This window comes from Condylostylus longicornis, unplaced genomic scaffold, assembly GCF_029603195.1.
Source record: "Condylostylus longicornis isolate FDR11 unplaced genomic scaffold, ASM2960319v2 ptg000074l, whole genome shotgun sequence".
Classification (NCBI taxonomy): domain Eukaryota; kingdom Metazoa; phylum Arthropoda; class Insecta; order Diptera; family Dolichopodidae; genus Condylostylus; species Condylostylus longicornis.
In genome coordinates this window covers 1,514,199-1,636,094 of record NW_026578042.1, presented here as the reverse complement: position 1 = coordinate 1,636,094, position 121,896 = coordinate 1,514,199, and the positions used below count along the sequence as shown (strand labels likewise).

The 121,896-nt window shown below is 23.8% G+C and overlaps 5 protein-coding genes across 13 annotated transcripts; 2 read left to right on the top strand and 3 right to left on the bottom strand.

Annotated features, from left to right (window-relative positions):
• Nucleotides 1-10,797: 10,797 nt before the first annotated feature.
• LOC129612520 (uncharacterized) lies at nt 10,798-36,619 on the top strand. 7 transcript variants are annotated; one of them, XM_055526164.1, is made up of 7 exons: nt 10,798-10,968; nt 11,058-11,088; nt 11,267-11,410; nt 29,376-30,150; nt 33,258-34,110; nt 34,239-34,539; nt 34,640-36,619. In XM_055526164.1, the coding sequence occupies exons 4-7, from the start codon at nt 29,463-29,465 to the stop codon at nt 35,894-35,896; spliced, it is 3,099 nt and encodes a 1,032-aa protein (XP_055382139.1). In that variant the 5' UTR covers nt 10,798-10,968; nt 11,058-11,088; nt 11,267-11,410; nt 29,376-29,462; the 3' UTR covers nt 35,897-36,619. The 7 variants fall into 7 exon arrangements, with proteins under 7 accessions (XP_055382139.1, XP_055382137.1, XP_055382140.1 ...); XM_055526165.1 differs by having other exon boundaries at nt 10,800-11,088; nt 29,376-29,553; nt 29,830-30,150; nt 34,640-36,617; XM_055526162.1 differs by having other exon boundaries at nt 10,798-11,088.
• A 3,872-nt stretch (nt 36,620-40,491) lies between these two features.
• Nucleotides 40,492-44,523, top strand: LOC129612532 (uncharacterized). Its single transcript, XM_055526185.1, has 4 exons — nt 40,492-40,603; nt 42,503-42,827; nt 42,900-43,209; nt 43,285-44,523. Exons 1-4 carry the CDS (start codon nt 40,492-40,494, stop codon nt 44,521-44,523), a joined length of 1,986 nt encoding a protein of 661 aa, XP_055382160.1.
• Nucleotides 44,524-44,784: 261 nt separating this feature from the next.
• Nucleotides 44,785-61,745, bottom strand: LOC129612530 (uncharacterized). The gene is made up of 14 exons (XM_055526184.1): nt 59,845-61,745; nt 54,154-54,545; nt 52,453-52,641; nt 51,901-52,158; nt 51,679-51,826; nt 51,405-51,587; nt 51,162-51,166; nt 49,504-49,751; nt 49,167-49,425; nt 46,841-47,029; nt 45,978-46,223; nt 45,726-45,900; nt 45,426-45,611; nt 44,785-45,016 (listed from the first exon to the last, which is right to left on the bottom strand). Exons 1-14 carry the CDS (start codon nt 61,743-61,745, stop codon nt 44,923-44,925), a joined length of 4,473 nt encoding a protein of 1,490 aa, XP_055382159.1. The 3' UTR covers nt 44,785-44,922.
• A 4,006-nt stretch (nt 61,746-65,751) lies between these two features.
• LOC129612529 (G-protein coupled receptor Mth2-like) lies at nt 65,752-70,951 on the bottom strand. The gene is made up of 7 exons (XM_055526182.1): nt 70,729-70,951; nt 68,133-68,318; nt 67,504-67,749; nt 67,165-67,339; nt 66,901-67,092; nt 65,956-65,972; nt 65,752-65,885 (listed from the first exon to the last, which is right to left on the bottom strand). The coding sequence occupies exons 1-7, from the start codon at nt 70,949-70,951 to the stop codon at nt 65,752-65,754; spliced, it is 1,173 nt and encodes a 390-aa protein (XP_055382157.1).
• A 1,854-nt stretch (nt 70,952-72,805) lies between these two features.
• On the bottom strand, nt 72,806-93,384 carry LOC129612519 (probable G-protein coupled receptor Mth-like 10). Of its 3 annotated transcripts, none has more exons than XM_055526161.1 (6): nt 92,703-93,384; nt 78,101-78,289; nt 77,744-77,989; nt 77,507-77,669; nt 76,194-76,397; nt 72,806-73,124 (listed from the first exon to the last, which is right to left on the bottom strand). In XM_055526161.1, exons 1-6 carry the CDS (start codon nt 93,367-93,369, stop codon nt 73,037-73,039), a joined length of 1,557 nt encoding a protein of 518 aa, XP_055382136.1. In that variant the 5' UTR covers nt 93,370-93,384; the 3' UTR covers nt 72,806-73,036. The 3 variants fall into 3 exon arrangements, with proteins under 3 accessions (XP_055382136.1, XP_055382135.1, XP_055382134.1); XM_055526160.1 differs by lacking the exon at nt 92,703-93,384 and adding an exon at nt 81,145-81,986 and having other exon boundaries at nt 72,807-73,124; nt 76,194-76,382; XM_055526159.1 differs by lacking the exon at nt 92,703-93,384 and adding an exon at nt 81,145-81,982 and having other exon boundaries at nt 72,809-73,124.
• Nucleotides 93,385-121,896: the final 28,512 nt, after the last annotated feature.

Sequence of the window (121,896 nt, the reverse complement as noted above, 5' to 3'; positions counted from 1 at the left end):
AAGAAAAACTTAATTAAATAGTACGAGTATCAAGGTATTTTTATGAATATATTTAGATCTATACACAAACACGTACTTTTGTTAATATATTTACAATAGGACTGTATAACAAATTATAAATATGTATAAGAACACTTTATATAATATCTACAAATTTAATATTTTAGTTATGAGCATATGAAATGAGTTTTCATAACCAAAATATTGAAATTTTATTAATAAAAATTTGTTATTTTCAACTAATCTACTTTTATAACTCATAATAAATATAACAATAAAAATTATAATTTCAGTTTTCCTTGTAGTATATGAACTTTAATATAAAAATAATGAACTATCAAAAATTTCTTCCTATGTGCGTTGTTTAATAAATTATGAAGAAGAGAATGGGAACGTTAATTTCTTTGGGTTATGAAGTGTACATATGGTATTATAATTTTTGTTTTTTGAATTACTTGAAATAGGACATTAGCACTTTAACAGCTTTCATTTAATATCTATGATATTAATCAAATCGAATTTTAATTTCAAAATGATAAAAAAGATCAGAATGTCATCTATGTGTGTAATAGACATTATTAAAATAAAGAAATACCTATATGTATATACATACAAATTGTAAAAATTTCAAATGCTTGTGTTTCGCCTATGGTAATTATTCCATATGGTTATTAATAATGTAATACGAAACTAATAAAACCAATACAAATTATATTTTTCTTTCAATAAATTCAATTGGTTTTTCAAAAATACATTAAGTGTAATAAATATCTCTCTCACTTATCGATAATTTGTAGCAAATATCTCTCCTTATTACCTCTCTTATTATTACAAAATTTCTGAATTTCGAAAAAATTTAACGTGTTCGTTTTACAAGTATTTTATAATTGTATTTACATATTCTTTTCCTAATTCTCAAAAATACTTATTTTAATAAAATTTTCCCTCTCCGCAATTTTAATTTTAACTTTTTACAACAAAACAGCAACATTGAATTTCTCACTCTTAATTCCTGTATAAACTTTTTCTATACACCCTGTTTCATATTTTTGACACATCAAAATATACACATAATAATATGTAATTCTAAAAGGACCATATAACATTAAAAAATATACCAGTAATAAAATACATAATGTGTATAATATTATATACCTACGAAATATATAACAAAAAAAAAATATAAAAATAAAATAAAAATAAAAAAACAAAAATAGAAAATTTCTGAATGAGATTTTTTGCCATTCCTCCTTAATATTCTTTTCTTTATTTTCGTTATTTTCGTACCTACAAAATATTTTTGCTAAAATAACATCAAGAGAAGAAAAAAAAGCGCAGAATCCTTGCTAAAACAAAATAATCAAAAAAATAAATAAATAAAACGTATAAAAGAAAATTCAAAAAAGGAATTCAAAAAATACACACATGCATACGTATACAAAATGTATGTACAATATAAATAACGAAAAATTAATTGAAATAAAATAAAAACAAAACAGTTATATCTCTCAATCTGTCATATTAAACGAGTATAAAAGCTACAAATACAATCACAATAAAAGATTTTTTATTTTGTTATAAGAGAAAATAAACAAAATTTTGCCTATGTGTTCTTTTCTACTCGAATAATGTTCACTCGTATCGTATTTGTATTTTGTCATCTCAGAGAAGTCTAGAAAAGAGAAGAGAAGAGGAGAGGACATATGAAAAAATTCCTATTTTATTCCCTCTAGCTGTTCTTTACTTTTTTTTTTGTTGTGTGTCCTTATTTAGAAAACTTTGAAGCTTTCATCCATACGGAAACGGATAACGGAACAACGGTGTTCAAAAGATTTCTCTCGGGGTTAAAATAAAAAAAAAATTAATAAATTTTTGTTATTCTATTTTGTTTTCTTTTTTCTCCACTTATAAAATTAAATAAAATATTTTATTTTTTCCCAAAAAAAACCTATTGAAATTGTTAAAAATGATTAAAATAAAATTTAAAAATTGTGAAAAAACATAAGAAATAGTTAAAGAAAACTAGTGAAAAATAAAAAAAGAAAAAAATATTGTTGAAAAAATGAAAAATTTAGAAAAGAAAAAAAATGATTCATTTTGCTATAAAGTGAAAAGAAAATTTTATTAAAAAAAAAGGATACTCGTAGCTATAAATATGGGTGTGTGTATAAGTATACCTATAGTTACATACTATTTTTTCGATTAACTTAATTAAAAATAAAATAATAAAATATGAACAAGTATAAAATATAAAAAAAAGGACGAAAAAAGAAAAAATACATATACAAGGGACTGAAAAATACTCGTAAAACTTAATAAAAGGAAAAAATAAAAATCGCGTGAAATTTAATTTTACATAGAAAATTTATATATAAATATTATTACATACATGTGTATGTACGAATATAACATTCGAGTACAAAATATAATGTGCTTATTCCGTTCTTTGAGAAAAATAATAACATAACTCAAAAATCAAAATTTTTCACTATTTTAAACATAGCCTAAAACTGTTATCAGACGCCATTAAATATTAAACATATTTTACTAGAGTTTGTGTGAAAAAACAAGCCTAATATACCTAAATCTATAATTGATTAATAGAATTTTTGACTATTGATCACCCCTTGCAAAAATACAATCTTAAAATTTGTGTTATAAAAATATTTATTATTATTTGAATTTCATTTCAAAACGGAAGGCATAAATCAGAATAGTAAATTTTAAATACAAATTTTACTATATACTTTAAATCCTATTAGAAACATTTCTCTCAGTTAACTATTTTTTAAAGAGAGGCTCAATAATATTGTCAAAAACAAATTTTCAAACAACACTTTTTAAAGTTGTCAAACTTGGTTTTTCGTTTCATCCGGTAGTAATTAAAAAAAAAAATGCAATTGCTCGTTTTCTTTATAAAAAGTATCAAGAATTTTTTGAATGCAGGATTTTCTTTTCTCTGCACTTCGAAAAAGCATTTAATACAATTCGGTACACGTATCATTGTAAATTGCTCTTCAAATATAACACTCAAATTGCTCTTCAAATATAACACTTTTCAAATGTGATAAATCGTTAAAGTTTGCGTTTTATTTTTTACAATATGGAATATGTACTGTCATAATTTTCTGATTCAAGTGATATTTATTTAACTCAGAAATTACGATATCTTGACTTATGACTTTTTCTCCAAAAAAAATTACGGACATTATATTGTTGTGAATATTTTTATAAATATAAGTATAAAATATAAATGAGAATAGAAAAATTTCATATAGGTATCATACTATTATACGTGATAATATGTTATATTATAGTACAAATTTTCTATGTATAACAATAACGATATAACGTATAATACGTATACGTATAATAAAATATAAAAAAAAATTATAGTTGGACTTTATATATGTATATAAAAAAAAAATTGTTATATTATAATATCTAATTATAGTATGTTTTATACAAAATCCAGGCTGTATAACAGTATTTATTAATATAGTTAAATTTTGTATATTATATATATACAAACTATATATGCAATTATATTGTATTTATATATAATTACGTATGTATGTGTGTGTATGTTTATCTTCTTCGCATGCTAATTCAACATTACATAGTATATGTATTTTTAATAAAACTACAAAAACATTCATTCAAACGTATACACAATTAATAACGTATACCCCATAATAATATACGAAACCAATTATTATAAGAGTTATTAAAACTTTTTTTTCTCTCTCTCTCTCTCTCTCCCTATCTCTATCTTATCTATCTCTATTTATAGGGAATAGAACAGCTGAAATCGATACGTCAATATGATACATAATAAAAAAAAAAATTAAAATAGAAATTAGAAAAATAAATAAATTGAATGTATAACAAAATTATTTTAAAATAAATAAATAATAAAAAATTTAATATACAAAATATTATTATACATATTATAATATAAAGGAAAAGTAAATAAAGTTAAACAAATAAATAAATAAAAATTTTTATTTCAAATTTCAATGTACTTAAAAATTATAAAAGGATTATAGATAATATCTATTTACATATACATATGTAATTACATGCATAATGTGTTATTGGTATATAACATTTAAAAAGTTAAACATATTATTATACAGAATAGGAGACTTATTATAGAAGAATATAACAGTTTATATTGAGGATATATAGGAGAATAAATGTTAAACAAAATATTTACTTACATAAATTGTAAAAAAAATTAAAATTAATTGAATTAAAAATAATAAAATATAATTTTATTTTAAGGATATTATTATTATTATTGGATTATCTTCTATTAATATAATTAAAGTAAGTATAGATACATCTAAATACACTTGTATATAATGTAAAGTACAATAAACTTAATTTACTATGAACAGGGTATTGTATTTTCTGAATTAAATCAACAAATAAATTTTTTTTTTCAAAAATATTACGATAAAACTAAAAGATAAAAACCTGTTGCTTATTTATTAGAGAATAAAATATTTGCCTTACTTATTAGTTACTATATATTTTAAATATAATTTTATGAATTAAAAATTACCCATCCCCCATTTTTTATATAAAAATTATGATTATTAATATTAATTCTGATGTTTGAAAAAATTATGAATTAAGTTGAACATTTTTTGAAAATTATTATACAACAAGAAATAATTTATTTCTCGTACACAATTATTGTGGGGTTGAATTGCAAGTTTTTATTCAAAGAAGAATTATATAAATTAAAGTATTTTTCGAAAAGTTCATACTAGAGACTGTTTAAGCCTCCCGAAAAGGTACATACAAATACATACATACATACAAAACACTTTTAAGATTTTATTTAGTAAAATCAATAATTTTTTTTCAAATATCTCGAATACATTACATCATAATGGTTCATGGTATTTACAACATATATATATGAATGTATGGATAAAACATCTTAGCCTATCACATCACCGACAATAGGATGTGTGACATAGATAATTTGCACTTCAAATGGAATTAATACATACAAGTACATGTATTTTTTTCATGATTAAAGAAAAATATATTTAGAATATCAAAGTTATCGCACTAGATATTTAATCAGGACACTATTCAAGATGGGTTATCTTTTAAAAGGCAAAATGTAGGATTATATCGTAATAAAAAAATTTGTTTGTATATAATACATATATAATATAATAATAATAATAGAAACCAAAAATAATAGAACTTAATACGATCAGTGAGTTCATCTTAAATGTTTATCAATCTTTCTATTTAACTATATTCACTCACAATCATATAACTTCTTAGTAATTATTAAATCGCATTTTTTCAAGAAAAAAAGAGTTATTAAAAAGTTATGCCTTAATGATCTTCGTTTCAAATTTTCATTTTATTATTTATTGTAATAAGGTCATTGGACTTTTAATAGGAACACTTCAAATATTACCGACAAAAATTAGATTTCAAAATTTTGCACTTCCTTTGCTTAATAATTCAAAAACTACTCAGACTAAGAGCGTGTAGACATCTTATTGATGTTTTTACAATGACTTTGACATTAGTTCAAAGAATTTATGCCCTAATTGCTCTTATTATAAAATAAATTATTTAAAAATTCATTATATATTAAAAAATATTTTGTTATTAAAAAGTACACTTCCTCTACTTTAAAAAAGATGCTATAATTTTAAACTTGTTGTTCGCATGGCACGAAAGGTCCCTATTAACGAAATGCACATTTTAGCACTTTTGGATTCACTTTCCATTCAAGTCTATTGAAAATTCTTTATAGAAAAAAAACCCATACAATATAACTACATATATTAGACTTCCACCTACTATTTCTCCTCTAGTGTATATAATAAGAAATTCTAAATATAAAATTACTAATACTTCTGATATCAAAATAAAAAAAGAAATGGAATCGTGTGATTATTAATTTAATCAAATTTACAAATTGTGACACCATTTTAGACCCAAAATGAAAAAATGGGAAATGATAAAAAGTAAAATGAAATCGAAAAACAAAATAAAATTTCTGATTGTAATTTTTTTTTTTAAACAAAATACCTACAACAGCCATATAAAACTCAAACATTGAAAAAATTTGAATAGGGGAAGAAGAAACTATAAGGGTAGGGAATTTTTTATTAGATCTGTTTATCCATGTTAATTATACAATAATACTCACTTGAATTGCGTGAATTCTATTAATTATACATAAGTTATTTAAGTGCGAATATTGTATATAAAAATTTATATCAAACCTAGTATATACTCGTAAAAATACGATAATGTCAAGGTAAAGTTTTTGAACGTGTTATACTCAAATTTTGAAAGACTATTTTGCATTCTTTATAACAGTAATAAAACTTTATTACATATAAAGTTACATTTGCGCCGTGTGTGTTTTTTGACATTTTAAATCTATCATAGCGCTTCTCTATTTTATAATAAAAGAATATTTAATCCTTATAATATTGGATTATTTAGCGCGTTGAAAAAATAAAACTAATAAAATATAAAATTCACACTTTAAATAGAGGATTGTAAAAATGGATTGCGTACCTACAAACAAAATTTTCTAGTTGTAAAATAAGGGGTTTGTTTGATACTTAAAACACAATATATTTCTCTTTTACAGTCAGTGTCAGTGAATGTTTTGAGAGACAAAATATTATTTTCGAAGAATTCTTCATTTACATATAAGAATTTTTTCTTGATTTCAATAAACTTGAATTACTAGTTTTTAAATTTTATTACCCTTAACCATAGGGTTACACGCACTATTTTATTTTCAAAATTTCTAAACTTAGATGAAGTCTCAATTTAGTGAAAAATTTCGGTTTCCGTTTTTCTTACTCACACTTTCATATTTCACAATTTAATAAAAATTTACCGACTCAATGCTATACAGAATTAATTTCAGAATTTTATTGAGATATAATGAAAAATCATTGACATTAACACATTTAATTAAAATTTTAGAAAATTTTATTTATTTTTCTAGTTTAGCAGGAAATTTTAATTATAAATGTATATTCATATTAGTTGTTCTCTTAAATTATGCCGCATTTTAAATTTTTCACAACTTATTTTTCTCTCTATAGCCTTCATTTCATGTTAATTACCCAACTATTCTCATGTAGTCATACATGTATTTCATCCTTTTTATTTTAGATTCTTCTATTTCATATTATCAAGCTATAATATATGATTTATATTATATATATAAATATGTACATAATGTACTTTACTTATTGGCATATTTCATAAAAATAACAATTCATACATGCCCATTTATAATATATATATGTATATAAGAATTTCTTGCATGTATTGTGGAAAAGTTTGATTTTCGCAGTTTTTTTTTTGTACAGATTATTATTAAAATTTTGTTGTTGTTCGACTAAGCGCTATGACGTCATACGAAAGTTTTTTTTTTTTTATCTCTTAATTGTTTATTCTAGCTTTTTCTGCCCCATCATAAAAATAGAAATTTTTCTGATAATGTTTATACACCCCTTTTTATTATATCTTCGTCACTCACCCGGTTAGTACTTAATAATCCCTGCATCTATGTACTCGTAAAAATATAGTAAAACATTTTATTATGCACATACAAACATGATATGTACGTGCATATGTCAATACGAATAATGTATTTTTAGTTTGTTACGAAAAAAAAAAAAATGGGTCAGAAATGAAAATAGAAAGGTTTGAGGAAATTTGAATATTTCATTTAAATTGAAAGAAATAAAAAGATGGGCTAAAAATAAAAATAAATTGAGATAAATGAGATATTAAGATGATTTAAGTGAGTTTAATATTTGTTGTAGGTATCTACCAGCAGATCTAATGTCAATTTGACGTATTCAGCAAAATTATTTTAATTTAAGAATAAAAAAATAACGTGATAAGAATGCATTTAGGTAAATAGGTATGTGTACAATATTATAATATAAAATATTTAATTGCAAAATATAAAATATTTTTAGCTTATCTAATTTACGATATTAAATCGCTGGTGTTAGTACAAAATTCGAAGGATTTTGTGATAATAATTTTCAATTAATCTGCAAAAAACTATTTGTTAATATTGAAATTGAATCAAGTCTATTGGTACTACTACACAATTAAGCAATTAAAGTGCTTATGGGCTTAAACTTGCTTTAACAAATTATACTGAAACTAAAAGAAGATCAAGTCACTACTTTTTGATAATAAAGGGCCTCTGTTTAAGAAGTATGTATGTATGTGACTGAAATAGTTTATCCAGTCTTCACATTATGTATTATGTATGTATGTACGTACATATTTACCAATGCGAATGCAACGACTATTTATTTCCATTACACGAGTTGTGAAGGTAAAAAGTTGATTAAATAATTTCAATCTAAAAACATATGTACGTATGTATGTAAATACATAAATCATTATTTGCATAATAAATTATGTATGCCAACTACCAAATATGAATTATATTACACTATAAATGTCTATACAAAATTATTTTCCATAATATGTTTTAGTATATATACATACATATGTAGATAATATTAAGAAAATTAAATTTTATTACAACCTGTTGTTATTTATGAGGGTATTCATAAGAACTTTTTTATCTGAATTGGTAATACCTATGTATATGTAGTGAAAAAAATATTCTTGTAAAAATCTATATGAATGTAAAGTAATTGAATTTCTCTATGCAAAAATTTCGAGAATTTTCGAAATATATTGACATACTACGACGGTCGTTTTCTTACGCTTTTTAGAAATCATATTTATTATATTTATACATACATATGTATATGTATGTCTGCATAATAAACTTAAGTTGATGTTATTTAATGTTAAAGAATGTTAAAATATAATTATACTTTTATAAACATAATAATATTATGCTTTTTTATTAATCTACACAATAAACCAACATACATAAACATCAACTTGCTAAAAATTTTATTCTAATAAGCCGGTGTTGACTAGTTTTTAGCACAAACCTTTTTATTTAAAACAATTTTCGTTTTATTTTACCGTTTTGCGAAAAAATTTTTTAATATTTTATAGGGCAAAAGTAAAAAGCTCACACATATGTACATATGTTTTTTTTTTCATCATACTGACTGCTGAAACCAGACACAGAAGTAATAAAAAAAAAAATACCGTATTTTACCAAACCAACAATAACGCCGTATCAAATTGCAACCGAACATAAAATATTATGCACAAACATATACATATTTTACAGTTATAATGCTCTAGAGTTACTTATAGGTTAACACCAGGGGTAGATTTCATTTGCTAACTATGTATTTGATAAGCATCCAAATTAAACATTTTATAAAAAATTAAATCTCAAAATTTAATAGTTTTGTTATTATTTTATATTTTTATTATGTATGTACTTACCTAGTATTGTCACATACATATCTACATAGGTACGTATGTTTGTGTATAAAGCTATCTTACAAGTATTATGCTTATTTATAAAACTTCCGGCAAACTGTATAATCTAAGTTTTTCACAAATTTTACAAAAAATAAATGTTTTCGCGTATTTGATGGTAATAAATAAATTATTTGCTATCGTTTTAAGTATTTAAATAAAAGTATAAACTCCGTTCGCTTTAATCACTTAAAATAGATGCTTTACTTTTCAATTAAATAACTGTAATAAAAATTTTTGACATCTTAATATTGAATACAAATGTCGACATTTATTACGTTTACATGCAGCTTAAAACCGACTTCAATTGGAATTTTTTTATAATCGCTACAAATGGCTTGAAATTTTTTTGTCAAGCCGATCAGATAAAATTTTAGCATGAATGTCAAAATCATGTCCATTTGCAGTTATATTATTTCAATCTGTACAGTATACATATAAATTTACGTAGATTGAAATTTTAAGCCAAGCACTTAATCCGCCATATAAACGACAATTTTTGTAATTAACTTTATATTTACATACTCACTAGCGCCCCAGTAGTTTGTTATGTAGTTACTAAAATTGTCTCCTGTATTGTTCTACAACTTATATACACACTGCTACGTTACAGTATCGTGTATATTGTGTGCAAGAGCTCTACGTTTACACAGCAGTCTCAACGGGTTGAGCTATAAGATTGTCAAATGACCTTTCATTATAATAATATTTATATTTACTCAAGCGTAACCAGGAATAAAATATGAAATAATTTAATAATTTTGTTAAATAAATTTTTTTATAGCATTTTTCAGCAATCAATCTAATCTGACATGACATAACTTACATACAATATTAGAAATGCTTTAAATTAATAAACAGCTATGCTTTAAGATTTTCTTCTTGCTGCATAAGCATTCATTTTAAGCAAATTTAGCTAACACAATTTGTTAGCTAAATTTGCTCAAAATGATTTATTAGCTAATTTTTAGGTCTTTTAGCTACAATAAGTAGGATTTTAGTTTCCTTTACGCTGCTGTTTTGACATACTGTCATAGTTATGAAAACAGTAGTTTATGCCAAATTTTTTCATTTATTTGCTCAAAATTAAAGAATTGCCAGCGATTTTTCTATAAACTTGAATACATATTTTATATATTTATAATAATTAATATACAGTTGGGTATATCTTATATACTATTTTTTTGCGCTATCAAATAAAAAAAAAATAAAAATTAAAATAAAAAGTAAGCACAACGAAATTATTTAAAAAGCTTTATGATTATTGTATAGTTTACAAAGAAAAAAAAGCAAAAAGTATAAGATGTGAGATGTTAGTGAGCTACAGTACAGCGAGCGTTTGAAAAATAGAAGTCTATGATTTTTTTTACTTTAAAACATATTCGCTTTCTTGTATTTTGAATTCAGTCGTAAAACAACTATTCTATAAACAACCCCGCATACATAAATTTATACGATTAGATTGTAGATCATAATTAAACTGGAAAATTTTATTCAATTTTTTTTTTTGGAGTTATGCACCAATTTTCGTTTATTTTAAATTTTTAAATAAAAAATTAAAAATAGTTTGCGAATTTTATTTTGATAATTTTTAATTCTAGGTTAATTTTGATATTAAAAAGTTTTTAATAGGTGTGTAGTTAAAATTGAAAATAAAAATTATTTTTAAAAAATTCTAGTTCTTAATAATTAACCAAAAATTGTTAATTTTTTTTAATTTTATATTTTTATTAAAAAGTGAATTCAAATATTAAAATTCTTCAATAATAATAAATAACAATTTTTTTGTGGTTTTGTTATTATTTTATAGTTTTTATGCCAAAAAATTAGTGAAAAGTGAATATTATTTAATTTGGTGGCAGTGTTGGTGCATAATGGAAATAATGGAATAATGCCAAATATTTCTCTTTAAATCAGCTGATTTTTATTTTTGATCGTTTGCGTTCTTCGACAGGTAGGTAGGAGAGGAATTTTGTTATTTCTTTTTTGACATTTTGTTTTCTTGCTTTATTTTTTTTTGCCTATTTTTAAGCGGTTAAATTCAATTTATTAAACAAGAGCTAGGTGGTGCATTATTAATACGAAGTTAAAATATTGTATGAGAAAGTTAATAACATATTTACATTACATTATAAAGAAATATTAGAAATTATGGGCTATATTTAATTGCATTGTGATATTGTGAGAGTATTGCTGAATTTTATCTACATTTGTTGAATGGATTAAAGAAAAAAGCTAGTTGAAGAATGGAAACGGGTCAAGTTTACTCAAATATGTATGTATATAGCAATAATAGTAGAAGCTACAAGTTGTATATAAATTATCTTTTTTAGAAAGCATTAGAATTTTATTTAATCAAAAGTATCAATCACATTTGCTTAAAGTTTAAATTGTACAGAAATAAAAACTGTACATTTATATTTTTTCCAGAAATTCATCTCGTTGTAAATTCCAAGTAATTTCAATTAAACATGCAAATATTCTGTGAGTTGAATTCTTTGGAATTGATTAGAATGTAAATATGTATGCATAAAATGAAACAGTTATGTATGTCTGATTCAGGCTTTGTAAGCGCAAGTTATAAGTGACGCTGAATGTAGTTAATACCGTTACTTAAAAGTATATTTTCAATGAATTTTCTAGTATTTGCTTTATTTGTGAAATTTTGTAGCCAAAACTTTTTCCAAAAAGTGTTTTTTAATCTAACACCAAGAAAAAAAGCTAGTTTGGTTGTCGTATAGAAGAAATTGATTTTTGATTGAGATCTGGAGTAAGAGAAATTAAAATTTAGCTTTAATTACTACCTTTGTAACTACCTAATTTGTACAAATGTAAAGTTAGAATTTAAACGTAGATATATAAATACTTATTTTACTACTTAACGGTTAAATTAATATAACTCCTATTGTTTTATAACAGTTTGATGTCAATTACATGTGTACATAATCTGTTAACAATTATTTATTTATAATTTGACCTAATTTATTTACAATATATAAATTTTAAAAAATAGCTGGTGTTATTAAGTAATATGAGGAATGCACTTGCTTGATAAGATTTCAATAAGAAGAATTTTTTACTTAGTTAACAAATATTAAAACTTATTTAAAATTTTTATTAATTATTAAATGCATAAGTTTTTAATTAATGTAAAAATGTGTATTGACATATTTTTACATATTGACCTTAATATTTTAATTTAGAGGATTGAAGTATATACCTATATAGATGCGTATCTTGAGAATTTTTTCTTTATATATCCCCTAGTGTGTTAAGATTTAATACAAATATTTGTAGCTACTAGTACATAAAATTGAAAATTCTATAATATTTTTTATAAATAAGTGCTTTTATAAAGCTATATGTACCTACTCACATACAATTATATATGTTTCTATATTGTGAACAAAAGAAAAATACTCTTTTTAGTTCTTAAGATTTAAATATGAAACACATGTTTGAAAATAAACTACTTTATTATTTAAATTTTATAAGTATTCTTTATGTAAGCTTTTGATGTTAAAATGAGTTAAAACATATTTAGAATGTCTATTTTTACAAATTCAATTATTTAAAAAAAAGAAAATTATAAATAGGTACTTTAATTTTTTTGCTTTATTTAAATTAATTTTTATTTTATATTTCCGAATGATTTAGAAAAAAGTAGTCTTTTCTATCAAAATATAGCACTTAAACAAGTAGTCAACATTTACAAAATTGAGAGCGTAAGGTTTAGACGTATTGTAAGTCCTTCTCAAAATTTATAGTCTAAGACATTACTTATTCTAACTATAAAAGAGTGAATTATATAAAATATTTTTGAAAATCCCTTAATCCGTTAAGATTTTACTTAATTTGTAATTACTATTTGATTAATAGTTTTATTTTTGATATATTTTCTTATTCCATACTTATTAAGTATTTAAAATACTTTTTGAGATTTAAATCTCTTTTGAAAATTTAAAATTTTTTACAAAATTTGCAGAGTATTAAGTACTTTTACTACAAACAATCTTGAAAAACATCTTTTTCTATATTAAAATTAAATTACCGGCTGTTTTTTACCTATTAATTTTTTTATATTTTAGGCAAATAACGAAAACTTAAAAAAAAAAGGTCATAAAGTATTAAGGCTTAATATCATTGTTAAAAAATTTGAAGAACTTGGAATAAAAAAATGAGCACATTACAAGTGTTAAAAATTGTGTGGTCACTGAAATGTAACTGATTATATATGTTAAATATACAATATAAGTGTGTATGTAATTAATAGTTCGCGAACATTTAAATTTTTTAACATTTACAATTTATTTGAAAGTGTTATATAATTATTTTTTGTTATACTCGTATTCTATTGTTTCTTTCCACTTATTAATTCAGATTTCATATGTATGTATGTAATGAACTAGACTTATAAGTATTTAAATCATATTAAGGAAATGATTTTTGAGGAAACGTTTAAATCTAGGATTATTTAATATTTATTTATATTCGTAAATAATGTATTCTTAAGTACATGTAAACAAAAATATGTGAAGTTATTTTTCATACATTATTTAATTAATTTTCAACCATAGATAAATAAAGTGACTTTTTAAGTTTCGTATAAATGTAAATCCTATTTGGATTTAAAATTTATTCTTAAGATTTATAAATTTATTAAATTTATAAGATTTCTTCGTTTTTAAAATCTTACTTTAACTAGTTAAAAGTATTTTTTTCTATTTTGGCACAACAATTAATTGAATATGAATTTGATTCTCAATTTTGAATCATATTAATTATTCTACATCCTCTATAAATAAATATTGTAGGTTTCATATAAGTAATTATTAATTAAACAAAAATTTTTATTATAACCCATTTGAATACATAGTTATTGTTTATTTCCTGTTGATTTTGCTAGAACTAAAAATAATTACATTGTAAATATATTTTTATGTTTTAAAAATATTTTTATATTTTAAAAATATTTTTATATTTTAAAAAAATAAAAATCGTCAACAATTTAGTATAATAATTAAGTTGATAATTAGAAAATCATAAACCACAACATTTTGCCTTGAAATTAGTTCATTTTTCTTTAACAAATCTTATAATGTGCCATGCCGCTAAGACAGTCTGCTTATAAAATCTATATTTATTGGAAAAGAAGTAGTGTTTCAATTTTATTAATTTTGTTAAAAATTTAATGAGTTATCAAAATATTCCATAGTAAAAGTAATAAAAACATTAGAAAAGGAATGCTTGACTAGTTTCTTTAAAGCAACTTTTCTTTCTTTTTACAAAATCCCAAATTTTATAATTTTTGTTTATGAAATCAAAAGTAATTTTGTGGCCGATAAACTAGCGTCTCAGATGAAAAAATTTCGTTTTTAAATTCACTTTTGTTTTTCAAGCATAATTTCGTATAATTTTGCAATTACTTACTTAATTACACAAAAACTAAAATAAAAAAAAAGAATTTAAATTATAAAATTGCAGAAATAACAAACAATTAATTAAATAAAATTACATTTTGAAATTTCCTTTCTTAAATCATTCACTTTTTTAAGTTCCACACTTCTGTTAAAATTCACATTTCTGATAAATTTTGTTTACTATATTTATCTTTTATTTACATTTTTATGATATAATATATGATATCGATGAAAAAATGACCTCTATTCAGAAATAAATACTTAAAAAGTATAAAATTAGTTAATCACGGAAGCTCCACTTTAAAAAATCGAATCAAATACGAAAAAAAAAAATATAAGTTAATTGCTACAGTTGTGATAATTTGTCAAAAAAAATATGAAATTTTCACGTCAGAATACTAGAAAATTGTAAAAAATTAAATTAATTTAAATAATGATTAATTTAATTAATGGTTATAATGAAAATTATTCGCGTGACTCACCTTCTTTTCCAATTTTGTTACAGAAAGTGGAATTTTTTTAGAACATTATTGGTATAAACATTAAATGTTTGAAGTGTGTCATGTGCCAATTCAATTTTCAAATTAAAAGTTTTTGGTGTGAAATTTTTTTATATCACCTGTTTAGGAGTAATTAGAATAAGAACACAAGTCCAAAATACATAAATGTACATACAATATTATGTATGAACCAAGATTAAACGAAAAGAAGAGGCGCAAGTAAAATTAATCATAAAATTATGAACGAAAGACATTCAATTAATATTTAATGTGTTCGATCCCTATGTAAACAAGAACTGTATATGAATGTATATAAGAATGTATGTAAATACCTAAAATCCTTTATTTTGAAAAATTATTAATTTTTAGATTGAAAATATTTTTGAATTTAAATCTTAAAATGATTAATTATTTAGTTTGTTTAACATTTTCAAAGTAAAAGGGAATGTATGAAAGTTTTGAAAGTGAAAGTTGAAAACTTTTTAATAACTTCAATAAATATTTGACCAATTTTTCATATTTACACCTGAATGTCGATTAATGATTTTTATATTTAACACATTTTAAATAGATGTTTTCATTTCCGTCCCAAATTTTAAGAATTGACAGTTACCTACATAGTGCAATTTTCAGCAATAAGTGATAAAAAATAATTACACGATCGTTTCGTGTTTATTACTATTAATTATAATAATAATTAGCACGAAACGAGTTTCCATGTTTTTCGTTTATTTCATGATATTAGCATAATTACAAAATATCTTTGACTAATCCAGTTAAGTTTTTAAAATTATTTATTGCTATATATAAGTTGTGTAGGTTTTGAAAAGAAGACTCCCAGTTTTTGAATTTTTAGGTTAAAATATCGTTTCTCTTATGAGGAGCAAAATGCCTATGCTAAATAACGTATTTTTAGTCGGAATATTTTGAATCTTGTAATTTTATTGTATTTTGTATTTAGTAATTACTTATTAAATAAGTAAAAAGAATTTTATTTTAAATAATTTTCAAAATTAAAATAATGGAATTGAATCTTCCATTTATATTTTTTTAAAATATTATTGACAATACAAATAATTGAAGTGGTTTGGTAGATTGTAAGGGAACTGAATGGGGGAAAAGGACATATCCTCTGGACAACCGCAACCTTTTGAAGGGTTTAATAAATAGGGGAGAGATAATTTTGCCAAAAAGCAGATTACCCTTTTTATAAGATTGAAAAGGCAATATCTCGAGCTCATAGAGCAATGCATTTTCTTGAAAAAATCAAAGTAATCCTTAATTTCTTTTTTTATTATCACCTTTAATTATGCTTAATGAAACGTATTTGATGCCGTATTCTATTATTCAATTATTTTATTATATATAAAATCTGTTTTATTGCATAAGTCAATTAAAAATCAGTAAAGCAAATTTTTAATTAAAATTCGCTATATTGTTTTTAATTAGTGAGTACTTTTGAAAAATGAGACGGGTGGTAAGGCATTAGAGCTGATTGTGATTACAGAAATTGTCTGAGAAAAAAAAGTTTGAAAATATTTTCATCAATATTTTTATAAAATTTTATTTTGTAATTATTTTAATAATAGCAAAAAAAAAAATGATTAATTACATCATCATTTTTTAATAATTTATTTGTAATTTAAATTTATTTATTAATTTATACTTACTTTTTTTTAAGAATTTTTTTAATAAAAATTCAATTTACACGAAATTCTTAAACAAAAAAAATATTTATAAAATAATGAGGTACTGAATGATTCTGAGATAGACAATTTTAACGTGACTCTTCATGTTTCTATATGTTTTTGATCATGGAAAATTAAATTTAAATTTAATAATTAATTAGTTATCATAAAACAATGCAATTTTTTTGTTTTCAATTTTAAAAATATCTTAATACTTAATTGAAAAAATGACCGACACCAATAAATTGCAATTAATTATACTGCAATAGACATAATTTTCAATATTGCAGGGCAAAACTTAAATATATAGAAAATTAATTTTTGTTTTTACTATTGAAATGCAAGTCACAATTTTGTTTTTGTTTTCGTAAAGCAAATTAAAAATAATATTTAAAAAATAACAAATGAGGTTACCAGCAATTGATAATGTTAATTAGTTAAATAAGTTAATGAAATAATTAATTATGCAAATTTCAATAATTATTTTGCATCCAAATATTTGTACAAATTAAATATAATTATTTAATATTAACCCAAATTAATTAAGTTAGTAATATGATAGAGCTTGTAAATGAAGTAAGTCTTTTAAGCTATTAAAGCTACCAAAGCCTGTTTAAAGTCAATTAGAAACTTGATTGTCTATTTTCTAAATTGGGCTGTGTGACGTTATTTCCCGTTATGTTGTTCTTGAGATATAACGGTTTTTTTTTCTTAAAGCTGAAAATTAAGAATATTGAATAGTTTATTAGTTTTAGGTCTCTTGAAGTTGTAATTAAACGCTAATATAATGACGTTAGTTTTGCTAGTTCAATTGATTACGCTTAAGTACTTTCTTTAAAAAACAAAATGCCAAAAAACCAAAACCGAAAAAAATAATTTTTATTTCATTAAAATTAATACATCAAGTTTTTAATTTTTTCGTATATGACGACACACTGTAAGAAAAATTGTGTACATTTAACATTTAAATTTTAAACACTAAAGGTTTTTATTGTTTTGCTATTTTGTTTACACATAAAAGTTTATTTATTTAAATATTTTAAATCTGAAAAAATTTTCCGTTTTCATACCAAGTGTAACATTTAATTTGAAATATAGAAAAAATCTGTTTCTATTAAAAAATTAGAAATTACAACAAAAACAAAAGACCAATTTTTACTTTCTTCTAATAGCATAACAATGTTTCTTTTTACATTTATCAAAAAAAATTTCACAAATTAATATAATAAATGCCAAAAATAATCCACAACAAAGTAATATTAATGCAGCACCAATATTTTCCAATTTTAATGGTCTATATTTTAAATTTGTTTGACCAGCTATTTCAAATTTTTTCACTTTATTTATATAATAATTTTTTAATTCTTCTGATGCCTGCTTATATAGACCATATTCTTGAAATTGTCTTATTAAAAAATTTAAATGATTCCAAAATGGCCAAGTTTTTTCATGTGAATAAGCATAAAATTCTGGTGATGTTGATTCACAAATTGAATAATAATCATCAATTTTACTATCCATATTAACGGTACGATGTAATTCAATAAAGAAATCTATTTGAATTTTTGGTAATAAATATGCATCATATGTTTGATTTTGTGTTATAATTAAATCACCAATTTCATTTATTGATAATATATTTATAATTTTATTATTATCATCAATTGTTTGACGAATATATTCGGATGCATCATTATTACCTTCAATTAATGCTATTTTCAAATTTAATGGTTTTAATTGACTTAAATTTTTATAATTTGGTAAAAATTTCGGTTGTAATAAACGTATTAATAAAAGTGATTTAAATGAATTTGTTAATACTAAACAACATAAAATCCATATTGACATTAATATTCGAACATTAATTATTTTAAATACTCTCATATTAAATGGTACCTCTAGCATACTTTTCATTAAAAATGATAAATAATTTTCATTACCAATCAAATATAACATTATGAACATAAAAAATAATGCACTTAAAAATGTTATCCATATATGTTTTGGAAACACTTCAACAATATTCCAAATTGGTGAACCTAAACCACGTGATTTTAACATTAAACATGTTCGTGTATTATATATAACATGTGAATATGATTTAATTGAATCAAATGTTAGAATATCTCGTAATGATAAAATAAAATCATATCTTGAGAAACGATTACGTGTTATTGATTTCGATGTACCATTGAATTTTTTTAAAAATGCTTCAGCTAATTTTGCTTCTGGTCCAAAAATTTTTTGATTTTCTAATCTTTCATCATTTTGTAAAAGAACTAATCCTTGATCAACATATGGTACATAAATTTTATAATAATGTTGATCTCTTTGAAAATTTGGTATACGAAATGTTGTTGGGAAAATTTTTTGCATTTTATATGTATAATTAGCATTATTAAAACTTAAATAAATATTTTTAATTGTTTGACGTTTATCACTTATATAATCTTGTGTTAGATATTCAATTTTTGTTTTATTACAATAAATTATTGCTTGATTTATAATATTTGTGAATCTTGTAAAACCATAAAAAATATCTTCAATTTTTGGTGTAAATTCATTTCGTATTAATAAATTTTCAATAATACGTAAATAAAATAATTGATGATCACATTTAACATATTGTGCACAGGTTTTATATGGTAATTGATATATTGGCCATTTATCAGTTAAATATATAAAAAATGCTGGCCTAGAAACACGTTTAAATGATTGATATTCACTAAAACAACGAAATTCACTTTGATGATTAAACCTACATGAATTTAATTAAAAGTACTGGAATATTTTTAAGAAAAACATTTATTTTAATACCTTTTCACTTGTATTTTAAGACCGCATCCCATTAATTTCTCTAATAAAATATCAATCATACTAACATCCTGCTTATAACAAATTACCAATTGTTTTGGTTTAACTTGACAAAGAATTTGTAATACGGTTGCAATTAAATTACATGTTGGTAAAGAACCTTCTTTTGGTAACAACAATGTATTTAATGTTCCATTTGTTTTAGAAATTAATTTTAAAATTGTAAAATAAAATATAAAAGTGAAAATTCTTTGAAATCTCATTTTGCCCAAAATTTTAAATATTAATTTTCAAATTTTTATAATGATTCAATATTAAGTTATAATATATGGAAACACAAAATTAAATTAAAAGTTCCAGATTCTTTGAATTCTTATTCGTTTCTAAAGGATTCTTAATGATTTTTATTGTTTTTATATTGAATTTCTCTAATGGATTTCATTTAAAATCTATATAATCAATGACAAATTGATGAAACCTCAATAATAGTTGAATAATTTTTCAAAATAATAATTAAATAATTATTGCATTAAATTAATAATTATACTGTATATTTCTTTTATCTTTAAAATTTATTGAAATTCATATAAGTAGTATTTTAAATTAGTGTAATAGTTTTTACATGATTTCGAATGGTTTTTTAAAAGCTATTACATTGAAATTATTTTTTCAATATTTTCAATATTGCACGTCGCGGTTATAATTTCTCAAACATTCAGATGGTAGAATCTAGATAATAAGTATATGTGGGGGTATAAATGTAAAAAATGAAAGAGTGTTTTCAAGATCAAAATTACAGACTTCGAAATTTTTACAGAAATATAATTTTTTTGTTTTAAGTAAATTAGAATGACTGAGTCTATATAGCTTATATTGAGTGTTAACTCAAAAATTTCACAAAAGTTGATATATACTAGCTATACAATATATTTTGTATACAGTCGAACCTCCATAAAACGAATCACTATTTTGCAACAAAATTAATTTGAGTTATGGAGAGAATTCGTGTTGAAAAATAAAAAAAAAATAAAAAACAATTGTGAAATATGCAACAAAACTATTTGTTGTAAGGAGAGTTTCGTCTTACATAAGTTCGACTTATAAGAGTTTGACTGTATTAGAAATTGAATAAGGTTCTGTTGTTTATATTCATTCTATAACTTAAGAATAATACGTAATACTTTATATACGTAAAGCTCATCAAATTGCTAGACTGAACACAAATTTGGTTCTTTTAATACAGAAGACTCAACTAATTTTGTATATATTTTGAATCTTAACTGCTTCTTTTACTAGAAGCAATTAGGATTCAAAATATTTTAATTCTTTTATATCAGTACGAGTATGGCTTCTTACCATACATTTAAGTTATACAATCTATTGAAATTCTTGTACTTAGAACATTTGAATACCATTTGTTATGTGAAATTATAAAATTTATATCTTAACAATTTATAAAGAAAAAACAGAAAAAAAAGTGCGTTTTGATATAAAATAAAAAATGGAGCGAAGCGATAATTAAATTCTACTCATTTTTTATTTCCACTTTTTTTTTTTTCATTTCCTTGATTTATTTTATCTGAAACATTTTATAAGTCTTTGGTCTTTTTTTTTTTTAATTTTTTCATCATTTCCAAATTGATTATTATTATCCCATTTTATCAGACTTCCTTTACTCAATTTAATTTTATATAGTTTATTTAAAAAAAAAAATAAACTAAGATTTGCTACAAATTATGTGTTGTTGCTTTCAATTCAATTGAGAGTACACGTTAAATGAATGTGTAAATAAAAAAAAATTGCTTTCATTTACAAAATCATACACAATTATTGAAAATATGACGAAAAAATAGAAATATTAAAATACACTAGAGATTTATTTTAGTATATTAGGGGTGTACAAAATATGTGTTGCTTATCGGACAATGGGGTGGCTATGAAAATTATGCTTAATCATAATATTTATAAAGAAGTAAAAGAGTAATTTGCAGCTAGAATTAGTTATAATTTTTAAAATATTGAAAGTTTGTTGAATTTTATTCATATAAGTAATTTGAAACAGTTAAGAAACATACCCGTCCAAATTCTATATTTAAATTCGATCACTTGCTTAAATTTGATTTCCTAAAAACAATCATTTTTAATTCAAACAATAATTACAGTAATTAATTTTTTTGTTAAAATTTGTACTTATTGTCCCCCACTCATTAATGTCGTACAAAAAAGTTAAGTATAATTTGTATAAGATGGCTTGCAGAGTGTAGAGACTTAGATTTAGAGTAACACACTAGGTCTCAATCTGTACATTGATTTGAACATTACAAAATTCGAATGTCATCCTTTACATATGTACATACATATACATATATGTGATACTGGCAAAAAGATCTAATAAAAAGCTCTGAATCTTATTCATAGTTGTTCTATTTTTTTTTTTTTCAAAAATCAGTCTTTCGAAACTATCGAAAAATTTCTTTGAAATACCTTTAAAAAAATCATACAATATGATTTAAATTTTTACTAATTTTGAGCCTGCTCAACTTTTTGTAGTGGTTGAGCCACTATGCTCATATTCCCAAACATTATTATCTCAGTATCACAATTTTGGATTTGAGCCTTCATATAGAATTCATTGCAGCATGATTTGTAATATTTTGTTGTTCTCTTAATATTTTTATTTCTTACAGTTTTATTTTTCCACTTTTTCTTTTCTTTACTCATTATTATGCTTATTTTATTATTATTATGTTGAGCTCCGAGTTTCTTATATAAGTAGAAAACTTATATAATTGTGGCCATGTACATTATTCTATAAGTACATACATATGTATATATTTGTATGTTTGTATGTGTATTATAAAATTTTTTTATCTCAATAAATTGCCAATCAATTAAAGTTGAAATCGAAAACAAAATTTATGTTACAATAATTTTGTATTTTTTTTTTTCACATTTTTCTTATTTCCGATTTTTCCACTCTAATTTATGTAAAGGGTACCTACATTTTTATTATGAGAAAACATGTATTTTGTGCTTGTTTTATATGAACATACATATGTACATATATGTGTGTATATTTTTGTGTATATGTTACGTATACGTAATTGTATGTGCACTTTGTAATTTAATTCTGTACAATCAATAAATAAAATTGTTTTCATATTATTTTTTTTTATAGAGGTGCTCGTATATTATGTAATAAGAACAATTTATCAGTTTTCAGACAATTCATATTACGAAAACACTTTTACTTTTAATGTGAATAAATTGAAAGCTTTTATTTTTTTTTTAAACTAACAATTTACTCTAAAATTTATCACTTTGTAATTTTCACTTTTCTTTTAAAAAATATTGTGATTTGATTTTATTTTTTATTTTATTTTGTTTGAGAATAGCATTATAACCGATGGTAGTCGTACGAAGTTATATAAATAAAAGGTGGTAGGTAATATTTACATACACACATATGTAAGTGATAAAAAAAATAATGCTGATCTTGTGTTGTGCTTTTTAATTAATTTGTGAACAAAAAATGAAAAAATGATCCTATTTTAGTGTCAACAAATTAGGAAAAATTAGATTTCTAATTTGCACTTTTGTTCTCATTCGTATTGGCGCTGATTGCACATCAACTTAGGTTTTTATTTCTTTGGAATCCATGTTAACTTTTTAAAAAAGTAAATTGCATCCAATATTAGCAAAAAATTTCATACTAACATAGGTTTAAATATTTATTCGTATAAGAGCTTAAAAAATGTACAGGCGCCAGCCCCTTGCTAAAACTTGCAGTTTTTCACCCATTTTTCTCAGTGAAATCCAGTGTTTTCCAACGTTAAGCATTCATTTGCTGTTTTCTATTTAACCTTAAATATTTGCTTGAAGTTTTTTAAGATCTGCTGTGAAATCTAAGATGTGCGCAGCCTTCAGGCAGAATTTTTTACTTTTTACTAATTTTTTGATTAGAAAAATTACATGTGGGACAAAAAATACAATGCGTAGTATAAAACAGTTGTCCTTACATACACTGAGAAAAATCATTTTAGTAAATTATAAATTTTTCAAAATTTTTACTAGTGCAAACTTTTTACATTTAAGTTGTTTTAAATTATATGTGTAAAGTTTTGCGAAAAAGTTTTCTAATTTTATTATTGTAGATTATATAGAAAACTCTTCTTTAAATGGAAACTAGTTCAAGTTCAAATTTTTACTATAATTTATGTGCGCTAATATTAATGACCTATTGAAGAAAATCTTTTTTTTTTTTTATGTAATTTTAATTTTTATTTTGAAAATTTGTTACAATTTCATTTGTAAATATTTAACTATAATACTGAATTTAATTATTTTAAATTTAGTTAAATTTGGTAGTTTTAAAGCTAAAATTGCCCTGTTCAATTGCTTATTAAAGTACGTACGTTAATTAATTTTGTTCGGATATGTTTCATGCAATAATTTTTTGTTGAAGGTATTCAATTGGAAAAATAATTTTTTCACCTAATTTTAAGAAAATAATTTTGATTTATTATTTTATATTTTTGATCTGAGTTGTTTTCAGGACGGATTTGTATATATGTACATAAAAAAAGTTTAAATTAAAGCATAATTTTTAGAAAATTTGACAAAGTTTAACAATATGAGAAATTAAATAAGAAGTTTACTATGAAAAAATGTGAAAAAAGAATCGCATATTAGTGTTAAATAAATTGTTTGATTTTCGCATACAACAAAATAAACAATCAAACATGTACGCAATACATCAACATCTTTGTTTGATTAATTAATAATAAGTAAAATAAATAGTATAGTCTAACCTAAAAAATATTTAAAAAAAACTTTTGAATTTTTTAAACTTGTCTTATTGAATTAATCAAACCTTTTATATTGTATAAAATACGCGTATAAAATTAGTATCTTTGCATCATAAAGTTTATAAGTAAATGTGAAAATTACAAAAAAAAAAATAATTTAAATTAATCCGCTGAAAGATTTTAGTTGGAAAAATATAATAACTTTATATTATTGCGTTGATATTTGATTCCAACATTTTCAACATAGTTTTGCTAGAGTTCAGAACGACACTCTTGTTTGACAGATAATTAAATTTGCGTTCTTGATATCAATTTCTTTCGATTTTTGAATGTTTTTCTTGAATGAGGAAAATTTTGTTTCGAATTTGAAAAATAATTATTTGAAAAAAAGTTTTCAATTTCTAGAAATAATTTTAGAAAGTTTATTATATTCAATTTTTAAAGAATCACTTTAAATAGCTATAAATTAAATTTAAAATTCCCTCATACATATTTGTTCTATAACTTCTCTCAATTACTCTAATGCATAAACTAGAATTAATTTTGAGTAAATAAGAGACATACTCTCCCAAATAAAATCCGCATTATCGAAAAAATTTTTCAAACCAGCCGTCGACAAAATGCAGCCCATTTAACCTCAAAATGTTGCCCATCATACTGCTTGCAAAAGAAAAAAATATATTCGATTGCGACTATTACAATTTTTCAAAAAAATTTTAAGAATTCATAGATAATAGATATAGGAACATAAAATTCCATTCGAATTTATTATTTGTCAAAACAAACTAATCAATAAAGTCATTTAAAAATTTCAATTTTCTTGTAAGTAGGTAAAGTAATTCGAATGTCCCATACTTATACTCACATTGTACGTATTTGCCCATAACCCACAAAAGTTCGCCGACGGTTGCCTTAAACAATAAATAATAAAATATTTCATAGTCTCTTACATTCTCTTTTTGAAATCTACAATAAAAAGAAATTTTGTTTACTAAAAGAATTCTAAATTTAAAGAGAAAAATAATTCATAAAACTCTCACTTGATTGATTTTAACAATAAAATAATTTTGATTAAATTTTGATTTGCTTTCCATGTTTATAGGGTAAAGTTTACATAACCCACATACAAGTTACATTTACACATACAAGTTACTTGCATGCAAGTTTGTATAATATTAATTGTCAATTAGTTTTTCGAAATGTCAAATTACTTGCTATTATGACGTAGGCGTTTAGCAAGTTAATTTTTGAAAATGTCTTTGAGAAGAAAACAACTAGCAATATATATAATTGTTTATAAATTTTAGAAACCATAAGTTTGCTAAGTTTAATTTTTTCAAAACAAAATTCAAAAATTTTAAATTAAAAAAAAAAAAAAAATCAAAACAACAAATTTTTTTTTGTGAATTTCTCAATATGTCAAATTACTTGCTCAAATTACTGGCAGCAAAATTTTCTTGCAAGTTGAACTGCAAGTAAACAAGCAAGTAGAAATATTTCAATGTGTTAGTAAAATTTTTGTATGTATTGCAACTTTCTTGCAAGTAACTTGTACGTGTAAATGCTGGGTTAGGTAAATTAATGTGTAAACAAATTTTAAAATGAATGAAATATCAAATTTGAAAAAAATATTACAATATTCGTTAATAAATACGAATTTTGGTCTATAGCGAACAAAGAAAAATTTAAAATTTGTTTACAGCATTACTTCAGACATGTTACAAATATTTTTGTTAAGTGTTGGGTAACCATTGCAGCTGTATAATATAAACATGCTATTTAATATTTCATTCAATAAATTCAAGAATTGTACAAAACAATAATTAAATTAATAAAATAAACGTTTTCTTAATAAAATTTAGAAACGTGACTATTAAAGGTCAATTTGTTTAATGAAAGACAAATAGTTTTAATTTATTAAATTAGAAATAGAATTTTGTATAAGGAAAGAATACTTTATTGTTCTAAATTTCGTGATTGGCTTAAAATAAATAAAAATTTTATAAGTATTTAAATAAATTTAGTGTTATTAATAAGCAAATATTATAAAATGATATGCCAGAGAAGTGAACTAAAAATTCAATGGATACTCAATAACTATTTGCGTGCCAAAAATTTGATATGCCAATAATGTTGCACGTTGCCTCAAAATGTGAACTTTTTATTTGCGCCTTCTTGTTTTTTGTCTGGGCTAAACTTAAATACTATTTTTTCTATCAAACACGGTATTTAGTTCATTAGTCTTCCTCTTATAAGCACTTTGTTAACAAAAGCTTGTAATTTTGTATGTTATTATGGGATACAAACCGCGTCTTTCTGTCGTCAAAAACAACACGGGCTTTACCTGTATAAATAAACGATTCTAATTTTTGTTCTTCGTTTTATTTGTTTTCACTTCCATACTAACACCATTTTTTACAAGCTCGAAGGGATGCCAGGTGTAACATTATTTCTTTCATTTCTTTCATCCTACTAATGTACTGTTGTCACAATTTAATTAGTCAGTTTTTCATTATTCAACGCAATCGTTTTTGCTTTCGTTCTTAAATAAAAATTTATGAATTACATAACTATTATTTTTGTTTCCTTATTTCAAAAATCATAATTTTTACTGATTTTAAATAACTTTGCATTATATTATAACAATTTCCAAATTTTTGATTGAAGTATACTCATTAATTATGTAAAAATACCTGCGCCACAACACAGAATTCTATGTTCTATAAGTATTTTATCAGAACATTTCAAATTTAAATTGGGGAATTTCATAAAAATAAAATTATATTTTCCAAGGTTATTTTATTTCTTTTGTATTTAAAAAAAACACACTTGTATAGTAGTTTTTAAATAGTCACTAAACTCTTAAGATTTATTTTGAATTCTTCTTTTAAAAATATTCTCAAGGTTATGTTTATCAAGCCGAATTTAACAATTATTTGTAATTTACATTAAAAAACTACATTCTTTTAATACTAAAGAAATCATACAGTCACACAATTTTATAAATTCTAAACCTTTTTATTTTATAGACATTATTAATTATATTATGCCGAAGAATTATTAAGGTACACCAATTACAAATAATTTACAACAAAAATGACATAAAAATGACATAAAAATCAAATGGTTAAATATTTAAATTTAGATATCGTGACAGGTGATAAAGGTTAAATTAAAAAAAACGAGATTAATAATAGTTATGAAAATTATGGGATAATTTTTTAAATATAAGTGAAAAAAATTATGAATTTCCTATATAATATTAAAATTTGGCTAAATTTAATTATAATATTAAAATTAAACTATTTTTCAAAGTGACTAAATATCAAAATGTCAAAGTTGTGAACATGACAGAATCAACATTTAGTAAATATCAGTGATGTCGTTTAACATGTAATAAGTGATGTCGTTTAACATGTAATAGTTGTAGTGAACTTTGTATACGTAATAAGTGAGTTTATAAAAGAATATGATGTGGTCTAAATTTTAAAAAACAAAAGCATGTCAATTCGGACATTGTCATTGATTTCTCGAAAATTTCTATATAATTTTATTCTTAACTTTCAGAAATCAGTATATCTTTCAATGAGTACACTTATTTTATATACATACACGTATGTGAATTAATACATACACCTATGCATACATCTATTGTTTAATATTGTACAAATAAAACGAATTTTCAATATTGTAAAAGAAAATTTTATTTAATAAAGTCTTAACCTCAATCAAAAATCTCAGTTGTTTAATAGAATAATAAGAGAAAAAAAATAATTCATATTTTTGACATTGACGTAATTTTTTTTGTCTTTATTATCTTTTTTTTTAAATTACATTATACAAAGCAATTATGTATTTCTATTGTTCCTAGATCATAGAACATGCTAAATAACTTTAACCACAATAAAAATCATGCAAATTTCAATGATAGCAAAAAAACAAAAATTCCTTTTACTTACATACATACACATATATAGATATTTATATTCTTCTAATAAAATATTCTGTCAATTATAATCAATTTATCACATTTAAATTTTTAATTCATTAATATTTACAATGTTAAAATGTGGAAATATGCTAAGTAACATAGAATAAAATTTATAAGTTCATTCTTTTTTTTAGCATAACTATGAAAAGAATTTGTTAATTTCCTATTTCATTAATTTATAGCAAAATCTTCTGTAATTACATGCGTACATGCATACATACATATTACCCTAAAAAGGGTCACTAATTCTAAATATTCTTGAAGTGCCAGTCAATTTATTTATAATAGTCAGTTTTCGATATTAACCCCCCTCCCCCCTCCCCCCCTTCGGGTGAAACACACTCGTTTAAAGACTCAAAAAAGACTGTGTGTCATTGTTTGCCTATTTTTTCAATTCTCATTTTATAAATAATTTTCCAATAAACTCTCATAATAGTTGATGTGGAATGAACGGAAAATTCATTTGACTCCCTAATTTTGATGTGGAATGAACGGAATTATTTTTTCAATGTGGAACGAACGGAAAAAAATACTTGCTCCTTTTTTTCTGATTTCATTGTAAAACAACGGAGTCGGCTCTGGAAATTGTTAATTTATTCAAAAAATTAAATGTTTTTTAAAATTAAATCTAAAATTGCTTTGGAAAAAGACACAATGTAAATTAATTACAAAAAAAAATTTTTTCTCTATATTTTCAGAAAATCAAAAAAAAAAATAAATAAAATAAAATTGAACTGCAATAATTCTATATAAAATTAACAATAATTATAAATAATGATGAAAATATGAGTGGAAATGATTACAAACGTTTAAAACAAGAAGAAGACGAGGAGGAAGAGGATAGTGTATTTGATCCATTATTAAAATTAGAAAACGGTAATGTTAATAATCACAATAATAATGAAATAGATAATAATAATAAATATGATATAAAATCAAATATTAATTCAATTAAAAATCGAATATTAAGAATAACATTATCAACATCAAAATCATCGAAATATTCATCAACATTACCACCATCTTCAATTATTTTAACAAATAATAACAATAATAATAGTAACAGTCATAATAATAACAATAATAGTAATCATAATATTAGTAATAATCATCGTCAAATATTATCATCAAATAGCAGTGATTCTATTACAGATAGTGAAAGTAGTATTGATATAAAAATCAAATCAAATAGAAAATGCCAAAAACAACAATCACAAGAACAACAACATCAACAAATTTTGGATATTCAACAATCAACAAAAATTGTACGTAATAAACGTTGTGATAATAGTACAACAGATAAAAAATTAAATTTAAGTGAAAATTTAAGTCATCTGACCAAGAAAAAACGACTTATTGTATTCTTAGTTTTCGTTATACTCATATTTTGTTTTAATTCATCAACAATAATGACGTGGACAACAACAGAAAAAATCCCAGTATTGCATAATTCTCATGTGCCAGGAATGAAAGGTATTAAATATTTTTTTATATATATATATATATATATAATAATTAAAACAGACACATACAAAAGTATATAGCATATAATTATATACAACATAGGTACATACATGAAAATTTTTATTTCTTTTGCATATTACCAAAATAAAAAATATAAAAAATAAATTTTATTAATAACAATAACAATTAGGTACCAATAAATCTTTAAAATTGATCATTTATTTTTTTGTTTTTTAATTGAAAAAAATTTATTTTTATTAGATTTTATTATTGTTTTTTTTTTGTTTTTTTAGTAAACATAGAAAAATTTTAAATAAACAAACTAGAAATGTAATAAAAAAGAAAAAAGCTATTAAAATTAATAATCATGAAATAAAAATATAAAATCAAAATAAAAGCGTGGAGGAAGAAATAAAAGCATAAGAAAAGTTAAAAAAAAAACTATAAAACAGCGGGAGCTTTACCCATCCGTGACAAAGTAAATATAAAAAAAAATTGCATATGTTTAGGATGAAGAGAAAAATATTCATTGATTATTATTACTTTGTATTTCAATTTATTTAAAACTTGAACAGTTCACTTTTAAGATTAAATTTCTTTCAATTTTTCAATTCAATCCAAAGAATGTCATTCAATTTCAATATAATAATGAATGTCATTCATTGAGTAACATTAATTAATGTAATTGAAGTAGTTTTCGTAAATTTAAATTTCGTAAAAAAAAATTTGAAAAAAAAAAAACAAGATTGTGTAACAAATAAATAATTTTTTTACAATAAAAATTAAAAGAAAAGGATTTCTAATAATTCAGACTTTTTATGAAAGCTCTAAATTAAATTTTAAAAATCTTTTCACACATACTTTTGCAAATTTGGTATTACATATTCTTATGTAATTCTTAAAAATCCAACATTTTTATAATGCTCTTTTTCTAATTTATAATATTCTTTAAAATTCTAAAGGAATTGCTTTAGAACTTTAAACAGCAACACTGTCATTTTCGAAAATGCTATAAATGCAAACTCTGCAGTTTTAATTTTTAGAACTTGTTTTGTATTAAGACCTAATTTAGAATTGAAAAATTTTCCTAAATAGAATTAAAAAAGGAACAATTCGTTTCTTTCGAAATTTCTGAAAAATATTGAAATTATTTATAAAACATCTTAATTATAATAGTTTTGACTATTTTTATTCGTAATGGTGAATGCTTTTATTAAAATATTCATTTAAGGATGATATTAAACCATTAATTTATATTTATTTAAGTATGTTATATATGTATGTACTAAAAATTAAAATAGTAGTTTTTTGTAGCCGCAATGGAAATACAAACATTGCAGTTGGAATAATTTTGGTTGTTCCTACAAAATAATTCTAAAAGTTTGTGTATTAAACATTTGGATGCAGATTAAAAGCTGTAGCAAAATTTCATCTTTATAATATTTTATTCAAAATATGTTAACTATACCTATTTGCATGCATTATCCCAAAATTTTATCCCAGATTTTTATATTATTTCATGATTATTAATATTAATAATATTGTTTTTAAAAAATAAATTAAAATTTAGAATTTTTCATATTATAGAGAATTGCCTTTAATTCGAATTGAATTCAATATGGTTATGATTGTTAAATTTTATTTTAATAAAAAGTCATTTTAAGTATATAAATTGTATAATTTCAGATTCATTTAAAATAAATATTATAAATATAAACATTATGTAATTATTTTGTAGATATATAAATATATACATTATGTATAAATTAAAGGTTTGATAAAAAGCAACAAAGAAAGTTATTTTAAAAAAAAATTTTTTATACCTTTTTGTTTCTATATAATTATGTACATTATTATATAACATAACATAATTTTAGTTTTAAAATATTAATATAAAAATTATTTAATATTTATATAATCTAAAACAATTTTGATAGCATGTCATTTTTCTATTCACATTCCTGAATTACATTTTCTAATAAAACCGAATTTCATTTCAAAATTATTTCAAACCTGGTCATTTTTTTTTTTTCAATTGAAAATTTTGAAATTATTTTGAAATTTTTGATAAATTTAAAGAAATTCCGACTGATAATTTTAGAATTTTTTAATCTGTTGCATGTTAGTGTTTTAGACGAAAACAATATAACTTTATATTTTATATGTATAATAAAATAATATTTTATAAGATTTAAATTATTAAGCATTAAAACATCAATTTTTTTTAATTTCTTGTAATAAATTGTGATTTCTTTAAGAAATTCAATTTTGACATACAGAAAATACCAATTTCGGTCAGTTTTAATTTTTTTTTTATTTTATAACAGATTTAGATCTGTTTAAAGGGAAGAAAGTCATGCTTCTCTTTTTTACCTGTTAGACGCTAAGAACTGAAAATTTTTGTTCTTTATCACAATCAAAACGCGCTAATGTCGCTCGTTGAGCCCGTTATTTTAGGAGCGTCTAAGCTGGAAGAAGTCAAAACATCTCTAAATTTACGTTATTTTCGTTATTTTCAATCAGAGCTCTAAGATTACAAAATTCCGCTCATCTAATCATCAGTACGCTTTAAAAACTCTCAATCTAATCAAACTCACCTTTAAGAGTTACAAAACAAAAACTCATTTTGTTTAAATTTTTCAATTAATTGGTTCTTGTAAACTTCAATATTCAAAGTTATATTGTTCTTATCTAAGTGTTTCAGTCTTCATAAATATTATGTAAAACTACATACATACCAGCATGTATAAGTGGTTTTTTTATTCTGTTTTTGTTAAAATTAGAATTTAAATAACATTAGAAATAAAAAAAAAACTTTAACTAAATTTAAAATTTTACTAATTTTTCGTTTGTTTTTTTTTCTTCATTTTTTTTTTGTTTTCCCTTTTTTTCTTTTATTTGTACCTTTGTCTCGTTTCATATAAATTTTGTTTGGTTTTGCTTTTATTCTGCACAAAAAAAAAATGTTAAACGTCTAAAACATAAAAAAAATGGATGCCAAACTTATAACCATAATATAAAAATAAATTATTTAAAAATTTGTAATAATTACTGCTTCATAACCTTAATCTTATTCGCATACGATTGCAAATGAACAATTTTTGTTAATTAATTAGTTATTAATTTTTCTCGAGTATTAAAATCAAAAAATAATTTTAATTTTAAAAGTAATTCTTCACTTTGTGTCACGGATAATACGGATTCACCATCAGTATCGAATTTAAATAAAATCTCAAATAATGAGAATGATTTTTCAAATAATGTACTTATTGCATCATCTCCAGCATTATTAATTTTAGAAAATAATTCCATAGAGTCTAGTTCTGAAAATTCAATTATTTTAATGAATAATAGTTCAAATATTATTAATGATAACAATAAAATTCCAAATATTATTAGAAATATAAATTTTAATTTTAGTAGTATTAATGACACAATATATGAAAGCAGTATTATTACAAATACTATTAATAATGACAATAAAAATATAAATAATAATAATATTAATAATAGTAAGAGTAATTATAATAATGAAATTGAAAATATTAAAATTGCTAATAAAAATGCAAACAAAAAAAATGTTGCGAATACGCTTAATACTACTGTTACTACTGCTAATACTACTAGCAATTCTACTACTTCTACTACTACTACTACTACTAGTAAATCATTGATGTTTGTTCCTCCTCCTCCATCAGGGTATCTTGTTTGGAGTGATAAATGTAAAATGCCAAATTTGGATCCATATTCACCAGAAGTTATGAAATATTTCAAAAGAGAAAGCTATGAAGAATGTTCAAAAGATCAACCATTGACTAGCGTTAAATTTAATACAACAACAAATCGTTATATGCTTATATTAGATGAAAATTTACGATATAAATTTACAAGATATGGTAATCAATTAAGTTGTTGTTATCAAGTAATTGAAAGAAATTCAACTGGTAAAAAGGCTGATACAAATACCATGTAAGCATTTGTTATTAAATTTGTTTAATAATTTTTTAATATTATTTTATATTAATATTGTGTAATCAAATTTTGGTATTTAAACTGGTTACTAAATTTTTATTCTTTTTTTTTTTTAATTTTTTTAGATTAAGTGCTTGTTTAAGTTTTTCGAAAACGGTGCAACTTCCACAAACTACAGATAATATCTTAGTAAAATGTAAGAGTGGAAAAAAACAAACGTATATTCATGGACATGCTATGATGCCTGAACGTCCGGAGATTCGTGAAAGAATTGATAGTTGGAAAGCTAATGATACAGCAAAACCTATAAGTGTTCTATTATTGGGTGTAGATAGCATTTCTAGAATAAATTTAATTCGAGCCATGCCAAAAACCGCTCAATATCTTTATGATAATGAATGGTTTGAATTAAGCGGTTACAATAAGGTACGGTAATCTATTACAATAATCTGTTTCCCTATAATCTACATGTTTTATTTGAATATATTTATTTATATATGTAATTTATGTAAAATTTAAATTTTAGATGGATGATAATACATTTCCAAATTTAATGGCAATACTTACTGGTTACAATTATACAACTGGATATCACATTTGTAAACCAATTACTGTAGGCAAATTAGATAAATGCCCAATGATTTGGAAGACATTTCGTGATCTTGGTTATGTAACAGCATATGGTGAAGATGAAACTAGTATTAGTACATTTAACTATGCTAAAGTTGGTTTTGAAAAACCACCAACAGATTATTATTTAAGACCATTCCTTATTCAAGCAGAACATAATTTTCATAAACGTTTAAAAAGTGGATTAACATTTTGTTTAGGTTATCAACACTCAGCTGATTATGTATATGATTATGCCTTAGAATTAGCTACAAGATATAAAGATGATCCATATTTTGGTTTATTTTGGGCGAATACATTTAGTCATAATTCAATAAGTGATTGTTCTTCAATGGATTTGAAAATGGTTCAATATTTAGAGAAATTTTCTGATCGTGGAATATTAAATAGCAGTGTTATTGTATTTTTTAGTGATCATGGTATGCGTTTTGGTCCAACACGAAAATTATTATCTGGGCATTATGAAGAACGATTACCATTCATATTTATATGGTTACCACCTTGGTTAAAAACAAAACATCCTGAATTAGTAAATGCTTTAAGTGTAAATAAAAATCGTTTAACAAATCCATTTGATTTACATATGACACTAAAGCATATTTTAGAATTATCTGGTAGAGTAAAAAATTTACCAAAAGCACCAGATTGTCAAAATTGTCAAACATTATTTAAACCAGTGCCACAAAGTCGATCTTGTGATGAAATATCAATAGAAGATCATTGGTGTACATGTATACCGTATCAAAGTATATATAAGAAATCTACTCTAGTCAAAAAAGTTTCAATATTTGCAATCGATTATATTAATAATTATATTGGAGCATGGAAAAATGGTTCAATTGAACACTTATGCGCCAAATTACATTTACATGATGTTATTGCATCATATAGAGCTCTATTAATTGGTGATATATATCCACCAAATTTAGAAAGTTATAGAATTGTTTTTACAACAAATCCAGGTGGTGGAATGTTTGAAGCAACAATAAGACGGTTTTCTGATAACGATACATTAGAAGTTACTGGCAGTATAAGCCGTTTAAATATTTATGCAAGTGAATCAAAATGTGTACCAGATGCTGGTATAAAAAAATATTGCCATTGTACAAAGCATCCATCAAGTCGGGCTGCTGTTAGATCCCCGGCTGGTTAAATTAGTTATAAAAGCTATATTGTACTACTTATTAAAATTATAGATTTATACATTTACAAATAAAAAATAAAAGTGTATAAAATAAAAATGTTGTAAATCTTGCAGCCAATTATAATTTTCAATTTATTTAATTAATAATATAATATATATATATATGTATATATATTTGTTTTCGAGAAAGATTTAAGTTTAAATGCACAACAGAAAAAAATATTTGAATTTGTTTAATTTTCAAGATTTACCATTTTTAATTAAAATGTAGTAGATATACATAATAAAAATTTTCTATTTTTCATGTAGTTTTTTTTATAAGTGTTCCTATAGAAACTAACAAAAAAAAAAATAAAACTAATATTAATAAAATATTAGAAGAAAATCAAATAAAGAAAAAAACATAATGAATATAATTGAAATAAACAAAAATGTTAAATATTTATTTAATTAATGTTGTAAAATTTTAAAATGTATATAATTATTATTAATTATAGTTGACAATATCTCTATTATTAAAATATTTAAAGCTTAAAAATTAATTTAATTTTTTTTTTGTTTAAAATAGAGTGCACTATTTTTTGTATTTTATTTTTAACTTAATACATATTACAAATTCAAAATGTTTTAAAATAAAATAATTCTTAAACTCTTAACATTTTTCTATATATGAAAAAAAAACAGCTAAATATTATTTTTAAATTTTAAAATAAACTTTTCTTTATTAAACATAAACAAAGCTTAGGTATATATTTATATAACTATAACTTACTTTCAAAATCAGAAGGATTTGATTGGAATGAACAAAAAATATGTTAACACAAAAATAAACTTGGACTTAATATTAAAAGTATTTGTAATTAAATATACATAAGTATACATCACAAATTTATATAAAAAAATTATGAAAAATCTCTTATTTTTATGTATGTATGTAAATCAATTTAGAGAAGGCATTTTGAAATAAGCATAGTCTTCCATCTAATTCATTTATTGGTAGAAAATTATTCAATTTCTTATTAATTGTTTATTATTATAGTTCGATTTTTAGTTCATAAAACGAAATTTTTCAATATATAAATTAACGTTTATATTTTATGAAATTATATTTCATGAAACAAAAATATTTGAAAAAAATTAATTTTTTTATATTTTTCCGTTTGTTTTTGATTTTTTTTTAATATAATTGATTATTTTAGTCATTTAATATAAAAAATAATTGAAATTATTGCCCTAACGTATAATTTATGTCATTATTCAATAAAGTATATATATAATTTGTTTAAACAATGAAATTACATGTTTAAAACTTGTTTTAAAATATTCAAATCAAAATTTAAAAAGTAAATCAATAACACATCATTTTTGATTAAATTTAATTAAACTCAAAGTTAAATTTTGATAGAACTCAAAAACTTAATTTGAATCACCTTAAATTTTTAAAATCATTTAATTTGATTATTTAGTATTTCGTTAAGTTTTCTTCTTAATTGGAAAATTATGAAAAAATTTATTTGTTTGTTTTTGTTCATTTATGATTTTATATATTTTTTCACTTGCATTGTTATTGAAATTAAGGCCTAAGTGTTTAAAACCCTGCTTGAAAAGAATCAAAAATGAAACTTAAATTTGGAAATAATTTGAAATTACATAATTGTAAAACGAAAGAAATTTAATTTTTAAAACTATATTTTTAAAACTTTTATATAAATATAATTATATATGTTTTCAAATGTAATACCAAAATATGTATGTACAAATTAAAATGTATAAAATAAAATAAAAATGAATGTACATAATATTCCATGTTAACATAATAAGATTATTAGGATTTTTTGTTTAATTTCTGTGATTAAAAGCCAATAAATAAAAAGAATATTCATTGTACAGTGAAAGAAAACCAAAAAAAAATAAAATATTAAAATATAAATACATACAATAATAATTAAGTAATTAATTAATTTACTTAACGAAAAAATATAAAACATATATAACTATTGTATAAAATACGTGAATATATGGTGCCTTTTTGTGAACAAAATTTAATAGTTGTTTAATTTAATTTTTTATTTAAACCTCAAAACATTTCTAGTAAAAAATGACTTAAGTTTCTTTAATAGTTTATGTACATATAAAAGTACGAATAAAATAATGTGATAAAATGGCAAATGTGCGGAATTTTTAAAATAATAACAAGTAAAATGATTAAAAAAAAGCTTATTTTTGGTATAAAGCCCACGGTGCAAAAAAATATTTTTAATGGTGCGTAACAGGACAATATTCGCCAAGCTTCCTACCTGGTAAGAAGTTTTTCTTCCATTTTTCAAGAAATTTTTAAATAATGGCCTTTTTTAGAAAAAAATTTGTTTTAAAAACCATTCCAAAAATTTGTTTAACACGTTCTCGCAAATCGAATGAATGATATATGATTATTTTTATATAAATACGGAAGATATTGACTTCTAAATAAAGGAAAATGCTGAACTAAAGTGAACTTAAATTTAATTGAAATAATTCACAGGGCTGTAAAAATTTTACGTATAAGTATGGAGTTGTATAATACCCTTACAGAAGTTCGAAAAGATGATTAATTTTTTATAATATTATTTGATATTTTTTAGATAGGGCACCCCAAATTAAATTTCTATAATATACCTACATAATTAAGCGATAGATAAGCTTATCAGTAAAATACTTCAACTATATAATTTTAATAATATCAACATAAAAATGATATTATATTTTATTTAGTATTAAGTAATTGCTCGTAATTAATCTAATAGAACATTGTTGATCAAAATTAACACATATAATATGACAACGCTTTCCCTATTATCGTGATCTGACACAATATTAGATAAATGAAAATTGATTGATTTCAATCTTGATGATAAAATAACCAATAAAAACAAACGTTTTTTTGCTTTTATAATTTAAAAATAGAATAAAAAAAGGTTTAACAAGTACATAAGTACACAGATCACTTACATAAATCTCTGTATTTTATTAGGGAAGATCTTTATTCAAAAAAATTTTTGGAATAAATTATATAAACTATAATAAAAGAATATTGTTACATTTTGGCAAAAATATTCGCAAAAATTTAAGTTAATTAATAAATATGTAAGTACGTATACCTAATTAAGTTTCAATTTGTTATTCTCCGAAAGTTCTAACGCAGAATTTGAACAATACTAAAAATTTTTTATTAATTTTAATTTTATTTAACATTTCTTACCTATTAAGTACGTGCATCTAATAACTACTACTTTTTATTACTTGAGTAATAATTAATTTTCTGATATTAATATTTTCTATACGAAATATTTACGTAAGATGTTATAAATTTACCAGTCTGTTTATAACATTGAAAAATAATTGTTGGGAATTAGGTACAATATATGTATGTGCACATATATTGTGTTTTCTTACTTAGCGGCGAATTCTGCTGAGATTTATTCTCGTGTATGTGTGTCCATCTGTCTCACCAATCATAACTGACTGTGGTGACATGCCCTTAAGACAGTGGTTCGAATACAAACAATAAAAATAAATTATTTAAAAGTAAGAAATTTTTGAAGACAATTATAAATAGGCATTTTTTTTAGGTTATATAATACTGATTAATTTATACAAATCACTTGCTAAATTATGTTCTCAAAAACTTAAATCGAAATTGTGGAAATTCTAATTATTAACAAGCACATAAATGACAAAGACGTCGAAGCTGCGTATGAATTTCTCTGAAACTATGTATTGGTAAACGCTAATCACAGAGTTGACATGCTCTTGATTTCTTCTTATTTTTGGAACTGATTTCGTATCTTTAACGCGCTTTAATAAACCAATAAATAAATAAATTTTTTTATTTATAAATTTATTTAGAAAAAAAATAATTCATTAGAAATTTTTATTTTTTGTTCATAATAACAACCCAAACAGGTTAAATTTTTTTTTTAGTAACTAAAAAGACAAGTAAGAGCTTATCAGTCATTATTTGCTCAAATATTAAAATTAATGGTAATTATTTTTCGATTAGTATTTTCGCAAAAAAAATCAAAATGTGTACATAATTTGCAAAATCAATATGAAACAGATGTTTCTTTCCATAAGCATTTATGTTATTTTAAGTAAGTGCAATTCATAGAAGTAACTTCTGCTCTATTCGATTGATATGATTATCATAAAATTTTTTTTTATGCTATCAGGCCACTTAGAATCTATAGCAAAATTTATGTTAACTTATCGCACTTCCGAATCATTACCTAAAAAATTTTTGCTATTTATCTTATCAAAAAAAAAAAGAATATTTTACTAATATTTAAGGGAATATTATTTCACCGATTTTCTGAAGATAACAATATAGAATAAATTTTTTCTAGTAGCAGTTTTTCTTCGTATCACACAGAAGTTAATTTCTTGCACTATAGGAAAAAATGTTAAATAATTACAATATTGAATTTGAAAATTCAGAAAGTGAAAAACTTTTAAAAAACTCCTCATATAATAAAAAAATTAATCAAATAAATAATAAAAATAAATTAATTTTTATATTTAGATTACTATGTAATAAAAAATTTGCATTAATATGTTGTTTAATCATTATGTTACTTTATATTTGTCAAAATTCCTTAATCATTTCAATTAAATTTAATAAAATTGGTGAATTTGATATTGAAAAAACACGAGATAGATTTCAAGAAAGTATTCTAAATGGTAAATAAATTATACTTATATAATTAATTATAAATTAATTAATTCGCATAAAATAAATATAATTGTTTTATTAAATTATATTATAATTGTAATTGTTTTATTAAATAAATTAATATTATGGTTATAGTGAAATATAAAATTATTTGAAGAATTGAATTTTCGCACAATTATAGAAACTTGCAGGGAATTAATTATTTAATTAATAAAATAAAATATTCTTTTTTAAATAACAATATTTTAACAATTTTTGTTATATGAATCAGTGTTTAATTCAAGTATATGTCAACAAAATTATAGGACATTTTATATATTATTATAAACTGAATCAGAGATTACAGAACACTCTGATAATAAAATATTAAAATCAAATATATGCACATATATTTAAAGAAATTGTAGTTTTAAATTAAAAATTTTAAAATGAGCTTTGAATTCTATTAATTTTTTAAATAAATGAGTTTAAATGAATTTTTTTACAATTATTTTTTTTAAAGAATTCAATTAAATTGAGAAAAACAAAATCCAAAATGAATTCAAAAACAAAATTCTAAATATTAAATTTTTATCATAATTCAAAAATATTGTTAAACAAGAAAAAAAATTCAACACTATCACTAGATGGCGCTTCAAAACATAATGGAAAAGTTACGGTTATAATTACAACAATTTTGTAGAGTAATAAAAGTACCCTGCTGAAATACCGTGCTCTAAATCTTAGTTTGACTTTGTATAAAACTACTTTTAACTCTTCATATAGTTCGTTAATGTTACATTTCTAATAAAATTTTGTAAACTATTGTTCACCTTATTACATATAAGATATTTTCTACGTAACACGTTTTAATGTGGCACGTTTTTCTATATATTAAAATACACACTGACTTTGCACACTTAAATTATTATTAATTCCGTATATATATTTTTTTCCATACCATAAATTATTATACTCGTGTGTCATGTCAAATTATCAATGCAAGTCAATTAACAGTAATTTAAAATTCATGTATATTTTAAATTATCAAATTATCATCATATTATAATATTTAAATAACAATAGTTTAAAGTGTGTTCTAAATTTTTTATTCAGTTTGTACAATATTATACGGAAAAATTGATAAGAATCGAAATAAATATTAAATTTGAAGTCGATAATTAAAGTATTCGATTGACAGAATTTTATATCGAAATATGTGAAATATATTTGTAGTTAAATTGGGCAAGGTACATTAAATTAAAAACCTTTTCGTATTGAAAATTCAACTAATCATACCAGTATCCCATAGTTGTATATAATAGTTTAAGTATTCATATATAATTAATGTTCAACTTTCAAAAAATACTAATATTATTTTAAGTGATATTAAATTCGTATGACCCTATAAAATTATAGCACTATATAGGTAAATAATTACTTTCCATTAATGCTTTTATGTAACGGTATGATAAAATGAAAATAAAATCTATCATATTATTTCACAGAAGCCTTTATCAATCAAAAACTATTTCACAGAAGTCAAAAAAAGAAAATTGATAATAATTTATTGTAATCGAAATATTTCAGTATGATGCTGTAATTCAACTGAAGAATTTTGTAGAGCGTAAGACAAGTATGTATAACAAAATTACATAGAATTGTAGCTATAATAAGCTACATAAAATTTAAAATACACATAAGCTACAAGTGTTTATCTGACTTGTTTTATGAGTTCTTAATAATTCTACTGCTAGATTATTGTTGTTTTGTATTTTTTTTTTTATTTTCATTTTTGACATATTTCATTCCTGCCCCGTTGCAGTTGACAACGTCAATTTTTAATTACATATTTTTAATTTTTGTAAAACGAAAATATTTGCTTATAGATTATAACATTTATAAATTAAAATTTTTGTAATTTTTAGCTAAAAATGAGATAAAAAAACATTTTAAGAATATTTTACGTCATGTGAAAGGACAATTTGGATATTTGGTATATGAAAATAATTGCAAAATACCGAATGTTGATGCATTTGATCCAACAATAATGCGACATTTTGAAAAACGAGTTTATCAGAATTGCACCAAAAATGAAACTTTAACTTTTGTCACATTCAATAGTAATTCCTTAAAATATGAATTACATTTTGATAAATCTAAATTGAATTCGAATGAAAGTTTCAAGGATTGGGATTGCTGTTATAAAGAAATTATGCGGCAAGATGGATCAAATCCTGATGGAAGTTACAAGTAAGTTATAAAATTTATTCTAGGTAATGAAAAAATGTGAGATTTACTTTTTTGTTTTTCATTTCTTTTTAGAACATCAAACTGTAATCCGTATAATGAAACAACAATTGAATTGGATTCTAGTATTGATTTTATAACAGTAAAATGTATAAATTCTCAAAATAATAAAACATATAGTAATGGTCACGCAATGATTCCTGAAAAAGTTGAAGTTAGAAATCGTTTCAATACATATGACAAAGTTTATAATAAACATATTAGCGTATTTTTAATTGGTATTGATAGTATGTCAAGAGCAAATCTGATAAGATCGATGCCAAATACTGCTGAATTTTTATATGGTCAAGATCAACAATGGTTTGATATGCAAGGATATAATAAAGTAAATTAAAAATTTTTTATTTTATATATTATATTCAAATACATATATAATATTAAAATATACATAAATTTATAGGTTGGCGATAATACTTTACCAAATTTAATGCCACTTTTGACTGGATATAATTTAACTTCAAGGGAATCATGTTATAGTACAGAAAATGGTAGTGATAACTGTCCACTTATTTGGAAACTTTTTGAAAAATATGGATATGCAACAATATATGCAGAAGATTGGCCAGCTGCAAGTACATTCAATTATTTACAAAGAGGATTTATAAAGAAACCAGTTGATTTCTATTTAAGACCATTTACTAAAGCAATAAGAGATGAATTAATTGTAGAAAAACATCGTATGCAATCAACTTGTATTGGTTCAAAACATGAATCAGAATATATTTTAGAATATGGTTTAGAATTTCTTAAAAGATTAAAAGGTAATTCATATTTTGGTCTTTTATGGCTTAATACATTTAGTCATGATGGATTTGATTTAAGTTCTGAAATGGATATGAAAATGTTAGAATATTTTGAAAAATTAAAAAATATTGGTATAATGGATGAATCTATAATATTTTTTTTAAGTGATCATGGTATGAGATGGGGTTCCGGCAATAATTTTTATGAAGAAAGACTACCATTTTTATATATTTGGTTGCCATCATGGTTTAAAAAAGAATATTCAGATATTGTAAAATCAATAACAATTAATCAAAATCGTTTAATTAATCCATATGATGTTCACATGACTTTAAAACATATTATTAAATTATCGGGAAGAATTGAAGATGGAATAAAAATAGAACAAGCAAAAGATTGTTTAAAATGTCAAAGTTTATTTATTGAAGTATCATCAAATCGTACTTGTTCAGAAATTGAAATTGAAGATCATTGGTGTACATGTGATCCATTCGAAATGATTGATACTAATGATGAGTTTCTTACGAAACTAGGAAATTTTGTAGTTCAATATATAAATAATTTAATTGCAAAACATGACAATAGTACTGTTAAAGAATTGTGTCGAACAGATATAAAATTAAATAAAATTAATGAAGCTTTTTATATATTACCATCGAATACTTATAGTAGCGATGTAAAACGTTTTCGTATTGCATTTTCAACAGAAGCAGTAGGACATAAAGATAATGGAAAATTTTTTGCTACAGTACATATCAATTCAAAAACTGGTGATGTAGATATAAAAGGTGATATAAGTCGTTTAAATAAATATGCTGACGATGCGTCCTGTATAGATGTTCAAAATGCTAAAAAATTTTGCTTTTGTTATATAAATAATGGAACGAAACACTAGTTGCAAAATTCGAGAAATAACTGTAAAATTAATGTAAGAGACGAGTTTATAAGGAAGATTTTTAGTTTTAAAGAAATTAATTACTTTTATCTAAAAGTTTGTAAAATTAAAAAAAATCATTTTCCACTAATTCTTATGGTAATTCTTAAATTGAAAAATCTTTCTTCACATGGTATATGTAGATAAATAATTATTCTAATCAAACAAGTGGTTTATAAAGTAGCACATTTCCATACAACTTTTTTTAATTAAAAATCTTTTTTTCAGAACATTTTACTCTCTTTTTATAGAAAATAATTTCAAAGTTAAAAATACATTTTTAAAATAATTAACTAAATTGTAAATATCGCTGTTAAATTTGCCAACTTTCACAGAAATTTGTAAAAATTCAATTATAATTTATTTTATAGAACTGAGATTAGTGCTGATTGTTCTTGATAACTGTTGAGAATACTGTTTTGTATATTGGTTTTTTCCTCGGATCTCGTTATATCTACGGTCAAAAATAATTAAAAAAATTTAAGTAAACAATAAATTTAAGCATAATAAATTTCTTTTTTTCTTTTATTTTTTTTTGGTTCTTTTAAAGAGAATATCAACTAATTTACGAAATTTGTTATATTATAAAAAACTTAAATGTATGGAAAATTCACTAGATTTTTTGTCGAAATACCAAACAAATCTGAGAAATGAAAATATGACATTATATGTATGCGAATTGTTCAAAATTGTAAAGAATTTTGTTGTAATAGTTTAAATTAAAATAATGTCAATGTTAACATTGCTCAAAAGATTCGACAAATAAATCAATTCGCTATAAAAAAATAACAAATGCGTTCGCCACGTAAGCGAATTCGCCATATATCATAAGCCTATTATTAGTTATAACTAATTATACTCACCTGTTCAATAATAAAATTTTAACATCTTTCTTGAAAACAAATAAAAGAAATATTAATAAGCCTTGCATCATATTAAATATGTCTGTTGCATAGAAAAGAAATTCATAACCTCTAAAAAAGTATGAAATTATTTCTGCCACCCATGAAACACCCATTATGACAAACAGTCGTAAAAATATTTGAAACCTTTAAAAAAAATAATTCTATTAATTTTATTATGAATGTCAATTTTATTGAAAATTGTCACCATTAAATAAATTGCAAAAATTTTGTATAACATTCATACATTTGCATACTTACATGTTTCTCTTTTGTTTTAAATTTCTTTTTCCGTTTTCATTTTCTGTAACACGTTTCAATTCTAAGTCAACAGATTTTATCTTATACCATGTTAAAATAAACATTGTTATATTAAATGAAATTACAATAATTAATGGACCATATAACCATAGCATAGCAGACCAACCTTCCGAAACTAAAAAAAAATTTTATTTTAAAATTAATTAAAATTACAAAATGATTTTTAAATGTTAAGAATTTAAAATAATTTACCATTTAAATAACATCCATAATCACCAATTCCCGGTTTAATATCAGGTGATGTCTCCGATTGTTGAACTAAATATGCTGAAATAGTAAAAATTGCTGCAGCACCATAACAAATTCCACAATATTTTAAATATCTTTGATTTTGTAATCTTCTTGCCTTATCATAATTTTTAAAATTATACCATAAATCAAAGCTGATAGTACTTAACCAAAAATATGCTGACATTATAGCTAAATGGCAAATATAGCCTATAAATATGATAAAAAGTATAAAATTAATATAATATATTAAAATTTTATTATATAATTTAACAATATTTTCATAATATTATTCTTGAGTCCAAATTGTCCAGTAATAATGATGTATACAGCATCTTTACATACTTTAAAATTTTTAATTTTTCCGCAAATGTAAACTTATATTCAAAAATTGCTTATTTACTTATATTTGACAACAGATGGTGTACCATACGCAAAAAAGAAATTGAAAATAATATGTCTCAGCAAAACTTATACGAATATTATAATATACTAAATTAAGCAAATTCGCTAGCGTCTGGTATTATGTATGGTAAATGATTCACAAATGGCAGTAGTTTTTTTTTTTTGGAATTTTATCACAATAAAATTCTTAAATATACTTTCAATAAATTCGGGTATTTCTCATATAATTTTTTCTTTGCAAGATTTTTTTTCGAATTCACCAAGAAATCTGGTCAAATCATAGTATATATACTGATCCAAACAGTCACATTAACCAAAATTTTTGGTGAATTCGCCATACATAATAAGTCAATTATTTATATGAATACGTTTTAAAGTAAAGTCTCGTAGGATCAAAATAATTTTACTTTAATTGTACTTACCAACTAAAATACAAGTACCCAAAAAGTTTTCATGATCTGTTTCAAGTAAAATATATGCTAAACAAAAGTACGAAATTGATAAGGAACTTAAATAGCTAACCAATGCTTTTCCATGTAAATTACGTAATTTTGGAATTATTAAATAAACAATAATTGTAATGATCATGAATGGTTGCGATACTAAAAATGCTAAAAATAAAATAAAAGAAAAAATTAACACTATAAGATAAAATAAATGTTTAAAATAGAGAGTTGAAGATTTGTATAACAAACTATAAAAATAAATACAATAACAAAAATCAAGGTTGAAAGTGAATGAAAATAAAAATTTTATTGTAAAGTTATTGGAAAAATTCTCTGCTTTAATAAAATGTAAAAATGTGTAAAATTTCTAGCATTGGTTGTTGCACTTATACAGTAAGAAGAAAATTTTTTAAAAAGAATAAAATTGATAGAAATGGTTCTAGTGCCTGGAAAAATAATTTTACTAAAATAGATTTTCCTCTTACCCAGACACATTCAACTGCAACATGATAAATAAGTAAAATTGAGGATGATCAAAATCCTGTATCTAGGTATAAGAAGAAGTGAATTTAATATAATAATATTTTCCATTCTCATTCTGACACATGCTGCGCGCTGCCGCGTTCATTAAGATAGAAAATTATCAAGATCACATTGATTAGTTGAAAATTCTGAAGACGATTTTACGGAATTTCTTCTTGTTCATTTTCTTATTATGTTCATTATGTTTATTAAAATAATGATTATTTGCGTATGATCATAACAGAAAAAATTCAACTTGCGTTTCTTAAAATGTGTATTAAAATATATAAAGAAAATGCAGACATTACAAAATTAAGGCCATAAAAAATTTGTACAAACTTAATATAAGCATGTCAACTATGACAGTGTATATATAGCACATATAAAATAAAATCAATAACACAACAACTAAAAATAATAATATAAATTTGACTCATGACTCTTAATTGTCGAAAACTGTTCTTACATTATGAAGTACGGTACAATAACGTATAATAAACAAAACGATCATTTATATAGAACTCTGGAATTAGGAGTATGTAACAATTTTAGTAACGCAGTCAGACAGTATAATGCAATCCCTGCGGCATTTATCTTTGAAAGGCAGTTATAAAATGTAAAAATAAATAATCGACGTTTACACTGGTAATCAATTAATTAATAAAGTAATTTGTACGCTTTCGATTTTGATCTCCCAAGACTACTTACTCTGTCTGGATAACGGAAAAATATTGAACTACAATCTAATTTATAGAATTTTTACCATTACATTTAAATTGGGTTAGTCTCGAAATTTTGTTTTCAGATAACAAAACTTTCTTCTTTAATTTAATATAAAAATATAGATTTGATAATAAAAAAAAAAATAATTTGTATTATTGAATCTTTTATTATTAAACAAACAAAAAATCATGATTCATGGGTATATTCTAATAGTGGTTTTCCTTTTAGTTGGAAATTGAATAAAGTCTGTACAATTGTTTTTTTGTTATGAAATGAAAACCACAAAAATAAATAATAAAAGTTAAAAAGATCAACACCATTCAAACAATTTCCACTGGAACGTTCGACAGGTGCATATTAATATAAAAGAATTTAAACAGATCAGTTATAGTTATATATGTATGTACATATATGTACGTATTTAGATTTAAGATTCCTGTATGTATGTGCATTCGTATGCAGAATGTAGTATAGATAAAAATGTGAAATTTTTATCTATACTATGTTTTATGTACTTAGAATATGTACATATGTATGTTTTTTTAGTGATAAAAATAATTAATGAAAATCTAGGGATTTCCCTTTAAAAATAATTATGTACATTCATACATGCATACCATAACTTATCCATTTATGTGAAAATAAAAGAATTATTTAATTTTATGAATTAATCAAAACTATAAGTCAATATTAAAGTATGGATTATGAAGATATTTTGACATTAAAATGAAGTTTTGAATGAAACCATTATTTATATGTTATGGAACGATTTGCTTTTACCACAAATCATTCAAAGCTAAAAATTCTTGCTCTTTTTTAAGAATCAGATCCTAACTTATGATTAAATCTATATGTGCTCGAAAAAATTTATAAATTTTAAAAAATTATTTAATATCAACCTGAACTCGTATTTCATCAGATCAGCGCGGGCTCTCACAACTCAGTGTCTCATTTACAGTATACAAAATCATTACAATTTCGTTATACAAAACATGTGAACCATAAATACTTGAACAATATAACTAAATATTTTTGTTTTTAAAAAAAGAAATCTTACCAACTCCATATATAGCATGACGATCTGCATCTGGATCATATTGACAAAAATATGGTGATACCATAAATATTTGACTATTATTTTTATCATATTTTTCTAAAGCTAAACAATATGTTTCCTTGTTAGAATATGCCATATCCATATAATCAGCATTAGCTGATTCATATATAGTACCGTTCTCAAGTATATGCCAAGTATCATTAGGATTTTTTAATTGATTTAATGCATACGTTTTTCTACATTGTAATTTTTTTTCCATTTGAATATGAAAATATTTAAATAAATTTATTGTGTAATTTTCATTTTTGGAATTCAATAAATTTCCCTCCACAATAACATTATCATTTGGATTTTCATCAATACAAATATCATTATTAAGACTTTGATTTTTATGGGAACAACACCATGGAATACATTCTTTAACTAAACAAATACAACCATATAATATTGTGCTATTCAAATTGTATGTTAAATTTTTTGGTATAACAACATCATCATATTGATAAGAACCATTTAATAATTTATGATTTTCTGTAAGAATTATAGATTCTTCAATTTTACAAGGTTTGTCTATTTCAGTATTAGCTTTAATATTTACGAAATTAAATATAAAAATATTCAAAATAATTAATTTTATTAAAAATAAATCCATATTTATATATTATTCTTTTATTCTATAACATTTAAAATTTTATATTAATAATTTTGGATTGCATTAACAACTTATTTTTTTAAATATTATTAAATAAAAATTTTATAAAATTTATTTTCTTTAATTAATAATGTACGTTAGAGCCCTCCGAGTACTACTAATAAAATAGTATTAAAAATTAATTTGTAGCATTAGAATCGCAGTAAAATGTCAGCGTTACCAAACCTATCGTAATAAATGATTTTAGCTTGGTATTGTATAACAGTAGGTGCTCTAAATGGTAGAACACCTACTTGTATTTACAAATTTTTATATTTTTAAAAACAAACTGATTTAAAACTGATTAACCTTTGTGAGGAAATAAAGAAATACTCATAAAAAAAAAATTAAAAATTTCTTATTTTAAAATTTTACTCAAATTTTACAATTTTAATTATAATTTTTTTATGGTAACACTATACTTATAAATCATATCAATAGTGTAAGTTGTCTACACCTATTGAAATATTTTCGCGGTTTATGTAAATAAATAATTTTACTTATGAAATGTGAATCAGAATTTATTGGCTTTTGATCAATTTCTTAAAGTGTTTATACTAGTACAATCAAATACAAAACTTATCAAATCTTATGTGAACAGAAAGATAAAATTACATAGATGTCAATTTTTCATTTTTTTTTAGTTCCTGACTCATGACTTAATATATATTATTGTGCATTATGAGTGTTTAATCAAATCGGTCTATATTTTGTATGTATATATGAATGGTGAAAGTTAGTGATATGCGTTGGTTTGCAAAAAATGAAATTGCAAATTACTTATCAATTTTAGAATTGTATAAATTTATTTTCATATTAAGTTCACATGAAGCAATTTGAAACACACATACACAGTTACATGAGCAGTTGTTATTTCTAAACAAGATGTCTAAGAGAGCAATAACAAAAAAAAATTAAAAGTTATATTTTCTCTGCCTATCAATACGGCAGGCAGCCAAAAAGTCCTTCGGTTTCGTTATGACAATAGGAATCAACAATTTTGATAGCGGCATACCGCGTTCATTTGGGTTTCGTATGCTGGTACTACACGTGTTTGAGAAGTACATATTTTCCGTCCGACCATCAGTAATTAATGTTATAAAAATAAACCTAGTATAAATTTTATATAACAAAACTTTATTTACTTTACAGATTATAAAAACTGTTATATTCAAAATATATAGAATATTTCCAACTAGCAATATATATTTATATACAACTTTATGTACATATATTAATGATTGATATATGACGTTTTATGAATATGTTGATCAACGTAATTTGTTATACTACACATGTATTACAGATGCTTTTTAGTTAAATTTTATAAAACTAAAATAATAAAAATTAGGATATTATAAAAAATATTCAAAAATTTAGAAAATTTATAGCAGAACAACATTAATATGACCATTAATAATGCATTTTGAGAGAGAGAGAGAGAGATTGACTAGTAACTCTTATATAAATTACACATTCTCATGTCAAATTCATTATTAATGTTATTAATATTTACAAAATATTTTAATATATACTTACAATTTTGCTAGTATGGTATCTCTGGTTTTTTTCTACTAATAACAAACAAAAATATCAACAGACCGATCGATATGTTGTGTATATCAGTTATATAAAAGAAATAAATATACTCAACACCAACAAAATATGAGATTATTTCAAAGATCCATAAAATACCCATGACAATAAAGAGATATAAAAATGTAAGAAATCTGAAAATAAATAAATAATTTGTTTGTGTATTAGTACATTAGTTAGATCACTAAAGCACTTAATGCAGTTTAAAAAAATTTATGTACTTACTTATTTCGATTTATTTCAGTGTTTCGCTTTATAAGTAACTCAGCAATATTGAATTTTCTCCATAACATTACAAACATTATAGTATTATAAGTAACAACAATTATTAAAGGAATATACAACCATATTAGAGCTGAATAACCACTTGCAACTATTATATGAAAATAAAAAAAAAATATATGAAATTTTAAAAACTTATTTGTCTTTTGGAATATTAAAAATTACCATTTAAATAACAATATAAATCACCGAATCCTGGCTTTATACCATTTGGAACACCAGACATTTGAACCAAATATGCTGTTATTGTAAAAATAATAGCAATTCCATGAGAAATTCCAGCATACCTTAAAACTACTTTATTTCGTAATTTTTTATCAAGTTCAATACCATTATAATAAGTATTAAAATTGTAAAATAAATCACAGCCAATTGCATTTAACCAAAAATATGCTGATATGATTGCGAAATATGCAATATATCCTAAAATATAAAATTAAATTAATAAATATTTATATACAATTAAAAGCAATAAATGAAATTAAAAAATATAACAACAACTACAATATATTTAAAAGATATTCTTCTATAATTCAAGAACAAAACCGAAGAAAAATTTGTTAATTTTCTAATCGAACTCTCAATTATGTGCCAAAACTTAATATGGCAATGACATTAATATTTATTATTATAATTTAAAGTCAACATTCAAATTTCAAGGAACCCCACCTATAGTTAAAAATTTATCATATATTCTAAAATAAAAATAATATTTACCAATTGAAGTGCACAAATTGATATGTTCATCGTGATTTGTTTCAAGCATAATATAGGCCAAACAAATATATGAAATAGATAGTGAACACAAATGGCCAATCAATGCATATACATGTATAGTATATTGTTTCGACTTTATTAACAGTGCTATAATTGTAAGAAGAATAAATGGCTGAGCGACAAGTAGGGCTACAAAAACAAAAAACAAAAAAAAATTAAAGAAAAATTATTAATTATGTTGTAATACTTGTAAGTAATTTTAAATATTAAAATAAATACAAAGGCCCGTACTAAAATTTGCTTTTACCTCAAAATTACAGTAATACGGTAATAATACACAAATCAGTGTAAAAGTTTCACACTGAATTGTTTTTTAGCAAAACAATTTTCACTGCAATTTTAAGGTTGTGTTTTCTTCGAACTTAATTTTAGCGAATTGAAAATTAATTTGCTCTTTCGAAATATTGCAGGAAATCCTTAGATCCATAAAAGATTAATGTTAAATCCTACATGTTTAATTTTTACATTTATTGTGTAATTATACACAAATGTGTAAATTTACACAAAGGTGAAATTTCAAATAACCGCCAAAGATGTTCAGAAATGATTAATTGGAAAAAAAAAATTTTCGTAGTAAGATTCAAGTCTATAAAAATAACTTACATAATAAAAAAACCCATAGCATCGTCATTATTAAGTTTTGTTTAAGTGGAATAAAATACTGTTGTAAATTTAACTTTTCTATAATCAATATTAGCATAAATTCAACAATTTACCCACATATTAAACTCTTCTACGAAATTCAAAATAAATTCACGATTTGAAAGTTACTAATGAAAGCTCTACAGAAGTTACAACTACAATAACGTAGAAAATATGTTAATTTATATATTGCTAGTATAAAAGTATGAACTTTTAAGAAATTATTAAGCTATCTAATTTTCTCAGAGCTATAATTCCATCTGTTTAATTTTTCTTGCATGTCCTTATAACTGTATATATACATAAGTAGATCTATATTTATGTCACATATATGTTCTACATCTTTTGTAATCTATTCGTATAATAGTCCACCTTTTTCCCTTAACAGTAGGTGATATACTCTTAATAATTTCAAGGTTTACAGGAGAAGGATAGTTCTTCACCTTCTTTTCCTGCTGTTTGGATAGGATCTATTTGCTCACTCAAGTGATTATTGCGGAAAAAATTTTTGTTAACTTTTATTATGTTTTAAAAAATTTAGCATAAGGATTATATCGAAGATCCTATAAAAGTCAACAAAGGTGATTTACAAAGTTGAATCCCACTCAAGCCATTGCTGCAATAATTACCCTCAGCATGTTAGCCCGGGTAGTACAATTTCCTAAAGTTGGCCTATTTCTCTTTTATACCCGTGTCAATTTCAATATGCTATAGTGTATGAATTTTTTACTCTCTTAGTTTAGCTATATTGATTGCTCTTTTAATCAGATTTCTTGCTTATTTAAAGAAAAACAAATACATGACAAAAATTGGTGACAAATTGTTCATATCTCACCGAAGAAAACCTTAATAACATTTTTTAACAATTTTAAAATTACAATATTAACTTTAAACATAAATGAAAGCGGGTTTTTTGACTATGAATCAGAATTTCCAACACAAAATTTACCATTATTAAAGACTAAGCTAATTCTATGTAAAATATAACAATCAACTTACATATTCCATATAGAGAGAAATGATTACTTGGTTCATATTGACAGAAATGTGGTGAAACAATTAAAGTTGTATTGCCATCAACATTATGTACATCTAAAGCAAAACAATAAGTATCCTTATGAGCATATGCTAATTCTCCTTCATCTTCATAAATTGGTTGATATATTGTACCGTTATCAAATATATGCCATTCATCATAATCATTTTCATAATGATTTAATCCATATGTTTTACTACATTTTAATTTTTTATTTGTTTGTATATGAAAATAATCAAAAAAATTAATTTTAAATTTTATTTTATCTGATGTTAATGTTAATATTTCATCATTTATATCATCAGTTTGTTTAATTAATTCATCTCTACAAATATTATTACTATAACTTTGATATTTATTTGAACAACACCAAGATACACAATTTTTAATTAAACAAATGCATCCATATTTAATTGATTTAATTTCATAAGTTAAATGTTCTGGTATTAAAATATTATCATAAACATAAGATCCATTTGATATTTTTTGTGATTCTTCTAATATAACAGAATCTTGTATATTACATGGATATGTAATTGATTTGCAATTAATTTTATTATTAATTAAATTAAATAATGAAATATATAAAAATAATTTAAAAACACTTATTATATACATTTTCTATATTTGTTTTAATAAATAAATTTTAATGAATTTAATTTAAATTTAAATAATATTGAAAATATAATGATTTTTTATAAATGAGTTTTATAAATTAATAATTATATTTTAATTATTAATATCACAAGTTCTGTTTCGTATTATTGTAGTTGAATATCTCGAGTCTTAAACTATACTAATCAAAAATCAGTCTGAATATGCGGTATATATAAACAATATTACACTCTCACCGACTACATTTAAAGGAAAAGCTACAACGCTGTAGCAATTGTCAATTATTAATTTAAATAAATAATGGAATGATCTAGTTTTATTATTATCATTATTATTATTATATTACAATGTTACATTCTTAATTATATAATAAAATAGAATAAAATAGATCATTTTATATATTATAGTGCATTAATCGTAATAATTATTTATTCTCTGCAGCATTCTTAAATCTCTCGTACTTTCTGATAACGTATATAATACATCAATTGTATAAAAATGGAAATTTTTTATTTATTTTAATAATTATTCAATAGCGATATTGAAAATGGGAAAATTGAGGAAATCAATCACCAAAGTCATCAATAATGATAATATAACAATAAATATGACTTTATCTCTCTGTTATATTATTTAATTATTTCATAGAATCAATTAATTTTAATTATTATTTCTTATAAATTTTTTTTTGTAATTCTCTCATTTTATTTATTTCAAGTTAAATTTATCATATTTTTAATTTAACTATGAAATGTTTTATTTAAGATGAAGAAGGAATGATTCTTAAATGAGAGGATGTTAAAATAATAATTTTATTGAGAAATTACTCTTTTTAAATGATTTTTAACATATTCTAATTAAGTAATTCAAAATGGAAAATATTTACGATATTATATAGTACAAATATTTACGTTATTATAGTACCGATATTTACGTTACTATATTGTAAATTTATAGTATTTTTTTACTGTATTTGAAGAAAATGGAGAAATTGTAATACCAAATCGAATGAAATTTGCCATAACGTTCAGTGATGGTAACAGTATAATAAAAATTAAAAAAAAAAATGATATACGATCTCGTAAATTTTGGCATCTTAAAATTGTATTAATAACAAAACGTTATTTCTTATTTTTCAAGTAAATAAGAACATAAATTACTTAACTTATTTTTTCAAATGATTCGTTAATTGAAAAGTGCAAAGAAATGAAAAATCGTATATCTAAAATGGTCGTATATTAAAACTATATCAACAACATAAAGCTTATTTATAATAACATTACTAAAGTCGGTCTGTTTAAATTTAATATTAAAATAATTTTTGCAATTCAAAAAATACGATTATAAGAGATGTTAAAGCAAAAAAATCCCAAAAGCATTTAAAAAACCAAACTACGTAATTCACAAAAATGTTTCTTTGTATAGAATATATGTATGTATGTATGCCTATTTTGTATGTATAGTTATGTTAAATGTAAAAAAAATTTAACTTACATTTTATGCTGATATATATTTTAAATATTTTATCTGTTAAATCCTGTCTATTTGCATTTTACGTCATAAAAGTTAACTGATGTTGTTATAAATGGCAAACAAAAAAAATACAGTCAAGTTAGATGAAAGTTAAAAAATTTTATTCTTTAATAAAAAAAAAATCCTTATTAGCATATTAAAGCATAAAGAATTTCGACTGACGTTAAGCAGGATATTTGATGATGACACATATTTAAACATATTTTTGTGTTGTAGCGGAGAACCGGAGCCTTATGACTACACTTTATACTCGTATATTAGCGGCGAATCTCAATATTACGTCCGCTGGGAATCGTCAAACTTTCGAAGGGGTTCCACCGAAAATACCTTACCTTTAGGCGGGCCATAGCCACACACTTGCAAAGCAAATGCTCTGCCGTCTCATTCTCTTCCAAACGGAAATAGCACTGCTTACTCTCCACTTTTTCGATTTTATTGATGATGAATCATAGAAAAACAATGTATAGTGAGTACTTTAACCATCAGTGCGCCATTCCGAAGCGCCGAATTCACCTAGTATATTTCTACTGTATTTGTTTTTTATTTTTATTATGTATATATTTGTGTTTTTTTTTGCCATAAAATACTCTCAACTCCCATGCTCTAAATTCGCGTAATTTTTCTTCATTTTACAGTTATGACTGTTATACAAAATTTAATTATTCGCTTACATTTTTCGCTTAAACATTTTCTTGATCTTAAATTTAAAATTAATTAAGGTTTTGGTTGAATATATGCATACACAGGTTTGTTTCCACATATACAACTTTAGCTTAATAAAAAATTAGGTTTGGACACTCAGAGAAAACTAAATCGCATATAAAATGTCTGTTATATAATGTCTGTTAATTAAAGTTTTTTTTTACGAGGACAGGCAGCTCATTATTGCTATAACATGTATTTCATTAACATTGATTTCTTAGAAAAAGTTAAAATTTATTATTTTTTATATTTAGAATAATTTTATTAAAATATGTTTCTATTTTAGAAAATCGTATTTTAAGAATTAAATAAACGAACATTTTGTTAATTTTGAGAGAACATAAACCTGTTTTTAACATGAGAAGTGAGAAACAATAATAAAAATAAAAAGCTATTTCACGGGTTATTTAGGTGTTTTGTTTTCTATTACTCTCAGGTTTATGAATTAGTAGACCACTATAGCCCATGGGCTATGGTTGATGAAAAACTAAACTAATGTATTTATCGTTCATTCATAAATTTTTGTAGTATGTTTACAATAATATTAACTAATATTATACTTATATCATGTATGTGTGTATAAGATACAATATCGATGAAATTTGTAGTATTTGAAGTATGAATACATATATGTAAATAATCCAATTTCCAAAAGCTTCTTTCGGGGTAATTAAATATCTCGGTATCACTGGTTGAGTACGAACACATTATAAGCGTCGCAATATTTGATAATTGTTTCTCAGAAATGTTTACACGTATTTAGCTTTTTTTTATCCGATTTAATTGTTTTAAATCGCGCTATTTTTAACTTATGATATTTCTTTTTATTATTTTATTAAAAGAGCAACGGCCAACTTGTCACTTAATGAAAAAAGCGTTCAGTCTTCTTAGAAATCGCTGAATTTAAATTTAAATATTTTATTAATAGCTTTCACATATTATGTACTATTTTTATTCTATAAATTTTGTATATATATTTACGCACACGTACATGTGTACATTTATGTACATACATACATATAAGCATATTATACACTTATATACATTGAAATTTTATGTTTACTAATAATTATAACCACAAGTTCATTCTTGCATTGCAAGAACCTGTAAATTTAATGTAAAAAATTAATATATGAAGGAATATAAATGCTTTCGTTGTGTAAATACTTAAAAAGGCAAGTAATAACTAGCTTATGATATTATGGTTTTTGGTAAGTTCTGATGTCAAAACATCAATGAAAAAGCTAGACTGACGGGTTGCCGAATAAGCCCCCTTGGTTGGTTGGTTGGTTGGTTAGAGTGGCTGGTGCGACACAACTGGCCAACACCCCAATTAGCACTGACGTGCCGTTTTGCTACCACCGCCTCGTGAAACCCGGTTGTCAAAGTACGTTGGTCCAGGGCCAGCGATCAGAGCCACCCCGTTCTTTTAAGGAACTTATCTACGTCCCCGATACTTTTACTAGAAATGTTCCCCAGTTCCATTATGTCCGTTTCCCCAAATGACAACAACCTGGCCCTTTGAAGAGCCGGACACTCGCAGAGATAGTGAAAAAGCGTCTCTTTTTTGTCTATCTCCCGACAACTGCGGCATGACGTATTAAAGGGCATTCCCAGCCTAGCTGCATGATCCCCCACAGGCCAATGCCCCGTGTACACAGCCACTAACTTAGCTATGTCCGGTCGAGGCATCGCCAGGAGGCTCATTGATTTCTTATGGTCGTATTTCGGCCACGTCTTCCTAGCCGTTGCACATGTGCTCAGGCCCCTCCACCTGTGGTCCGCACATGTCACTTGGAAGCGATATATATCAGTTTTGATGGTGTTTATAGGGACAAGAACTCGCTCGGCCCTGGAGCCGTCCAATGCCGACCCACATCTGGCCAGTTCGTCAGCCCGCTCATTTCCTGGTATGTTCCTATGTCCCGGAACCCAGAGTAAGGTGATACTATGATGACTGCACAATCTCGTCAGCTCATCGTAGCAAAGCCCTACCAACTTTGAGAATATCTTTGGCGAATTTAGAGCCAGAATCGCAGCCTGACTATCCGTCACAATTGCGACCTCCCGGGCCACAACCAAATCCCTTCCCAGGATTTCGCATGCCTTCCATATGGCGAATACTTCCGCCTGGAACACGCTTGATCTGTCGGGAAGGCGATATGACTCCGATATGTTCTGAGTCTCTGAAAATACTCCAGCACCGACCCCATTCCTATCCTTGGAACCGTCAGTGAAGAGAGCAATATCAAAGCCTTGCAGTGGAAGATTTCTTTTCCACTGCCCGCGAGACGGAAGCTCAACCCGAAACTTTTTGTCAAGCTCAGGTCTAGGGATACAATAGTCTGTAGCATCTGCAACCACTCCGTCCGGTAGTGACTGAAGGACATTGCCGTGGCCATACGGCTTTTCGTGCCAGCACTCAGCTTCTCTGAGTCTAACGGCGTTTGCCGCGGCCAGATTCTTAATATGGATGTCTGGTGGAAGCAAATGGAGGAGTACATCCATAGCGTCCGTGGGCGTCGATCTCAATGCCCCCGTAATGCTTATGCATGCAGCCCTCTGTACCCTACCGATCTTGGTACAGTTGTAAGCTTTCTCCAACGCGCCTCCACACGAGTGAACCGTAAGTTAATGTAGGTCGTACAATGGCCGTGTATAACCATAAAACCATTCTAGGTTTTAGTCCCCACCTCCTGCCGACCATCTTTTTGCAGGTGTAAAGTGCCGTACAGGCCCTGTTCACCCTCTCTTGCACGTTAAGCTTCCAGTTAAGCTTAGAGTCGAGTATGACTCCCAAATACTTAACTGTTGGACTCAAACTGAGCGGCAAACCACCCAATCGAGGCAGTCCAAAGCTCGGGATTTTTGTCTTAGTCGTAAAAAGTACAAGTTCCGTCTTGGCTGGGTTCACTCCAAGGCCACATCTTTTAGCCCAAGAGCTCACCACATTTAGAGATCCTTCCAAAACCCCACTGATTGTTGGAAGGTCAAAGCCGGAAACCAGGATTACTAGGTCGTCAGCGTATGCCACTGCCTTCACTCGTCTTTCGTCAAGTTGCAGTAGAACTTCGTTCATAACAACAAGCCACAAAAGCGGCGAAATCACCCCACCTTGGGGCGTTCCTCTACTAATGTACCTTGTGACACTACTATCACCAATATCCGAATACAGGATTCTGGTCCGCAGCATGGATAATATCCAGCGTACCACAGCATCTTCCAAACCCAACTGAGTCAGAGAATTTTCTATGGCCCACGAACCAATATTGTTGAAAGCACTTTCCACATCTAGAAAGGCCGCCAACGTGTATTGCTTATAATGGATAGATTGTTCGATAGTCCTCACTACCTCGTGTAGTGCGGTGTCTGTGGAACTTCCCCCGCAATATGCATGCTGGGAAGGCGAAAGTCGAACTTCCTTCATTCTGTTCCTGAGCCCTAGCTCCAGAACGCGCTCCAGCGCTTTTAGAACGAAGGAAGTCAAACTAATTGGTCGAAAATCTTTGGCGCCCTCATGGCCCCTTCTTCCCGGTTTGGGAATGAAAACAACTTTTACACGTTTCCACGACTTGGGCACGTATCCAAGGATAAGACAACTTCTAAAAACTTTTAGAAGCCACGGAACTATTAGTTCCTTCGTCTTCTGTAACATAGCTGGAAATATCTCATCTATCCCCGCCGTTTTGTATGGAGAGAAGTTATCCATCGCCCAGCTAACCTTCTCCACCGTTATAATAGCTTCAACCATTTCACTCGACACAGGCTGCCCCGGAAGGGAATCCAACTGGATAGCCTCCCGAGCCGACCCGGTATTACCCGGGAAATGCGTGTCCACTAGTAAATTGAGAGTTTCCATAGATGTTTTTGTCCATGTCCCACCCCCATCCTTCAGAAAAGAAGGACTGGTATGGTCCTTGGAAAGCACTCTGCCCAATCTGGCAGAATCCCTGGTACATTCTACAGTTCCACAAAAATCCCTCCAACCCTGGCTTTTTGCGGAACGGATAGCCCTCTTATACTCTCTCAGGCACTCCTTATAAGGTTGCCAGAACCCATTCTTGTAGCAGATATTGAAGACATCCCTGGTAATCTTCCGGAGATTACTCAAGTCTTCGTTCCACCACGGGGGATACTTTTTTTTTGAATATTTCAAAGGACATGATGCTCTGAAAGCCACGCCCATGACTTTCTCAAATCTACTGATTTGCGCATCAAGTTCTTCAACTTCTTTAATATAGTTGTTCATATCGGGCATGACCATGAACTTGGCCCGCACGATGGTTCTGAATTTAACCCAATCTGTTCTTTTAGGGTTCCTAAAAGGTTTGGGATTCCCAACTTCGAATCCCACTGTGAAGATTATCCAGGCATGGTCAGAATACGACCTTTTGCTAGATACCCTCCAGTCCTCGATTATACAGTTGTTAGTTTTAAGTGTTATATCTATCACATCTTCCCAGCCAGCAAACCTGTCTGTGCTAGGAAAAGTGAAGGTAGGGGTGTTGCCTCTATTTGCTATCTCCAGACTACTATCTAAGACAAAATTAAATAAAGACTCACCTCGTTCGTTGATCTCTGTGCTGCCCCAGAGGGTATGTCTGGCATTGGCGTCGCAACCCATAAGCAGACTTGCTCCTTCGGCTTCGCCAACCCCTGCTAGGTTTTGAACTTCCGGAGGTGGAGCAGGCCTATCATGAGCCATGTAGACTGAGCTCATTAATAGGTTCCCGCCGTTTCCTTCAATCCTCATAATAAGCCCCCTTACTTTAAATTAATTTTTTCAAATAAAATCAAACATTGACCAAAAATTACTACTCCTATATGAAAGATCTTTATAACTAATGTGCATATACATACTTATATTTCTTTGTTTCAACAACGCTACACCATCCTGTTGTTAATTAATTTTCATAAAAATTAAATTTTAAATTTTTTATAAAAATTTAATTTTAAACTATATTAAAAATTCTACCATTGTCAGTATTCCCATTGTATTAAAGTATGCAAATTCATTGATATTTTATTGTACAGGACATTTTCTTAAAGTAAATAATAGAAATATTAAAAATCCCTCTAAAACTATATATGAATCAGCTATATAAAAAAGTTGGAATTTTTCATTCGATAAAAAATATGCTAGTATTTCAAGTATCCATCCGATTTGTATAATAATCGACAAATATAATGATGTATCGAATCTAAAAATAAATTAAAAAAAAAAGAATAAATGTCAAAGTATTTGTGTTATACGAAAAATATAATAATTTTTCTAAGTCATGAAACAAAGAGCAAGAATATAACCTTAAAATTTAGACCTACTTGTGTTTTATTATTTTGAATTTTTTTATAAAATTTTTATCTTTTATTAGGTTTGAATATACAAATAATTCTGCTTTTTTAATATTTTTCCATGACGAAAAAAGTATACAAATATTAATAAAAATGACAGAAGTTATAGGAGTATATAACCAAATAACCGCAACATAACCAAAATTTTCCACAAAAAATAAATCTGTGTAAATATATAAAATAATAATTTTTATTGAAAATAATATTATAATATTAAAAAAGTAATAGTTATATTTAAAATTTTACCTGTTATATAACAAAAATCACTACCAAAACCTGGTTTTGCACCATATGACGAATTTGAATTTTGTTTAAAATACGCCAATATTACATAAGTTGCTGCAGCTCCAAAACAAATACAACAATATTTTGAAAATATTCTCTTTCTTTCTACTCGTATTTTACTTTGACTACCATTATTGTAAACAAATCTATGACATAAATTATCATAATTAATCGAAATTAACCAGAAGGCTGCTAACAGAATACTGAAATAAGCAACATAACCTGAAATATATATTCGTAAGTATCACAAACTAAATATTAACCAAGTATGAAAATTATTCAATCAAAAAATGTTTGTTACTTGACTTAAAATGTTAATAATGATTTTAAATCTAATAACTAGATGTCGTTTTCTGGCTTTCAACCTGACATAGTAAAAGCGTTGCTTGAGATTCGATATGATTTCAAGTTAAGCACTCAAGGTGCCATCTAAATGACGTAAACATTATTTGTTAGTAACATATACAAAAAAAATGTATAACTAGCATACAAAAACTTTAGATCAAAACTACTCTTACAGTTTGATACCTTTTTATTAATACTAATCACGCTTGATTCGATATATTTGATAATAATCCGATATTTGATAAAAGTTCGATATTAAAAGTATCAAAATTTAATTAAATCGAATTCTCTCTACAAAGAAAAATGTCAAATTAACATAATATGTAATAATATATTCTGTCAACTTGATTTATCCTGTAGTCAAGTTGTTGTTGCTATATAAAGTACGTTAGGTATGTGTAGTGTAAATTAATATTAAGAATATTAGGAACGCGCAGGGGCAGGGTATGTTTTGTATTATTAAAACTTGTATTATTAACATGCAATATTTTATGTTAAATGTATGTACTTACCAATTAATGTACAGAACTTATTATATAACAAACTAAAATTCTGTGGTCCCAATAATACTAAAATCAAGCAATAGTATGAAATTGATAATGAACTCAAGAAAAAAATTACTTGAATTCCATGTAAATTACGTGAATTTTTCTTTAATAAAATTACTAAAATAGATGCTGTTATAAAAAGTAAAGCATGAAACAAACCTGTAAAAAAATATAAACAAAAAAGTTTTCTCATTTCAGTTCAAAATTTTTTACTTCTTTAGATTTGTTAATATTTATTTATTTACAAGTGTTATCTTTAATTGGCATTTAAAATTTTTTAATCAGCTGAATAATGGAAAAGTAAACGATAATAATTATCGCTTTCTTAGTTTATTTCCAATAAAATTGAAAAAAAAAATGTATATGCTTCTAAATTTCATTCTGGATTATAGTCTGCTTTTTACGCTCGTCAGGTTTGTGTTCTGGTAATGAAACTATGGAATCATTCAAAATGGAAACATGTGATTAATAAAATTATAGAAGAAACCAATTTCTATAATAGAAAGAATTTATAGAAATACTTCAGAAAGATTTTTTTCAATTTGATATTGTTTTACCCTCGAAAATTACCAACTGGCCTAATGGTTTTCTCTGCCCTTTCTCTACTCAATTCTTATAAAAATAACTTACTAATTCCGTACAAATTGACGTTCCTTAATAAAGACTTTTGATAGCATAAATATGGTGTAATCATAAAATTAATATCATGCAAATTCCGGTAGGTTTCCAAAGCAAAACAATATTCATTTTTATTTTTATAAAAATTATTAATTGAACGTGGCATATAAATTGTTCCATTATCATAAAATATTTGCCATTCATCATAAAAATTTCTTACAGCATCTAATGAATACATTTTACAATTTAATTTTTTATTCAATTGAATATGAAAATAATCAAAAAAATTATTAATTATTCTAATATCATATTTTGAACGTACACGAACATGTTTATTAATATTTTTTTCATTTATAATTTCATCTTTACAAATACCATTTTTAAAACTTTGATTTTTATTTGAACAACACCATGGTACACATTTTTTAATCATACAAATACAACCATACAAATTTGATTCTATTGTGAATGTTAAATGTTTTGGTATATAAACTCCATCGTAAATAATATGAGAAGTATTTAAAAATAATTCTTTCGGAATCAATACAGAATCTTCCAAATTGCAAGGAATTATTGAATTTGCTTTAATTTTATTTTTATTTATTATTAAAATCAAAAATAAATATAAAAATAATATGAAACGCATGTTTTTAATTTTTACATTTAGAAGTATATAGGTCTATATTTTGAATATTTAAAATACACACATATATTATGTATATATAATTACAATATTTTAATATTTAAGAAGAATTTGCACGAATACATATCAAGTTTATTTATTATTATAAGAAAATTTTAAACTATAAGCACTTTAAAAAAATTTACTGCGTAATTTTGATTAAAATAAAATTTTGAAATTGTTTCTTAAATTTTAAACAATTACCCGCCTTGCTAGTAAAATTATTACTAAAATTATTAATTTTCAGTGGCAGAAATCTAATTTTTTGTTGACTAGACTAAATATACATTGTAAATATTAATGAAATGCGAAGCACATCATAATTTTATTTCTAAAGTGATAAGAAAAAATCTTTAATTTTTATTATTGATATGATCAAGTTTTGTCGGTTTTTTTCTATATTAAATACCAATATAATTAGAAGGTAATTATATAAAATGTCAACTTAGTTTCTACAGGTTTCTCCTTCTTTCATCTATGATATGAATTATATGTAATAAAATATATATATAATTGCTGATGAATTCAATCGTACTATATCTTGGAATATAATTTAAAATTTGTAGTTTTATTAAAAATCAATATGAAAATAAATTATATTTTAAAATTTTTTAATAATATTTTTCACTTTATTTTGATAAATACTGATTGTAACTTACGAGATTTGCCAAATTAATTACGAGATAAATTGGCATTAATTAATATTAAGAATAAATTTAATGAATAAAATTATAATATACTTTCACGTACATATTTGATTTCATATACAATTTTCTAAAATCAATTTGACAATTATTGAAAACATATAAATATTGTTAAATGTGAAAGTTTGTAATCGTATACAAGTATTACACTGGTATGTTATAGCTACATATGTAATATTATATTGAATTTTGGGAAACGTTTGTGGTCTGCGTTGATAATGATGACTCATCAATGTTTTTACTTTTTTTAAATTTCGACATCCATTTCCGTGTTGGTTTTGATATAAATCTAGATTCAGATCTTTCAGAACCTAAAAAAAAATATTTATTTTTATTATCAATCATATTTTGTGTATTTTACATAATAAAAATAATTTGTACCTTGATTGCGTTTCGACCTATATAACGAAAAAAAAAATAATTAATAGATTATTAATATGTACATATACATATTTAATATGAGTATTTAATAAATTATAATATAAACACATATGTATATGTACAAAAAAAAAGAACAATGATGAATCGATTTTTACTAATAAAATCGAAATTTTTTTAAAATCGAAAAGGAATGAAAATTTTGTACTACTTTAAATGACACAAACAGTCATTTAAAGTAGAATGACACTTCTATTTCTTAGTTGCTTAAATCGTTTTTGAATATTGACACGACAATAATTATACTTTCGATTATTATACTTAAAAATCATACTTTTCGACTGCATATGCAAATTATAGGTAGCTCTATATAAAACGATTGATATAAGAAAATCTGGAGAATTTCATGATCTACGAAATCACGTTGCATTCTGATAAATAATTAATCAATTTTTATAAAATTAAAAAAACGCGTTGTTACAAGCAGTAAGGGTAGTGAGTTATAAGGAAGTAGTAAGCAAATAAGCACGTTAGAGAAAAAATGAGCTTTAAGAAACTATGCTGGACAAGAGTTTGTGCATGCAAAATTAGAAATAAACTAATTTCAGGAAAAGCTATATACATATTCGTCTAATTATTGTAAATTGCTGCAAAATCAAAAAATAATATACTTAAGATATTATGCAAAAATGTATATAACGTATGTATGTGTGAATATGTTTAGAAAATGAAAAAAAAATTTGTAAGAAAAATTAATATCAAAAATTTTTTGTGTAACTTTTTACCATAATAGTATAATAATGATAATAAGTTTTAAGAACGATTTTCAGACCTAAAAAATAAAAATTTTATTTTACTGAAATTAACATATGTATGTATAAATATGTATGTATGTATATTTAATAACAAACACAAATTTAGTGCACATAATATAAGATTAATGCGTACCAGGTTTCCACAATTAGCTCTCTTGTTTGTTTCTTACAGACAAATAATATAAAAATAAGCAATCCTTGCATAGCATTACAAAAATCAGTTGCATAAAAATATTCTTGATAATTGGTTCCAACAAAATATGAAATTATTTCAGTAATCCATGAAACTCCCATAATAACAAATAAACGTAAAAATATGTGAAAACTAAAAAAAAAATTGTATCTTTTTTAATAAATTAATAATGAAACAAAAAAAATAAAACAATGATTAACTCACTTGTTACGTTCATTTTTTATACTACGTTGGCTATTGCCCTTATTCATAATGTGACCTAATTCAGATGTTACAGATTTAATTTTTATCCATGTCAATACAAACATCACTATATTAAATGTTATAACACATATCAATGGGAAATATAACCATATTACAGCAGAAAAACCTTCTTCAACTATAATTATAAATATTAAGAAAATATAATACTTATATTAATTTGGCAGTTTTACCAATAAGTTTTACCAGTAAGTTTTTAATTTTTTAAATTAAATTTCGTACATTATTTTGGATTTTTAATTTAAATATTTATTTATTTTATATGTCATATTTTATATTTACCATTCAAGTAACAATGAGTCGATCCTAATCCTGGTTTAACATTATCTTTTTTCCCATAATTTTGGACTATATAAGCAATTATTACATAAAATATAGCTGTACCATAACAAATTAAACAATAAATACCAAAACGAAAATTTTGACATGATTTTGCTTTGTCATAACAATTAAAATTAAACCATAAATCAAAACTAATTGCACTTAACCAAAAATAAGCCGACAAAATTGTAAAATAGCAAATATAACCTAAAAATATACACAAAAAAAAGACAATAAGGAAATTGAATTTAAATTACAATAAGAACAAACACATATGTAAATACCCAACAATTAATATCAATCTGACTTAAGTTTTGAAAACAGAACAAGAGCAATTTTTCGAGGCGAAATATCAGAATCCATAGAGAATAAACATATTTAAATGGGACTGCCTAGGACCGAGTAATATTATCGCTATTCGCTACGAATTTAACCGCCGACCGTGAAATAAAATCTAAATTTCAATTTTAATGCTATTTTCTTTTTTTACATTAACTGTTTTGCATATGTGTGTAACATTATAATAAGCCAAATTGACTTTCAATCTGTCATAATAAATTAACAATATCAATTACAACATAAACACTTACCAATTACAGTACATACTTCAAAATAATCACGATTATTTCCTAATAAAATCCCAGCTAAACAAAAATATGATATTGATAATGAGCTTAAATGACATACTAGAGCTTTTCCATGTAAATTTCGCAACTTTTTAATTGCTAAATACACTATTATTGTAATAATCATAAAAGGTTGAGACAATAGAAAAGCTGTAAATATAAAATAATGAAAATGAAAAATAATAATTTCAAAAATTTTAAATAATTTTAAAAATATTTTTAGCATTTAAAAATCAAATCTGCCTTATATTGATATTTCAATGCACGATTTTAAATGTACGGCTCATTTAAAATATTATAATGAATTAATTTTTAATAAAGGTTACAATATCACCAATCATATACATATTTACTTACAAATCGCGTAGAATTTATGTCTAATTTCATCTGAGGTTTTTGACAAACAAACATATGGTCCAACTTCATAAATATCTCTTTTTCCATTATTATAAGTAAATAGAGCAAAACAAAAACTTCTTGACGATAAATAAATTATACGTTTCTCATTAAAACCAGCTCTTATTCTTATAGAACCATTTTCATGAATTTCCCAGAAATCATTTTTAGTTTTGAATGGATTAAAAACAAATGTTTTCCCAGTTTCACATTTAATTTCACTATTTTTTCTTATATGAAAAGTTTTAAAAAAATTTACATTTTTTAAAATGGTTTCATCGTATTTTACTAAAGTTGTATTAAAATTAGTATTAAAAAATATTTTATAATTTCTTTCTTTACAAATAAGATTATGATAAGATTCATTTAATTGGGAACAACACCATGGCAAACATGTTTTAATCAAACAAATACAACCTCTTGTTGTTGTTTTGTTTGTTGTATAATTCGTAGTTATAAATGTTAGTTCTTTCGGCAATATTGTATTGCCAATAAAGTATGATTCATTTTGTTGTTTCTCATTCCAATTTAATTCAATTGATTCATTAAAATTACATGGAATATCAAAAGTTTTAACAAAATTTTCCAATTTATTTAAAATAAATAAAAATATTAAAAATTTACTAATATTCATTTTTTATTTCACTTTTTTTTTTTTAATAACTGTGCAATATTAAATGGGTTTTCACTTCTAAAATGTAAATTTAACTAAAATACTCGTAACATTAACATTATACTCGTAATTGGTTTTCATTTACGTCAAAAGAGTAAAAATTTCTTGCAGTTCTGTAATCTTATAATAAAGGCGAAATAGATAGATAATTTCTTTTGTTTTATAACTGTGAACGCATTAATTATGTAATTGTCAAATGCACACTGTTTAATTAATTTGCACAATACTTATATAATGCTTTTTATATAATTGAATAATCTTTCTTTATTCAATTTTAAATTAATGTCGTCACACATTTTTGTATGAGATAAATTTTTAATAGAAATTTAATAGAAAATGTAAGCACACATGTGTGTCCATATATAAAAATAGTTTTCACACAAGTTTTATTAAAACATTTATCTTCTTTTATCACATATATATCACATATGCAAATATCTCGGGAAAATTGACATAAACCAAACATGCAATTGAGGAGAAGAACTCAAACCACTGATTATAAATAAATTTTGCCCACCGCAACCGGCACTACAACTTTCGTATGTAGAATTTTTAACTGTAATCTCGGTGATAGAGGAACGTGTCAGTGTCGTCTGTGTGTCTGTCAATGTGTGCATTTGCTTCAATAACTGGATCAATTTATGGTCCAATTTTAAATTTGTAATAATTTTTATTTTCTTAAGCTTAAAGACTTTTCTAAAATTTGGCTATTGTACAAACAATCAACTTAAAAATTTTTCTGGATCAAGCTTGGAAACCGAGTTTTTTATTAAGGGTCGATTATACGTTTTTGGTAATATCTATATGTATAAGGGCCCATATGTATAACTTGTGGGAGTCTAAGAGAAAAAATGGAATACAAGATAAATTTAGAAATATTCAAATCAATAGTACTGAATGAATTATTAAAAGTTTATAAACTAAATTGTAGTCACAATTTGTTATAAAAATGACGCAAATTGTGCTAAAGAGCAATTATTTCATATATAAGAATTTATTACTAAGTATTTAAATTTTTATTTAATATTTAAATTATTTTTTAATTAATTATATACTTACAAATTGCAAAAACAATATTTCTTGTATTATTTGGCTCTTCATAACTACAAATATACGGTTGAATGTCATAAAAATTGTCATCTTCAGTTGATATAGCAAAACAAAATTCTTCTGGTGGTACATATACAGTATTGCCATCGGGTAAAAAAATTTTTAAAGAGGTATTTTCATGAATTTCCCATATATCATCATTTGTTAGATGTGGTTTAAAAGCATAAGTTTTTCCAGTATTGCAATCAATTTTAAAATTTTTTTTTAAATAGAAATTTTGATAAAAATTTATATTTTCTATAACAGTTGAATCATTTTTTATTAAATTTGTATATGAATCTATAATTTTATCATAATTCTGTTCTATACAGTTTAGATCGTGAAAAGATTCATTTAAATTCGAACAACATCCTGGCAAACACATTTTAACCAAACAAATACATCCTCTGGTTATTGTTTCATTAGTTGTATTATCTATAGTTTTAAAAATATACTCCTTTGGTATTCGGATATCGTCTGCAATATATGAGTCATCCAATTGTTTTTCATTTAAATTTAATTCAATGGATTCGTCAATTTCACAAGGAAAAGTATTTGAATCTTGGGCAAATATATTAAGACTAATTAAAAGTACTAATAAAATCGTAATGTTGTAAGAAATCATTTTAATTTTGTTCGAAATATTTTTAAAATAAAAATATTTTTATACAATTTTAAAATTATCATTCGTGATTTTTACTTTTTGTATTTAAATAAATTGTATATAAAATTACATTGTATACAAATATTTCATTTTTAATGTTTAAAAATGCGGTAGACTCCAAGTTATTGTTACAAGAACACGACATAAACTGAATTTAAGTATTAAATTTATATTTTTTAAATGTAAGCCACAAATATTTTTGCTAACCAGAGCACGTACATACATACATATTTATGATATTGTCATTCATTATTATAAAAAAGCTGGTTGCCCCGACAGACATAGTCTTGTCAATTCGAGTTTGAATAAAAAAATGTTAAATACTCGTAATGAAAAAGAACATTGTGTTTATTACACATATATATTTACTCGTATGATAAAATTATGGCCATTATTATGATAAACTTTCTTGTGGTAGTATAAAATTTCAGTTCTTTCAATAACCGTCATAAAACTTCAAAAGTAATTTAGTTATATATCGGAAACTTTAAGAACTAGGACGTTCAAATTTGACACAAAAGATTTTGACAATAGAACTATTTCGCAAAATCTGTTTATTTGTTATATATAAGTAAGTACTTATACAATTTGGGATGTCACTTTCAATTTAAAAAAAAAATTACCCGTACCTCAAAAATTGGTACAAATTCAGTTCCACGACAATATTTCTACTAGAATATTAACATAATCTTTATGAGCCGGAAGGCGTCACATAACTTATTGAAAATATTCCTACGAATATCATAAAGTAGACACAATCACTTCCATGCTACTTGAATTTTTTCTCACTTTTTGGTTCAGATTGAGTGCGGGCTTTTGAAAACTATCTGGATAAAATTTCCCTATCCTTCGCATTGATTTTGAAAAAGTTCCCAATAACAGCTTTTTTAGACATTCAAAGTTAAATTTTGTTTTTTCAAAACGAAACTTTGTTACATACTTCTCATCTCTGTAATGTTGGATCACAATATTTCCTCAATAAAAACGATGAGATAAGAGTTGTGTTACGACAAGCTATTGTTAAAAAATCAGAGTAAAGCATTTTAGCAAGACTCTTCATCTATAGTGAAATGCATGTATACTCTACACTAATTTATATATACTATGCATTTACTAATTTAATTATACTATGCAATTTACGGGTGTGGAAATGGGGATACTTATAATACTATTGAAACAGGCCTAGAAATATTGTAGACGGGCATAAATCTGTTTAACTGAAGCTATTTGGAACTGCTCAATTCAGCTATAGAATATATGTGCTTAAAACATAGTATTTTAATGAGAACGAGCGCTAAAATCTTCCAGGCGAGAATGCATACAAATAATATACCCCGTAAAAGAATAATCGGGGACGAAATATGTTGCAAATTAGCTATTGTGTTACAAATCCACGTTGCCAATAGAACGTTGACCTCATGCTCGATTCCGTGTAGGACAGTTAATGAGGCAGGCAAAATCGACAACACTTTTCTTTACAGCGTGTTAACGTATCGGTACTGCGTAAGTTATTTTTATTAATGTTGTAAATTACTACTCTCAATATCGTAAATCACTTCTCTCCATATCGTAAATTTTTTATCTCAATTTATTTCAAATAATTGTTTTAATTAATTTTAAAAGGCATTTAAATTTTAAAAATTCTAAACGAATAAAATTAATTCAATTAATAAATAAAATTTTTTCATTAAATTTGTTTTTTATTAATCAATTTTAATTCATTTAAAATATTCTTACAATAAGTATGTATGTACATTAAAAAGTTTTGTAATGAAAAATTAATGTAAAGATAAATTTATTAAACATAAATTAATTCTTAATCTAAATAAAATGTCAATTTTTTTTTTGTTAATACACAGAGACTTTTATGCTTTTTTTTTTATGTTATACCATAAAAATATTAGTGATAATACGTATTTTAAGCGCATGCGTTTTTTTTCTAAATTCATAATTATTTTTTATTTTTAAAATAGTTCAATTCTCACTTAAATCTGAATAGTTCAATTGTTTTTCATCCTTATAATATATAAGACATTAATTGTAATTTTACAATTGATTCATTGACACCATATTACTGCTAGTCGTCCTTGAATATTGTCTTGAATATTGTCTATTACCTCGTATTTGATCATACCTATAGTCAAAAATATATATGTACATATATTATATAAAATAAATATAGCAATTGCAATTTTAAATGGTGGATACGCATTTAAAATAATAACATGAAATAATGTAAAAATGTACATATATCTACTTATTATTAATAATTTTTAAGTAGGTTGCAATGATACTTTTTAAAAATTGAAATTTAAATATTCGAAATTCCTTAAAAAATATTTATATATAACGTTGACTCAAACCATTGATTTTTGGAGTGACACTTTTCAATTCAATAACTCGAAAATACCGTTGTTAAAATTATCTATATTACATTGTTTAAACTTACATACTTTCAATCATATTCCAAAATATTTCAAATGATTGCATATATTTGGGATAAGATAAAGAAAACTGAAAAAGACGTTACCATACTGTTCGAATCCAACGAGCTAACTGCATGAGTTAAGATAATTAATTATATTTTTTGATTTAATTTAAAAAAAGCTTACAGTTCCGAAAATATAACCAGTCGAAAATTCTAATTTTACAAATTTCAAGTTCCGATAACTTGAGAAGGGATAAAAAGAAAAACGATATCAAAAATTTAAAAAATCTAATTTTGGATAACGGTTAATTTGAACAACTATTTTGTTTTTGTTTTAACAAAAGTCAACAAAATATGCCGCTTTAGAAAAAGCTCAATACTTTTAAAGAATTTAAAAAATGTTTGTGGTTTTGTTAAATCAAAAAATGGCATTTATAGAATTTTGAGGGGCTTTAACTTTTAGAGGGTCGGATATTGGTAAAAAATTTCTTCTACCGAAATAAATTTCTATTAAAAATCAATTTATACATAAAATTTCAGCTTTCTATCTTAAAAGAGTGTAGAAGTTTTGTAAACGGACACACGGACAGACGGACGGACAATCAACCGATGGCCGGGAAAGTTCTAAAAAGAAATATTTTTTCTCTTTTTTGTTTTTTATTTAAATTAACTTATTGCTCATGCAACCTACTTAAAATGTTAATATACAAAACCATTCTAAATGTTTAAACATATTCTAAATAAAAATTTTATTCCAAAAATACATTTTAAAACTTGTGCACCTGTTATGATATGTAATAATTGCAATGAAATGTTTTAGGTATTAATTATTGATGCTTAATTTTAGTTTCTCTAAAATAACTTTTTTTAAAAATAATGCAGGGGTGACCATAACTCACTAAAGAATTACTTTTTGCTTAAAATGTTTAATATTTGGTTGTTTTTGTTCTTTTAGGGTTATAGACAAATTTTTAAGGTATTAATAATCGTAATATGCCATTAAAGGAGCGATCAAGGATTGTTAGAGTTTTATTGTAATCGCCCATTTTCTAGAATTCGCGAGAATTTATATAGAATTAAAATTTCACATTGTCCGGAATACAAAACTGGAATAAATAAAATTAATCAAATATAAAGTTAACTAATTTGTCTACAACCATGCATGAGAACATAGAAAATACAACTATAACTTTTGAATTAAAAATACGGAAGTTATAGCGTTGTTTGAGAGCTTATTTGTATAAAACTTTAAATAACTTATGGTCCACCCGTTTATATATGTTAATTTTTTTTTTTTATTAACTACTCGTATTTTCCAAATTAAATTTCATATTAAAACAAAAATTATTTTATTTCTGAAAAATACCTATAATATGAATATGATTTAAATGTTAAATCAAAATATTTTAGTCTAGTAAGGAAAAAACAATACAAACATTTAAAAATGATTAATACACTGCAAATGTAAAATTTACTGTTATAGTGAATATGGAAGAAAACAAACTAAATTACAATTAAATATTGTTACATTTTTTAATATAATTTTTAATTAATTAAAAATTACAACAATTTTTTTTGTATATATTTCTTTTGATCCCAATTAAATTTAAAAAAAAAAAAATTAATATTATTTATTAGAATTTTTTCTACCATCAATTAACATGAAACGTTCACCACTGTTAGTATTTTCATGTTTTGATAAAAATTCAAACCTAAAAATGTTAATAAAAATGTTAAATTTTTTTCGATTAAATTTTATTATTCTATACACATTGTAAATTCAAAACATTTGCAATAAATAACATTAAAAAATAGAAAACGTCATAACTTGAACTGCATACATTATAAAACAACCAAACAAAATCACACAAAAAAAAAAAAATTAATTAAATAAAAATTGAAATTTTTTTGAATATCTTAAATAGTGTCAAATGATGTCACTTGAAATAACATTCAGATGAAATTAAAAGATGTTATACAGGCTTGCCCAATCAGGTGATCGAAATCCACCAGTCGATCGCGACACGAATTTCACTCGATCACCATTACTCAAAACCGAAAATATTTAAAAAAAAAAATATTTTTTTTTGAAAATAAGATTTTTGAAAAAACTTTCTTAAAATTTTGTTTTTCTGAATTTTTTTTTTGGCAAATTTAAAAAAAATTTATTTGTTTGAGTGACAATTAAAAAAATTTTAAATCACACAGTATTATGAATAATAGGAACTTTTTGACGACATCATAAAATGGCAGGTATTACACGTACATTATTCAATAAAGCTTTAAACTGAGGAATTTATTTAATACGTTTCAATTATAATAAGTAATCAGTATACAAGTCAAATATGTAGAAAGTGGGAGAGTAAATAATATTTAGTTAAAACACAGCATTTCTAAAAAATGAAATCCAATAACATGAATTATAATACATAGCGTTCATTTACTGCAACATAGTGACGTAATTCAACAAATACGATTTCTGAGTAAAAACAACATTTCTCTAGCTTGAAAATTGTCATTCACAATAAAATAATGCTATGTAGCGCGAGAAAAATATATTAACCGCAAAACTTTAAAAAATTCACTTCTCTCAAATATGCAATTTTGAGTTATGTCAGTGTTGCAGCAAACAAGTATTATGTATATACATGTATTATGTACATGATAACGGTAACACAAAGCGCACCACCATAAAATCCATAAAATTTACACATAAATTAATATTAATTTTTTTTATTTGATTTTATTTTATTTTTTTTTTATTTTTACACTTACCTCTTTAATATCAATTTCTTTGTATCATTTTTAAGAACAAATAATATAAATATTAATAATCCTTGCATTACATTAAAAAAATCTGTAACATAAAAAAAATGTTGATACTGTTGTCCTACAAAATATGATGCAATTTCAGCAACCCATGAGACTCCCATTATAACGAATAAACGTAAAAATATATGAAACCTAAAGAATATCTCTCTTTAAATTATAAGAAAAATTTAAAATTTTGGTTTTTTTTTGGGTTAAAGATGACACAACACATAAGACACAATATATCGTCAAACATAAAAAATAAAAAAAAAAATAATAATAAAATAATTAGTCGATATAATTATTTACAATTAAAGAAAAAAAAAATAAAATAAATTTGAAACAAAAAATTTAAGAATAAAATTTAAAATTCAAAACAATTTCCACCAATTTTTCCTGTACTCAAGTCCACAATAATTACATAATGACAATTATTTAAATTTTAATTTAAAAAAATAAATAAATAAATGAGAAAAAATAGAGTTGATCATGTGAACTCTGTGATATCTGTACGAACTACTTATCCTATATATGGACGAACAAATATACCATAGGTGACTCTGGAACATATTACTATGATTTTAATTATGCCAACAGTAAGACAATTTTATAATACCCTTCAAACATACGTTTGAATACGGGTCTAAAGAAACCTAGAAAATAATTGAACTAGATGTATATTTATTATATTCTGTCGTATAGTATAAATTACTAATGTTTAAGGTGCCTTTGTCATCATTTACAATATCTGGGTGAGGAAAAAATGAGTGAATATTACGAATTGTGCTAATGAAACTTTTATAATGAGAAACAAGTTTTTCATATTATGGACTCACTTTTTTCAAAAACTACAGTAAATTCAGTAACAGTCACCATTTATTCACTTTATTTTAAAAGGTGACAAACAGAAAGTGTTAAGTCGATATCTTAAAATTCTTATACATATTGAGAAAAATGAGAAAAATCAATTCAAAAATTGAGTAATTTTTTCTAACTTATAATGTACAAAAAAAAAATAATTGAGAATTCTGTTTTGAAAGTTACTAAAAAATATGAGGTGTAAAATGAGACTCCTAATAATAATTTCTCAATAACATAGTGAGTCTAACTAAAATGGATCCGATCAATTTTGTGGGATCTTAAAATATTATATTTTAAATTAAAAATAATCAATAAAACTGATAAAAATAAAAAATAAATTGATGGAAATTGAGAAACATATAACAAATTTAGAAACAATAGTTATATAAGATTTTTAAAAAAAAAATTTAGCATACTGGTTTCGTTCACTCTTTAAATTTCGTTTATCCATTACTCGACTCAATTCATATGATACTGCTTTAATATTTCTCCAAGTTAAAATAAACATTGTTATATTAAATATTATAACACAACTTAATGGCCCATATAACCATATAACAGCTGAATAACCAGTTTCAACTAAAAAAATAAAAAAAAATCAATCATACAAAAATGCAAAAAAAAAAAAAAATTATTTCAAATTCAAAAATTACCATTTAAATAACAATAAAATGTACCCATTCCTGGTTTAACACTATCTGATGCGCCAGAATTTTGTACAAGATATGCTGTTATCATATATATTAATGCTGTACCATAACAAATTCCACAATATGTTAAAAATCGTACATTTTGATATGCTCTAGCTTTGTCATAATTATTAAAATTATACCATAAATCAAAGCTAATTGCACTTAACCAAAAATATGCTGATAAAATTGTAACATAAACTACATAACCTATATAAAAATAAAATAAGAAATGTCATTGATTTAGAATTAAAAAAATCTATATACACTAATAAATAATAAAAACACAAATTGTTATATATGTATATATAATAAACTCACCGACAAATGTACAAAATCCAAAATGTTCGTCATGATTTTTACCAAGCAATATATAAGCTAATCCAAAATATGATATAGACAATGAACTTAAATAACATACTAAAGCCTTTCCATGTAAATTCCTTAATTTTGGTATAGCAAGATAGATTATAATTGTTATAATCATAAATGGTTGCGATACAAGAAGACCTAAAAAGAAAAGTTTTTTTTTTTAGAAACTTTTATTCAATTAACTTAATTTGTTTAATAATATTTATTAAATTACGCTACATAAGTATATATAGATTTACTATATATTAATATACGTTTAAATAAGATACGAAATGATTTAAATTTTGGTTTGTCAAACATTTCGTAACTTGAATCATTATCGTAATATAATTGTGTTATATTCATGATATTTTCAGAGAAAGATTTTTACCACACACGAACATGTTTGAAATGATACAACTATGATTTCCTTTCAATAAAAAAGAGTTGATGCTGGAAAACAATTATTGACAATATTTAAAAATAGCATTATTTTATCAGCAATATTCTATTTCAATTACAACGGAAAGTTACTTTTAATAATCTATCAAACATATCACACACAACATTTCATACATTTTGTATTATATACAACCCATCTGATCAGATAATGTTGTATTTATACATAACCTCTCATACTACTACCCTTAATACAGACATTTTGAGCTCATGCAAAACGACTGAGTGAAACATTTCTTTATAAGCCATTTAATATAAATTAACATTTAATTTTCAATGGATGTAGAAATTGGTTTAGGAAGAAAATTTTTATCTATTAAATTATAATATAACATAATATAATTTAATAGATAAAAATTATATTATAACATTTATCTTGACATATATAAAAAACAATTATTATAAGGTAAGTGATACACTTCCAAAAATTATGAAATCATCTAATTATTAAAAATTTTTCTTATCTGATAAGAATTTTTTTTTTTTAATTTGTTTTATATGCGAGTAACAACTGATTCATTTAATTTTTCACCTGATTTGTATATTAATTTTGGTACCTCATTTCTAGTGCACACAAAAAATATGTAAGTGCGTTATTCATAACATTTAGTTTCCTTTGACAACTTTAACAAAAAACTTTTGTTTTTCTATTTCTCAAAAATACTTCTCTAAATATATTTTCAAAAATCAGTAATACGAATATGAAAAAAGAAAAAGAGTTTTCGCTGAGATTTTTCGATCGATTTTAAAACGAACGCTCAAACATAATACAAACATGATATTCAGTTATTAAAAATTAAAATCGTTGCACAAACGCATATAAATACATGATAAGCTCGCATAACACAAATCTGTAAGTAAACACTAAAAAGTGCACAATAATTATATATCAAATGCAATACAATAGAATGAGCGAAAAAATAACCCAGACCTCAGCTCTAATTATAAGTAAATTTTAATTCTCAAACTTATGGAAGAATAATGAAGAATTTGAAGCTTACATAAAGTATTAAACAGCAAAGCCAGGCATTTCAACAAAAGTTTAATATTCTATTTTCATTAATATTTCAAAAACATCGCAAAAAAAACTTCTACTTATTTTCGCATACAAATAATGTTGTCTGGGTTGTATGTAAACTTATTTGCAAAATACTTTCATTCATCCAAATATAGAATGTCAAAATGTTAATGTTAGTGTTTGAATAATTTAGTTTTTTTTAAGCAAAAAAGAGAAACTTCAAACATGCGGTAGTTGTTTGGGAAAAACAGGCTGACATAGCTTATTTGAACCAGAAATAGTCTGAGATTTGGTGCAATTTTTTTCAATTAATACCCAATAAATAAGAATAAAATAATTTTTTTTTAAAAATGGCAAAAATTGTGCAGGAGCAGAGTGTGTATACGAGTAGAAGTAAAAAATTAGCCTATACAAATTTAAATAAAGAGCATTGGACGTATAGTAAAATAAGTTTTTGTGAATATCCCTTTCAACTACTATTTTGTATAAGCTGATATAGTATAGAGTGCTCTATATGTATAATATGTAATGTATACGTATATTATAGAACTACAAGTATCGCATTACACACTTAATATAAATAAATAATCATTAAGCATTTTGATCATTCATGTATAACAGTTTAGCTCACTATAACTCTATTATTTGTGTGTACACAATTTTGTATAGTAAAAATAATGGGGAAATCCCGAAAAAATTTTTACCCAATTTTAATGATAAACTATATATGTATGCGTTAAAAATTTAAATTTGAATTCAAATTAAAAAGAAGAATGAATCAAAAGGACATTTCATTCGAACATCTAATTAAAGGAAGTTTGTCTTTATTGACAATAAAATTTTATGTGTTCTATGTTTTCTATGTTTTGACAATCAGTTTAATAAATTGATTTGATCACCAAATTTCTTTTCTTGGAACATTTAAAGAATATTTAAAATCAATTCTATTTTAAATTTTGTTATACTATGTATTGTAGTCCATTTTGCATATATACCTAAATCTAAAAAAAAGCCTACACATAAACCTTAAGTTCCATATAACCGAACATAACTGTAATTGAATAAAAAAAATTCTCTTTCATACACTTAAATGTTCATATTACTCCACGTTTCATTTAATATATTTACTTATGTACAAAAATTATTTAGAGAAATTTTTATTATAACAATTAATACCAATTTAAAGTATAAATTCCAAATTGCTAAATTTTTCATGATAATTTCATTAATATTCAGTTATTCAATTAGTTTCCAAAGAAAATCATTATTTTCTGAGTAAGTATAATACCAAAAAAATTTTTATGACTATTCGTTCATTAAAAAAAGAAATTTTATCCGTATAACAGATATCTTATATACACATATGGTAATAACATACTATCTGTGTTCATATGCGGCAAAAAAATTTTATTAACAAAAATAAATTTATTATCAGTGATCAATATTTCTAATCAATAATTAATTAATTCAAAAGAACGAATGTATACAAAAAAAAAATTTACTTTGTACCCACACTTAATAAATTATTAAAACTTACAAATTCCAAATATTTTATGTCTTATTTCATCTGGTGGGTTTTCAATACAAATATGTGGTCCAATTACATGTTGCAGCACATTAGTGTTATTAAGATCATTTTCATCATAACTATGTAAAGCGAAACAAAACTCATTTTGTGGTACATAAGCTTTTATTTGATTTTCTAAATCTGTTATAATCACCAATGAACCATTCTCATGTACTTCCCAAACATCTTCATCTAAATGTAAATGTCGAAAAGCATATGTATATCCCGAATCACATTTAAGATTTCTATTTTTTTGTAAATAGAATTGTTTCATAAAACTGACATTTTCAATAATAGTTCCATTTGATTTTATTAATGTTGTTGTGACATCATCAAATATTTCATCCTCTTTTTGTTCCGTACATTTGAGATTTTGCATAGTTTGATTTAAATATGGACAGCACCATGGTACACAGGTTTTTATTAAACATATACAACCTCTTACAATTAATTTATTATTTAATTGATCTGTTATTGTAAATGTTAAATTTTTTGGTATTTTTGTACCATCATCAACAAGATATGAATCGTCATCTTGTTTTTGATATGAATTCAATACAATTGATTGATCTATAGTACATGGCGTTTCTAAACTATATACTATTCTATTATAATAATTTAAAATAATTATAAAAATCACAAACTTAATTTGAAACATTTTTTTTTTTTTTGGTATTATAATTAACATTACTGTTGTATAAAATACTCTAAAAATTATTCATTATTACATTTTATGTAGGAAGGTTCACAATATTTTAAAAATAATTTAATTTTTATTATAAAACAAAAATATTCCGAATTACGTTTTCATTTTATTGAAAGTAGAAATGCACTAAAAATCGATCTTACTCGCAAACGAATCAATTCTGAATTTTTACTAAAATTTTATCTTATCGTGATCGATTTTTATACGAAGCGCCAACAAACACAACCTTAAAAAAATTATACTAGCTCCTATATAGTCTTTTACTCTTGAAAAGCTCAAACTCATACATATTCGTTTTTGATCTTTTCATATAATGTAAGTACAAGAATGCTTAAAAAAACGTTATCAAATAATGTTCATTTATTTTCCCATTCGAAACACGAAAAATGTAATATCGTTCAAACTTTAACCCTGTCGAAATAAAAATAAAAAACATTGCATCTTCAACGACGTCAAACAAAAATTCACTAGTTCATTCACAAACAATTTATAGAACGTATTTTCAAAATAATAAAATGGATGTCATTGTCAAATTGATTTTCTTTAAAAAAACTTTTCAAAAAAATTTTTAAACTAACTGTACAATTAAAAAATTTTCCGCACTAACCGCTCTAACGATATTGCACTGCTTCCTGTACAATTGGGCAAAAACGTAGAATAGAGAATTGGATAAATTGTAAAAGAGATTCTCTTAATTAAATTTTAAAATTTTTACTCAGTTTTCATAAATTTTAAAATTTTATACATACACTTTATTTTACAATAAACACAGCACATGTAAGTATCTAACATAACAGAATGTAAACTCTACAATCATTCGTTGAGAGATTGAGAGCATGTACATAATTATATCTTTTAGCTTGGATACATTATGTTTATGAATATTTGTAAAATACGAACAGTAAAAAAATTCAGAAATTTAACTCCACGTTTGTTTACAGTTTGATTCAGCAATAACAGTACGATCTTCTAAATTCCGACAAAATAAAATTTTTAGACTTTATAATTTAATATTAAACAATAACCGAAAATGTTTAAATTTTAACAGTTTGTAGCGTGTCTGGAATTAGTAAACATTTTGGAAATATCATTTCTGTTTATGAAACCTGATAATACCAATATTAAAATATTCGATATAAACGTAACCGGCTCACGTAAAAATTAAATGTTATTAAAATTTTTTGGCCTTGAAAAAATCAAAATTAATTAGTTTTATATCTAAAATAAAAATAAAATTTTTCTATTTCATTATTTTTATTATTTTACTCAAAATATTTCAAGCTACTTATAACCAAAAAAAAAAAAAAAGATGGAAGATTTTTTGGAAAAAACTATTGTGTAGCAGATATCCGACCGCATTCCAAATTTTCTATGAAACAAAATTACAAATTTACAAAATTTGTAGTTATTTCTAGTCAAAGAATATACTTCGGCCAAATAGGCCGTTTGTGATACCACTGAATCTTCATATCCTCATCTTTTAATGTTTTCGGTTTAAATCTCTAGCATTTTCATTCGCTAGGTCCGTAACTCACGATCAGGTACCTTCGTCATGCCAAAGCTAGACATGAACATAAAAGTAAGCCATCGTCTCATTCTGTTCTTCGTCGTAGCCGTTCCTGCAGACATTGTTAATATGGGACGTTCCATACTTCTGGCATGTTCGCTAATCAGACAATGCCCAATTATATTCCCTATCACAGCTCTAATAATTCCCCGAGGTCTATTGTCTCATTGCCTAGCAATAGGTTACATTTACTCAGAAGTCAGAGATATCCTCAAATCCTCCTCTTCAGATAGGGCCCCAAAAAATTCTATGCCATTATGACCCGGAACCTAAATCAGGTTGGCACATCTCGTTCAAAAATTACCTGCAATCGCGGACCGTTCTAGAAGTAAACGTCTCCGTTTCCAATGCACTGGCTATGAAAATGCTGATATATGTATATGTATGTATCAGCATTGCTAACTGTAAATAAAACTAGAAAAAATTTTGTAGGTAGTGACAACCTAATAAGTATTAAAAATAATTAAAATAAAAAGTTTAATCACAATCACGAGTAAAATGACACTCATTGAAATGAGAATCAATAAAATGAAATTTAATTAGGTATTGAATTAATAATTATTAAGTAAGTCAAATGAAATTTTAAGCCAAAAAAAAAATAAAATAAAATTAATTTTAGGCATTAGAATATTATAACATTTTTTATTACGATTTCAAGTACAACACTGAATTTTAATTTGAGTAAATTTTTCTACTTCAAGAAAAAAATAGTTTAAGTCTTATTTATTTCCTATTGTTTAAAGATTCTTATAATTTTACCAAATTATAATATTCAATTAATACGCAAAAATGGGTGCGTGCCTTTTAAAAGAATTTAACACTGAGAACTACTACAGGGTTAATTTTAGGAGTATAATTTATAAGTGGAATGCTGTTTCGTATGAAGTTCGTGTGGAGATCGTGTTTATACACCAAGTATAAGATTTTGTGTGTATTTGCGTGTAATTTATACTTATTTACATAACTGTGTAATAAACACAAAAATTCTGAATAATTTTTCTGTGCCAATTAATTAACGTGTAACTTAAAAATTTTCTTAATTATGATCAATTACTAAATAAATGATATTAAAATAGTGTTATAAATAATTGAGGTTGTTAAATTCCATTTCTAATTACTGTGTAAAAGTAACAACAAACCACTTAAATTAAAAAACAGTTAACCATATTTATAGTATGACTAAAAAACTAGTATTCTAGTGATCTCAACCAAATTCTTTTATTAAATTTTTATGAAATAAGTAATTAAATTAATAATTTAAAAAATTTTATTGAAATTACTCAAATCAACATACGGAAATAAGGTAATTATTTATTTAATTAGGATAGGTCACACTGTTCTAGGATTCGTAAATATTTATTATATAGTATTCATTCTAATTACTTTCTTTTATCAATATTCGAAAATATATCTATATATGTACGTAGAAAATATTGACAACATTTAGTTAATTAATTAATAAACAATTAATGAGATAATTTCCTTTATCATCATTATACCTTCTGTGAATTACCAGGGAGAAACTATTTATGATAAAAATAAAATGAAATGGAAAAATTTCTGAAATAATTTTATTTTAAAAATGTCTAGGTTTATAAATTTTTTATTCTACCTTAGATAAATTATAATACCATAATAATGATTAATAGAATCAAAGGTCGATACTATCTTGACATTTGCCGCACTTACAACTTTTTATATATTTACGAAAAAAAAAATAATTTAATCGAATTGTCTACAATCTAAATAGTCATATCGAATGAGATCGCAATGTAAAAATTGGTTAGTAATTGAAAAGTTATTTAATAATAGAAATAAAGATAAAATGTTAAACAGTTTATTATAAATGAGAAAAAATGAAGGCAGTATTCGATAAAATTAAATTAGTTTACATAAAATCTCGCAAAAAAAACTTGACTAGAGTCAAATTGTGTTTGATTTGCTTCTTATATTGCTTATTAAAGCGAAATCATAAGCAAAATCATCAGAATCAAGTTCAATACAAAATTCTCTCCAAATTACTTAAAAAATTTGAAAGAATTTATTGATTCTGCTGTAATCTAAAAATACTCTTCATTCAATAACGAAAATAAAAAGAACCATACAAGATCAAATTGATTATAAATAGAAAATTCATTCAAAATTTTTAATGATTATTCATTAATTTTGAAATTTTTTAAAATTAATTGAGCTGCCATCTGTTTTATTTATGAAGCAATTTAAGATACACATATTTTTTGTTAATTTCTTTGATCTGAAAAAATAATTTTCAAATTAGCAAAAAAAAAATGCACTTAAATTGAAAAATTATACCTATAGTGTTTACTCGTATATTTTTCAAAAAAATTTCCCAGAAATTTGAGAACGAGATACCTATACGCAAATAGTTATACAACATAAGTTATTGAAAATGTTCTACAAAAATAGGAGCATTTAAAAAATACTTCATATGCCAACAGAATCTTAGACAGACATATTTTAACATTATGCTATTTCTAACTTTGTAAAAAATTGCTAATCTCACGTAAAATCTAAATCAAGCGCTGGTAATTAGTTTTAAATCAAAAATAAGCCGAATTGGAAAGCCGAATTTGAAAATATGGAATTACGTCAGGAAGTTCTTTTAAAAAAATCGACATATATACCGAACCCCTCAGCAGACTTCTAAGTTGTAGCAGATTTTTAAGTGGTAGCATGGAAAATCGTTTGAATGCTATGTAATAGCAGCGAAAGGTAACTCAACAAAATACTACGAGTAATAACAATTTTTTACTAACTTGTTTTTTGTTATTACGAGTACTATAAGTACAGCAATTGGATATCTTTAATGGTGTAAGATCTGGAACTAAAAATATCATGAATCACTTAGTGTTTGAAAACTTTTTTGACCGACTGATGGTATCTACAATTTCTTTTGCGGAGTTTTATACAAAATTTATTTTGAATAAAAATTTCTATATTTTTTTTTTAATTAAAAAGTACCCTTGCTAAGCATTTAAAATTTTATTTGTTTATTGTTTTAAATTAATTCATAATGTATGCAAAATATAATATAATGATTAAGAATCTAATATTCAATCGTAGACGCTTTAATCAAAGTAGCACATTTCATATATTGACATTTTAAGTGAAAAACTAACAAGAACTTAGAATTTCAAAGTCAGAAATGCAAAAGAAAAACATAATTTTTTTAAAATTTTGTAAAAATTCAAATTTTTTGTATAAATTCAAATCAGGTTTCAAGTTGACATTTTCTGCTGCATCAATTTCATTTTAGAAGTTGACAATGAAGGCAATAATCTATACATACATATATAGACGAAAATAGAAACTTTTCCAAATATTTTGGAGCGTATTTTGGAGCGTTAAATTAGAAGTGAAATCAAATATAAATTCATAGTAAGATATACAAATAATCACAAAGCCGGACGAAAAGAAGAGCTGACAGATTACAACTAATAAGCATATTATTCATTCATTTAAGACATTTTATCAAAAAATGTGGTAAGACCGAAATAATACCAAATGTTTATTTTAAATTTATTTTTATCTCATATTATTTCACATTAAATATATTTAAGTATTAGAGCAAGTTTTTAATTATAATAAGCTGTTTTGCATATATATGTATATATGTATGTACATACATTATGTATACATATAAAAGAACGACAGTAAATTTATACAGGTACACACATAGAAATTAATTCAATTTAATGTTTGAATTAATTAAAAAACCTATTATTAGTTTGTAATATGTATTTATAAAGCTTGTGACGACATTTTTATTTTGCAAATATTTTACACGTTTATATTTAATATTAGTTTACATTTATAACGTATTGTATATAAATATAGAGCTCTACTGTTCTAGCTTCGTTCCACAACTTTCTATTTTCTTTCATCACGAATTAATTTTTTTTCTAGAAATTTTAAAACCATTTGCGATAAGCTAACAACTCATGTTTTTACTCATGTTTCAATTTTTATGCTATAATATAAAATTGTATGTGCATGTATCAGGCCTGCTCAACCTTTTTGTACTAAAAATCCAATTACCTCTCCTCATTTTTTAAACTTTTGTAAACAATGTACGTGAAATATCAAACATTTGAGTTAGCGGCTTTCAAAAAACATGCAATAGGTATCACGATGTCGTAAAGCAGTTCCTATTTCTAATGCAGTGCATGATTTTCGATTGTGGCTCAAGCAAACATTTTTTTTCAATTTGCAAAAAAAAAAAAAAAATTTCAGAAAAATAAAATTTTAAAAACTTTTCGTTGATTTACAAAAATTGTTTAATATATTTGGCTTTTAGTTATTGATCGGCTGAAATTCGTGTCGCGATCGGCTGGTAGATCGGGATTGCCTGTTTTGACAGTCCTTCTATAACGTATATTGGTATTTTTATCATTATTCAAATTAGACAATCAATTAAACCTGAAATTCTGATAAATTTTTGACTTTGAAAATTCAATGGAAATATTTTGTAATTTTTTGTCAATATTTTGAAGAATTTAATTTGAATATAGGAAAAAGTAAATAAAGGAGGGGTAAAATTTTTTCACTATGATTACATTCTTTATTATACTTTTATCAATCAACACCATTTGCAAAATAAATTAAATTTTTTGCAACACATGCAAAATTTAAAACCATTTCTTAGCAAAAAAAAAAGTAATGTGGGAATCATAATACGAGTAGTAGAATCCGGTAGGTGGTATTAAATTTCTTAATTATTTCATAGAATCAAATCTATTACCTCATTTTTAAATTTGAGGTGCGACAGTCTAACTTCCACTGTATTTAATTTCTATTGTGAATAATAATAAAAATATTGTGACAAATATTTTAAGAATTGGCAGTATTATTTTAATTTGATTTTTAGAAACATTCTTACTTAATTAAAATGCTATATTTCAAACACAGAATTTGGCTTCAACAAAATCTTGAATATTCTTTTGAATCATTACACGCTTTTAAAGCACAATCGTGCATAATTTAAATGAAAAGCTTTTAGAGCTCTCCATTTCTCATTTTATAAATTACTTTTTTAAACACTCTTATAACTACAAAACTATAAAAGTACTACAATTTAATCTTATTTTTTGCCGCCCAAAATATTTATTTATTGTGATTTTAATTCAATAATATTTTCTTATGAATAGGAAACACACGATAGTAAGAGAAATTTTGAAGATTTAAAAATTAACTAAGTTCGTATCTGGGGGTGTAATTCACAATGTGTATTGCACATACATAAATATGTATATTTTAATTATAGTAAGTCGTGATAAGGTGAAAATTATTTGCAAATACTGATAATTTTAATTTTCATTTGAGTAATTCATCACAAAAGAAAAATATTAGTAATGCACATTTGAAACTTTCAAGGAAATAAGTACTTAAAATATTAACATTGCAAGTTAATGACGAATTCTAATAAAACTTATTCATAAAAGTATGACGCGGGATTAAAGTAAAATATTTACTGAAAGAAAAGTTTAATTTAGAATTAAAAAAATTACAAATATTCATTTAGTTGTTATGAAAGGTCTGTTATTTTTGTAACGGTTCTGGAACTTTTTAAAAAAATAACAACTTAACAATTGCAACTTTGAACAACTTAACAACTGCAACAAAGAACGACAAAACAACTGCGTATTTTTCAAAAGAATTGACAAATTTTTTAAGAGTCTTCTACGAGTATACAACAAAAATGACTCCATATAAATGTTTTTTTTTGGATTGATTTCAAATTAGCAGGGCATTGTCACCGATTTGCAAAAGAATTTCTCCAGTCCAGAGTTGCCAATTACCTTGTTCGATTTACATATGTACGTGCTAATAAAAATAAAAGAAGAGTTGTCATGTTCCAAATAAAAGAAGAGTTAAAGTAACCAAATGAGTTTTTCATGAAGTCTTAATCTGAATCTATTTGTTTCAATAAAATAATTACATCGGCAACAAGGACAACTACATTTTTACTCCAAAAATTTGGAATATTTGACTGATGCGAGAAATTTTCGTATTTTCAAAAATCAAAAAACATATACCTATTTCTTCTTCTTAGAGCAATTCAAAGATGAAGTAATCACCATCCAATATGAATTTTTTGCTGTGAATTAGTTTAGATAGTACAAAATTATAGGTATGTATTAATAAAAATAAGGTGTGAATCTAATAATTTAAATTACGAAAGAAGTCTTTGTTATAAGGTAATAAAAAATTATTTTATTATTTCCTATAAATACAATTACATGGCTGTCAATAAACCCTAACCACAATTGTCCTAGATAAGTAACTGTAAAATTTATAGGTGTAAGTATATAATATATTGTATTTACAATAAAATTAATAGCAAGCTCCCGCATCTAATCCTAAAGATTTTTCTATTATATATTAAATTAAATTTAATTAATTAAACAAAAGATTATAATAGATAAACACATTAAAAGCAATAACAAACAAACCTTGAATAATATTTAAATTTAAAATTAGTCTTCTAACAAATCGATTTTAATAAACGTAATGTTTGATCTCTAGAGGCTACTAACACAATATAAGCTGGTATTCTCTTTTTTCATATATTCGAATGAGTCAAGTTCATTACCTACGTAATTAAATGGTATATAAAAATATTATAGTATTTAAAAATTTTGTATGTCCAACAATCTATGTATGTTTCGTGTGATGTTAGAAAATAAAGCACATAATCCAATGTACAAGGATTTTTTTGACACATACATATGTATGTTTGTATATTTTGTTGCAAGTTAGTTTGTATTAAAATAAGTTAATTAAAATTTTGTAGTTTTACAAAAAACGAAAATGAGAACTTATTTTAAGAATGTTATATTTTATTTTGCCATCTCGATATTTTTTAGACGAATAGACTTTATCGAAAAAAATTTTTGTAAGAAATGAAAAATTTGACGTGTTCCGCCCTTCCTTTATTACTTTTCTTATAAGCCGTAAAAAATGCAAAATTTTGACATTAATTTCATTATACTCAAACCAATTAAAGAAATTTCTAAATTATTCAAACGCAACATCCTAACTTTTATTCTTAGATCAAGCTATAATCAAAACTCAGTTGTTGAGTTGATAAAAAATCCAGTTATCTTAAACTGGATTTTTTATAAATTTTTCAATTAGTTTCTTACTTATCGGGAAACTCGAATCAGCCTCAAATTTTAATAACATTGTTAATAAAATATTTTATTTTACATTCCCCCTCCTCCCGGTTTGCTAATTCTCAAATTTTGAAAAATATAAATATTCAATATACTTTGTAAAATTGCAAAATTGTGTAAAATTTAAATAAATTGTTAAATGTGTTATTTAACAAGCCATAAGTTTGATCGACAACATTTTTATGAATTTTAATACATAGAAAACACATACAGCTACACCTTCTCCTTTAGGTTTATATAAATTTATATAAGTTAAAACGTATACATAACAACCTGATATGAATACTTGTACATAATAAAATATGTATTTTGGAATTGATGAAAACCACTTTCAATGGGTCTTTGTTTACAAAACTTACATTTAAAATAAAAATTTCGTATTGTGGTTGTAAAAATTAGTTACATGCAAGTAAATTTTTTAAATATTAATTTCAAATAATCTGTTATTATTAGAATAAGTTTTATTGTAAAACAGATATACTAATGTTTTGAATTCCAATTTTAAAATTTCTAATTTGCATAAAATTAAATTTTTTTTATTTTTTTACTCTATAAATTTATTGTTTTCACAAACAGAATAATATGATAATGTTTACTATAATGTCAAACATAAAAATATCGTAATATTTTTGAATTAAATAAAACCACAATGATATTCTTATATAAATATTAGAAACCATTGATCACATTCATTCTTAAATCGCAAAATATACTTTTTTTTGAATTTTTCAAATATTTAAATTCTATAAACAATTTATATGCACACCTATAAAACTATGACATAAGTATAAATTACGAGTATGCAAAACGTAAACACTTTTTTTTTTTATTTCAAAAAAAATCGAATGCAATTTCCAGAAACTTAATTTTCAAATTTTTTTTAATGATATATTGCAGTTACTATAAACATAAATTTTATTATTAACAGAACTATCTAGAAGTATCTAGTAACATAAAATTTTGTTATTAAAAGAAGAATCTAGAATTCTAGACAATAAGAATGTCAAATTATAATAAAGTTAAAAAATGCAACCCCAAATGATTTGCAAAATAGCACTTTTCTCTTCAGCAATTCTTAAGTATGTTAAAATATTTCAAAGATTGCATACAATTCGGATAAGGCCGAAAAAAATTTTTTTTTTGTTTTGCTAAAAAGGGCTCCTTTTAAAAATAGTATAGGTGAATAACCATAACTGTATACCATTGAAATCGAATGTCTGGATCAATTTATTAATAAATTAATTTACATCTTCAAATAATAATTAATATGCTTAAGATAGATTTCAAAATAAAATTTAAAATAAAAAAAAACAAACCTTTTTGCAAAATTAAGTCAAATCATATTAAGGCATGTACACACAAACATAAGAGCTTTAAAACTAAAGGGCATATATACACAAACATAGGATAGCGGAAATAAAAACTTTCACATATTTATGCACAAAAACAAAAATTTTTTTTTGCCGGTTATGCAAATTGAATTTTATCGACAATCGTAAAACTATTCAATAAAAGAAAATGTTTACTATCCGTAAAAAAATATTGATAATAAAACCTCCAAAACATGAAGGCATAAAGCAGTCATAGTACTATTACAATATAGCCCAATTGAAATAAAAAAAAACTTTCATTAATACAATTACCATGCGGGATAATTATTTTATCGAAAATATATACATACAATAAACTTGATTATTTTTTTTATGTATGGGTGTGAGTTGTAGAATTTGGTAAATTTGAGAGCTTTATGATTTTTTTTGCGCTGATTATATAATGTAAGCAACGGTTTTAGCCTTAAGATATTTTATAGAAAAAACTTGGGATAGAAAACAATTAGAAAGTAGATTTTATATGAAGAATACCAAAAATTTTCTTTTTTCATATTTCAAAATTACAAGATTTTTTTTAACTGTAATAATTTGAATTTTCATATTTATATTTAAAAAATATTTAGTAAGAGTACTAATAACAACTTTAGTACACCAACTTCTTTTAAACTATACTTAATTTATATTTGCTTGTATCGTATGTAAATTTAATTTAATTCTTTACTACTTACAAATTCCATATATTGTATGTCTAATTGAACTTTCTACATTTTGACAAAAATATGGTGATACCATAAAATTAATACCATCTTTAATTTTAAAATCTTCTAACGCAAAACAATATGAATTTTTATGAGAATAAGCGTATTCCTCGTTATCATCATAGAACGGTTGATATAAAGTACCGTTATCAAATATATGCCATTCATCATAATCATTTTCAATGTGATTTAATGCATAGGTTTTTCTACATTGTAATTTTTTATTCATTTGCACATGAAAATGTTCAAATAAATATTTTGTGTTATTACTATTTGAATTCTTTAATAATATTTTATCCAAAATATTTTCAACACTATTTTCATCTTGACAATAATAATTTTTTAAACTTTGATATTTATGAGAACAACACCATGGAACACAATTTTTAATTAAACAAATGCATCCATATAGCACTGAATTATTAAAATGTATTAAATGATCTGGTATTAAAATATTATCGTAAAAATAAGATCCATTTGGTGCTTTATGGTTTTCAGTTAGAACTATTGAATCAGCAACATTGCATGGTGCCTCTTTAATAGCGATAATTTTTTGTACATTTAAAATATTTATTAAAATAAAAATTAATTTTGAATAATTAACTATTTTATAAACTATAAAAGACATTTTTCCCATTTGTTTTTTTTTATTTAATTTAAAGAATAAAAAAATGATCTTTGCAAAAATCTTTTAGTCAAAAAATATGAAGAAATTAAAAACAACATTTTTTTTACATATGTACTCGTATTTAGAAAATTTTATAATTTTTTTTCTTGTTTTAATTTTTTTTATTTATTTTTTACTCATATTATTCACTTCTATTTTTTTATAAAAGCTTTGCAGAAGCTCAACGTTTAACTGCAGGAGTAAGAATAAAATGTTTAGTATTTATATCGAATTTAGTGAAGAACAAGCAACTATAAGATAAAATAGAACGTCACCGTGTACAATCATAATTTTATTTTAATAAGAATAGTACCTATGTAATATTGTAGATGGCGCTATAAACAAAGGGATGACATTAAGGGAGTTCACATTTGTGCAAATTGCATATAATAGGATAATTGAGAATAATTTCTCTTAAATAAGAGCCTCAGCTGAAGAGACTAATTTAATGCTATACAGTTAAGAAAAAAAATTAAGAATTTTTTTTTAATGAAATTGTTGATATAAAACTTATGTATATAAGTGTATATGGAGAAAAAAATTACAATTACGTACTGGAATCAATACAAAATCGGAAATCTTATCGGAAATCTAGAGAAATAACAGTGTTTCAGAACATCGAGAAAACGCAGAGCAAAAACATGAAATTTGCAACTCATATAAATTTTCAAAAATTTTTATTTACAAATTTAATATTTTTAATTTTATTATTAAATTGTTTTGTATTTTTTATGAAATAACAATCATGTATTTTGTCAGTAAAAATATTTCACTCGTTTGAAGAATTTTTGAATTTGCTAAAATAATTAAATTTAGCAATACTACAGTAAAATAAATTTAATTAATTTGATTTAAAAAGAAGCCTGCCTTAATTATTTTTATGCATTTTTTCTGTTATTACGAATATTTTCCAAAATTGTACATAATAATGTATGTCATTATCTATTAATATATACATTATTCATGTAGCAACTTAAACTTATATGTTAAGTTATAGGGCCAACGAATGATTTACCAGTTATTTTAGTTTAACAATTTATTAAAAAAACTTAATTTCATTTAGAAAATTAATATTATAACATAACTTACTATTTTCAAAAGTTAAAGTTAACATATTTAGTATAATACTCGTATGTACGTATTCTAAATAAAATATTTACATACATAATGTACCTATGTATATGATTTAAATTAATTTCGTAAAATTAAGTTCGCGAAGAAAATTAAAATTACGAAAATATGTGTACTATTTTCTTTCCACATGTGGTTTGTGCCTTGGAATATATCAATTCGAAAAGTGAAATTTCGATTTTTAAAAATATATTCTTGCCTCTGGGTAGTGCAAACTGTCAATTATATGTTTTGAAAGATCCACATTCTATCGCAACCTTAACTGTTAATCTAAATGGATATTGACAACTTAAAATTAGTGCCGATCTGACAATTGGACTTCTATAATCATTCGCTAAAACTTCAATTTAAATTTTTTAACTCTTTTTACCTGCAAGGTCAAACATTTAATCCTGAAGATTTTTTATTATAAATTTAATTAATTAAACAAAAGATTATAATAGGTAAACACATTAAAAGCAATAACAAACAAACCTTGAATAATATTTAAATTTAAAATTAGTCTTCTAACAAATCGATTTTAATAAACATAATATTTGATCTCTAACTAACATAAGGCTACTAACATAATATAAGCTGGTATTCTCTTTTTTCATATATTCGAATGAGTCAAGTTCATTACCTACGTAATTAAATGGTATATAAAAATATTAAAGTATTTAAAAATTTTGTATGTCCAACAATCTATGTATGTATGTTTCGTTGGATGTTAGAAAATAAAGCACATAAGCAAATGTACAAGGATTTATTTGACACATACATATGTTTGTATATTATGTTTTTTACTTTGCATTAAAATAAGTTATTCAAAATTTTGTAGTTTTACAAAAATGAAAATGTTATTCAAGTTAATTATACATTATTTTTTGATGATACTGCAGGTCTTAAATAAAAAAACGAATGTTATATTTTATTTTGTAAATGAATAGATTTTAGTGAAAAGTTTTTGTTCAATTTAAAAATTTGACGTGTCTGCCCTTTCTTTATAGCTTTTCAAAAACGAGAAAATGCAAAATTTCGATATTAATTTTCGTTATACTCAAACCAAGGGAAGTAGTTTCTTAATTCTGCAAACGCAACATCCTATTTTTAATTCTTAGATCAAGCTATAATTAAAAGTTAAGTTGTCGAGTATCGTCCTTTTGAATTTTGAGTTACCTTAAACTGGAATTTTTATAAATTTTTGAATTTGTTTCTTTTTCTATGATAGCTTGGATCATCCCTCCTCTCTCCGAGTTGTTACTCCAGAAATTTTGAGAAATGTAAATTTTAAGTATACTTTGTTCAATTTCTAAAAAATTGTATGCAAAATTGTGTAAAATTTAAATAAATTGTTAAATGTGTTATTTAACAAGTCATAAGTTTTACCGACAACATTTTTATGAATTTTAACACATAGAAAACACATACAGCTACACCTTCTCCTTTAGGTTTATATAAATTTATATAAGTTAAAACGTATACATAACAACCTGATATGAATACTTGTACATAATAAAATATGTATTTTGGAATTGATGAAAACCACTTTGAATGGGTCTTTGTTTACAAAACTTACATTCAAAATTCGTACTGCGGTTGTAAAAAACTTACTTAGGTTTTCTTAAATATCAAAATATTTTATTCAAAATTTTATGAATTCTAAAAGCGTATACGCAATTTCAAAAATTTTATTATATTTAGAAAAAGCTTTGTTTTAAAGCTTATAAAGAAGATTTTATATAAAGTACGAGTATACAAAATTTTTTTTTTTTCATATTTAAAATTACAAAATTTATACAAACAATAATAATTTGAATTTTCATAATTTTAGAAAATATTAAGCAATAGTACTAATGACGCATCACAGCACAACTCTAGTACACCAACTTCTTGTAAACTGTACTTAATTTATATTTGCATATAAATTTAATTTAATTTTTTATTACTTACAAATTCCATATATTATATGTCTAATTGAACTTTTTGGATTTTGACAAAAATATGGTGATACCATAAAATTAATATTTTCTCCAATTTTATATGCTTCTAATGCAAAACAATATGAATTTTTATGAGTATATGGGGAATCATCCTCACTATCTTCATAGATCGGTTGATATAAAGTACCGTTATCAAATATATGCCATTCATCATAATCATTTTCAATGTGATTTATTGCATAGGTTTTTCTACATTGTAATTTTTTATTCATTTGCACATGAAAATGTTCAAATAAATATTTTGTGTTATTACTATTTGAATTCTTTAATAATATTTTATCCAAAATATTTTCAACACTATTTTCATCTTGACAATAATAATTTTTTAAACTTTGATATTTATGAGAACAACACCATGGAACACAGTTCTTAATTAAACAAATACATCCGTATAGTACTGAATTTTTAAAATGTATTAAATGATCCGGTATTAAAAAATTATCATAAACATAAGATCCATTTGGTGCTTTATGGTTTTCAGTTAGAACTATTGAATCAGCAATATTGCATGGTGCCTCTTTAATAGCGATGATGTTTTGTACATTTAAAATATTTATTAAAATAAAAATTAATTTTGAATAATTAACTATTTTATAAACTATAAAAGACATTTTTCCCGTTCGTGTTTTTTAAATACTTAGATTTTTTTTTCTTTATTTTTTACTCAAATTAGGCACTACCATTTTTTTATAAAAGCTTTGCGGAAGCTCAACGTTTAACTGCAGGAGTAACAATAAAATGTTTAGTATTTATATCGAATTCATTCAGTAAAACGAGCAACCGAGAGTAGAAATTTATATGATAGGATAATTAAGAATAATTTCTCTCGAATAAGAGTCTCAACTCTCACTAAAAAGACTAATTTAATGTTATACATTTAAGGAATTATAATAAAATTTTTGAAATAAATTTATGTACATACATATGTGTATGTGGTGAAAAATGCAATCAATATTAAATCGAAAATATTATTAAAATTATTTATTTATTTATTGCTGAAAATACCCTAGAGTGATACATGTAAGTTCCAAAATATCGAACAAAAGATAAAACAATTTTTTGATTTGCGATTAATATAAGTTTCCAAAAAAATTTACAAATTTAATATATGTATTTAATTTTTTTATTAATTTGAAATTTTGTAATTTTTATGAAATGTCAATTTCCTGATTGCAGAATTTTTGGAAAATCGTTGCCAAACTCGATTGAAAAAAAATTACCTTACTTATTTCTATGTACTTTTAAGCTGCGGATTCATTGATTCGTCGTTTTTGAGCTGAGCTATTTAAAGTCGAACTATTTTTTCTCTTAATTGGTCATTGGTTCGTCTGAAAAAAGCTGATCGTTTTTTTTTGTTATTTATAATGCATTTTGACAAGAATTATATGTAATTGTAATAGTTCAGTATATATCAATTTGACATTTTGAAGTTGATTCAACTTTTTGAGAGAGAAAAAAAGCTAGTCGTTCAACTGACGAACCAATGAATCCAGCTTTACTGCTATTACGAGTATTTTTCAGTATTAGATACATATATAATATAATAGATAATGTTCATAGATAATGATGCTATTAACATGCATGCACATTGGTATGTATTAATTATGTATGGAACAATTTAAACACGGGATTTAATCTAAGGGAAAACAATTTATGAAATTACAACTTTTCAAAAACTTCATTTGGAAAATTCAGAAACTTACAATTTACAAAAGTTAATATATGTATGTACATCCATTACAAATAAAATATTTATGTAGTAATAACTATTTGCATATACATATGTATGTATTTATATGATTTAAATTAATTTCGTTATGTGAAAACATTTAAAATTTTTCTATTAAATATTTTTAAAAAATATACTACTCGTATAATATTTTAATTCCACATATTTTTATGGTTTGTGCCTTTGAAAGTGCCAATTCGAAAAGCAAAATTTCGATTTTTAAAAATATATTCCTGCCCCTGATTAATACAAAATGTCTAACACATGTTTGAAAGTTCCACATTGTGTCGCAATGTCAACCCAAATGAATATTGACAACTTGAACTTCGTATCGATTTGACAATTGAACTTTAATAAACATTCACAATAGTAACAATATAAATTTTTAACTTTTTTTTTGTATTTTCCCTCAATATAAATGTACATGATATTTTATTAAGTGATATTGATTTTTTTTTTCGTAATTATTAATTTATTTGTTTTTACTAAATTTTAGTAGCTGTTAGAAAACTGATTTACACTATTGCAAATGAAATGCAAGCTGGTATAAAAATAACAAAATATTGTGAATGATTCTATTTGATTTTGATTTTTGACATCTTTTTTGACCCAATAAACCACCAATTTTAGTAATAATTTATTTGTCTCTTTCTTTCTTTGAATTTTTATTAATTTTGTATTTTTTCTTCCAATTTCTAAAATTGAACAGAGTTTAATTTCATTTTTAGTAGAATTTTAATTGACGTCTCGTTTAGAAGTGTTGTCGCTATCGCCTATTGGTGCTAATTTTTTTTTTCTTGTGTCTAATTTCTAAATTACAATTTTTTTATGCTCAATTTAATTTTTGTTAAAAATCGAAAGTAATACTATAAAGTAAATAAATACTTAAATTTAAATAAAAAAAATATTTTCCATTTATTTTTTGTCTTAAATGAATATCAGTTGTTTTAAATAAAATAAAAATTTTTGTATGTGTTGGAATAGTGGACTCATTTGACAATAGATTGATATTGTTTGAATTTTATTAAAAAAATCCGTCAAACAAAAAAATCATTAATAATTAATTAAAAATTTTTTTGTTATTAATTTCAAAAAAAATTATTTAGAATTTTTTAAGAAAAAATAAAGTGTTTAATGATTCACAATAAAAAATTATTTAAGAAAATAATATTATTTTCATAATAAGGAATTTTCCAATACATCACCATTTTGCAGTAATGAAGTAATAAGGGAATGCTTTTAAAATTTACTTCTAACCAGCTTACCAACTTTAAACACATATCTTTAATAAAATCGAATAAAAAAAATGTAAGTAATAAGTATAAAATATAATAATAAAGCTATTAGGTATATTTTCCTATAAATAAATAAATATACATACATACATATATTCATAGTAAATTATATAAGTATAATATCAACACGGATAAATTTCCTACGAAAAATTTGTTAAAAATAAACTTTTTAGTAATCAAAAAGGAAAATTACATAGAAAAAATATTGTGTGGGTGGCCGATTGATTAATGCCTACTTAATTTTCATGAACTTGAATTTAATTAAAATATATTTTATTTACAAAATATTTTTTGTATACATTTTTATATTATTTGGTTAGTAAATACACGTAACACAGTAAATAAGCCAAGTAGCTATTCATTTTCGTACCTATATTCTTTATAGAAAACCTTTGTTTTCTTATGCGTGTACTTTGTAAATATATAAGTAGATTTTTTCTTTACACATAGATTTCGGAATAGCAGCTATAGCTATATGTTATTTCCGCTTGTTGTTTATAATAATTGACGTACATTAGAATACCGGGCTTAAATAGCTGTTGAAAAGAAAAATGGTTTTAGATTTAATTATTTAGTTTGTCGTAGGTATAGTTAGGTATGTATGTACATAGTACTTACTGAATTATTATTTAAAAAAATTTTGCATTATTATGTTGCCGATAAATGAATTAATTACATTTTATATATAAATATGAAAATGTTAAAATGTTAGATTGAGTTGGTAGGCAACATTTGTGTCAAAGGAAATGGTTATGATTTTAAATTAGTATGTAGGTACTTCCCTACTTAAGGACGTACCCCCATTTTATTAGAATATAGCTCATTAAACATTATATGGCATTATATTAAATTCAATAAAGAATCATTCATTAAATTCTTTTTTAACACTTAGATATAAATTAGGTAGATAAGTAGGACGTATGTCTAGATACATACTTACAGCCGTTTTATTTCCACTATAGTAAGTAGTATAATGAAACATTTATTTTTAATATTTAATTATAATTTATCTAATAAAAGCATTTTTGTTAATGATACTCGTTAATTAACATTAATTAATTTATTTTAACCATTCAACATTATTTGCATAACCACTTGCTTACATTTAAATAAAAATCTGAGTACCATCAACCTACTCACATCCCTATACAAACTAATTAAAAATTATTTAATTATTTAAGAGATAATATTTCCAACAGCATTAGTTTATAATTTAACTTACAATTTTAAATCTTTTATTTTTAGTAGAAAAATAAAACAATATAAGTAATATATAACCTAGAATAGGGCTTCAATTAAATTATTGGCAAAAAATATACAAAAAATATTTTTCATACGACTTAATTTTTTTTCTATATATATAAATTGGAATATTCTAGAAAATAAAAATAAGCCAAATAATTTATACTTATTAATTTTATTAGTACCTTACATACTTATTGATCCAATCCTTTTCTTAATCATCTCAATGACCCTTAGACTACTTTGCATTATTATACATGGACATTTTTATATACATATATTATGCACAATATAATTTTTATCATTATTATTGTTAAATGCATGTTCTTACTGATTTGCTAAATCTATTTAGGTATAGTCTTCATGTTCGTTGTAAGTAATAGTTTACAATTTACACATAAGTATAAAATACTTTTTCAATTATTGGACCAGAAAAGATATGAATAGCTAAGTACTACCTTCTTTTCTTATATATTTTACATTTTTTGTATTGAAGAAGCCCCTTCAAAAATCATTGACCTTAATACAAAAGAAAAAAAAGTAACAAAACAAAAAAATATGTACTAATACGTTATGGAAAATAATAAATAAAATATGAAATATTAAAGTAAAGGAAATCTTAAATATTTGAATGCACTCTTGCTATGGTTTCAACTCCAATGATAAATGGTATAAGTATTATGTGTTTTTTTTTTTTAAATAAGTATAATAAAAAATTTAAATATTCCTTATTTATTTATCATTGTCATTTAAAAAAATTGAATACATATTTATATTTTTCTTTTCTCTGAAATTAGCAATGGTTGATTGAAAATATCTATGTGCTAGGACACTTTCAAGAAATTATTGGAACATATAAGCCCATACAGCTGATTTTTTACTGAATATTAAAACAAATTCTAATATTTATTTTACTAAATTTACCTTAGTTACTTAAACGTACTTAATTGATATTCTTATTCGTTTGAAAGCAATTGGATATTTTATTTCAAATTTACATTTTGGACTAATCTTTTGTTGAAAATTCATTTTAAACCAAAAAATTTACTTAAATTTCAAATTTTATAGTGAACAGATTACATAATTTTAAATTTAGAGTTAAACTATTCAATTACTTGTAAAAACCATCAAAAAGGAAAATATTCTGCAAAGTTTTCTACGACAAAAAATACTATTAAGACCTACTTTAATGATTCTTTCACATTTTTAAATTCATTTTAATGATTTCCGTATTTTTGAGAGATATTTAATATAAAAATAAAAAGAATAACCTTTAAAATAGCAATAATCAACATGTATTCAGAAAAGGATTCATGAAGTACTTATTAAGTAAAAATTATCTATTTTCAGATGTGAAAATAAGTAGTGTTATTCCTTTTTCCCCATTGTACTTTCATAGAATTAAAATATTCTATATATATTAATTAAAATATTACAATATTCTAACTTACGAGAATATTAAGTACTTATAATACCTAAAATATTTCATCCTATTTCAAGGATGTAACTATAAGTACACATTTTTATTGAAATAAATTTTCAATATACAAATTCTGAGAAAGTGGCCACATATGTATAATTAAGTTTAGGTCCTTTTATATTGTTAATAAATGTACATATGTATGTACTTAACTATTTTTGTCAAAATTATGTTGTTGTACCTATTTATAATTCTTATTTAGTCTATAAACTACAAAAAAACACTCATATTTTTTCATTTTCAGTGTGTTATTTTCCTTAATATAATATGTACATACATATATCAGTTGGCAAAAAACAAGAAATAAGGGACTGAAAACAAAAAAACTCAATCTTAAACGAGAGTGAAAATTTATGCTTGAAATGAAGTTGCCAATAATAAAGAATAATTTGTCTAAAAAATTTTTCAAATTCACTTTTATTCTATTAGACAGCTTAATATAAGTATAATGCTATGTGCTAATGATATACATATATGCAAAATTCATTCACTTTTGATTTTAAATTAAATTAAATTTTATTTGCTAAACTAAAATTCTTATCAAGAGTGTTCGTAGCCAATTGGCTAGACATTTAAAATTTAAAAGAAAAATGTTAGTATTTTTTTTTCATTTTCTTTTCAATCACAAAAAAAAAAAATTGATAAAATTGCGTGCAGACATCGCCAAAATGTAAAGCAAAACAGACAAATATGATAAATAAGTATACGTATACGAGTACATATATGAACGTATATATTTATTATATTTACTATACATACAATATATGTACATATATTTACATAATGCAGGCCAAAAATCATCTAAAAATATACTTTCATCTTAAAAATAAAAATGAAAATTCTGTACCCACTTACTTCATCCATTCTCATCATCCCCAATTCCCATTTGTTGTATCCCAATGCGTATATGAATATGAATGAGAATTAAGTAAATAATTTGTATTTTTGTATATAAGTAATATTGAGTTTTTGTTTTGTATTTTTGTTGCTTTCTCAACTTTGTTTTATATATTATTATGTACATAATATATATTTATGGATCTTCTTATAACTAGAGAAATTGAGCTTTTTTTTTTACGTTTATGATTCAAATCATGACAGTTCACATTTAAATATAAATAAATTTATAAAAATATATTTTATTCTTCTCATATGTTGAGAAAATATGAGTACCTAAATACTTGTATATAAATATTCATATATGCATATACATATATGAATATGTATAAATATAAATCTGATATAGTAGGTTATTTACAGTTTTGAATAAAATTATTTTACCTGAATTTTGTAACAGGAAATATTTTTTAAGAATCTGTTACATCAAATTCGCTCAATTTAAAATGTTCTAAGTACTTAATTGTTATGAGATAGTTTGAAAGTGATTAAAGAAATAATTAGGGAAGAGAATTTGAAGTATATATAAAATTGAAACTGTTATACCAGTATAACATTTTTAAGTGAAATAACTGTTTCGTATTTTCTATTTATATTTCTATTATGTAAAATGCATTAAATATATTTGTATGTCATAAATATACCTATATAAATTTTAAATTGATGCAGGGGTCTCCAAACTATACGTTGCTTCATGTATCCAGTCAGAGGAACAACAGGCTTGTCTACAAAATAATTCTTGTTTTATTACTGAGATATTCTAAATTAAAAAAAATTATACCTAATAATTTGGTTTTATTTGTTTGTTTCATTTAGAGAGCAATCATTTATATATAGTACTATAAAAATAATTGAAAATAATATGGAGAAAGAATAATACTTAAAGTTCATAATAACTTGTGAAAAAATGAGGCTTTGTTAAAATACAAAAATCAATTAAACAAAAAATCAATACAAGTGTACGCAGTAGCGTCTGTACTGTTGTTGAAAAACAATAATTGTGGTTCAAACTCCAAAGCAAAATTAAAAAAATTTCATAATCATTTTGAAATTTTTCTGAAAGTTGGGGTTGTTTAATGTCTATACATTTTCATGAATTTGTACTCATGCTTAAATGTAACGGTAGTTGAATTATAACGGTTCATGTTTGAGTGATGAAAATGTTTCTTACGCCGCAAATTTTGATGATCTCAGCTTTAGCATATAAAATAAAAATAATAGCACAAAATATAATAATTTCATTCAAAATAAAAAAGAAAGCATTGTGAGTAGGTACACTTACATATGTTTATTTAATAAGAATGGGTTATTTTTGTTTTTATTAAAATATTCTCGTTATTATTTATTTATAACCTGTGTATAATGGCATCAAAATATAAAAAATAACAATAAATATTATTCTTAAACGAATGAATACGTGTACAGAGTAGGTCATAGGAAAGGGTGAATTATTTTATATAATAGTAAGAATATTGTATAGATGTATATGTACATATGTATATGTAGGTTGTCAAAATTTGTTGAACTCAACTTCTTTTCTTCCAAATTATGTTTGACTTTCAAATATATTATAAGTAAAGGTACATATATTTCAATTTGAATTTATTTATTTTGAATGTTTATTAAAGGATAATGTTTTGATATTACATATTTGACAGATAACTAACACATAAAAAAATGTTATATCAATTATTTATGATTCAACCTGTAAAGTAGGTACTTAAATATATGTAATGCATACATAAGTATAGTTACTGAGCTTCTGATTGTATTTACAAAATCTAAATTGTAATATTTACACGTACACTAACTTACATAAATATGAAATTAAAGTACTTATGTGCTTGGTTATTAAAATATAATAAGTATAGAATGGATGTGAATGAATAAGTAGATAAGGACGTTAATATTATAACTATAAATTCATATTAAGTGAATATAGAAGTATGGAACTTATAATTTTTGGAATGTTTAGAAAAATTTTTAAATATATAAATGTACTCACTTAAAATATAGAAGAAAAGAAAATGGAAATTTATTATTGTGTTGATAATTCATAACACCATTGGGAATGTTTTGTCAGCTATTATTGAATTCATTGTTCAGTAAGCAACTAAGTTATGTATACTTATTTATACTTTTATCAAAAATTTATGAACTTTTTAGAAGAATTTTGGAAAAATTTTATAGAATTGAACTTTTAATTTATACGAGTAATAAAAATAGGCGTATAAGATACCACATAACAAATGAATACGTATAAATAAATGTAGTCATGTTCGCAAATATAAATCAAATATACTTGTGTGTGAGTGTCAAATAAATGAACGAATATAGAAAGTATGAAATGAAGTAGGAAAATTGTTGTTTTCAGCATCACAAAAATTGTAATTGCAAAGGCTATGAACAGATAAATGACGTGCACACGATAAATTGAGTTCTTAGAGTGTAAAAAATTTAAAAAATTTTCCCAATGTACTGCTTTTTAGGAGCATGTACCATTCCAATAACTAAAAAGCAGTTAAATTATATGAAAAAATTCATACAAATTTTAAGCTTTAAGCTTAGTTGTCAATTAATTTTGAAATGTTTTTTTTTTACTTTAATTATTTCTTTTGTCTTATATTAATTTTTGTATTATTACTTATTTAAATATAACGTCAAATAACATTACATTAAATTCATATAATTACAGTACTACAGTGTCTTACAGTGCCTACAATTCAACTAAATTACGGTGCAAAGTGCTTTAAAAAACCAATCCTGAAAATTTACAATTAATTTGTTAAGTAATTATTTTGTTTAATAAGTGTATTGTTTAATAATTGTTGTTTTTTTCTATGACTCATCCTGTACTATGTATTTGTATCAAGAATATCGCATTTTTATTAATTTATTCAAATGAAAATATAAATTATACTTTACTTAATAATATTAATTAAAATGTCATAAACACACCATAGAAAATTTAAATTGTTGACCATCAGATTTTCTGATAGTTCAATGTTATCGTATTTATATTGAAATATTTTTTAAATGAAAAATGCTTTTTCATTAATATGCTTTAAAAATATTAAAAGAAAAATGAAAAATTTGCGTGTAACAATCAAAAAAAAAAATACATACATACATAAATAAAAATGAACAAGCATTATAAAATTTATTAATTATAGTTTTTCTTATTAATTTACTATGAAAAAAATCAATGGTCCTAACAAAGAATATTTTATTTCGTAAATCGATTAACACTGATCAACATTTTGAAGTGTTATAAACTTTATTTAACGCTCTCTTTTTCATATATAAATTATTTTTTTTCTCTTTTTGAGAAGCAAACAGAGATTGTGGCAAACTGAGAGAGAACAATGTAAATTGAATGTAAAATTCCGGGAAATATCCGAGATAAGTTAAAATTTTGAAAATATTATTGAAAGTAATTATTATTGTGAAGAAAGTAATAATGACTTCCTATCATATGAAATTACTCAAGAGCTCTTTTAAATTTTTTGTTTGTAAAAATCAAATTATTTCGACCGTCAATTTTGTTGCTTTCTTTAACATGTCTTGTTATTTTAACAATTAATTTTTATAGTTGACGACCAAAATATTTATTCAATTTATAATTGGGTGTTTCTTGGAACATTTTAAACTTTTCACGTCATTAATTTTTTCCATACTCAGGGAATTTTAAAATTAAAAATTTTATTCTTATTAATTAATAAATTAAAAGTATAAATATGTAGTATAAATACATTTTGAAGATACAAGCATATTGATACTGAAATTTTACGAAATTTTATATTTTATTAATGGAAAACAAAAAAAAAAAGAAAAATAATGAAAAAAGAAATTATAAGAGGAAAAGGAGTTTTCATTTTTAAAATATTTTTTTTTTGTTTTCCACATTTAAGTATACAAAATTTTATACTTATATTTTTAAAAATATGACCTTCGGACAATAATAAAGAAAATTTTCAAGAAATCTCATTTTAAATGGGAAAAACTCATTTACATTTTTCACAATATGGCAACAAAAATTGTAAATAAAATTAGAATATTTTTAGAAAATTTTTATTGAAAAAAAACCTTTTTGTATATTTAAGTATTTTTGAAGAGAAAAACACGTATGTATTAAAAATAAAAAAATATAAAAATTCAAATGAAATTTGTAAAATATTCAATCAAAATACTTAAGTATTTATTAATTGTTTTTCTTATAATTTGCAACGCTACTAGATACTTAATTAAAGGCATTCATTTTTTGAAACAAAATATTTTCTATCTAAGCATAGTTTTACTTGAATTACCGTGTAAGAAAATGCAATCGTTTTAGGGGCTAGTCATTGTGATTTAAAAAAAATTTTTTACCGTGTCACCTCCCAACGGAACTTTTCACTTTGAAAAACAAAATTTCTTAAAATTCTCATCCCATTTTAAAAGGAATAAACAAATAAAATAGAATTAAGCAAATTAATTTCTCTACTTAGTTACAATAAAAAACTAATTTTTAATATATTTTTGCAACATTGTTGCATTTTCTTTAAAATAAACTTCTTATTTCAATTCTGTATTAGATTCTTTACACGCTTGATTTAGTAACATTTTTCACATTTAATATTCGCGTACATAAGAATGTTTGTTCGTATACTTACTTATACATACATACATATACATATATTTATTCAAAGTACTCGCAAATAGGTTCATATGGGATATTTAGAATTAAAGTAAAAACAAAAACGGAAGTTGTGAAATATTTTTATGAAAAAAATAAAAACAAGAAAAATAAAGTAAAAATAATATCGAATTTGATCTGAATGCCAATTAGATTAACTTATTGATAGTTCCCTGAATTTTTGAATTTTATTCTTAATTTTATATGCATATATACATACATATGTACATAATTATACATACATATGTAGGTATACTCAGTAAACAAATTTTCTATACTTCGTATGTTTATAGTAATACAGTCATTTAAAGATATTGAATGTTTCTTTAATATTTTAAGTAGCTACTAAATATTTTGTTGTTTAACAAGAAAATTATGGAAAAAAGAAGTTGCAATCAAAGTGATGTCTTTTGAGAAAAGCACATTTTCTCTTTGGTAATTAATTACATAAGAATAATTGTTTTATTTAGTCATTGCTTAAGTTTATTAAATTTCGTGAAATGGAATTAGTTTCACAGAATTTTTGCGGACATCTTAAAAAATTTTTAGAGCTCTTATGATAAATAGAATGTTTTTCGGCCGGATTTACCTAAAACAACAATTTCGAAATCGTGTACAATCCTTAAAACAGTTTTGTGTCGTCTAAGTCATCTGAACTTCACCAAAGTCAGATTTTGAACTTGAGACTCAAAATTTTAAGATTTACAGAATTAAATTTTGAAATCAAACAATGAGGCATATGTTACAAACCATTTTTATTGTGCTTAAAGATAAATTGTCAAAGAACGTTAATATCATATAAACTTCTGAGAATTTAATTTTTAAATTTGTTTCGTAATGTAAACACAATACTTTGAAAACTTTCTACATTGCGGCATTTAGGCATTTTTTGAATTTCTTTTTTAAATTTTGCTAAAAAAAAGTGTACTTTTCTTGTAAAACAACAAATTTTGTGAATAAACAACAACAACAACATTAAAACAATAAACATTAGAGTCAACTTAATTGAGAAAAAACAAGAAAAATATAAAAAGTCCATTACGCTTACGACTTTAGTAGCATGCGTACGTGTGTATGACCATGAGTACGTATATATATGTATATATGTATACGAAAAGATAATAATCATTAAAGAAAAGTTATTTGTTCTCTTTTTCGGTTTTTCTGTTACTTTTTATTATTGAAGAAGAGAAAGAGGGAATAATGACGGAAATATGTACACCCACCTCAACTATTTTTATATGGAATTCAAAAACTTATTTGTTTTTTTTTGTTGTTGTTTACTTAACTTTCTACACATATTTTGATTTTTTCGATTATGTCGATTTTAGATTATAATAAACATTTTATATATTAAGTACACATACATACTAACATATACATAACTACAATAGAATGGAAAATTTATAACAAAATTCATCAATCACCATAATCAGAAACTATTATAAATTTTTGGTACATATATAATCGGTCAACTACGCAATTTATATTTATCCATTGTAAACACTACGCGCCGCGTATATTCTATAAGAATGCTCGGCAACCTAATATAATAAGCGAATCAACTAATAATCTATTTGATCATTGAAAGTGATATACTTACTTTAAGTTATTCCCATAAAATAAGTTATAAAACAATAAATGATATGGAACAAATATTTCGAGAAAAAAAATTTAAATTAAAATTAAAATTTCCCACGGCTACTGTTGAGACAATTTAATTTTGTAATCACTAAATATAACATAAGCTTTGAGATTAACTTATAAAACACTACTATTCCCATGCATTATTAGGTATTGCATATAAGATTTAAATTTTCAAAATTAAAATTATTAGAATTATTAAATAACCATGTTTACGTAAAATACAACATACACAGCGATCACAAAATTATAGAATAATCATAACAGACAGAATAAAACAAATTATTCGAACTAATTTTATTTTTAGCCGCCAGTATTTTTCTGTCCATTAATCTTATTATTTCTTCATAAAATATAGCTTTTTTGTTTATAGACTGTTTTAATAAGAAAATTATTTGTTACATTTCGATTTGTATTGACTCACGCTTTAAAAATGTTGCCGACCCCAATTCTATTCTTTATTTTCATTTTCATATAAGTGTAGCAACATGTTTAATATACATTCTATTTGCGTTTATTTTGTGTAACAACCCATGTTAAACATGACAAAAGTTTTGTTTGTACTTAAAATATTGATAATAAATTTTTGCAATTCGTACATAATTTTTAAAGTGCAAAAAAAAAACAAATAACATGAGTAAATTGATGATTTTTAATTACTAAAATAAAAACTAAGTATTCATTATTAAGAAAAAAAAAAAAAACAAGAAAATTTCATTCAAAAATTAAAAAATATTTAAAATTCATTGATAAAAATAAAATTATGGCGCATTAAAAATTTTAAGTAACAAAAACAAAAATTATTAAAATCTTTTTTATATTATTCATAAAAAATAATAACGGCGTGTATACATATGTATTTAATTTCCATTTAGAATTTTTTGATTTCTTTGATCTTAAATAATAAATTGTTTTTTTATTTTTTAAATTTTCTTTGAAAAATTACAAAATCAGTGTAGAATTCTGAAAAAAATCTTTAAATATACTTAATTGATTTCCAAATAAATTTACTTCAAGCACTACCCGGTCATACTAATATTGTAGAATTCACTACAACAATTTTACATAAAATAAGATTGCATAATAAATTTAGATTTAACTAGAATCTATGTACATATTTATATACATATGTACCTTGTGCAAAAAATATGTTGAATAAAAGTGTGATTGTGACATTTATTTAAATTAATAATATGTCGGACTCGATATTGAAATCAAATTTAATTATAAGTAGATGGCGATTGGCATATAAATTAATTTTGTAATTAAAGACCATTACAAAAAAATGACTACTTAAACAATTTTTAGTATAAATAGCTAAAACTACAATGTTAAAAAGAAAATGTAAAAGATCTAAAACAAGTTGTAACCGGATCATATTGTAATAGAAAAATTTCAATTAAATTAAAAATCATTCTAAAATCTAAATCAAAGCTTTTGCTTTTTAATATAAGGGGTGATTTTTTAAACGTTTGGATTTTAAAATTTAAAAGAAATCACAGAAAAATTGCAAATTTCATAAATAATTTTTTATTCAATATTGCAATTGTTGACATTCAATCAGTTACTGTCTATATGGTAAAGTCTTAAATTAACAATTGCAATAGTTATTCAATTCAAATTTGAATGATTTTTTCTCAGATTTCGTCCCGAACATGAACAATTTTATAGTCAGTAACAGTTTTTGATACTTTAGTCAGGTAATCTACATATTATATTATGTTCATATGTATAATATAACGTTATATAGGGGGCGCCAAATCTATGATCTTATGTAATGAAAAATTTCGTAAAATCTAATTAAATCAATTTGTCGAATCGTGTCAAAAATCAAAACAGTAATAAAAAAACAGGGAGCAAAAAAATTTACCCGTTATACATATGTAAGTGTGTGTACGTATGTATATATGCACATTCAAACATTATTATTAATTAAAAGTTTTCTAGCACTTTCATTAAACATGATTAAATTTATGATTATAGGAGGGGGAAGGGGTGATACATATGTGTATATGAAAAGGTAATTTATATTTTTAATTTGTAATTACAAATGTATGTATATATATATTTATGTAGATCAAATAAATAAACATATAAGTACTTATGCAAAAAAATTTTAATAATTTCAATATCACCTGGTTAATTGTAAATTTTATTTATATTTCTCTTAAGTACATAGTATACAGATGTATTGTGAAATAAATTAAATATTATTATATACATGCACCAAGTTCTATTATACATACATTATCAGTACTTACACAATCTCGACCCAATTATCTTACTCAAAAATCTTAAACAAAATATTTTCATTAAAGAATTTCATTAAAGATTAACAAAGAACTTATCTGATTGGATCGAATCGCACTTTTTATTTCCAAAATTGCTAGACAAGACGATTTTCACGAAATCATTATCTATTCTTTTATTTTGGTACTTATGTAATTTTATTAATAGTCTTTAAATTACTTTGAAGAAAAAAATTTGATAAATCGCCATAATTGCAAATTTATAAATACCAAAAATCTAGAAAAATTTTTTATAATTAAGTATTATTTAATTATAATTTGATCAATTTTAATTTTTAGTTTCCGGTTTATTGTACATATGTATGTATATGATACAGGGATGTCAGTATGCTATTCACATTCATATGTAATCAAATAATAGTAATCATGGCATAATATCAATCAAATATCGACGCATCAAATCGAGCTAAATCTGAAAATGTAATTAATAAAAATTCTATATATATGTACATACTTAGATAACATACATACATTGAATTAATTACTTAACACTATTTAAAATTTAAGAGCAAAATTTTTCGGAAATTTCGCTGCTATCATAATTGTAATTGTCGTGCTAAGGGAAATTTTAATAAAAATGTTACTTAGTAGTGTTGTAATAATATGAATCTTAATTTTCAATTTAATATTAAATTTTCCATAAAACGATAAATAAATATGTACATTACGTCTATTATAGTGAACCTCTATAGTTGGGTAAAATAATATTACGTACATAAGTGTAAAACGCTTTCTTGGTATGTAAACTTAGAACTTATTGACAATAATTGTTGTTAGCAAACATGGCACAACATTACTGCAATTAAAAAAAAATAAGAAAATCATGAAAATTAAAAACACTACACAAAAGTATCAGCAATAATTTTACAAGTTTTATACTTTTTTTATTTTTTGTGGGGGCCATGAACTTGAGTCATCATAAAAGTTTGCCGCTTTTTTTTAGTAGAAAAAAAAACAAGTTGTGTTAATACTGTATAGTAAAACTGGGTACCTACTCCATAGAAAAAAAAATCAGATAAAATATAAAACAAAGTAACCGGGGAATCGTCGTCATTCGTCGAAGAAGTTTAATTACATAGGAAAAGCTTTTTGTTTTTTTATTGAATTTTTGTTTTTTTATTGAATTTTTGTTTTTTTTTTTTGTCAGCGCCATAAAATTTGTGTTTTTTATTTGATTTTTATTTCGAAGCGCAATTTTTAAAAATTACAGCACAAAAAAAAAAAAACAAAATCAATAAATTGATATTTTTATTATTTGTTTAGGTGTCTAAATTACTTGACTTGAATTGAGTATTGCGTATATTTTAATTTTACGCTGAGTCTAGAAATGTACACTGCTTTTATAGTGCGATATTTGTAGGAAAATATTTTTCAAATCAACCTTACTTACTATTAAACTACAAACAGTGATTTTTGATAGATCAATACTTTGGATACAATTGAAATAATATTGATATTTTTATTTAAGTTATTGAATATTCATAGATTAGATATACAATAATTAATTAGCATTCATTCTCTCTAAATATTTGAGTCGAATATAAAATGCAAATATGACTATGATTTCAATTAGTATTTAATGTGCCTGTGTACATATACATATATCAAATTGAAAATAAGTATTCGTACATATTTAGTTAAATGTATAAGACTATTAAGCCGTAAAATATTGCAATTTCATTTTAAGCAAAAAAATATAATTATGCAATTATCAGAGGAAGGTTAATGTTAAATTTAAATGAAATTCTAATTAACTAACTAACTATAAACTTAATTATATAAGTATGTACATATGTAAATACATATGTATATGTATCTAGTAACTTGGTTTTTGAATAAATTTCTAAGAATTGTAAAATTTGTAATTTTGCATTTAATTTGCTTAATAAGTAATATAAAATAATCTTGTTAGCTACACGGGAGACAAAAATAATAATGAGTTTCTTGTTAAACCATTAACTTTAACTTAGTTAATTTTTGTACTTGATTTCTTAATTTATTTATGTATATGCTTAGGTATATGTAGAAATTTTATAATTTTATTGCGTATTTAATTAAATAATTATTTTTACTCAAGTTCGTTCAAAATATAAAGCATTATTGTAAATTGTAGATTTATTAATTGTAGATTGATAAACAGGTGATTATAGGTATACCTAAAATACCCACAACTCTATTTGGAATTGACAGCTTAGACTGGATCACGAATCAATTACTCACTAGCTTTTACTATTCCGAGGAGTCAATAGAAAGCATTTCAACTATTTAAATTATATTTTTGTTTTTGTTTCTGTACTTAATTGCAGCGGAAGATTTACTTAAGGTGCAGCTGCATTTTATATACGTACTAGGTATTAGTATTTATTCTCTATTACTCTCTTAGAATTATACTACTTATTTTCACAAATTTTACTGCATATTATAAATGAAATATTTGGCTACTTAGCTTCTTTAGAAGCAATATTTTGTGCGCGTTCAATATGTAAACAATTTAATAGAGATAAAATAAACAATTGGCAATCTTTTGCACTATATGAAAATCATTAAATTCATTTTTGTATAATTTAAACAATTTAAGTATACTTTTAATTTTTCCATATATACATATATTTTTCTTATACGCAATTTACAAATGATTCAATAAATTTTCTTCAGAATTTTATTTATGAATTAAAAATTATAGGTAAATATTGGATAAACAAGGTATACATATATTATGTATATTTGTGTGTGTATAACAAATTTATTATTTATATTATTTAAAATTATAAACAATCATGAAAATTAGATAAATAGACCTCCATTATTAAATGTGCGGGATGTTGCCATTATATTGAATTGAGTGTTTAATAAACAATGAGTGTTTTTCTTAAATAAATTTTCTTATAATTACTGTTTTTTTTTGCGGAAATTGATAAAAAAAATTAATTATATCAATTTATTTTTTAAATAAAAATAGAGAGTGAAATTTCCTTTTCCAATTTTGTAATTAAACATTTGTATTGTTACCATTTATGGTAATACTTACTAGTAAAGAAATATTATGAAACACATAAGTATACCTTGTCTTGGTCATGTTATTATTTATTTACCTTGTTTTTAAATTTAAAACAAATTTTAATAAGCAGGTCTTAAATGTGCAAGTAAATATGTAAATTTTGAGTTATATGTCAACACTGACATAGGTCAAAATTTCTACATTTGAGAAAATCTACTGTAAAAATTTTTAAATTAATATGTTCTTCTGACTCTTGCATAATTTTAAGCGAGAAAATTGACGTTTTTGAAAAGAAGTGTTTTAGGTGCTTATTTTTGTATAAATAATTCAAAAATTGTATTTTTTGAGTTATGCCACTGTTGCAGTAAATGAGTGGTTTTAATATAAAGTACTTACTGCAATTTAAATTTATTTATTGAAAAGATTTACTTGATTACTTTTAAACTTGAGAAACAAGACCCTAATTTACCATATTTCTCCATTAAATTTATTAATTTCCCAGAATACACAGGTTTAAAATCTTCCAGATTGTATTCGTTTGAATTGATATGTGTTGGAACTAAACTTTGTTCAATACAAAAAATTGAAAGAAATGTAATAAATTTTGCCAATATTTAACAGGTAATATTCAATTCTCATATCGCAATTGATTAATTTTATTATTGAATTAAATTATGTATTTTATTGACATTAAATACAAAAGTACTTTAATGATTAAGTACTTACTCAATGTTACTCAACATTACCAATAAACTTAAGTTTACAATCGTTATCGCTAACTAAAATATTGTGACCATATTGTGATTTCAATTTTGATAAAACATTATTTTAAACTTGAAATCTACATTTTCATTCTCTTTTCAATATGCAAAAAAAAAAACATCAAAATTATAAAAATTATAATGAAAATGAAATACGGCACGGCACACTCCTCCATTTTTTCTTTTATTTTTTGCTTTTTTTTTAAATGATTCCAATTTGTCTAGGTTTAAGTAGCACACGACAAAGCGCATTAATCATAATATCGTTCGTCTCTTATTAACTTTAAATCATTGTCGTTTTACTTACAAGTTAAACTTTCTCCCTTTTTTTAAAAATTTTATAAAAATTTAGAAAAAAAATGGGAAAAAAGAAAAATGAGTCTAAAATTATAATGATAATTTGAGCAGTTTTACTTGAAAACGTCATTTAAATTTTTTTTTTTACTTTTGATTTGCAAGTACTAAACCATAGAAACCGCAATTGTATAAAATACAAGTTAACTGTATAGAAAATTCTATTTGTGATTAAAGTGTGCGATTACGTTTTGTTTTTGTTCGAGTTTACCTACTAAGTGTTTATGTATTGTAAACATATATGTGTATGTATATTATTAGATAAGAAACCATTGAACGCTAGTTTACTTACGCATGCGTACATTTTCTTTTCTACTAAAATTACCGGATGGAAATACCATAATAAAAATGTTTTTTTTTTTTCGTTTTGGTTTTAATTTTCGAAAACGCATTCACCTACTCACTAACAACGACACAGTGGTAAGAAAATGAATCAAATTCAAAGGCAAAGCTTAAATAAATATTTTAAAATAATTAAAAAATTTTATGATTTGTATGTGATAAGAGTGAGTTTTGATAAATTTTGAAAAGCATAGAAATTCAATTTTGAATAATTAAATGTTTCACATATTTAAAATGAAGATACATATGCTTATATGTATATGTAGGTAAATATGTGTTGTACATACGAATGCCAAGAAAATTTATGTAATTTAATTAAAATTTAATTGTATTTTAGGATTTTTGTTTTCATTTGAAGGCTATACCTACATATTACATTTAATTTTTCATATTAAAAAATAAAGCCATCTAACGGAATAAATCTGTGTTACTATTGTTTTAAATAGCTGTTATACATATAAATAAATGTTATACATATAATTGGATACGTTTAGAGTGCTATATACTTTTTAAATGAAACGCAATCAAAATATATATGTATATATGTATATAATTATATGTAAAATATATATACAAATATACGTAATTATACATATAACTTAAAATATTTTAGCAGCCATTCAGTTATAGTTACTCATGTCATTTATTATAAATTGGAATTTATCATTAAATTTATAATAAACTTGAAGTCATGCAGAAATCAAATAATTCATCGGAAATTTCATGAAGATTATTAATTAAACTATTTAATCTTTCTAAATACTTATTAGCCGTATATCAACTTTTTCTTTCAATCCAGTTAATAATTAAAATCAATTTGTTAAAAAAAAAATAAGAAAAATAGAAAAAACATTGCAATTGCAATATGTTCAGTATGTCAATATGTTTGTTAAATAAAAAAGATTTATACTTTTCATACTTTGTTTAAAATTTTTCTATATCATTCCGTGTAAATGCAGTTTTTCTTCTCTTTAATTTTATCAACAAAAAAGAAGGAAAAAAAAGTCGAAATGCGTTATTTTTCTCATTTTTGTTTTTCTTTTCTCCGCTTGGCGTGTAACTAAATTAAATTTTTTTCGTATTTGGTGGTACACACATTTAATCAGCATTTTTATCTTAAATTCACGTTATACTTATTTTTAATAAAGCATACTCTGATATTATGGCATATCATTTTGCACCTAATTTGTTGATATTTTATTTTACAAAGTGCTTTTACTCTTAATTAATTTAAACATGTTTTCTTCTTTTTTTTTTTTGATTTTTGTTGAATATTTTTTTCTATAAATAAAATATAAGTGTACTTATATGTTTTACATTTCTTCTATTATATTTTTCAATTTAATAATTTTATAATTAAAAATTTTGAATTCATTCACATAGACATGCACTTTTTAATATTCATATTAATCATTCGTTAAGTGTATTATATTATATACATAGTATAATATTATATTACATATAGATCGGGAGCAAATATTAATGACGTGCATCATAAGAAATTTAGCATAAATAATATTTTTAAGGTTTTGCGTGTAATGCTAAATTTGAAGAAACAAATTAGTTGATTAAATACATAAGCGACATCTATTGCAATATAGAAGTAACATAAATCATTTTAGATTTGGTAAAATTACCTGAATGTTCAGCGAGTTTTTAATTTCAAATTAATCCATTTCTTTTAGGTAGATACAAAATCGATTTCAATTTAAATTTTAACGATTCTATAAAAACGAATTTTGATATTACGCTACTCTTGTTTTGTGAAAGATGTTTTAAACAGACTTCATTACGTTCAGTAGCCAATTTTAAACAAATTTTTAATTACTGTCACATGAAAAAATGTGACAAAGTATTCGATTTGTTATGCCAGTCGACACTAGTCTTAACCTAATTTTATAAATACTCTTAATCTGTTTACTGTCTCATCGATTGTCAAATTTCATTAACCAATTTAATAAATCTAGCGTATAATGAGAAATAAAGCCAAATTTTGGAAAAAATTCAATTGTAATTGAAATATGTATGTAATAAAGAAGAATTTTCAATAGTTTTTCTTTATGGCCGGCTTGTTCGTATGTTTGAAAAGTGAATGTGAATACGATACACTTAAATGAATTTTGAAATTTCATCTCTGTATCAGCTTTCTTACATATAGTTTATCATGTGTTTATGCACATGCTTTAATTTTCATTTTCATTTCATTTAGTTTATAGTTAATTAAATATTAATTTTGTTAATGTAGTAATTAAAATGTGTACGCTTATAAGCATAAATTTTCATTAATTTATTAATTAGAGTTAGTTTTTGTTTAAATTATTAAATAATTAAATTTTGAAATTACTATAATATAATTGTGTTTCTTATATTTGTAATTAATTATTTATTTTACAAAATTTTAAAACAAAAATAACAATAATTGTTATAATTATTATGAAATATAATTGTTAATAATTCCATGGAGTGCGACCGTAGATCTAAAATTTTCTATATCTGCCAAAATGTAATGAGGGAGTACAGATGTCACCGTGGTTTAAGGCCTAACATGGGATCTTATGTAATTTTTTCTAAATTTAATAAGTATTAGACTAAAATCGACATTTTTAGATTTTATAGATCAAATATTCTAATTATATTAATTAGAATAAAGAAAACTGTTGAATCAGAACTACCATTTCCTTGTATGTATTATTTTTAGCTGAACTATGAAATTACATTTTACTTAGCACAAATTTGTAATAATGTCACATTCCTTTCTCGTTCAGAAATTTTATTTCCCAATTCAAATCAATAGAATCGCTGTTCTAACTAATTCAACATAAAACTAATTTTTATATTTTTAAATAAAACTTTACAATTAATTTGAACTTTTTTTTTATAAAGTCGGCAATTTCCGGATTTTTGTTATGGCTATCTTCTCTATAAAATTGTACTAAAATTTGTGTCAGACCCGTCATTAAACGAAATTAAATATTTTACGCAATTAATTACAAATCTAAATAAAATAGAATCTCGTTAAAATTCTTATTTTTCTTAAACATTTTTTTCCAAATAGTTCAGAATTTATTTTTAAAACAAATTAATTTTAACAGACAAAGATGTGCAAACTCATTAGCAAAATATTCACACCCTTTTCTTAGTCTAATTTAAAATAAAAATGTGCGAGTTTATTTCTAAGTGAAAATTATTATTTTTAGTTAAGAGCTTTTGCTTTTCGAATTTGCTGAATATTTGTTTGACATATAAATATATAACTTAAATTATTTTTCATGTATTTAACTCGAAAACACTAAAAGATTGTCCTCAAACAAGTTTGATGAAATGTCATTTTTATAATTTTAAAATAATGAAGGCGAAATTTTTATTGAAGCATTAAGTAGGTAGTATTTTTATAAAAAGTTTTTATATAATCTTATAGAATTATTAAATAAATTGACAACTTCAATCCAAATCGGTATTTAATTAAATTTCTTTTATACATGGACTTTTAAACATAAATCTTTAACTTTCGATTTTTGATATTCAAAAATTATTTGAGATTTGTAAAAACTTGTGAATGAATTATTTTTTAATTTCCTTTTCAAATTTAAAACAATTGTCATTCACAATAATCATTTTTAGTATAATTTTATAATCTTGTATAGTAGCTGCGTAAATGTGTTTATACAAATGCGACTGAAAATTTTGGACTTTCACCAATGATGACGGTCGTCTGTCACACATTAAATTATTCTCTTTTCTGGCAATGCTTTAACTTTGAATAAAAAAAAAATTATAATATTAATAACAATAAAATTGACCAATAAAACAGCCTACATACGTAAGTAAAGTGAGTAGAAATCATTAATCATAACTTTATTCTCAAACTAAATTTTTTTTTTTAATATTTTTACAAATTTTGAATAATTTTTTATTAAAAATAAAATATTTTTTAAAATTTTAAGATAAAATTAGTTTTACGGAATTATTTGAATGTTCTATTGATATACATATATACATATATATATATATATACAGGTATCCCTCGTATAACACGGCACTTGTATAACACGTTTTCGATATTACACGGTATAAAATTTGCGACTTTTTTAACACGATTTTCGATATTACACGGAAATTTTTTTTTAAATTTTGATATTCAACACAACAAAAATGGGATTTCCCCTAAAAATAATAACAAATACTTAAACATACAAAATACATTTCGTAATATGTACTTGAATAATTTATATTCTCTGTCAAGCCACTTGTGTTTTTCACTTTGATAAAGAAAGATCGTTCAAGTTTCAACTAACTAAAGGAAAATATTAATGTCAAATATTTTGTCAAATGGTCAATACAGAGAATGTTGGATCAACTTTGGAAGATGAATATAATAGAATAATATCCGTTGCCTCTAACTTAGAAGGGGATGGGTTTGTCGATATGAATATTCAAGACATAAGAGAGCTGTTCGAAGAAAAAACCTTGGATGAGGAAGAGCTCATTGCATTATTGAATATATCCAATTTTGATCAAAACGAAAACTTTAGCTTTATCGCTCCTAAATTAAGTTTAGCTGACGTGCAAAAAGGTATAGCGTTAGCTAATGACTTAGAGAATCATTTCGTTGACAAAGATTCTTCAGCAGTTCGTTGCGGAAAATTTAAAAGAGATCTCAGAAGTTGCTTGGGTCCTTATAGAGAAGTTTTGGCCCAGTTGCAATCTGATTTTGTAGCTGCTTCATCTGATGAAGAAATAACTAGTGACGAGGATTTTCAAGCAAATATGAAAAAAATTAATACTAAGTCACGGGTCATTTTTGATGACAGCGATGATTCAAATTAATCTAATGAAATTGTTTCATTACGATTTATACATTATGAATTTATATTTTTATTTTTGTTCGTTATTACTTATGATTGAATTTATTATTTATTTATATTAAAAAAATAAAGTTAATAAGTTTTTCATTAATTTTTTTATGAAATTTCAGATTTTCTAAAATTTACCTCTCGATATAACACGGAGCATGTTTTCGATATTACACGGAAAATACATTAGTTTTACAGTCTCGTTTAACACGGTTTCGATACAACACGGTTTTTATATAACACGGTCTCGATATTACACGGACAAAAAAATTTTCTTGAATTGATGTAATTACGTTATTTATTGTACCTAACAATATTATGTACATAATTTGTTATCTTTTTAAAAACCTCGTATACCACGGTTTCGATATAACACGGAACCAATTAACCGTGTTATAGGAGTGATACCCGTATATATATAATTAAGTATGAATAAATTCCGAAATAAGAGATGAAAAGCAAAATTAGAAGAGAGAGAAGTAGATACATTCAAAAGTGGTTTTTAGGCACAAAATATATGTACATATGTGCCAGTATATATATAACAAACAAATAAACAAACAAATGAAAAATTTCACTGCGAATGTCAATGACAGGTCATTTCACTTTAACAAAAAAAAAAAACAAGAAAAACAGAAACTATCAAATTATATTAGCGGTTTTTTTTTTAATTTTTTTTCGAAAAGAAGTTAATCTTTTGTAAAAGCGCGCTCGCTATATCGCGATGCGATGGACAACGGATTAATAAATAGATGAATGAGATGGATGGATGGATAGTTTTCTGGCTGAGTGGATGACGTGATAA

Coding starts and splice junctions, on each gene's coding strand:
- LOC129612520 (XM_055526164.1), top strand. CDS start 29,463: ATGAGTGGAAATGATTACAAACGTTTAAAACAAGAAGAAGACGAGGAG. Junction 30,151..33,257: donor TCATGTGCCAGGAATGAAAG/GTATTAAATATT, acceptor TTAATTAATTAG/TTATTAATTTTTCTCGAGTA. Junction 34,540..34,639: donor AATTAAGCGGTTACAATAAG/GTACGGTAATCT, acceptor TTTAAATTTTAG/ATGGATGATAATACATTTCC.
- LOC129612519 (XM_055526159.1), bottom strand. CDS start 81,862: ATGTTAATTATAATACCAAAAAAAAAAAAAATGTTTCAAATTAAGTTT. Junction 78,290..81,144: donor ACATAAAATATTTGGAATTT/GTAAGTTTTAAT, acceptor TTTTCTTTTTAG/GTCTTCTTGTATCGCAACCA. Junction 73,125..76,193: donor AAGAAATTGATATTAAAGAG/GTAAGTGTAAAA, acceptor TTTTGACTATAG/GTATGATCAAATACGAGGTA.
- LOC129612529 (XM_055526182.1), bottom strand. CDS start 70,951: ATGATTTCTTACAACATTACGATTTTATTAGTACTTTTAATTAGTCTT. Junction 68,319..70,728: donor TGAAACAATAACCAGAGGAT/GTATTTGTTTGG, acceptor TTATATTTACAG/CTTTTCTATTGTCTCAACCT. Junction 67,340..67,503: donor GACTCATTGTTACTTGAATG/GTAAATATAAAA, acceptor TTATAATTATAG/TTGAAGAAGGTTTTTCTGCT.
- LOC129612532 (XM_055526185.1), top strand. CDS start 40,492: ATGTTACTTTATATTTGTCAAAATTCCTTAATCATTTCAATTAAATTT. Junction 40,604..42,502: donor TCAAGAAAGTATTCTAAATG/GTAAATAAATTA, acceptor TGTAATTTTTAG/CTAAAAATGAGATAAAAAAA. Junction 43,210..43,284: donor ATATGCAAGGATATAATAAA/GTAAATTAAAAA, acceptor ATAAATTTATAG/GTTGGCGATAATACTTTACC.
- LOC129612530 (XM_055526184.1), bottom strand. CDS start 61,745: ATGGCTCATGATAGGCCTGCTCCACCTCCGGAAGTTCAAAACCTAGCA. Junction 54,546..59,844: donor AGTTTGAGTCCAACAGTTAA/GTATTTGGGAGT, acceptor TTGTTCAAATAA/ATATCAAAGTTATAGTAATA. Junction 51,827..51,900: donor TTTATATTGTTATTTAAATG/GTAATTTTTAAT, acceptor TTCATATAATAG/TTGCAAGTGGTTATTCAGCT.